This window comes from Silurus aristotelis (genome assembly GCF_946808225.1).
Source record: "Silurus aristotelis genome assembly, chromosome: 8".
NCBI classification, from domain to species: Eukaryota; Metazoa; Chordata; class Actinopteri; order Siluriformes; family Siluridae; genus Silurus; species Silurus aristotelis.
In genome coordinates, this window is record NC_139581.1 from 28,278,284 (window position 1) to 28,422,462 (window position 144,179).

At 39.7% G+C, this 144,179-nt stretch overlaps 4 protein-coding genes and 2 long non-coding RNA genes across 13 annotated transcripts; 4 read left to right on the forward strand and 2 right to left on the reverse strand.

The window, feature by feature from the left end:
- Positions 1 to 3,698: 3,698 nt before the first annotated feature.
- sst1.1 (somatostatin 1, tandem duplicate 1) lies at positions 3,699 to 4,668 on the forward strand. The gene is made up of 2 exons (XM_083549171.1): positions 3,699 to 3,923; positions 4,294 to 4,668. The coding sequence occupies exons 1-2, from the start codon at positions 3,786 to 3,788 to the stop codon at positions 4,498 to 4,500; spliced, it is 345 nt and encodes a 114-aa protein (XP_083405297.1). The 5' UTR covers positions 3,699 to 3,785; the 3' UTR covers positions 4,501 to 4,668.
- A 15,737-nt stretch (positions 4,669 to 20,405) lies between these two features.
- masp1 (MBL associated serine protease 1) lies at positions 20,406 to 44,025 on the forward strand. Of its 3 annotated transcripts, XM_083549018.1 has the most exons (12): positions 20,406 to 20,503; positions 21,941 to 22,166; positions 24,101 to 24,278; positions 25,464 to 25,595; positions 33,175 to 33,371; positions 35,495 to 35,642; positions 36,193 to 36,311; positions 37,656 to 37,734; positions 40,063 to 40,182; positions 40,278 to 40,349; positions 41,253 to 41,321; positions 42,060 to 44,025. In XM_083549018.1, exons 1-12 carry the CDS (start codon positions 20,490 to 20,492, stop codon positions 42,935 to 42,937), a joined length of 2,232 nt encoding a protein of 743 aa, XP_083405144.1. In that variant the 5' UTR covers positions 20,406 to 20,489; the 3' UTR covers positions 42,938 to 44,025. The 3 variants fall into 3 exon arrangements, with proteins under 3 accessions (XP_083405144.1, XP_083405145.1, XP_083405146.1); XM_083549019.1 differs by lacking the exons at positions 40,063 to 40,182; positions 40,278 to 40,349; positions 41,253 to 41,321; positions 42,060 to 44,025 and adding an exon at positions 38,336 to 38,440 and having other exon boundaries at positions 20,407 to 20,503; XM_083549020.1 differs by lacking the exons at positions 40,063 to 40,182; positions 40,278 to 40,349; positions 41,253 to 41,321; positions 42,060 to 44,025 and adding an exon at positions 38,339 to 38,440 and having other exon boundaries at positions 20,407 to 20,503.
- Positions 44,026 to 48,447: 4,422 nt separating this feature from the next.
- LOC310730203 lies at positions 48,448 to 52,874 on the forward strand. The gene is made up of 2 exons (XR_014534758.1): positions 48,448 to 49,655; positions 49,918 to 52,874. It is a non-coding gene; the product is annotated as an uncharacterized lncRNA (long non-coding RNA).
- A 3,126-nt stretch (positions 52,875 to 56,000) lies between these two features.
- slc8a2b (solute carrier family 8 member 2b) lies at positions 56,001 to 112,868 on the reverse strand. Of its 6 annotated transcripts, XM_083549008.1 has the most exons (14): positions 112,489 to 112,695; positions 93,647 to 93,865; positions 73,231 to 73,657; positions 72,750 to 72,887; positions 71,894 to 72,121; positions 69,981 to 70,322; positions 69,016 to 69,468; positions 68,568 to 68,944; positions 63,006 to 63,109; positions 62,475 to 62,492; positions 59,860 to 59,984; positions 58,902 to 59,001; positions 58,552 to 58,824; positions 56,001 to 56,969 (listed from the first exon to the last, which is right to left on the reverse strand). In XM_083549008.1, exons 3-14 carry the CDS (start codon positions 73,585 to 73,587, stop codon positions 56,593 to 56,595), a joined length of 2,892 nt encoding a protein of 963 aa, XP_083405134.1. In that variant the 5' UTR covers positions 73,588 to 73,657; positions 93,647 to 93,865; positions 112,489 to 112,695; the 3' UTR covers positions 56,001 to 56,592. The 6 variants fall into 6 exon arrangements, with proteins under 6 accessions (XP_083405134.1, XP_083405136.1, XP_083405133.1 ...); XM_083549010.1 differs by lacking the exon at positions 62,475 to 62,492 and having other exon boundaries at positions 62,994 to 63,109; positions 112,489 to 112,827; XM_083549007.1 differs by lacking the exon at positions 93,647 to 93,865 and having other exon boundaries at positions 112,489 to 112,715.
- Positions 63,568 to 70,234, forward strand: LOC310730206. Its single transcript, XR_014534761.1, has 3 exons — positions 63,568 to 65,128; positions 65,520 to 65,569; positions 65,950 to 70,234. It is a non-coding gene; the product is annotated as an uncharacterized lncRNA (long non-coding RNA).
- A 20,840-nt stretch (positions 112,869 to 133,708) lies between the features above and the next one.
- On the reverse strand, positions 133,709 to 137,788 carry gmnc (geminin coiled-coil domain containing). The gene is made up of 5 exons (XM_083549037.1): positions 137,355 to 137,788; positions 136,781 to 136,928; positions 134,960 to 135,045; positions 134,754 to 134,870; positions 133,709 to 134,673 (listed from the first exon to the last, which is right to left on the reverse strand). Exons 1-5 carry the CDS (start codon positions 137,412 to 137,414, stop codon positions 133,921 to 133,923), a joined length of 1,164 nt encoding a protein of 387 aa, XP_083405163.1. The 5' UTR covers positions 137,415 to 137,788; the 3' UTR covers positions 133,709 to 133,920.
- Positions 137,789 to 144,179: the final 6,391 nt, after the last annotated feature.

Genomic DNA, 144,179 nt, shown 5'->3' on the forward strand with positions numbered 1-144,179 from the left:
ATGGAGGGTAAGACACAAAAAGTCAACGGTAAAGAAGCTGGTTGTTCACAGAGTGCTGTATCCAAGCACATTAATGAAACGTTGAATGGAAGGAGACCTTCTGTTCAGTAGCCCAGCATGGTGTACATGTACCTTCCTGAGGTTGCTCCAGCCCCAGTCACGTCCCACCTTATGAAGATTGTGGACCTTTAAGGAAATAGATGCCGACCCCACAAACATCCCGTACCATCTAGAGATGTACCAGTGCCAATTGGATCCCACTTCATGTGGAGTTTTGACATTGGACCTCCTTGAGTGTTTAAAGGCTCTGGCATGGAGAAGCAGGTGTTGGATCTGTGATGATCGCAAATGTTGAGCTATTTTATGAGTTGCTCAGTAGCTCCTAGTTTTATAACCACAATGACTGTATAAGACCGTAGAAAGAACATTAATTATAATCTTACATTCCAGTGCTCATTTTAGTTCTCACTGTCCAGTGTTCTGTATTGTTTAAAGACTATAATCACACTCTTGATGTCACCAAAATGAGGATAGTTCCTCTTTTGAGTCTGGTTCCTCTCAAGGTTTCTTCCTCATTACATCCAAGGGAGTTTTTCCTTGACACAGTCGCTGCGGCTGCTCATCAGGGATAAATACACACCATTAACCTTAACTGTCTGTTGTGAAAGCGCTAAAGAAATAAACTTGACTTGACTTGACTTGACTTGACTTGACTTGACTCGACTTGACTTGACTACCTGCCATCTGTTTTCAGTGCTGTTACAAATTTTGTTTTAAGCTGCGGATGATCCGCTGTGGCGACCCCTAATGGGAGCAGCAGAAAAAAGAAGATTTAATTGTAATATGCAGAGAAAAGTGTCCTATACAGTATATGGATGTCTGAACTATGATTATGATTCGGATCACACACACACACACACACACACACACACACACACACACACACACACACACACACACACACACATTCGTACATTAGCGCATTAATAATGTCCCTCATCCAAATCCACCAGGGCAGAACAAACCACTTGGCATTCTGCCAATTTTTTAAATGCATAAGGGAATCTGATCAGATGATAGATAGATAGATAGATAGATAGATAGATAGATAGATAGATAGATAGATAGATAGATAGATAGATAGATAGATAGATAGATAGATAGATAGATAGATAGAAAGGTACGTCCATTATTTAGAGAGCAAACTGAAGCTCTATCTATCTATCTATCTATCTATCTATCTATCTATCTATCTATCTATCTATCTATCTATCTATCTATACATCTTTAGCAAGAGGCACGGCAAAGCATTTCAGCTGAATGTTGAGATGCAATACATCTACAGAATGGAGCAGACCTACATGATGATTACAATGCAAGCAGTAAAGCATCAGTGAGGACACTGTGGATGTGAGTCCCATAGTATAAATGTATGGGCTTGTTGGCTTGAGATTATAACTTGAACATCAGACCACCTGTCAATTGTTACAGAGTTTAAATGCCATCATGATTCGAATAGGAAAAACAAAGTATGACTTTTGTTTTTGGTTAATAATAAAAAGATTCCAGCAGCTAATATGATTATAAGTAAATGAGAACATGTCAAGCATTGAAATACACATCTAATAGGAGTCTGGTGTACCTTGGCAAAATATTGGCGCATTAATAAAACTCGTGCTAGTAATTATCACATTAATCACGCCAAATTCGTCTTCATTTAGCAATATGGCTTCCGAGCTTCATTATTCGCCGGCTTTTTAAATGAACCTTTTTTCCCCTCCTGTTCATAAAAGTCCTGTAATCTGTCTTTTTAATGACATGAAAAATAAACAACATCCTGACTGCCGTTACTTTTATTTAAACAGAATGCTTTTGAGAATGTTTTTTCTCTCCCTAATTGCAAAGGTAATTTTTTCTTTCAAGAGAAACACACACACATACACACATAAACCACACACACATAAGCATGACGGACATTTTTTTTTTTTTTTTTCTATTCTGTTATGCGAGTTTACACAATTTGGACAAAAGTTTGTGGGCACCTGCTAATATGATTGGCGCTTTTTTTGACCATCCCGTTCCACATTGAGTCCCCATTTGCTCTTCTAAGAACCTCCATTCCGCTGGAATGATGTTCCACTAGATTTAGTGGAGATTTTTTAGATTTCATTCAGCCGCAAAGGTCAAGTCAAGTTTATTTCTATAGCCCTTTTCACTACAGACATTGTCTGAATGCAGCTTTACAGAATTTAACAGTTAAGGTGAATGATGTGTATTTATCCCTGATTAGCAGCCATGGCGACTGTGGCAAGGAAAAACTCCCTTAGATGTTATGAGGAAGAAACCTTGAGAGGAACCAGATTCAAAAGGGGAACCCATCCTCATTTGGGTGGTAGTAAAATCAGGTGCTGATGTAGGTGTAGTAGGCCTGGGAGGTCGTTCCAAATCATCCCAAAAGAGTTGAGGTTAGAGCTTTATAGTAGAAGATCTTCCACTCCAACCCATGTAAAGCATATCTTCATGGAGCTACTAGTTCAAGTGAAGGGAAAATCTTATGCGACAACATCTAAAGTCGTCCTATACAATTGTATTCCTCCGTGTAGTAACATTTTTGTGGAAAAACCACATAAGGCTGGAAAAGTCAGGTGTCCCAAAACTATTCTCCATAAATTAGACCTTTGTTTGGTGTAAAACATTGTTACTATTGTTGTGTATTCTTTTTGTTACCAATTGTATGACGAAATATACACTTTCACAAGCTTGCATATATGTCAAACATCCTGAAAGTCAAATAATACCATAAAACCTACAATCTGTGTAATAATGTACAGTTTTGTTTTGTTTTTTCCATATCAAGAAAACAGACCTTGTATAAAAAGTCTACATTTGAGGTCTTCTTTCTGTTTGTTGCTGGACACAGTGTCCTTTAATGATTATTACTGTATATAATCCTGAACGTCCACTATCACGCCAGAACAATGAGGCTACAAAGATACACTGTTGTCATATACCTTAATTCAGGGGTTACCAACAGGGTGCCCGCCGGCACCAGGTAGCCCGCAAGGACCACATGAGTAACCCGTGGGCCTTTTCTAAAAAAAATAGCTGTTTCCTACTTTGTTAAATTGCTGATCTTTAATATGAGAAATCATTAACAGGATCAGTGTCTTCACATAGATGAATATCATTAATTATTAATAATAACATATCATAAAAGGTACATTGAGCAAATGTGTTATTTCAGATCAAACTGGAAACTGTGTGTATCAAACTGGTAGCCCTTCACATTAATCGGGACCCAAGAAGTGGCTCTCAGTTCCAAAAAGGTTGGTGACCCCTGGTCTAGATAGATAGATAGATAGATAGATAGATAGATAGATAGATAGATAGATAGATAGATAGATAGATAGATAGATAGATAGATAGATAGATAGATAGATAGATAGATAACTGAAATCATGTAAAAAGCCTATCACGCGCAAGAAGTTGGTGAATTTGGATACGCACCGTGCATAAATGCGATTTTAAGGACGTCACAGTGTCTCACGCGCATAAACGCACGTCGACGATATATAAATATAAATATATATGAGAGTCGCAGGTAAGCGATCATTTGTTCCCTTCCGTTCGTTCCCACGCGCGCGCAGGAAACCCCCCTCTCCTTTGACGTCAGAGTGAGTGTTTAAAAAGATGGGCTTCAGGGCAGGGGGGCAGAAAAAGACCTGCGACAACTGACACAAGAAGTAACCCCACCTAAAAAAACAAACAACTACAGCAGTAAGAGAATGCCTTTCACGCGGATCCAATGCGCTCTGGCTCTCCTGGCCCTCACCCTCGCCGTTTGCAGCGTCTCAGGTGCGCCGTCTGACGCCAAACTGCGCCAATTTCTCCAGAGGTCGATTCTTGCACCGTCCGGAAAACAGGTAAGGAGAAAAACACGATTTACAGAAAGAAAGAAGGAAAGAAAGATGGAAAGAAAGGTGGAAAGAAATGCGCGCAAACTGTAGTCTAAATATCTATGGAGCTCTCCAAGGTGCTGAAATTTCCACATTCCGTTCATATCACTGGAATGTGATATTTCTCTCTCTGTCTCTTTCTCTCTTTTTCTCTCTATCTCTCTCTCTGTATCTCTTTTACTCACACACACATTCTCTTTCAAACTCTCTCTCACACACATACACACTTTTAATTTAGCATTGAAATCGTTTAGAGGAGTGGAGTGTTTAATTGCGTCTTTGAGTTTGCATGTTTGAATGGAAAACTCAATGCAATTCTGCTTTTTTTTCCACGCAGGAGCTCACCAGGTACACGCTGGCAGAGATGCTCGCAGAGCTCGCGCAAGCCGAAAACGAGGTGCTGGACTCGGACGAGGTGTCCCGCGTCGCCGAGACCGAGGGCGCGCGCCTGGAGATGGAGCGAGCCGCCGGCCCCGTGCTGGCGCCCCGCGAGCGCAAAGCCGGCTGCAAGAATTTCTTCTGGAAAACTTTCACGTCGTGTTAATCGTTTTGTCGACATTCTCTCCTCAAGGTCTATTCACTTATATACTATATCTTTTCTTTTCTTTTTTTCCCCTTAAAAGTATACATTTATTTTTCCCCTTTGATTTCATGCGCACGTCTACATGAAGTGTAAATAAGAAAGAAATAAAAATACATATATAAAAAAAATTGTTCCATTGATCAAGTGTTATCACTTTTGGGATTTATGCAGAAATGTTGATGGATGTTTTGGAGATTCTGTGCTGAGATCTGTGCTGTCGATAGAGTTGGGGGGGGTATTTTTTAATTGTTTGAATAAAGTCTGTTTCACAGCCATTGGAAAATTTTGTTTTTATTATTATTTAGTTTCTATCTACAAAAAAATAGATACATTAAATAAATAAAAAAAAATGTAGGTGTAATTCATTTACATTTTGAATCCAATATTGTCTGGAGCACAAAAGAATATCACTAAAGTTTACACAAATATTGTATGATGTTTTATAAGATGGATACGATGAGGATGAGGATGAGGATGAGGATGAGGAATGCCTTTGGAAACCTTGGGAAAAAGTCTGATCCTGTTTGTGAAGTTAAAACCAAGACGGCACGATATACTGACACTTAAACTAAATAATCTAATAATATGTAACACTTCTATATTAAAACGTGATCTTAAGACCTTGCTGTGTGTATGTCCGATATATAAGTTGTAGAGGTAAAAAAACTTAAAAAAAAGAGTAATATTCTGGAAAAATCTGATGAGGATTGTGATTGTTTTTGCTCTTCTTAAAATCGTCTTAAAATTCCGAAATGATAAGTGCGTGATTTAATTGGGGTTACTTGCTCTTAGTCTAGATTTCGTCGTTTTCTTACACAATTACAATTGTGTTAGTTATACACCATATGGACAAATTGTATGGATCTTTGGAAGTGGTAGCATGAAATGTTCTTTCACTCGAACTAGAAAACCCGAACCTGTTCCAGCTTGACAATGCCCCTGTGCACAAAGCCAGTGGCATTAAAATTTGCTTAACATGGATTAAAATGAAAGATCTCCTACTATAGAACTCTGACCTCAACCCTGTTGAACACCTTTGGGATGAATTGGAACTCTGACACCGCCCCAGACCTCCTCACTACACCTACATCAGTAACTGACTTTATTAACACACTTGTGTTTGAATGAGCAAATCTCCAGAAGCACTATGGAAATTTTAATGGAATCAAGTGGAATCTAGTGGAATATTTTCCTAGAAGAGTGGAGGTTATTATTATAGCAAAAAGGGGGGACTAAATGTGTAGTGTGCTTGAATTTAAATGGTCGACAAATACGGTTAAATCTTAATCCAATTTCTGGTCTGATACCAAAATGTCTGCTGTCTCACCATCATCATCATCATCATCATCACCATCTCCATTATCATCATCAGCAGCAGCAGCAGCACCAGCATCGAAACAGAGACAGATGATAAAGTAAAAGTTATTGATGAAAGGGTTCATGTATCAAGATTTATACACTCTGATTGGATGATGCTGATGATGTTTGAAGAAATAAACTGTCCAGATGCTGAGAGTGTGTAAATCTTTTATTCATGATAAGAGAGGATTTTTCAATAAAAATGAAGTGGAACATCTGGACATTTATATATTTGTTTGGTCAAATGAAATGTTCAGACCATTCAATAACCTATTATGTTGCATAGACACAAAAGGAATGGTATGTGTCTCTCAAAAACATAAAAGGCTAGGTTTCCACATACACACACACACACAGACACACACACACACACACACACACACACACACACACACACACACACACACACACATATTACATATATACATATTTCTTTTTTTGGCATAAAAATAACATATTGGATTCATTCATTTATTTAGATAAAAGACATAAAGGTATTGAAATAAATGAAGAAATGATTTTTTTTTTGGAAGTAATGATAATTTTTTTATTGCAATTAAATATGCAAGGAAGGTGCCCTTTAATCTCGTTTAGTGTATTTGTTATGCACTTTTGTTTTCCTGTGTCATTTTTCTAAAGTCATTTTCATTTTGCATACAAAATGATGCCTGGAGAAAAAAAGTCCTAACGAAATCCGTCATTATTTCTGACATTTGCAGTCGAATGTGGGTTTTAAAAAAGTGCAAAAAGCCAAACGGGTCATTGTACATTTTACTCTTTCCTTTCTTTTCCTTTCTTCTTTCAAGACACTCTTGCTTTTTTGGACTCTACTTTATTTAGCCCCATCCACCACGCACTACTACCAGCACACACACACACACACACACACACACACACACACACACACACACACACACACACACACACACACACACACACAAACACAACACACAATGTGCGTTCTCTTTTAACTAGACTTTCATTTTTTTAGCTGTGCCCTAGTGGACTTCTGACATCAGTCATGCTTCAAGTCTCAGAAATGTCTCTGATCTTCAGCTGAGAGTGAACCCATATTTTTCTTTATTGGATATCTCTCTCTCTCTCTCTCTATATATATATATATATATATATATATATATATATATATATATATATATATATATATATATATATATATATATATATAAAATTCATGAATCCGATGAAACTGGAATTTGGAGGAACCACAAATGGCTGGAAAAATTCCAAAGACTTTTGTCCATTCAGAGTACTTACAGGTATGTCTTTGTTTTTAGTTTGATTGTATTATCTAAAACTCATTTGTCCCATTAAGTTAGTATTATAATATAATATAATATATATATATATATATATATATATATATATATATATATATATATATATATATATATATATATATATTTACAAAGACATATTTACAAACACTAATTACAAAGACATAAATACTCTGAATGGACAAAAGTATTTGGACACTTGACTTTTCCAACCAAATGTTATTCTTCCCAAAAAATGTTCTCACTAAGTTGGAGACACAAAATTGTATAGGACGTCTTTGGATAAGCATTTCATTTTCCCTTTAATTGAACCAGAAACCTGTTAAAGCATGACAATGCACATGTGCACACCACCAGCTCCATGGAGATATGGTTTCAAATGGGTTTGAGCTCTTGAGCAGCTCCCACTGCAGTTCCACCTCCTCTCCACCAGAGGAAATTGAATTCCAAACACCTCCGGGTCACGTCCTGTTTGTAGCTTTCTTATGCTACTACCTGCTTGTGACCATGACTTGTGTTTCGGATTACATTTGTTCTATTATTCTACATACTTTTGTCCATCTAGTGTGCTTATATATTGAAAAGAGCACATCGTCTACATAGTGGCATCACTATAGGAACCTCATTTAAAATATAGTTAACATTGGAAACCTCAAAAATGGCGCTTTATATCGATGGATAAAACCTTAAACACCAGGAGAAAATTCTAATCATTTAACCGCTTCATATCATTTCCTAATGGCACCATCTATAATCTGCTCCCGTTGTCATTAGAGAGCGTTTTTTATTTTTTTACACCAGGGATTTGAATTGCCTCATCAACCTGTTGATTGATAGGAGCTTCTATGGGGATCTTCTATATTCACCCTGTCAACACATGCGAATGCAAATTATTTGTCTTTCGATGATGTGTACGCCATCTTCCGCCTATCTTATATAAACTTAAATGAATAGTAACCAATCTTCATCATCGTCAACCCCATCATCATCAGTTACACGCTTATATGTTTAATTGCACGTTTTTATACGGTTGTATTTATCAAATATCATTCGCATTAGACGCAAATTTGGGAAAAAATTTTGATTTGTGATTTTTTCATATTAATATTCCCAAGATTGCAAAAGAATTGGCACCCCATAGAAATAGGTCCGCTCAACTTTAAATAAACGGCGATCTGATCTGATTAGCAGTGATCAAGTCAAGTCAAATCAAGTTTATTTCTATAGCGCTTTTCACAACAGACATTGTCTCAAAGCAGCTTTACAGAAATCAACAGTTAAGATGAATGGTGTGCATTTATCCCTGATGAGCAGCCATGGCGACTGTGACAAGGAAAAACTCCCTTAGATGTTATGAGGAAGAAACCTTGAGAGGAACCAGACTCAAAAGGGGAACCCATCCTCATTTGGGTGACATCAAGAGTGTGATCATAAATCTCTCAACAATACAGAACACTGGAGAGTGAGAACTAACATGATTACTGGAGTATAAAATTATAAGTGATGTTCTATCTGCAGTCTTATACAGTCTATATGGTCAGTAGCTCCTAGTTTTATGAGCTCAGCATTTGTGATCATCACAGATCCAGCATCAGCTTCTCCATGCCAGAGCCTTTAAACACTCCAAGAGGTCCAATGTCAAAACTCCACACATGAAGTAAGATCCAGTTGGCACTGGTACGTCTCTAGATGGTATCTACTTCTTCAAAGGTCCGTAATCATCAGGGGGTGGGAGGTGACTGGAGCTGGCCAAACCTCAGGGTGTCTCGGGATGGGGAGAACTTTAGGATCAGCATCCTAAAGATGTCATTTAGATATTTTTTTTAAAGTGGAATCCATGCAAAAAAAAATTCTAAAGATCTCACATTGTGATTTTGGAGAATTAGAAAAGGTTTTAATTTGTTTATTTTATTAAAAAAAAAAAAAAATTATATACCGCTGCATTAAAAATCCCTGTCTTATTTGCTCTGTAAAAAAAAAAAAAAAAAACTAAACAGATGGTTTAGGTTTTCAATTTGCCATAAACAGAAACCCCTTATTAAGACGTCAGTGCTGCAATAAGCGAGTGATGTGGGTGGTCTGGACCATTCAACTAAGTGCTCGATTACAATATATAATATGAATGAAAGCATCATGTCAGATGCTATATACAGAGAACACAAAGAAGTATATGTTTGTGTGTGTGTGTGTGTGTGTGTGTGTGTGTGTGTGTGTGTGTGTGTGTGTGTGTGTGTGTGTGTGTGTGTGTGTGTGTGTGTGTGTGTTTGTGTGTGTGTGTGTCTGTGTGTGTGTATGTGTGTGTGCATAGAATGTTACTCAAATATGTCAAGCAATGCTGCAATAATCCAAATGAGACGTTCAGGTCCAAATTGCTGCCTGTCTAATCCAGATTTCATACCAGGTGTGATCAAATCCAGGATTGACTAGAAATGATACTTTCTCTCATCAAAACACTACAGGCATTCTTTTTCTTTTCCTTTTCATCTGAATGCTGGAGGTTATGCTTTTAGAGATCGACAGCTCTCTGAATTAAAAAACCTAAAGTAACTAAAGCTCTAGTCCAGAAGTTGTGTAACCATTTGCATTGTGCTGCATGTATGCATTGCTTCAATGTGATTGGCTGACTGGATAGATGCATGAATAAACAGGTGTACCTACTAAAGTGGCCAGAGAATGTATATACTCACAGTTCCTGCTGACAGTGAAAAAAGGATCAATTCTCAATCACAAAAAAGACCTAAATCACACAAGGCTGCACGCACAGTCACAGGGAGCACCGACCTTCATGAGTCAGTGAATCAAAAGACATCATGCCATGTACTTCGGGTGCTATTGCTGTATGACCATGTGTGCATCCTGTCATCTCACTTCCTCACCCACCCTACTTGCCAGATTTGGCTTCTGCGGACTTCGCCCTCTTCCCTAAAATGAAGAGCCAACTCAAAGGTTGCCATTTTGGACCTGCGGCGAATCACAGAAGAAAAGAAAACTTTTAGAACACATTCTAGAAGTGGCAGGAATGCTGGGAGTTCCAGGTGTCTCCTAAAAGGAATTGTGATTTAGTTGGGACCGTCTCTAGGTTGCGACCGTAACCCTCAAGACGCTGCGCCGAAACGCTATGGGGCGTTCCCATAGCGTTTCGATGCAGCTCGAGTTCCTGACGGGGAACTGACTGTAGAAGGGACATAAATCATAATCACACTGGTGCTCACGATATTTTTCACTCTGGTGTTTTAATGATTATAATCCCACACTTGGTGTCACCCAAATGGGGATGGGTTCCACTTTTAAGTTTGGTTTCTCTGAAAGTTTCTTCCTTGTACCATCGAAGAAAGTTTTTTCATGCTACAGTTGCCCCAGTCTGCTCATCGGGGATAAACACTGCAGAGTATGCAGGCCAAGAAAGAGCAGATCCACAAGAACCAGAGGCATCTTGAGTGGCTCAGGTAATCCTTTTGGTTAAGCCAGATGTCATCTCTTTTGGAATATTCCAGGTAGTGAAAATATTTCATCCTTAAAGAAGAGCAGTGTCCAACCCTCTTTGTACCATTTTGCTTTGCAGACTTGTTCTACTTTGCTTAGCTGGTCCACTTTGGAAGCTGCTCTGCCTCTGTGTTTCACTTTGAACATTGCCTTACTGCCTTCTTGTTCTGCTGAGGATGTTGTTTTTCCTACCTGCTCTACTGGGGACATCAGTCTTTCTCCCTGCTCAGCTGAGAATGTTGCCCTGCCAGCCTGTTCTGCTAAGGATGTTGCCCTGCCAGCCAGATGTTGCTCTTCCATTTGTTGCCCTGGAAGCCTGTTCTGCTGAGGATGTTGCCCTGCCAGCCTGTTCTGCTGAGAATGTTGCCCTGCCAGCCAGATGTTTCTCTGCCATTTGTTGCCCTGCCAGCCTGTTCTGCAAAGGATGTTGCCCTGCCAGCCGGTTCTGCTGAGGATGTTGCCCTGCCAGTCTGTTTTGCTGAGGATGTTGTATATAAGCTTTTCCGTTTTAGTTTCGATACTTAATTATAAAATGAGTAAATAAAAAATAAGGTTTGGGTATTAATAAAATAAGGTTTGGGTTTTAAAGTCCTATTATTGTAATCTGTATGAAATTCAAATGGAAATAATATGATATTTCCTCTACAAAGAGTCCAATTTAATTTAATTTAATTGAGTATTTGTAAAGCAGTTTTAACAGAGCAGTTTTACAGAAATATAAAAGTTATAAAGTTGAATTTGAATGTCCACTCTTTAAAATTCATTTAAACTAAGACCATACGACTGAATAAGTCAGGATCCAGAAATAAGACAAACTCTTAAAAGGATTCTACCATCATCGTGCTTTACTGAATGGAGATAATATACCTGATTTGAAGCTTAGTAGGTCTAAGTAAAAAAATAAGGAAATTTACATAGTATACAACAAGAAATGGCTTCTCAAGAACATTCCCACTATCAGTACAGACATGGTAGGAATAACAGAAGAAATACATACAGTATGTACAGTATGTAAATATGTAAATGCAATGTCATTGGTTTTTAAGAGAAAAAAGGTTACAGAGGTGCTCAAAAATTACATAACTTTCCTATTTTCAGCCGGCACAGGAAATAACCCTGGAAAGGCAGGAAAATGATCGTTCTTCGAGCTGCACCCACCTTTTCAGGCTAAAGCAAAAAAGCCAGCGTAGCACACAATATCAGCCAATTTGTGTGAATTAAAGATTGAGATTAAAGAGTTCTTACGGCTTCCTTTCAAGGCGTTTAATAGAAGAAGTATGCTCCCTATTTTAATCTGCTGAAGCCTCGCTAATTACACTTAAAAGCTTGGCAGCGGATGTTAGTGCATTGACGTGTGAAGTCTTCAAAAAATATATAAAAAATGCGCCCGTGTGTGCTCTGAGTAGCTATTGAAGCTTATGGAGTCACGTCACTGCTAGACCGAGTTAAAGTGTTAGAAACAAAGTAGAAAATTGAAGACATAAAGTAGGACAGAATGCAATTAGCGAACAGGGGGAACTTGCTTATCTCTCTCTCTTTCGCTACAGAAACGTAATGAAATTAAAGTCCAGACACCACTTTTACTTGCATAGGTAACAGTTAGAAGGCAAGAGTTTTTTTTATTAATTATTAAAAAAAAAAAAATTATGATTTGAAGTAGAAGTAAAACACTTTTTGTATCACAATTAAAACAGAAGTGAGGGCATTATACAACATAGAAACCCTTACCAGAAACACTCAAATCTTTGTTATTTGTTGCCCCACTTAGCTTCCATTTTAATGCACCTAGTGGTCAAAAAGTTGAACTGCAACAACACTAATAGAGGCCCATTAAGACAGGAAACACACTGCCCCGTGTTTAATAAACAGTTCAGTTAATGGTGTTGAAATTGGTGTTTGTGATTCAAGTCTTATCCTTGGAATGTTCTGGACAACCAGTTCAAACATCTAAACCACAGGAAGTAGTCATCACTGAATGGTACACCTCAACAACAATGGAACTGCAATGGATTTGACATACGGTGACAAATGAGGATCAGTTCCCTTTTGATTTTGGTTTCTCTCAAGGTTTCTTCCTGATAAAATACCAAACGTATAAGGAATAAAATCTGTCTGCCTGCCTGCCTGCCTGCCTGTCTGTCTGTCTGTCTGTCTGTCTGGCTGGCTGTCTGCTTTGGGAAAATTTAAATTTTTTAAGTAATATACAAGTTCAAATGAATTGCATTTATAGCTCAAGCAAGCAAGCAAGATTATATCTGTTCCTGAAAAGGGCAAGCAGGACATCCACAGGTGATCATTAATTGTAATGAAATTATAAACAATAAAAGATATTCAATCTTTCCAATCTCAGAGAAATGAGTCTGAAAAAGTAACCTTCATTCAAAAAGAAAATAAAAGTGTCCTAAATGTGTCTTGGCATGAGTTTCCCTTCAGGATCTCATGCTCATGGGGCGTTCCCATAGCGTTTCGACGCAGCGTCTCGTTCCCTCTGGGAACTAGGGTTACGGTCGTAACCTAGAGACGTTCGAGTTGTGGAACCAGGAGCTCCAAAGCAATAAATTAGCATCTGAAACATCTGAAACCAATAAAGATTCGACACCAACTCCTTCATGCCAGATTATGAATAGATGCCATGCTATTTTTAAAGTATGGATTAAAAGGTTGTTTATCCTCAAAGGCTGATATCTTCATGAAGTGTGGGATCCATCTGGCACTGGTACGTCTCTAGATGGCTCGGGATTCTCCGTGGTCAACATCTTCTTTTTGAAAGTCCGAAATCTTCATGAGGTGAAACATTATAGGATCTTCTAACTTTAAGAGATGTTAATGGAGCTGCTGTTAATTATATTAACAAGCAAAAGATGTTAATGTGCTTTTGATCAGATGGACTAGAGCTCAAGTTTATGATGTGTGTTATGTGTATGCCTGGTTATGCAAAACACACATGTAGACAGTACCTAATTTGTTTACGGGTTGTTGGAAATGAGCCAGGGGGTTTGGACTAGATAGGGGTCTGGGATGAGTATGAATAAATCTTTGAGATTATAGCAGCATATATTGAGTCTGCAGTAATATGGTGAGAAGTTGAAGAGATCTACATGCTGTATGCGGAAGCAGAAAAATAGTCATTTCAGGCAGCGTGGAAAAAGGCTTTGTGTTTCTGCTCTCATCGTTAAGGTTCTCACTAAATGATGTCTCAACCCTACCCAAATCACTCGAAATCCCCATGGAAAAGCAAGACATCTATTAGTATTTACATATGATTTACATATCCCTTCGTCGCCGTAGATTGGCGAGGCATTACGGGGGATGAGATGAGGCAGGAGGCGAGCAGTGATTGCTGAAAGCCTCATTTCTGCACAGTACGTGTTTAACGGCCAGGCACGAGTCCCCCGAGTCTGATTTCCTGTGTGTTTAACTGATAAAGACAAAGATTATGAACGAATGGATTTCATCTTTGTCCTGATATCTCTACTCTAAAAATGATTACTGCGGTGCGATTATTACCGACCCACCAGCCATCTGCACCTACTGCTGACACACACACACACACACACACACACACACACACACACACACACACACACACACACACACACACACAGGTCCATACAGGTAATTGTAAGAAGTTTGTCATTATAAACTTATTAAGAAACATCTGTTGATTCTTTTATGTCAATGGACATATGGTCAAAAGTATTCCAGCCATATTTGCTCCATATCTACTTCCATGCCCCTGTGCACAAATTCAGTTCCATGAACATATGCTTTACATTGGTTGAAGATCTTCAGTGGCCTGCTAAAGAGCTCTGATCTCAGCCCTATTGAACAGGCCCTTTCTTCTCATGAGCACAAACCTTCACATCTACACTATACCTACTCTATAAAGGCATATGGGGACTAAATGTGGAATAGGAGATCCAAAAAACACTTCTGTAAATATTCAATTTAGATTTAGAAATCTGGGTTGGAGGGAATGAATGATTTGCTTAAACAGATATTGTTTTTTTTTTTTGTATAATCGATTTATTTTATTACATCTACTTATATATACTATACTCACACACACACAAACTTACCATGCATAGCTTTATGGCCACTTTCCTAATGTTGTGTTGTTCCCCCTTTTGCTGGCAAAACAGTTTTGACCTGTCATTAATTAACAGCATGAACTTCTTCAGCAGTTGGAGCTACAGGATCTCGTCTGTTGGATCGGACCACATGGACCAGCCTTTGCTCCCCATGTGCATCAATGAGCCTCGGCCACCCATGACCCTGTCACCGGGTTTACCACTGTTCCTTTCGTAGATGCACTTTTGACCACTGCAGACCAGGAACACCACAAGAGCTGCAGTTTTGCTCTGACTCAGTCGCCTAGACCAGTCGTCTTCAACACCCTGGGCTGCTGACCAGCATCGGTCTGTGGGTTCATTGGTACCGCACAGAAAGAATACATAACTTATTATCTGATTCTGAATGATGTTTATTTTGGAAAATTACCAGATTCTCTCCACCACATCTGTCTATGACTCACTCTTGATGCATGTCAAGATTCCTCTGTCACATGTCTTACCTCCATCCGCTACCTTCTTAAAGGGGCTGCTCCGACCAGGAACACATAATACATTACCGCTAAATTCAAACCCCCAAGCTAGCAAAATGAACAAACAACACCACAGTGGATTCACGATTATTATATTAAAAAAATATTATGGTCGTATCATTTTAATTTGTTATATTTATCCCCCCCTTAAAGGTCAGTCAGTAAAAATATTGTCTGACATTAATCCGGTCCGTGGTGCAAAAAAAGGTTGGGGACCACTGGTCTAGACGTCACAATTTGTCCCTTATTATTAAACTTAATAAACAAACACATTTTTATGCCATTTTGTCCTGCTACAATGAAGAGATAATCAGTGTTATTCACTTAACCTCTTGTAATGTTATAGCGTCATAATGTTATGCCTGGTTGGTGTATATATAATATATATACACACACACTCCATGGAGATGAAAATAAAAAATATGATCCATCAATCCATCAAAATCAATCAACCAACAAATGCCTGATAACTGATTGAGTGTAAAATACGAAAAAGAGAGAGCGCAAAGTGAAACCTGTTAGAACCTGTAGAAGAGCTGAGGGATGAGTGAAGGAGAAAGAAAGAGAGAGAGAGAGAGAGAGAGAGACCGAGAAAGAGAGAAAGTGGAGGAAGGAGGGAGTGGTGCATCTGCATTGTTGAGCTGTCTGTGTAAAGGAGGCCATTATTCTCACCAAAGGTGGTGAAGTCCTTAAACTCAGCTATTCCTAGGACAATAAGACCACTGCACGGACAGAGCAGATAGCAAGGCCTTTTAACCTGAGTGCTTATACACATACACCCACATACACACACACACACACACACACACACACACACACACACACACACACACACACACACACACACACTCACACACACATACGTACCCTTGCATTTCACTCGCGTACACTGAACGTCAGCATTTCCGTGTGTGTGCGTGTGTGTGTGTGTGTGTGTGTGTGTGTGTGTGTGTGTGTGTGTGTGTGTGTGTGTGTGTGTGTGTGTTTAGACAGCCTACATGTTGCTAATCAAGCCTGTTCTCAGTCATAGACTCACTCACCGTACAGCAAACATTGTAGATTAAGTGCACATTGTTTTTTATGTGCCACTATTGACAGACATTGTTTGTACACTTGTAGACCGATTAGACCAAACAACACTATATATAGTACTGGGGATTACCAGATAGCAATAGACGGCGCTGAACGTGTGACGCAAACGTGATTTATTCCAGTCAGGTCGCTCGTAACTGATAATTAGTTGTCGAAAATGAAAATGGATTTTCTTTATCTCTGTATGTACGATTACTTATATGCTTATGAATAATGCATTGGACACGATGTGCTAATGAAGCGATTGACAGCATTTAGATCGAAATAAAAGACAATTTATTTCATTTAAATTGATATGTGCAAGTGTGCATGTACATTCCAAGCAGATTTGAAATGCAACTGTACGAAACACAAAGCATTGCGTGTTAATTGAGTTTTATGGCACTATGGAGTTTTGCCAAGCTGCCACTTTTGGGCCCTTGAGCAAGGCCCTTAATACTCTGTGCTCTAGGGGCACTGTATCATGGCTGACCCTGCGCTCTGACCCCAGCTTCAGAGGAATATGCGAAGAAAGAATTTCACTGAGCTTTAATGTAGTTCAGTATCTCACACTCTTTAGTTTGGTGGAGATTGAGGGATGGTGTATCAAGGAAGTGGTAGCTTATCGGATAAAACTTCTGACTGAAAGGTTGTGAGTTTATATCCCAGCACCCCCAAGCTGTATCTCCTGGGTCCTTAAACGAGGCCCAGATGATCGTCAGTCGATCTGTAATAGGGTGATTGCAATTGATGTATTGTATATGACAAGCATTTTCTTTTTATTCCTCATGATACTATGTATTTTCACAATGAACAAGGAGAACTTATGAAAAAGGGAAAATGTGCGCACCTCCTGTTGACTCTCCGTATTGTTGTGATATGTTAGAAATCAATCTACATATCACATTTGGTCACATATTATTAGTCAGTTTTTATTTAAATAGCCTTGTTTCAACCAGTTGACAACCCAAAGAAATATACTAATGTAATATGTATATAATAAAAAATAATAATAGGATCAGGAGACCATTAGTTTTTATGGTTCAATGTTATAACATTTTAGTATCTGTTAAGCTGCCCTCCCCCACCCCAAAAAAAAAAAATTTAATCCAAAAACCTGTAGCACGATTGCGTTTGGAGTTCACAAGCCCAACATTGCCCTCTAGTGGTTGAATAGTAGACGTCGACGCTTAGACTTTGGTTTTCACTTTGGTTATACTGAAATTGCTGTTTCTAACACACCACATAGAAACCTGATGTTTTCTGCTTTGATACAGTCATGAAAAGGAACAAGCAGACTTTCTGGACAAGTTGTGCTGATCATCAATGAGGTTTTTTTTATATAAATAATCAAATTCTCAGGATTAAAAAAACTCTCGACATTATTTCTTCAATGAGGAACCGTTGTTAAAACTATTGTAGATCCTCGCTCATTCTCGCTTTCAGTTAATAGTACCGCATATGCCATGAGACACTCTCGGCATGCACAGCATTCCGCTGATAAGCCAATTAACATTTTTGTCCTGTCTCTCCAGAGGAGGCGACTGCAGGCAATGACGGATCATCAAAATGAAAAGGCTTTTGAAGGTCTAAACTGCTGCTTGCAAGATGTCAAGCATTAATCTTGACTCAGGGGGGTAGAAAAAAATAATAATACTTCAGACAGCATCTGTTATCATCAAGGAGGCTACTGTAGGATTTTAGTGGGGCTGCTGAGGGCATAGATGATGGCTTTATTTGAAAGCTGATCTAGGTGGGGTCTCCTTGGCCAAACTATGTGTGTTATTTGAATTGGATGCGTTACTACCTTGCATGCAGAGACATTCAGGAAAAAGTCATAGAGTGACCTTATTACATAGACCAATACTCTTGCCTTCAAAAGTGGGAGAATTGCATGCTTATCCAGTAAGTTTGGCTTGATCTCAGGAAGTTATCACATACATTCAGGATCCATGCTATGATAATATATGGATCAGAGAGTAGAAATTACCTAAGATCAGTCTGTGATGCATGGTATCACCATGGCATGCAATTGGGCCACTCTAGAAGTGTGAAGCATCGTGTTGATCTGTAATTTCATGGAACCCCAAGCCACTGATGTGAAACCATCCTTGGCTGAACAGAGTGGCCCCCAATCAAAGAGAACCCCATCCAGGGGCTGGGCACCAGGATGAACAGGCAGATCCAAAAATCCATGTTTAAATCCAATTTTAACACCCTTCTATAATTGTAACATCACTCCCCTCTAGTGGTAAACAGTGAAATATTCCTATCATGTCAACAAACCTTTTAAGTTTGGATATATTTCTCATATTTAGATTATATTCACCTTTAGCCTTATGCTATGTTGTGGATGCAGCTGTGGTTATAAAAGACTGGATAACCACCAGCTTTCCTTGTTTGCTAGAACCAGGGAAAATGTGGTAGAGACTTTGACAAGCATGTTCAACTAAAGCAATAGATCTATGACATGATGTCATGATTACACATTGTGACTTTCAGCAGGTGTGGTCTACAGGTCATATTCCAGGTGCTCTTTGGAAAACCACTGGATTTTACATGTGTGCACTGTATATGTTTTATTGCAATTTGGTTCATTTTGGTGGAATATTTAAACAAAGTGGATTTTCTTACCAAAAGAAGAAACGAATGGAAAAGATAGGAAAAAAACTGCCCACAAGTCCAGCAACTGTGGCATGAATGTTTTCATGTTGCCCTAATTAACTAAGATCAAAAATGATATATATTTTTTTAATTTTAGATTCAAAGTCACTATTCAATTTATTGTTTGCTTGTTTTTTAAATATTATTAATGAGAAAAAGAAATAGTCCCCATAGGATAACCTTGACAGGCAAAAAAAATAAATAGCAGAGAGTGACATCAGAAGAAAAGACAAGTTTGCGAATATATATTGTTAAAATCCTTCCCGTGGGCTCACCACCTGCAGGAGGGACCGTAAGGGACGGTGCTGTGAGGATTGGGCAGCAGTCGAAGGCGGGGGCCTGCTTAGACTGCTGCCCCCGCGACCCGAATTACGGATAAGCGGGAGAAAATGAATGAATGAATGAATGAATGAATATTGTTAAAATTCGTTTTTTTTTTTTTTGCTTTATGTCCAAAATGCTAATAGAAATTTGTGTTTTTTTAATATAGTTATTAGTGGGAGGCCATCAGGGCCAGCAAAGCCGTCTCTGCTGACCTATGTTTTCAGCCATCACATTACATGTTGCCGAAGTCAAAGGTAAAGTATATATATAGAGGAAAAACTAAATTCACAGAAAAAATGCACAAAACTGATAAATTTTTTAGGTTAATATCAATGCTTGAGATCTTGTATGCGGGCGGTGGAGTTGTGGCTACAGTGAAAGGAGACTTGTTGTGTTATAAATGTGTTTCTTACTTCACTAATGTCATTCATTTTCACTGTATGAGGTAAGAAAATGAGTAGACGAGTAGCGACTCGCCATCTAAGTCGGCCATGTTGGTTGCGGGAAACTGGCGCTGATCGTGACCTGACGTGACAAAACTAGCGATGAAACTACAAACTTTTTCCAGCAGACGTTAGTGAGTCTCGTACCGTTCATTTTAACTTGCTCGGTTTTTAACACTATCTAAAGCATTTTGTTGCATTTCTTCATTAGTCTGCATGCGACATGGAAAATAAAGCGTTTTGGAAATGATTCATTATTCATTCATTGCAAATCAACTTGGTGATAATTTAATAATAATAATAATAATAATAATAATAATAATAATAATAATAATAATAATAATAATAGATTTAATCGATTCAAGTCTATTCTGAATTGAAAATAAAATTCCGTTCTGTTTACTTATATGCAAATGATCCGGACAAAAAGTCAATGGATATGCAAATGAGCGCATTGGTGACGACATAAAATCCCTATTTCTTTTTGCTACGACATATTTTTGATTTGAATATTTAATGATGAATAAACGTTATGTGTAATATTGTAACAAATTTGAAATCAAAAGTAGTGATCAGACTTTTTTTTCCCGCTCTGTGTGTGTGTGTGTGTGTGTGTGTGTGTGTGTGTGTGTGTGTGTGTGTGTGTGTGTGTGTGTGTGTGTGTGTGTGTGTGTGCGTGCACGAATCTCACTTTCCACATTGCAGTTCATGGATCTAACACGGTAAAGAAGCGCTAAACTTTTATTATTAGTATTATTATTAGTAGTAGTAGTAGTAGTAGTAGTAGTAGTAGTAGTAGTATTTACTCGTGTTGGTGGTATTTGGGTTGTTCAGACTGGATTTGATCAGTTTGGGTGAAAATTAAAGAGAAAAACGCGCGTTCTGTACAGTGGAGTGGGTTCAGTTATTCCAGGGGAACAGGCTGCATGTAAATTATTGTGAATTATTTAATAGCAATGCATCTAAAAAGGACCAGAATAATATATTATTATGAATTATTTATAATTGTACAAGTTTTGTTACAAACGGATTGTAACGGATGCTGTTGGTGTTGTGGTGCTGCTACTACTACTAAAAAAAAAATAATAATAAATAAAATAAAATAATAATAATAATAATAATAATAATAATAATAATAATAATAATAATAATAATGAGGATGCAGATTTTTTTTATTATTGTTATTGCGTTTTATTATTGGCCAGATTGATGATTATGATGAGGAGGAGGAGGAAGAGGATGAGTAGTACTAGTATTAGTAAAAGTAGTAGGAGGGGTGGTATTGTTATTGACATTGTGGTACTACTACTGTGATGATGATGATGATGATGATGATGATGATGATGATGATGATGATGATGATGATGACGAGTTTGAATAGTATTAGTAGTAGAAGAGATGGTATTGATGTTGATGTTGTGGTATTGCTACTACTACTACTACTAATAATAATAATAATAATTATAATAATAATAATAATATTAATAATGCACTCTTCAAATTATTGGCCAGATTGATGATGATGATGATGATGATGATGATGATGATGATGATGATGATGATAACAATTATAAGTAGGATTATTTGTTGTATAAAACAGCAACACTAAAACCTCTACTACTAGTAATAATAATAAGGGAAATGTATTTGTATTTATTGTTATTACTGACTTGTATTACTAGCCAGACTGAAGATTTTTATCCTTTATTGCTATTTTATTTTTAGTATTATTAGTAGCAATAGTTTTCTTACTGGTGTTGCGATGATGATGATGAAGAGGATGATGAAGGATGATTAGTAGCAGTAGTAGTATTGTTACTGGTGTGAGTGATGATGTTTATTATTGACCTGTTTTTTCCTCTTATTGTTGCTATTATTATGATTATTGTTATTGCGGTTTTTATACTGCTATTAAAAGTTAACAGCAACTCTAATTATGATTGATATTTACTATTATTGTTGTTGGAATGAAATAAACAAACAAACGATGAATATTGCGTAATTGTGTATGTTAAGCTAAGCGCTTTGTTTTGGAGTTACTGAGGTTTAAATGTGTTCGGGGTCCTGCTGGATTCTGAGGTTTTAGTCGGAATGCTGGACATTAAGCAGGAATATGTGTCAACTGGACAATACAGTAACATTCTCCTGTTTTTATACAGCATTGTAGCGTCATTGTTTCTCGTGTGTGTGAGCTCAGTGGGGGCCCGAGTGCTCCTGCTGACTGACATGTACGGAACCCTGCATTCGCCTGGCTTTCCCGAGCCGTATCCGAAGGACAGCGAGATACAGTGGAATATCAGTGTTCCGGAAGGATACTGGATCCGCCTTTACTTCGTGCACTTTGACATTGAGCCGTCGTACCTGTGCGAGTATGATTATGTAAAGGTGAGTTCTTTATTATGTAAAGGTAGCTGTCTCAAAGGAAGAACATGTTAAGGTAGATGTCTCAGAGGTAGCAAGTGTCCATGTAACTGTCTCAGAGGTAGTAAGTGTCCATGTAACTGTTTCAGAGGTAGCAAGTCTCCATGTAGTTGTCTTAGAGGTAGGAAGTGTCTATGTAGCTGTCTCAGAGGTAGCAAGTGTCCATATAGCTGTCTCAGAGGTAGCAAGTGTCCATTTAACTGTCTCAGAGGCAGCAAGTTTTTATGTAGCTGTCTCAGAGGCAGCAGGTGTCTATGTAGCTGTCTCAGAGGTAGCAAGTGTCCATGTCAATGTCTCAGAGGCAGCAATTGTCCATGTAGCTGTCTCAGAGGTACCAAGTGTCCATGTAGCTGTCTCAGAGGTAGCAAGTGTCCATGTAACTGTCTCAGAGGTAGCAAGTGTCCATGTAACTGTCTCAGAGGTAGTTGTCTAAGAGAAAGCACATGTCTAGGTAGCTCTCTCAAAGCTAGCAAATGTTGATGTGTTTCTCTCAGAGGAAACATAAGTCGATTCAGCTGTCTCAGAGGAAGTACTTGTCAAGGCAGCTTTTTAAGAGGAATCATGTGTCGAGGCAGCTGCTTTAGAGGAAACCCGTTCTCAAAGGTAACACGTCTCTAGATAGCGGTCTCAAATGTAGCAAGTGTCAGTATATCTGTCTCAGAGGATGCACAAGTTAATGTAGCTGCCTCAGAGGTAGCAAGTGTTGATATAGCTGTCTCAGTGGAACCATAAGTCAAGGTAGCTGCCTCAGACAGAGCAGATGTCTAGGTAGCAATTTTAGAGGTAACATGTGTCAATGTAGCTTTCTCAGAGGTAGCAAATGTTGATGTAGTTGTCTCAGATTAACCATGAGTCAAGGTCGCTGCCTCAGACAGAGCACATGCCTAGGTAGCTTATTTAAAGGTAGCAAGTGTCTCAGAGGAATTTTGAGCTGAGGTAGCTGCCTCAGAGGGAGTACATGGCAAGGTAGCTGCTCAGAGGAAGCGCTTATCAAGGCAGGTTTTTGAGAGGAAGCATGTGTCGAGGCAGCCATTTTGGAGGTAACATTTTCCTAGGTAGCTGTAACAATTGTCGATATAGTTGCCTTAGAGGACCACATGCTGAGGTAACTATCTCAGAGTATTGTGTCTCAGCTGTTTTAAAGGCTCTAGGTAGTTGTCTCAGAGAAAGCACTTATCAAGGCAGGTTTTTGAGAGGAAGCATGTGTCGAGGCAGCCATTTTAGAAGAACCACAAATCGAGGTAGATGTTTTAGAGGAAGCACATATCTAGGTATCTTTCTTTAAGGAACCACGAATCTAGGTAAACATTTGTCTGTCAGCTTTTTTAGAGGAGGCACATGTTGAGGTAGCTGTTTTAGAGGAAGAGCATGTCAAGGTACCTGTCGCAGAGGGAGTGCTTAGCAAGTCCATTTTTTAAGAGGAAGTATGAATCGAGGCAGCTTTTATAGAGGAAGCAAATGTCGATGTAATTATACAGTAACAATAAAAAAAATACACCAACCTGCCCTCTCAGTGCCCCCACTCTCAAATACTTCTCAAAACAGGTGAAATGACAGTGATTGATGGTGTTATGATAACTCAGTTCACTGTGTGTGTGTGTGTGTGTGTGTGTGTGTGTGTGTGTGTGTGTGTGTGTGTGTGTGTGTGTGTGTCTCAGTTAGCTTCACATGACCCATCGTTCACTGACGCTTAGTGTAAACACGCAAATGAGATAAGGGAAGTCTGCGTGTGTGTGTGTGTGTGTGTGTGTGTGTGTGTGTGTGTGTGTGTGTGTGAGTGTGTGTGTGTTTTAAAAGTATCTGATAGAGAAGCTTCTAATATTTTTTTATTAAATTTCTTTTTTTTATGTGTATATTGGCGTGTGTGTGTGTGTGTGTGTGGGTGTGTGTGTGTTTAGGTATCCTCAGAGAGCGAGGAGCTAGCAGTTTTTTGTGGAAAAGAGAACACAGACACAGAACGCGTTCCTGCTGACGATGTTATCTTATCACCAGGGAACCTTCTTGGTGTGGCATTTCGCTCCGACTTCTCCAACGAGGAGCATTACTCTGGGTTCGAAGCTCACTACAGTGCAGTGGGTAAAAAAGCACAAGCACACGCACACGCACACACAAACACACACACATGAACACCTTACAGGGTTTCACATATTAGTCCTTATACTTGTAACTAGATCCAAACTCTTTTTTTTTTATATAAATCTTACTCAGGATAATCTATCCAAGAAGATCCTTAAAGTAAATTTAATTTTAAAAACTCCTACATTTGAACCTGAATTTGTAGAAGTTACCATGCAAGGCGACTCGCTAACCTCATTTATCGTATGTGTCACGTTAAAACAATAAAACTCAAAAGCAATCGACGAAACAAAAGCATCCCCCACCCCCAAAACAAAGAGAAAAAAAAGAAGTCAGTCTGTAGCCGAAGGCGCTGCAGTGGCTGAGCTGCATTAGTGGAAGACTTGTTGGTATCAGTTCTGTCAGCTTTTGCATTTCATGGTGTTTTGTGTGTGCTTCTAAATGCACACTAACAATTGCATCAACTGAACATGATCAATTGTTTATATCTGATACAATCAATCAGAATCAAGTTTATTGGCCAAGTGTGTTGACATACACAAGGAATTTGGTTTTGGCTGTTGGTGACTCAAAATAAAGTTTCAACATACAAGAAAAATCAGTGAGGCCCTTATATGAGTTATGCTAATAAGGTTCCAGTGTTCCTGCCCCTCTCCCCTCCTCGGATCTCCCCACTTCATCCTGGCCTGCCTCTGGATAGTGTCCTCTTCGATTGAAGGCCACTCTGTTCAGCTGGGGACAGTTTCTCATCAACGCCCTGGGTTTCCATGGAATTCCAAAGTAAGAACAGGAGCTTTGAGGATGGATTTGGACTGTAGTTAATGTCAACAGTCTGCTACACTGACTCAGGACTACAGTTTGCTTCTGATCACCATCACTGCACCTCAACATCGTTTATCTGTAATAAATGGACATTCGGTGCAACCCATATGAGGATGGGGTCCCTCTTGAGTCTGGTTCCTCTCAAGGTTTCTTCCTTATGCCGTCTCGGGGAGTTTTTTCTTCACCTCAGCCGTCGTTCATCAGGGACAAACTTACTAATAAAGAACATATTCATTTTTTTATCACCACATTATCTGTGTAAAGCTGCTTTGAGACAATGTTCATTGTTTAAAGCGCTATACAAATAAAAATTAACTGAATTGATTGATCAAGTCTGCTTTGTTCTTTCTTGGTTGTCCACAGATATCGATGAGTGTAGAGAAAAAAATGATGAAGTCGGGGCCTGCGATCACTATTGCCATAACTACATTGGTGGCTACTACTGCTCCTGTCGATATGGACACCAGCTTCATTCCGACAACCGCACATGCAAAGGTAAAGTCAAAAAGCTTATTGTCATTTGTACCATATTTAGCTGACGCAGTACACAGTGAAATGAAAGTTCTTCCAGAACCTCTGTGCTACATAAAACATCCATAAAGCTACATGAGAGAACACAGAGCTAAGGACTAAAGTAAGTTGACCTCGCCAGACCTGGTGCAAACAGTGCAACACAAGACAGTGTAGGACAAATACACAAAAGCAAAATAGCACCGCCACTGTGTATTATAGACAGTTATAAAGTAAATGTAATTTATTACTATACTAAGGTAGCTTTATTCACGTATCTGTACTTTATTGGTTTATTTCCATTTGTGTAGACTTTGAAAAGTAGTTATGCTAAATTTAAAGTCTACACAAATGGAAATAAACCAATTAAATTTTGCACAATCATTGTTTGATTGGCGTTTGTTCCCTGGTGGTCTAGTGGTTAGGATGCGGCGCGCTCACCGCTGGGGCCCGGTTCGATCCCCGGTCAGGGAACCAACCATAGCCACTTTCAGTGCCGGTCCCAAACCCGGATAAATTGGGGAGGGTTGTGTTAGGAAGGGCATCCAGCATAGAAACATGTGCGAAATCAAACGTTCGGAGGATCCGCTCTGGCGAACCCAAACGGGAGAAGCCAAAAGAAAGTTTTTATTGTTTGATTGGCGTTTGGTGGTATCTAAAACAATAAACGATTGAAGCAACGACTGACTTTGTTTTTTTAAGGTTTTGGGCTCATGATAATTTGAATAGAAATGAATCAGTGTTTGACTCATTTAACAATAATTAATTGTGTGTCAATAGTAACACTCGAGTCTTTTTACATAACTGAGTTGATTAAGAAAAAAGTCTTGTGACAAAAAATTTTTTAATTATAGATATAAAAAATCATAGTACTTTGATATCTCTGCTTTAACTTGAGTACATGGCTTGTGTACTTCTTCCTCCTCTGGGTATATAGAATGTAGCTTTCTTGTTTTCTTTTAAAATCCAGATGCCCTTTTGAGTGCTCAAGGCTGAAGTAAAAATGTTGGTGCATTTTAATAAAACATCCAAGGAGTAGAAGTTCTGGAGGGCAGAAATGCCTTGGTAAGGGGAAGAGCAGATTGATTTGATCTGACAGGCAAATAATCACTCTTTACAATCTTGTTAAATTGAAAAGCATCTCAAGAATGCAACAATACAGTATGTCAGGCAGGAAGACTTTAAGAATAGAAGGTTCCACCACCGTTTAGTCAAGAAACAGATGTGATGGATAAATGGGGGAGAAGTTCAAAATGGACTGTGGAATGGAATGGAAGTGTTCCAGTGGCAAGTGTGTTTCAGCCATTTTTTAATGAGTAATTTCGAATACCATTGGCTTAGATGTTTAAATTTTTTTTTTTTATCCTTCTTTGTTTCGATAGCAATGCCAACAGCTTACGAGAACAAAGCCTATAAGTGTCTTAACGCAAATATTTCAAGAAATGTTCTTGTTTGACCCTGTGGACATTTCAGATTAACAAGCCATGATATCCAGTTGCTCCCACACCAAAGCAACAGAGTGTGTTATGCTGTAATATTTTTTTTAACCAGATTCCTCATCACTTTTACTGATTTTACTGAATTAGGGGATGTATAAAATGTATACATGTACAGTACACTGATGCATTGATATGCTTGTATATAAATTACTGGGATTAGCTAGCTATGGACCCAGAGAGACCTTGATTAAATGGGATTAATGGTTGGAAATTCCTAAACAGAGTTGTAGGAGGAATAGTGCAAAGAGTAACGGATGATTGGAAATTAGTGCTTTACAAGGGAAGAGTGGATGATTGTAGCAAAAGGATCAGTTGGAAACAAATAAAAAACCCAAACCAGTGTGGGTGATAAGCTTTTTTGGGAGGAGGTAGCTCAGGGGTTAAGATGTGGGCCTTCTGATTATAGTTTTTCTCAGTTGCTTAGGAGCGTTTCTCAGATCAGAAATAAAATTCTCAAAACTACTTGTTCAACCTCCACATCATTTAGTCATTTGTGCTCATCATAAGAACATCAAATTTGCGAATCTTTGGTACATCCTTTAATTGATTGTGTACAATTTGTTTGCTGTTTCCTACATGATCAGTTGTTTATGTTCATGTTGATCAAAATATATGATACTGGTTCCACCTGAATAGTTTTAACCCCCAATTCATCTCAGCATCAATTCATTGTATAAGTCGCTGAATGCAAAATAGTTAAACCAGTTGTCATCATCTGTCATCTAAAATTTCTATCCAACTTTTTTTATTTATAAATGTTTTGAATTGATGAATTGTGATGAATCTTGATTGTCACTAATGAAGGTGTGTGAACGGCATCAGATCAACCGATATTCAATTTAAATTCTCTAAAACAGGTCAAAGGTGAATCTTGCGAACCTTCAATTGCAGAGTGAATACAGACAGAGCAAAACACAGAATTATACATTCTGAAAATAGATAAACAACTAAGAAACAACAAACACTTATAGTACAGTAAAGGTGTGAATCCTGTCTGGTCTCATGCAATCAATAAAAATCTAATATACAATCAAATAAATGAATTTGTGCTGCTGAAATTCATAAATGTCAAACAGAAGGAAGTTAAATGTTGTGCATTTTCAGTCCCTGTGATCCAAACCATAGTTTCTATCAAGAAATACTGAAACTGTGCACCATCATACTGAGAACATGACTAAACATTTGACAATGTTGCTTATGTAAAATGACAAAAGGATTTCTGATTTGAATGAGATGTTCATTGACACAAATATTTACTTTTGTGAGATGAACTAAGGATTTTGAGAAAGGTTCAGGCTTTTGCAAGGAATCCAGTGTGTTGTGCTGTTTGTACACATTGTTTAGAGAAATGCACTTGCATATATTAAGCATGATTCGAGAAATGCTTCAAAGCAACTAAGAAAAACTGTAAAAGGTCATGGGTTCACAATCCAAGCCCCACCAATTTTCCACTATTGGTCCCTTAAGCAAGACCCTCAAGTGCTCAGTTGTATAAGAAATATATTCTGGATAAGGACATATGTCAAACGGCATGAATGTCAATTCAATTCAATTTATTTTTATTTGTGTAGCGCTTTTAACAATGAACATTGTCTCAAAGCAGCTTTACACAGATAGAATGGAAGGTCAGCTTTTCTTATGAAAGCTGGGGTGTCCTTTATTTGTAGAATTTAAAGCAAGTTGTTGTGCTTTTTCCATTAAAAGTGTTCCACTATCATTAAAAAATGGTGGAAAGACTTCTAATTTATATTTGTGTGTCTTTCTGCAGGGTAGATTGTGTGTCTGTTTTATGTCCACGCTTTGGCCCTCCGGTATCCTGATCATATCTGAAAGATAAATGGCAAATATTTACATTTGAGCTGCCAGGGAAATCTGAGAAATGCTTGTGAACCCTAGAGTGTTACAGTTTTTCTCAGTTGCTTTGGAGCGTTTCTTAGATCAGAAATGAAATTCTCAAAACTAATTGTTCAACTTGTGCGGATCATAAAAGCAATTTCTCTTTGCTTTGAACAAACTGGGAATGCTTTGGTACATTCATTTAATTGATTATGTAAAATTGTCTTCTGTTTCCTACATTATAAATTTTTTATTTTATGCCGATTAAAATATATGATACTCGCTCTTACCTAAATAGTCTTAACCCCCAAAACATGTAGGCATCCGTTCATTGTATAAATTGTTGAATGCAAAATGGTTAAATCAGTTGTTATAATCTGTCAAGCTTCAATTTGTATTAAACTTCTTTTTCTAAATGTGTCTTGAATTGATCAATTCTGCAGATAAATCTTGAATTTCACTATTACAGAGTTTACGGCATCAGATCAACCAATGATTCACTAGTTCTCTAAAATAGGTAAAATGTGAATCTTGTGACCTTTCATTTGGTGGGAGTATACAGACGGAACAAAACACAGAGTTACAATTTCTGAAAGTGGATGAACACAAAGGAAATGAACAAACACTGGTACAGTACAGGGAATGCCATCCGGTCTCTTCCAATCAGTATCCCATATACATTAATACCGTGAGGAAAATAAGTATTTGAACACCCTGCTATTTTGCAAGTTCTCCCACTTAGAAATCATGGAGTAGTCTGAAATTGTCATCGTAGGTGCATGTCCACTGTGAGAGACATAATCTAAAAAAGAAAAATCCAGAAATCACAATGTATGATTTTTTAAACTATTTATTTGTATGATACAGCTGCAAATAAGTATTTGAACACCTGTCTATCAACTAGAATTCTGACCCTCAAAGACCTGTTACTAACCAACTACTAACATGGCCAAGACCAAAGAGCTGTCCAAAGACACTAGAGACAAAATTGTACACCTCCACAAGGCTGGAAAGGGATACGGGGAAATTGCCAAGCAGCTTGGTGAAAAAAGGTCCACTGTTGGAGCAATCATTAGAAAATGGAAGAAGCTAAACATGACTGTCAATCTCCCTCAGACTGGGGCTCCATGCAAGATCTCACCTCGTGGGGTCTCAATGATCCTAAGGAAGGTGAGAAATCAGCCCAGAACTACACGGGAGGAGCTGGTCAATGACCTGAAAAGAGCTGGGACCACCGTTTCCAAGGTTACTGTTGGTAATACACTAAGACGTCATGGTTTGAAATCATGCATGGCACGAAAGGTTCCCCTGCTTAAACCAGCGCATGTCCAGGCACTTCTTAAGTTTGCCAATGACCATTTGGATGATCCAAAGGAGTCATGGGAGAAATTCATGTGGTCGGATGAGACCAAAATAGAACTTTTAGGTCATAATTCCACTAACATGTTTGGAGGAAGAAGAATGATGAGTACCATCCCAAGAACACCATTCCTACTGTAAAGCATGTGGGTGGTAGCATCATGCTTTAGGGGTGTTTTCCTGCACATGGGACAGGACGACTGCACTGTATTAAGGAGAGGATGACCGGGGCCATGTATTGCGAGATTTTGGGGAACAACCTCCTTCCCTCAGTTAGAGCATTGAAGATGGGTCAAGGCTGGGTCTTCCAACATGACAATGACCCGAAGCACACAGCCAGGATAACCAAGGAGTGGCTCTGTAAGAAGCATATCAAGGTTCTGGCATGGCCTAGCCAGTCTCCAGACCTAAACCCAATAGAGAATCTTTGGAGGGAGCTCAAACTGCATGTTTCTCAGCGACAGGCCAGAAACCTGACTGATCTAGAGAAGATCTGTGTGGAGGAGTGGGCCAAAATCCCTTCTGCAGTGTGTGCAAACCTGGTGAAAAACTACAGGAAACGTTTGACCTCTGTAATTGCAAACAAAGGCTACTGTACCAAATATTAACATTGACTTTCTCAGGTGTTCAAATACTTATTTACAGCTGTATCATACAAATAAATAGTTAAAAAAATCATACATTGTGATTTCTGGATTTTTTTTTTTTAGATTATGTCTCTCACAGTGGACATGCACCTACGATGACAATTTCAGACCCCTCCATGATTTCTAAGTGGGAGAACTTGCAAAATAGCAGGGTGTTCAAATACTTATTTTCCTCACTGTATGTACATTTGTGCTGTTGAAATTTAGCCTTGTGCATTTTCAATCATTGTAAATCAAACCGTAGTTTTCATCAGGAAACACTGAAACTGTGCGCCGTCATATTGAAAACATGACTAAACATTTTGACGATCTTGTTTGTGAACAATAACAAAAGAACTTGTTATACTGATGGGAATGACATGTTCATTGACACACATACTTACTTTTGAGAGATGAAGGGATTTTGAGAAAAGTACAGGCTTTTGCAGGTAATTTAATGTATATGCTTGTGTATGCTTGTGTATATGTTTGTACTAATTGTTTTGAGAAATGCACTTACCGGTTTGCAAAAATGCACTTACTGGTATGCAAAATATATATAAAGGATAATTCGAAAAATGCTCTAAAGCAACTGGAAAATCTGTAACACTGGCACAGGAGAAAAAAACTTCAGTTGCAAGACAAGGTTTTTGCAAAACAATACAATAAGGCAGTATCAGAATCTCCAAAATCAATTTGCTGGCAAATTTGGCTGACCAGCTTCACCAGACCCAAAGCTGTGCACATGCCTGGCCAAACTCCAGATCAGTTTATTTGGAATGCGTACCAAAAAACAGAAGCAGATCTATTTGTTAACAGACAGCTCACTGTGCAAAGTTGTTAACAAACAGGCTTTGGCCTGTGATACAATGGTGCAAAACTGGCCACTGTCATAGCTTCTCTGCTAGCGTGATTCTGGCAGAACAGACACTTCAGACCGGATATGCTGTCCTAGATTCATTTGTCACTGTGGCACAGCAGAACAACAATGCTTGAAATAACAATCGTAGCCTCTGGGAGTGACCCCAGCAGACTGGTATGTTGACAGGGGGCCAGACATATTCTTATGCTTTATATTTGCTCCATTTGTGTGCAAGCAAGTGTGCTGCATTCTCTGCAAGAATGCTGTATTCTCTGCATATTGTCTGTCTGGATTTCAGAGAAATACACTCGTCAGACCAGACCCACTGTCCCAGATGCATAGGTCACTGTTTGTTGTCAGCAGACAATTCTGGCAGAATAGACCAATCAAACGAGACCTGCTGTATATATCTTGTAGCACAGTAGACCACAGTGCTTGGAATAACAGACCTAGCCCTTAGGGAGGGACCCCAGGAGACTGGCATGTTGACAAGGGGTCAGACATATTCTTATGCTTTGTATTTGCTCCATTTGTGTGCAAGCAAGTGTGCTGTATTCTCTGCAAGAGTGCTGTATTCTCTGCATATTGTCTGTCTGGATTTCAGAGAAATACACTCGTCAGACCAGACCCACTGTCCCAGATGCATAGGTCACTGTTTGTTGTCAGCAGACAATTCTGGCAGAACAGACCAATCAGACGAGACCTGCTGTATATATCTTGTAGCACAGTATACCACAGTGCTTGGAATAACAGACCTAAACCTTTGGGAGGGTACCCCAGGAGACTGGCATGCTGACAAGTGGTCAGACATATTCCTATGCTCTCAATTTGTGTGCAAGCAAGGGTGCTGTAGCATGGTTCTGACAGAATTGATCAATCAGACCAGACCTGCTGTTGAGATATATGGGTTACTTCTTGTGGCACATCAGACCACAGTGCCTAAAATAACAGTCCTAGTCCATATTCTTATGCTCTAGATTGCCCCATTTGTGTGCAAGCAAGAGGAAGCCTCAGGTTCTGATAGCCTCAGATTTCTTTTCTTAACTGATCGGAGTGGCACACTATGTAGTCTTCTACTGTTCTTGTCCACCTGCTTTATGGTGAAATGTGCTATGCATTCTAAAATGCTTTTCAGCTTACCATAGTGGTAAAGAGTGCAAATGTAAGTTTCTTTACCCTTAGTGTCTGTTTGAACCAGTCTAGTCAGTTTCTTTTGACCTCTCAGACCAACATGCCATAATAACCACATACTTTATTGTGTTGGTTTGTTAATTTGTTTTTGATACATTCTGCAAACTCTTGAGATTGCTTTTCATGAAAATCCAAAGATATTAGAAACGCATGAAAAATCAGTCATTGATTTTGTTTGTGTGTGTCCTTAGTGGAATGCAGTGACACTGTGTACACTGAGGGTTCCGGAGTGATTTCCAGTGCAGATTTTCCCAAGGCGTACCCTAAAAGCTCTGACTGCCTCTACCGAATCAGACTGGAGAAGGGCTTCTCGGTTACACTGGATTTCGATGCTACCTTTGACATTGAAGATCACCCCGATGTCACCTGCCCCTATGACCACGTTAAGGTGAGGAGGACAAGGCATGTCAAAGCTACCATATGTAACAAATGTGGGTTTTTATTTATGGAACCAAAAACCATAGTGGTTTGGGGGTGGCACAATTTGGTTGCCATGGTAAGGACTCAAGACTCAAGACTGCTGTTTTGAAACAAGTGAAGGCGTGATGCTAGAGAAAATTAATTTAAAGGTCAATGAACTGCAAGCTTTACGATGTTACCAAGTACATAGTAGCTTTACATGATTACGAACGTGAGGTGAAGAGGCCTGGGGTGTTGTAAGCATTCTAATTCATCCCAATAGGGTTGAGATCAGAGCTCTATAACAGGATATCTTCCACTTCATGTAAGCATATCTTCACGGAGCTGGATTTTTGCACATTGGTATTGTCATGCTAGACTCTTCTAGTTAATGTGAAAGGAAAATGGAATGCTAGTGCATCCAAAGACCTCATACAATTGTGTACCTCCAATGTTGTAATAAATGTTTGTGAAGAGCAATATATGGCTGGAAAAGTCAGGTATCCCAATGCTAGTTTATGCTAGCAAGCAAGCTTTGTGTCTTTAGAGTTATCCTAAAGGTAGGAGGATTTTGTAATATTTCTTTTCATCTGTCAATTTTAAACCAAAGAAATAGAAATTGTACGATATAGTTATATACAGTCCGGTCCATAAGTATTTACACAATATGTGCACCGCCAAAATGGATTTGGATTGCAGCAGTCAATATGTAAATGAGATAAAGCTTATGTAGTTCCTTCATTTTCACAGGTTTAAAAGCAAACCATATCATTTTACGATGTAAGTGAGCATCTGTAGATGTTGGCAAACTCCCTAAATGTTCCACAAAAAATCTGGAAAATGCACATTCCAAGGCATTGCACAAGCTTTTCCACAAATGCAATATGAGTGCCTCCACACCCTTTTTAGACGAGCGGTATCAAATTTGAGGTCAAATACAAAGGAAAATAAGACTGCTCCAGCAGAGACTTAAGATTCAGGCAACACAAGCAATTTGAAGATGGATTTGGACTGCAGTTAATATTACCAGTCTACTACAAAGGCTCAGAACCACAGGTTGCATTTAAGTACCCATCACTGCATACTTTAATATTGATATAACTGTAATGAATGAACATTCAGTGCCACGCAGATGAGTCTGGTTCTTCTCAAGGTTTCTTTCTCATGCCATCTCAGAGAGTTTTTGCCGCAGTCGCCAATGGCTCAATCATTGGGGATAAACTTACTATACTTACTAAACTATAAGGAACAAACCCATAGATTCTTTTATTACCACTTTATCTCTGTTAGGTGGCTTTGAGACAATGTCCAATGTTATAAAAGGCTCTAGAAAAAAAATTATTGACTTGAGCAGAAGTGAGAAAAGTGAACAGAATCTCATTGACTTAAAGAAACAGTTTGTTATCAAGAAGTATTTCAGATGTGGCTACATGTGACAATGGGCTGTATACATGGCCACACCAGAGTTAAATAGATTATCTTCTAAGCCTGAATCAACTTGTTGAAGCTGCTGTAAAGTCTAAGACTAGCTTGCAACCTCCACCTTATTTTTCTAAAGATCTTGATTTGAACTGACTGATATTCATTGTGATTGATGTGAGGTCATGAAAGTGGGAGTTGGTGGCTCAGTGGTTAAAGCTCTGGGTTACTGATTAGAAGGTCAAGAGTTCAAGCTGCCATCAGTGAACCCTTGAGGAAGGCTCTTAACTTTCTCTGCTCCAGGGGTGCTGTATCACTTATAATTCTCTGCTCTGACCCCAACAAGCTAACAAGCTAGGATATGTGGAGAAAGAATTTAACTGTGCTGTTACTTGACAAGTAAAAGCCTCTTTCTTTTTGTTTTGTGACTTTTAAGCACTGCACCTGCGCTTTGCAAAACACTAACACAAGGTTATGGGTTAGCTAACTAGCTCACACTGATGTGTACACTTAAGCATACATTAGCAGCAAAATTACATATAGATGGCGCCAAAGTCTATGCATGTTTAGGAAAATACTCATTATGAATATTAAATGCTGCCATAGATGCCATTTATGTGATTAATGCTACTAATGATGATGATGATAATGATTCTAACATTCTATAATTTATTTATTTTTTTATTTTTTTAGATTCAGGCAGGAGAGAAAGTTTTTGGTCTGTTCTGCGGAGACAGATCACCTGGAAGGATCCAGACAGGAAGCAATGTTGTGAACATCTTGTTTCACAGTGATAACTCAGGAGAGAACTTGGGCTGGAAGCTTACCTACACTTCTACAGGTAAAGATTCTTGACAGTAGAAGTTGATTCTGAAACCGAGAATGAAAATATAAATTTTTTATTAGTACTAACAAATGGAAGTAACCTAAACAATTGTAGGTAAGACACAGAAGTGGCTAGGTAGTATTCATACAATAAAAGTCCTCTATATCTGCACTATCTACACTTTCAAGTTCATTTTCGAAATTATGTTAGGAAAGTCAGGTACTGATGTAGGTGAGATGAGGAGGCATGGGGTGCAGCCATCATTCCAGTTCATCCCAAAGATGTTCAATAGGGTTGGAAGTCTATAGCAGGAGATCTTCATGGAAAGCATATCTTCATAGAGCTGGCTTTCTACACAGGGGCATCATCATGCTGGAACAGGTTTGGGTACAATTGAAAAATTCAAGCTTCTGCAGCGACGTCCTATACAATTGTGTGTAAGAATCACGTGTGGCTGGAAAAGTTATGTGCCCCAATACTTTTGTCTTATTTATATATTTATATAACTTATATATTTTTTTAGAATAAAATTTATATATTTTTTTGTTGTTGTATTTTTTTCTAGGCAGCGAATGTGCAGTTCCTCTGCCTCCACCTAATGGTCAATTGGAGCCATTGCAGCCTAAATACTTCTTCAAAGAGCATATCACGGTGACTTGTGACACTGGCTACTCGTTAGTAAAGGTGATGATACAAATGTCGAATAAATAGATAAATAAATAAATATACACATATTTGAAAAATATTTATAAAAATTGCCTATAGATATTTTTACGTCTCTGTTTTTTTATTCACTTTGGTGCGGTTACCTACATTAAACCCCCCTTCCCCATTCTTTGCTGATAACTAAAGAGATGCGGAAGGGCTTTACTCATTTCTCAGTGATCACATCAGTAGGAGCCTGTTTCGACCACCAATCTCACAATCGAATCTTCGCAGAGGTGCTATGAAACGAAGCTTGTGCTATTTTGTTTATATGGGGGTGCTCGATGTCTGATTTTACATGGAACTACCGTTTTTTTTTACCACTTTTTTACTCAAGTTAAAATAAAGAAGTTCGGCTCTGACATGTACTTAAGTACAAAGTAGCCATTACATAAATAGACATTCGGTGCAACCCAGATGAGGATGGGTTTCCTTTTGAGTCTGGTTCCTCTCGAGGTTTCTTTCTTATGCCATCTCAGGGAGTTTTTCCTTGCCACAGACTTACAAACTTACACTTATAAAGACCATTCATTTTTATTACCACATTATCTGTGTAAAGCTGCTTTGAGACAATGTTCATTGTTAAAAGCGCCAAAACACAAATAAAAAATGAATTGAATTAAATAGAACTACTACCTGTTTTAGTGTCAGGCTGGTAACTGGACCTCCCGTCATATGAATATATTAAAACAAAAACAAATTTCAATTGTTGAATAATGAATGTATCCAAGCAGAGAAAAGATGATGGTGATCAGGAATGTTCTTAGTCATCCACGTTAACTCAATTCAATGTATTTTTATTTGTATTGCGCTTTTAACAATGAACATTGTCTCAAAGCAGCTTCACACAGATAATGTGGTGATAAAAATTCATATGTTCTTTGTAAGTGTAAGTTTTCCCTGATGAGTAAGCCGGTGGCGACTGTGGCGAGGTAAAACCGCCGGAGATGGCATAAGGAGGAAACCTTGAAAGGTACCAGACTCAAGAGGAAACCCATCCTCATCTGGGTTACACCGAATGTCTATTTATAGCTGATAAACGAGGTTGTGGGGTGCAGTGATGGTGATCAGAAGCAAACTGTAGTCCTGAGTCAGTGTAGCAGACTGTTGACACTAACAACAGTACCCCATACTTCCTGTTGGCTTCTGCTTTGCTAATTGTTAGCTGTGGTGTGTGAGAGGAATTAATACACCAGTGGTAGATTAAAAAAGCAGTGCGATGAGAGGAAACAGGTTGATGGACTGAAAAGGTTGTGCAGTGAGAAGAAAAATATTAAGTTTAAAGGGAAATATAGACTTGTTCATGCTCTGACTGTTTCTCAGGAAAGAGAGGAGTTTGAGCATTATCAGATAGAGTGCCAAGCAGATGGAAACTGGAGCAGCCATCTACCAGTCTGTCAAAGTAAGCAATCTGCATGGTTTTGTGTGTATGGAGTCTGTTGGCTTTGTGTTCTGTATTATATCTGCAGTGTTACTAGAAGTAACAAGTGTTTAGTGGACTTCTGAATAACGTTGTGTAGAGCTGGTAATTATCGCTGCTTCATTCAACCACAAACCTTCACTGAATTTCTTGCTAATTATTGTCCTGACTGCTCTTTTTTAGTTAAACCATTTCCAGATTGCACTATATTGGCAAAAGTTTTGGGTCACCTGACCTTTCCTGCTATATATGGTTCTTTTCCAAACTGTTACCACAAACCAGAGGCTTTCAATTGTACAGGACGTCTTCAGATGGCGCTATAATACAATTTAGCATTCACTTAAACTTGGAAACTTGTGATATATGATACATGTGGAATTTGAAACATACAAACCTTATAGTCAGGTGTCCACAAATGTTTGTCCATGTAGTATATATAGCGAAGTTTTTGCTAGCTATACATGTCAAAAATGTCTGTCATCTTTCTCAATTTTCCTCAATATATCTTTCTTTTGTTCTTCTCCTCCTTTCTGTTCTCTCTTTCTCTCACCCTGGTTGCCCTTCGTTTCTTTCCACCGCAAAGCAGAAAAGGAATCTCTTCGGCATCACCGTTCTGTAGTTTAAAATGTTTTTTTTTGTTTGTTTTTTTTTGTACATTTGAAACAGTAAATTCTTGTGGTACATACACCATTTCGAGTCTGGTCTGTTATTTAACCAGGAGAGATCGTTACAATGAAGGTTCTGTTTTAACACACGGATATTTACATTTACTTTTGACATTCAGCAGGAACCAAAAAAATCTATAAAAGTCCAAATGTAATATGTTATAACACATAATTTAGGGTCACTTCAAGATCAATTGATTTTCAGCCTTCTCCATATGAGTACATTAAACATCAGAGTGGTGTACATTCATTGTTGCCATTAAAGATATACAGTTTCAAGAATACAATCGAACTCCCAGGTGGTGTTTATACACTGATCAGCCATAACAATATAACAGGTAAAGTGAATGACGCTGATTATCTCTTCATCACGGCACCTGTTAGTGGGTGGATATATTTATTAGGCAGCGAGCGAACATTTTGTCCTCAAAGTTGTGTTAGAAGCAGAAAAAATGGGCGAGCATGAGAATTTAAGCGATGGTTAAATTGGGTCAGAGCATCTCCAAAACTGCAGCTCTTGTGAGATGTTTTAGGTCTACAGTGGTCAGTATCTATCAAAAGTGATCCAAGTGAGGAACATTGGTGAACCAGCGAGAGGGTCGTGGGCGGCCGAGGCTGGTCCGTGTGGTCCGATCCAACAGACGAGCTCCATTAGTTCAAACTGCTGAAGAAGTTCATGCTGTTAATGCACTTATGTTCTGTAGCAAAAGGGGGACCAGGATATAATGTCATGTCTGATCAAATATATACATATACAAGGTCTCCTGTGGACTACCAACTGAGAACATCTTACTTTTCCAACCATATGTGGTTCTTTCACTTAACTTTCCCTTTATTTGTACTATGAGACCCAAACCTGTTCCAGCATGTGAGCTCCATGAAGAAATGCTTTACATGGGTTGGAGCGAAAGATCTGCTTTTCTGAACACTTTTAGGGTCAATTGGAACATTGGCACCTTACTTACGTCAGTACCTGGCTTTACTAACGCCCTTGCTCCAAAAATCTGGTGGAACATCTTCCCAGAAGAGCGGGGGTTATTATAAGAGCAAATGGAGACTAAACGTGGAATGTGATATTTAAAAAGAAGTACATACAATACCAATTTTATGGTCAGGTTTCTACCAACATTTTCCTGAAGCAATCATTTGCACACAAGTTTCTCCTGGCAAAAAGGTAGAAATAGCTCAGATTGACTTGCAGTAAGTGGAAATATGGCTGCCTGTAAAACTGATCTGATGGACATGGACAGAAGTTTCATTTGAAGACATGGACGCAGCAGAAGTACTGCAGGTATGATCCTGGTTTCTGGTTTTTTTCTGTCCATGGACTAATTAAAAAAATAATTCCCAAAGCCAATCGCAGTGGTTTTCCTCTTTATGAACGAATGAAATGATCCTTTTGAGAAAATGATCTCGCTAATTCAGGTAGCGGGCTAGCAGACTAACATCTTTTCATCTGGGGTGAATCCATCAAAAGCTTCTAACAAACTCATTGTACACTAAACTATTTTTTTTCTGCTTTTATACATGATTAACTTGGTCTTTTTTCCTTTCGTTTTCTCTTTGTTTTTCTTTCTCTTTGTCTTTTGCTTTCTATATGTCTTTCTCTCTATTCTCTCTCTTTTTTCTCTCTTTCCCTCTCCAGTGATTGATTGTGGTCCGGTCGACGTAACTTTAGGAGACGTGGAGTATACTAACTCCAGCAACAGTACTACATTGGGATCCAGGATCCTCTACAGCTGCAAGAGCTCACCTGGAGAACAGAGTTTGTCTCTTATCATTAGTATTCACTGAAATTAACAGGAAGTAGTCACAGCCAGACTTTTTTTTTTTGACACACTGTTTTCTTACGTCATGCAGGTGCATATATGTGTGACAGGAGCGGTGTGTGGATAAATGAGGATGGAGCCGCAATTAGAACGTGCCGAGCAGGTAAACTTTCTCATGCAGCTTTTTTCTGCTGTTTATTGAACAATGAAAAGCCTACCAAGAGTCTTTTTTTTTTGAGACATGTGCATGTTCCTGTTGTTTTTGTGCAACACATGAATTGGACTGGAAGAAAGTTCTGTGGAGTCCAAATGTGACATTTTTGTCCCTACCAGAAGAACATGTGTAAGGTGGAGACCATTAGAGATGACGTTAGCAGACTGCATCACCGACACAGTCAAACATAGAGGTGGAAGCTTAATGGTATAGGGTTGTTTCAGAGCAGGGAGGGTTGAAGACTTGTTCCGGAAAGTGGAATGAATCCTGAACCAACATGGTTCCCATTCCAACTTCACCATTACACCATGCGATTCCGTCTGGACTGCGGCTCATTGGAACCGACTTCACCATACAAGTGATCAGCCGAAGCATACCTCAAAGATCTGTGACTATGAAATGACCTGCCCAGTCACAGCACCTAAATCTTATTGAACTGCTCTGGGATGAACTGGATCGCAAAAAAGGAGTCTCCAACACCTTTGGCGAGTTTTCCAAGAGGCACAGTGGCAAAGTATTTCAGCTTTATGTTTGAAGAAACAAATTCCAGATTCCAAAGTCCAGATTCCGAGAGCATGTAAAGCTGTTATTCATGCTAAGGGAGGATTTTTCAATGAAAATAAGTTAAACATCTGGACGTTTTAATCGTTAACATGACCTAGGTTTTGCTTAGAAACAAAAAGAACATGCACGTGTCTCTCAAAAACAATAAAAGTCTGGGTGTTTCCAAACTTTTAAAAATCAATTCCTTCATATTTAACTTGATAAATAAGACACACTGTTGTTGGCACCTCAATATTTTGCATTTGGTGAACGGTTTTTGAATTAAAATCCGTATCTATGATGGAACAGATCTGGAGAATAGCACACAATCGGATTCGGAATTCCAGCCACCTAGTACAACAGTGAAATCCCAAGCAGGTAAGCTAAAAATATATAAATTTATAGGTATGTATGATTAATCCTTATCGACTCTTGTTTATACTGTATGCATTATACTGTATCACATCAGTGCTGTAATGTAATGTAATGATGTCATAATGTGATGCGTCGATTTAAAAAAAGTGTGCATTGGATACAAGTCGGTATTTGTATCGCATTGCACCGTTTTGAACATATTTGCATCGATTTATTCAAATTCAAATTTTATTTCACATACACATTGATACGGAGAATGCTTTTTACGATTGTCCAACATGAAAAACGTAAAACAATTGAAATACAGTATAAAAATAAGAAAAGAATAAATAAAATAAAGTATAAAGTAAAATAAAGTATATTAAAACTATAGTCTAACAATAAAGTATAAAAATATGGTTAAAAAACAATATATGTAGTGAATACGACATATCACAAAGCTACGGAGACTGAGGCGTGCCCTGAGAGTCACATAGAATACAGATTAACATGGCAGACGTAGAGCTGTAACTTCCTGGAGACAGAACAGGAAAAGAACGTCTGGTTTATCATAATGGGGGAAAATCGAATCACATCGCATCGGTACCTGCGGTACGTATCATATAGTTGGCTATTCATTGAGATTGCAAAGCACATCGGCTTCAGGTATGAAGATGCACATCCCTAGTATGCATGATGATTTCCATACAAGCCTATACGTGTTGTAATTTTAAGACTGTGTGTGTATGATTTGTGTGTAAGCATGCGGCGAGGAGTCACGGCCGTTTCCATCACACCAAAAGCGTATCGTGGGTGGACGTGCAGCCTTTCCGGGTCTTTTCCCCTGGCAGGTTTTGTTGTCTGTGGAGGACACATCCCGGGTTCCTACAGCTCGCTGGTTTGGTAGCGGTGCCCTCCTGTCCTCGGCGTGGGTCCTCACGGCTGCTCATGTGCTTCGCAGGCAGCTCAGGGACCACTCGGTTGTCCCCGTGGCTCCTGCACATGTGCAAGCTACGCTGGGGCTCACGGACGTCCGGGAGAAAAAGCTTGCCATCAACTGCTCTGTTGAAACGATTATCCTCCACCCAGAATTTGACCCACACAACTACAACAACGACATCGCACTGGTCAAACTCAGCCCGGGGATGGTACTGAATGAGCTGGTGAGGCCTGTTTGTTTGCCCCCACCGTGGGTCAAAGGTCAAACTCGTATGCCCTTGACGAACACGCTAGGCGTGGTTGCCGGTTGGGGGATCAACATGCCAAATAGCTCTGCCTTGTACAGCGGGGTAACCTTCGACCTCGGAGTTGTCTCGGAGGTGCTGCAGTACGTTAAATTGCCAGTTGTGGCACAGGACGAGTGCAAAGCCAGCTATTTCTCTCGATCGGCAAGCTACAACATCACCGAGAACATGTTCTGTGCCGGGTTCTATGAAGGAGGACAGGATACATGTTTAGGGGACAGTGGGGGAGGATTTGTAATAAAGGACCCCTACAGTGGGAGATGGGTAGTGCATGGTCTGGTGTCTTGGGGCGGCCCAGAGGGATGCGGAAGTCGACAGGTGTATGGGGTGTACACCCGAGTGGCAAATTACGCAAATTGGCTGCACAAAACGATGAACACCGAGTGCTGGTGGTGACACATGCAGGCAGACTGTAGGGGGTTAGGGTGTTTGTTTCTGAATCATTTAACTTATTCTGTATTTTTATTATAGGTCAACCTATAACCGATAGTGGATTTTACTGATACCGACACCTAGGTTGGATCTTACTTGCTATAACTGATTAATCAAACTATACTTTCATTGGGAGTGACGAGGATGGACAGGATTACAAATGAGTTTATTAAAGGGACAGCGCATGTAGGACGTTTTGGGGACAAAGTGAGAGAGGCCTCAGTTTGGACATGTGCAGAGAAGGGACATGGGGTATATTGGTAGGAGAATGCTGAGAATGGAGCCCCCGGGAAGGAGGAAAAGATGAAGACCAAGGAGAAGGTTTATGGATGTGGCGAGAGAAGACATGCTGTGGCGACTCCTAATGGGAGCAGCTGAAAGAAGAAGTTTTTAAAATGGATACTGGAACAAAAAAAGCATAACACTCCATGTAAAACAAAAATAAATAATAAAAATAAATGTAATTTCAATGCTCTGGCCTTTGTGAAGACATTTCAAGATGGCCATTTTAAGCATGACAAATTCGATTTATGTGAAATGGTAATGCTTAAAAGTAAGATTTTATTTTCTATTAACATTAAACGAAGGTAATGAATGATTTAGAAGTATTGTTTATTTGCTAATTTCAACATTTACTAATAATTTTTTTTATTAATAAAATTTTTATTTTTATCTGTTAACTTTAGATAATACAATATGAACTAACATAAATGAGGTACGGCACACAATCTCACGTGCCAAAATAAACAGCACTGTGATTCACCCCAAGAGGCCGCTCTCGTACTGTATACCGACCACCGCAGACACAACCCGGAAAAACTCAGTATGGGTTTCTGCCAATAGTTTCAGCAATAAATTATTCTCTGATTAATCTCAAATCACTTGCTTTGTATGTTTATTTTTTTACTTAATTGTATAGGGCACAGTTTTCAATATTTATCACTAATGTACAATCTGTGAGCACACACTGTAAGGATTAACAGTCATTTGAGTTTTATCTTATTGACTTGCATTTAACCGAAAGAACAATAAAATTAAATGCAAGCTTTGAACTTGACATGAAAATATTTTTCCTAACAGTCAAGACAAAAGCAATGCGAGATGACTAGTGCTCAGGGGCTCAGGAAGGAAGACTGGTAAGAAACTGAGATATGGGCAAAATGTTGGCCTTCTGATCAAAAGGTTGTAAGTTCAAATCCCACAACCACCAATCTGCAAGGCCCTTAACCTTGAGGGTAGATGACAAAAAAAAAATCTACTTTTAAATTCTAGATTTACAATTTCTTTTGATTCACTTTGAAATTATACACACACAAATACACACACTCACTGCCCTATGTAGACTTCTCTCTTTTGGCTCTAGTCTTTTTCTGTGCCACTCAATGCAACAGAGCACACTCATTAAAAACTAGGTACAGGTGCAGGACCCTTACCACTCACTTCCTTTAGCTCCACTCTCCATTTATAACCCAGCGCTCGACCACACCCCTAGCTTGCATACAATCTTGAGTACATTGGTCTTGAATGTACCATTGTAATAGACTATAAAGTGTATTGCATATATTGGACAATCAAGGTATGCATTTTTCTGAATGAAATGCTAAACAACATTCATGTAAAGTTTGTACTGGTGTAGGAATAGCAGAAGAAAACCGGGTCAGGTGTTTACTTAAACTTTAACCAAGAAATGCTGGCATTCTTTTATTCATTACAAATAAAATGAGAGAAAGAAAAGCCTGATCAAGCAGATTATATCATGTGACTACATGTGATCACATGATCAATGCATGACCAGCCCTGTATAGAGCTTTGTTAAATTGTGAGAATATACAATATAATATGTATTATAGAGTATTTTTCCTTCAGGTAGGAATATTTTCCTTGTTTATTTAGACATTCATAGGTTTTTATCTTTGTTAGTTTGCACGTCAAACCAAATGCATTGCATGACTGCGACCACCAGATGTCAGTAGTGCACCTTATGCTGAAAAGTATACATACTGGTTGACGAGGGAGGCATGTGATTGGTGTAAAAGGGAAAATAGGGAGGAGTCAGGAGTTTTGGAGGGAAAATAACAATAGCCATGGTTTTGCTAGTGTTTTTTTTGTTTGTTTTTATTTTTGTGTTTGCTGGGAAAAAAAAAAGCATGGCGGGTAAATCTTATAGCTTAAACAACCATTGCAATGTAGGTACAGATTTATAATTCTATCAATTATATAATTTAATTTTATAGCCGTCAGTGAAAAAAAAAAGTAAAAAATAAATCCAAAATTTAATAAAAAAAAAAACAATACATATATATATATATATATATATATATATATATATATATATATATATATATATATATATATATATTTTTTTTTTTTTTAATAAGGTCGAATATACAAAGTAATCCAAATTAATGTGTAAAATCAAGTTAACGTTGGAAAATGTTTCTATAAAAAAACAGTATATAAAACCAGTATTCTGGTACCTGGTTGTTTATTCACACTGTTTGTGTAATGTCTCGTTTGCATTGAATTTGTGACTTTAATAGTTGTCCCCACAACTGTAAATAAAGTTCCCAGGTTCCCAGGTCCCAAAAAACAATGTCCACCTTTGGCCAATGTAAAAGATTTGTTTTGTTTTTTTCCTTTACATTTGCATCTATTAAAAGTAGCATTGTATACAAAAAATACAAATGATCAAATGCCATTGTATTAGTGATGTTCTTGGGTTGCTTATGGGGTGTGTGGTCATCTTTTGAAGGGTTTATTCCACTTATGTGAATCTTGAAATGAATTAATGACCTGAATTGAGGTATTTCTGTAGTCTAGTAGCTTTAGCTCCAGACTAAAAGAATATTATATGCTATAAATCTATAAATGAATGAATTCACTGTTCTGGTTTTGTCCCGAAACAAGATGGAATGAAAGGTAAGATGCTTTTTTTTGGTATTTGGTTTCATTGAGAACTTTTTGAGCTTGAAGTAATATTTCAGAATATTTAAAAAAAAATCTTAATTTTTTTTCTTTTTAGATAAACGGGGGGATGATATTTGTTGATCAGAGAGAGAGAAAGAGAACATCTTTCTATGTATCTTGCAGTCCAATTGAATGCCATTTTTAAAACAACATTCGGTTAATATATGCAAATTAATTTCAAAGCAAGTGAAATAAAAAAAAACGATTACATATCTGGGGGAGTGGTGGCTCCAGCGGTTAAGGCGCTGGGTTGCCGATCGGAAGGTCTGGGCTTCAAGCCCCGGTATCGCCAAGCTGCCACTCTTGGGCCCTTGAGCAAGGCCCTTAACCCTCTATGCTCCGGGGGTCCCTTACGAGGGAAATATCAAGGTCCGTGACGTCGGAGTGACGTGGGGCTGCCTTCCCGTGGGCTCACCACCTGCAGGAGGGACCGTAAGGGACGGTGCTGTGAGGATTGGGCAGCAGTCGAAGGCGGGGGCCTGCTTAGACTGCTGCCCCCGCGACCCGAATTACGGATAAGTGGGAGAAAATTAATGAATGAATGAACGATTACATATCTACTTCTGTCATTTTTTTCACTTGCTTTTCTTCAGCTTTTTGCTCAATTAAAGACATTTTTTAATTGTAAATCTTTTTTTTTTATGGGGTCCCCTTCCAGTAGTTTTGAGAGTACAATTGAAAGAGTGGGTGGAGATTGATTGAGATTGATTTTTTTTATCAGTTTCTTAATAACTGTTCAAGTACATAATTCAATTCAATTGGGTGATTAATCTAAATATGCAAATTTGACTTCTTATGTTTACTGTTGTATGTCTTCACCGGACCTTTTCTACTCTATGTGGTTCTTTTCCAAACTGTTACCACAAATCTAGAGGCACTTAATACAATACAATTTTGCATTCATTGAACTTGGAAACCCAAAACCTGTTCTAGCATGGAAGTACCCCGGTGCACAAAGTAAGCTCCTTGAAGATCTGGTTTCCATGCTTTGGAGAGAAAGATCTTCAGTGGCCAGATATAGAGCTCTGATCTCCTCCCTACTGAACACCTTTGGGAGGAATGTAAACGCTGACTGCACCCCAGGCCTCCTCACCTTCATCAGTACCTGCCTTTCATAACACCCTTGTGGCTGATAAACACAAATATCCATAAGCACACTCCAAAGATCTAGTGAAACATCTTCCCAAAAGAGTGGAGGGAATTAGAAGAGCAAATTTGGACTAAATGTGGAATGCAATGCTCAGAAATCACATACCGTACCCATGACTAGGTGACCCAATACTTTTGGCAAGATAGTGTAGCTAAACAATTAGGATCATGAAGACGAAGAGCTATCAAAACAAGCCTGGGACAAAGTTTTGGAAAACTGTCAATCACTGTTTGTCATAGAGGACCACTTATGGGTCCATCCACCAAATTCGAATGGTCAGGTAGAAAAGGCATTATACAATTAAACAACCAAGGGTAACTCAGGCTACGTCTACGCTAATCCGGATACATTTGAAAACGGCGTCTAAAAATGTTCCATGTCCACACTACCATTTTCAATCATTTCCCAAAAGTAGCTCATCCACACTGAAACGTCTGAAAAAACACTTATACCTTAATTTCCAACTATTTCCAGACTATTAAGCGTACCCAAATATAAGCCGCACCCACTGAATTTGACAAATATTTTTATTTTGAACATAAATAAGCCGCACCTGTCTATAAGCCGCAGGTGTCTATACTGAAACTAATGAACTTTACACAGGTTTAATTAAAGACAGTGTCTGTTACACGGCTTGTATCTAAACAGTAGCCTACCAAGAAAGTCATTGTTCACTGTCTTCCTCCTTCCTTTCACAACAATTTCTCTCGAGAGTTTTTCTTTTGGCATCGTCGTGCGTTTAAAAATCACCATCGGTGAATCTTTTCTCCCGATGCCGTGCAGCTCAGAACACAGGTGAAGTTTTTTCATGCCCGGTTGTTTTCAGCATGACGAATGATTCGCATTTCCTGTAGACAGTCCGAGTGAGCGGCAGGTCAAACGTCAGAGGAACATCATCCATATTTATGATGTGGTGCGGCCCGATTCAGTGGGAGCGCATCTGATTTAATATAAAGAGTTTCATTGGTTCACCTGAACCCGTTTGGCAATTTCATTGGTCAAATGTTATGGGGTTCAGTTTTTTGGCTTGAAGTTTGTGAAACCGGGAAAAACCCAGGAAAAATCCATAAATTAGCCACGTCATTGTTTAAGCCGCGGGGTTCAAAGCGTGGGAAAAAAGTAGCGGCTTATAGTCTGGAAAATACGGTACCTTTTATGCCGACCTATGTAATTTCCCCCTGACGTTGTTTTTACTTTCCGGCTCTCTAAAACTTTCTAAAGCCTTCCTTTTTACAGTCCACGCCTCGACGTCGACAAACGACATTTTTCAAATTTCGAATCCACATTGGTGAAGGTTTTAAAAAAAAATAAAGAAACGCTGTCTCAGTATGGATGGAAGGCCACCACCATACTTCACTGTTTTTGTCCAGTGTTCTTTAAGCAATAAGTTCCTTTTCTGTCAAATGTAGCGTGGAATAAAAAACATACTACAAACATTTCGACACATTTTTGTTTATTCTTAAATAATAACCATATAAAAGCATTAAGAACTGCTTTTCAGATATTTTATTTCTTATTTCCTCAGAAATCCAAAAGAATGAAGTAAACATTAACACAGAAAAAACAGGTCATGCACATAAAGAGGACATGCTTTCTTTCTTTTTTTTATTTTTTATTTAGCACATCTGTGACATGCAGAACAGCACAGCGCAAACACGTTTTCGAAAAACATCGGACGACTTCGTGGACGCTACATTCGGACGCGGGACATTGAACCGACACGTGGAGGAAAACACGTCAAAAGGACAAAAAACGGATACGGTGTAACATATTCGGATCATATCTTTTTTCTACAATCAGATATATCGTAAATTGTTTTATTAGAACGGGAATGAATTGTTTTTGGGGATTTTTTTTTAAGATTATTTTGAAATATACTCATACAAATCTACAAATCCTGTAGAAATTACTGAGTGAAAAAGAGAGAGCGAGAAAAAAGATAGAGAGAGAAGATATTTATATAAACATGAATTATTTCGTTTTTTCGGGTCAATCTACGTTTTTGTTTCTTTTCAAGCAAATCGACAAGCATATTTGAACATCTCTGAAAATCAATCGAAAGCCATTACATTCCGTAACATCTCAAGATGCGTAAAAATCCAAAATGCCTTTTTTTTTTTTAAAGGGTTAGAAATCCGTATAAAGATGTCATCCAAACAACACTTCGGTAAACATGAAGACTAACCTGTTCGTTTGTTGAACTAGGCCAATAAACATATGAGTAATTATTGCATGTTTTTTTTTCTAATAATATTTGTACATTCCCTCAGAAAGAAAAAAAAGGCAGGGTTTTTTTTTTTTATATATATTGCACTTTGTTGTCTCGATCCAATTTGGTTCCTGGTGTGTAAAAAAAAAAAAATTGCCCCAAAATATACAACACTTTCAGAACATTACACAATTATAACGTTTAACATAATACAAATGAACAGAACGAAAATCAACCAATTGGTAATTGATTTGACGTTACACTACCAGACCTGATCGTTTTGAAAAATGGGCAGCTTCGGTATAACGAACATACGAACATAAAAAAAAAAAATTGGGACACCTGACTTTTTTTTTGTGCTTCTTCCTCATATTGTTACCACAAAGTTGGGGGCACACGAATATATGGAATGTTTATGGATGCGTCAGATTGAAATTTTCCCTTCGTTTCAACTAGGAGGACCAACCATGTTCTAGCCTAAACAAAGCCGGCTTCACCTCACCTCCACCAGGACCTGACTTTTCAAACATTCCCCCTTGTGGCTGAATGAAATCTTAGAAATCTCCAAAAAATCTACTGTGAAGAAGTGTTCTAATCTCAAAAAAGAGCTTCTAACAGCAAATATGGACTAAAGGTGGAATAGGGTGAGGGGGGAAAAGTACATCATTTTATAGTCAGGTGCCCACAAATTTTTCTCCCAGTGTCAACCTATCCGATCGAATTTAATTTTGTCTATAAAACCTCAGAAGACGAATAAGACAAGGACGAAAAGGATGCAATCGACTAGCAGCAGGTTTCTGCAACCGAAAATGCGAAAAGGGTCCAGACAACTATAATGCAAAAGACGACAAGCAAATAATTCTAGTGCTTCAATACATTGAGGTTAAATTCTTAATGGCTTCTTTCATTATAGAATTATTATTATAATACAGTGTGCTTAATACGTCGGGTACCGAATAACGGCATCGATAAAGCTACGATGCCTTTTATTAGCTAAAGAATGACTATGTGCCTAAGGAAAAAGGGCTTAGTTGGCTTTTTTAAGTTGATGTTTCTATGGCTACATCCACATTAATACAAACAGATTCGTCTAGTTTTATCAATAATTTTCAAAAATTTGTAGGTCCACACTGAAACTTCAGGTGTTTTTCTTTCTGTCTCTTTAAATTGAATTAAAACTAAAACAAAGTTTTAAAGTTGTTCCTGTGGGTAAACTGAGACTCTTTTTTTTTTTTAATTACTTGATTTTTCGCAAATCTTTCTGGCTTTTATATGGACGTAGCCAATATTTCCATTTATTTTGTCAAAGGGAACTTTGTTTTCATTCATCCAGTCAGCAAGGTGCAAAACAGAATAAAATTGCCTTTCTCCAGAGTCTCCAATGTGCAGATGAACATGTAACATATAACAAGACAGCTAACAAAAATTTACCTGTTAATTCTTAATTATTTCCATTTATTTTTTTTTTATTTCCCCTCTATTTTCTCTACAGCTGGTCATCTTTCCAAACCCACCCTTAAGCAAGGCCCTTAACCCCATAGCTGCTCAGTTGTAGAAATGAGATAAATGTAAGTTGCTCTGGATAAAGGTGTCTACCAAATGCCATAAATGTAAATATATGTAGAATTTGAATTAGCAAGTGTTGATTGAAAAGGTTCGATTTCAAAAATAGACTATCAAATAAATATACCTTAAGGTAACAAAGTTCTCTTTTTGTCCAAATTCAGGTCAATATTTGGAATACCTATATCTTCTATTCTAGATGTACATGGTATAACTGGTAGCTGGTGAAAGGTATGATAAGTGACAAAGGCTTCAGGCTTGAGAGATTTAGTGGGTGTCTATTATTGATGTTATCAGAATGAGAAGGAACGACTTTGCTTGTCTTAACTATACTCCCAAGGAAGGCCATCAATACTGGTTTGTTAGAAATTGCACAACGATAATGGATAGAGCTGTAAAGAGCATTCAAGGGGTGGCACATCAAGAGGATAGTCTTCCAATCCTTAAATACAAGGAACAAAACTTGAATTTTCAGGATAACAAGTGGGACAATGCAAATCACATAGCTGAAGTGGCCTATAGAGGGAAGCTTTTGGAGTCTTGGGGGCATTAAAGGATGTCAGAAAGACATACGTCCAGTAAAGGTGGGAGGTCTGAAAGAAGACAGTGATGTAATGAATGAGGAATTGCAGCATGGTAATAGGGCCCTTAGTCTATTCCAGAGGAAAGGGACTGTCAAGATGATGGAATGCTGAGATCAAGGTGAAAAGGCCGCAATTGGGAGGAATAAAGGATGAGATATGACAGTCGGCTAGAAGGTGGAGAATTTCCAATGGGTCATTGGCAACAGCTGTAGTGCAAGCAGGCATGGGGCGAATTTGTACAAAGAAGCCAAAGGAACCCGCAGAGTTAAAGTTATTACAGATTATATGGATAGTGCAAAAGCCATCTGCAGCTGTCATGTTCACTCTAGGTGGTTAACCCGAGGCGAGGAGGGGCCTTAAGTGGCAAATTTGGTCAACCCATGACATTACAGCACTAAATCCTAACTTTATTCAAGCAGGGGTCTCTAGAAGTTGTTCTCCCTGAAAATAAATCACAGAATTTGCTGTATAGCGAACAGCAAAATAGCGAAAATCATCTAAAGCACACTGCAAGAGTTACACTGCAATCTCTTGTACACTTTAAACAGATTTACTCCCCATGTCCCTCAATTCACCCAACTTCCTCGACAAAGCTTAAAGAAGATTAAGCACTAATGGATGAATATTGCTTTGAGTTTAAAGTAAAAAAGAAGCTACGTTTAACTTATTGCTATACTGATGCCCAAGGTGTTTTGCAAAAAATTGTATAATAGGCAGAAATCATTACTCATTTAATGATGCAAGTACTCCCAAATAATGTTGGGATGGAGGGGACACACTGATATTAAATACTGTAGATGCTGAATACATATACAAGCCACCATAGCATGCGCCATGATAATGTCAAGGTATAACAAAGGCTTTATATATGACTCTCTACCAATTGGGCCACTAGGTACAGTCTAATAGGTAAATAAATCTGGACCCTTCAGGTAAAGTACACTAAATAGATTGCTTTCAAGTCAAAGAATCTGTCCTAAGGTATGTTGAACTAAAGTAGCATTGTACACGTATACAACCACCCATGCATGTCTTTCAAGTTCTGCCGAATCGTACTCCTACATGCATCTTTATAGGTAAATACAACACAGCTAAAAGACTTGTCTTGCACAGAGAATAAAGAATTCTAAGAAGCTTAGCCTTGCACACCACTCATTACAAACAAGAATAGACAGAACAATCAATTTTTTATAACCTTGCTTTATATACAATTCTTGGTCCTGATACTGAGTGCTTTCATAAACGAACAACAGAAGATTGAGAAGCCAGACCAATCAATACCCCACTTATTACATTCTACATAAATGATTCATCATGCGTAATAATGCCATGAGTGAAAAAGAGTGCACAGACCTGGTTGAACGCTGCAAATTGTTAGTCCCGCTACAATCATTTCTAAAATATTTTGCAGCAGTTAGCTTTCCCACCTCACGACTTTAAAATGCAGATTTGCTGTGCTAAATTGCCCCCGTGAGCACACGAATAGGTGAGGACATGGCGCCCAGTGATGAATCCACTGCATCTGTGATGAAGTCGAAGCTTTTAATGAAGATGGATGAATGTTCACAGCTCTAGGGCTTTTGTATTACGTGTGTAAAACCCACCGGTAGGATATGAATGAGCGGCCGAATGTCTTCGCAAGTTTGTGCCCAATGGTCTTCAGAAATGTTTAAAGACAATATGGCAACCCATCTTGCATAGTGTTTGGACTTTCTATCAAGTTGAATTCAGCAGGCAAACGCAAACAAAGATGAGCTGTTCTCAGTGTTTAGCCAAATCTAGAAGAAATCTGGAGAAACAAGCCTTGAATTTATCTTTATTTACTCAGCCTTTGCATGGGGTAAGTGGTCAGTGTCTGCCCTTGACAATATATTTATATATATCTTACTATAGCAATGGCTCTTAGCGGCAGTGGAGTATTTTTAAACAATCTCGATTTGCCATTTGGCACCATGACCCTGGCAACCCTGCATTACTCCTGTACAAATTGGCGTCTACTAGTGTTGCTTGTAGTTCCAATTGTTGACCACTGGGTGCAATAATCAACCGCAAAATTGGGTAGTAGGATCAAGTAGCTGCATCCGTCAAGTATCACTTGAATAAGCACTTGTTTGTGGTGGTCTGGTGCATCCTTCTCTACACACAAGCCAAACCTGGTTTTCGGAATCGAACATCCAGCGTTTTAAACTAAACTGAAAAAGCTTACATTCCAGGAAGTTTACTTAGACTATTCAGATACAGCAATTTTTATAGACTCTCAAGTTTTTTTTTTTTTAGACGAGTTGACAAGGCTCTGCGTATTAAATGTACAGTAAGCGTATTCTCGTTTTAGAACGTCTATCGACACAAGCATTGATCATAGACATTTAGCATTTTTTCAGACTTTAAATCCAGCATAGGAGCTTAATACTGGCTGACCTAAAAATAAACCAAAATATTAGATCTCAATTTGCTTTTCAACACAGATAACAGACGGTTGCAGAGCTGCATAAGTCAGGTAATGCTTATAGGAGATAATATAATGCGGGTAAGCGTACCAGTAAGCGCTGAATATACAGCAAATCATACAAATCAGTCAAACGATAGCGATAGCTAGGTTGGATGCACTTGCCGATAACCGATTAATGAACGAATAAAAAATTAATACTAGATAAAAAAATAGATACATAGTAACAAGTAACACTTCAAATATATAAAAGCAGTTACATCCAAAACAAATAAAAAAAAAAACACTTTAAATAAACAGAATGTTATGTTAGTGAGTCACCTCTAGAGGCCACTCTTGTACTGTAAAACGCAACCTGGAAAAACTATTAGAATGGATTTTTGCAGATAGTTCCATCAATCGACTACCGGTGCCAATTAATCCTATGAATCGGTTGACCTCTACGTTTAAAAACATACAAAAAAAAGAACAAATAATCTGTGGTAAACAAGGATCACCTCAGATTTAAAACATTGTACTGATCCTTTTAACAGCATTGTTAGTAACAGCCTGGTAAGGGGCTGAAGTGGTTTCAGTTACGCTAATGTTTTGTTGATATTTAATTATGGAATGTTTTGAAAAAAAAAAAAAAAACACCAAAATACACCAAAATAATAGTGCAATCTGGTTGCAGATAAGCAGATCTATGTTCAGCCTGCTAAGAAACACCAGAAAACAGCCAAAAAGAAGTCTCTGAAGTACCTTTTTGAGGGGTATAACTCTGAATGATCTCCACAAGCACATTTAAAAATCTAGTAAAACATCATCCCAGAATAGTGAAGGTTATTAGAACAACAAATATTGAAAAATGTGGAACGGGGATGTTAAAAAAACACCACCACATTAATCTAATGGTTAGATGTCCTATCTGTTGTACATACTGTATTGTGTATTCTGGCCAATACTTAAAATTGTGCCAATGAGTATTAGGACGTCAGATGAAAGTTGCCATGTGTTTAAGAAGTTAAAGTGCAGCTGTGGATCAGTGCTGAATCCTGGGATACTGGCTGTAAATACTGTGAACTATAGTATGAATATTAAATATATAAATAAATAAATAAATAAATATAAAAAAAAAACGAATAAAAAAATGGCACTCAACCTCAGGATCGTCAGCATCTTCCTGTTTATCTTTAGGACACAACATTTATGGTTGCTATGATCAAATAATGGAGCCAAAAGTATAGCACAGTAGTGCTTGGTCAGGTTATCGTTTAAACTGCGGCAATGAATAGCGGAGAATTTAAAAAAAAAAAATTGAAATGCACATTTTTTAAAAAGTTGATAGCAAAATCGCGGATTGAAAGAAAATATAATCGAATCAATTGATATCAGATGGTCAGTTTCATATCCCCAAATAAGTACTGTTTGTCTTACGAGAAAATCGTAAAATAATATTGTGCGTTTCAGTTTCGGCAGGCGACCGTATATGGTTATATCTTATATTATGCCATACAATATGTTGCCGCACTGCCAGGATGTATAAGACATCCCAATTTAGGAGATTACTCATTACATTACTGTAAATTACTCAAATTAGAGTAAATTGTTTTGCTAATTTATGTACTGTAATTACAGTATACTAACCCATATTAATCACCATTCTTTAAGACTCCTGGATTGGCCATGTCTCGGCATCAGAACGCACCATAAGTCTATCATAAGTCAGGGACTACCTGCATGTCAAGGCTTTCTACATTTGGGCTGCACTAAATTACGCCAAGTAACAGAAAAAAAAATTCTCGAATTTGACAATTTTTTTGTTTAAATGTGGTGATCTAAAATGTTTCGACACAAAATTTCATCAAATCAAAAAAAGTCACACCATCAAAAGTCCATTACATCGGAATAGACACATCTACAAAGTCCGTGGGAGTAAAACAACTCTGAATATAAGTAACTTTCACCAAGTAGAAACTATTACTATTTGGTCTGCTAATCCCAATACTACGATGGCGTTTCAGTGCCACGTTAAAAAATGTACGATTACAAGAATGGAGTCGAAATTACGAGAATAAATTTGACATTTTTTGAGAATAAAGTCGTAGCAGTACGAGATGAACGTGGTATTTTTGATTTAATTTATATTCTCATACAGCTACGACTTTTCGTAAATTTTACTTTTCTCCTCAAAATCTTATCACTTTACTCTCGTAATCGTAGATTTTTTTTTGCATATTTCTTTTTACGTGGGACTAAAACTCGTATAATACACCCCTTCCTACACACAAAAAGTACCAGTTTAGCTTATACCAAATTCAATTTAAACCCTAAAATTACAATGATATTGCAATAAGTTTCTTGTGATATTATAGTATATATGAGACATAAATAGGAGAGAGCATACTTGTCTACCATTTTTGTTTTGTTCAAACCCCTTTTCTCACTTCCGCCTTTGTTCCCAAGGCCCCAAAGTTCAAAGTTTGTTCGTTCTCGCAAAGTTTTATATAATAATGTGGCCAGTTTCAAGCATTCTTCATGCATTATTTTTTTCTTCATCTCTCCTCAACTGTCCTTGTGTGCGACTCTGTTCTTTTTTTCCGTCAAAAGCTTTGTAAATTCACTCCCTGCACGACTTACTAATTTCAGCCACCTGAGCCGCCTCTGTAGTACGATGTGTAGTTTGAGTTTAATATCATCTCGTGCATGACCCAGAAAGATTTAGAAACCCTTGATGTGGCAGTAGGCCTCCAGGCTGGCGAAGAGAATGTAAAGAAGCCACAAGCCGAAGAACAGGAGGGTGGTGAGGATGCGTGAAACTTTAGGACCCCCTAGCTCGCCCCCGATGGACGGCCGTCTCCTGAAGAGCAGAACGGCCATGCAGATGAAGGCGAAAATGGTAAAGAGGGTGACTGAGAAGGCCAGCGAGCCGGGCTCCACTCTAAAACTTTTCCCTTTGATTGACCAGTAGACTGCAGCGACTGACCAGGCCACGCCGATGCCCAGAAATACGTTGACGGCGTTGCTGCCTGTGACGTTGCCGATGCACGCGTCTGCGTACTGGTCCTGCGTAGCGGCCACTTTACTAGCAAACGTGTCTGATCGAGAGAAAGATGGAGAAATGATAGTGAGGAAGGAAGGTGAGTGAGATGAGAATTAAGGAAGGAGTAAAAGAAGGAAGGAGTTACAGAGAGAAGAAGGGACCGATGGAGAGAATGAAGGAAAGAGAGAAGGAAGAAAGGAAGGAAGAACCAATGGATAAAAGGAAGGATGAAGAAAAGGATGAAAGGAGAGAACGAAGGGGAGCAGACAAAAAAGGACGGATGGAGAAAATAATGACGGCAGGAAGGAAGGAAGGAAGGAAGGAAGGAAGGAAGGAAGGAAGGAAGGATGGAAGGAAGGAAGGAAGAACCAATGGAGAGAAGGAAGGAAGGAAGGAAGGAGAAAAGGAAAGAAGGATGAAGAGAAAGAGAAAGATGAAGGGAGAGAACGAAGGGGAGCAGACAAAAAAGAACGGATGGAGAAAATATTGACGGCAGGAATGACAGAAGGAAGGTAAGAAGAAAGGAAGGAAGAACCAATGGAGAGAAGGAAGAAAGTATGGAGAAAAGGATGGAAGGAGAGAGGGAAGGAGAACAGAGAAGGAAGAAAGTATGGAGCAAAAGAAAGAAAGAAAGAAAGAAAGAAAGAAAGAAAGAAAGAAAGAAAGAAAGAAAGAAAGAAAGAACCAATGGAGAGAAGGAAGGAAGGAAGGAAGGAAGGAAGGAAGGAAGGAAGGAAGGAAGGATGAAGAGAAAGAAGCGAAGACAGAAGGAAGGAAAGAAGAAAGGAAGGAAGGACCGATGGAAAGGTAAAGGAAGGAAGGATGAAGAGATAAAAGGAATGACAGAAGGAAAGGAAGAGGAAAGGAAGGAAGAACCGATAGAGAGAAGGAAGGAAGGGTGGAGGGAGAGAAGGACAGAGAAAAGAGAAGATAGGAAGAATGGAGAGAATGAAGAAGAGAGAAGGAATGACAGAAGAAAGGCAAGATGGAAGGAAGGAAGGAAGGAAGGAAGGAAGGAAGGAAGGAAGGAAGGAAGGAAGGATGAAGAGAAAGAAGGAATGACAGAAGGAAGGAAAGAAGAAAGGAAGGAAGAACCAATAGAGAGATAGAAGGAAGGAGAAAAGAGAAGGTAGGAAGAATGGAGAGAATGAAGGAAAGAGAAGGAATGACAGAAGAATGACGAGAAGGAAGGAAGGAAGGAAGGAAGGAAGGAAGGAAGGAAGGAAGGAAGGAAGGAAGGAAGGAAGGAAGGAAAGAAGGAAGGAAAGAAGGAAGGAAAGAAGGAAGGAAAGAAGGAAGGGAGAAGAGAGAAATAAAAACAGTTTAGATACAACAAAAGAAAGCAGTAAAGTGTGGAGGCTTTGGGGAAACACTGATGGTAGACACAGGCTAAGGCAGGGATAGAAAGTAGCCAAAATAAGCTCAGTGCTAAAGATATTGGAATTTTGGTTGTTGGTTCAAATCTCAGCACTGCCAAACTGCCTCCTCTGGGCTGTTGATCAATGCCCTCACCCCTCAACCGCCCCAGTTGTACAGTATAAACCACCAAATCCCAGAAATGTTACTGTACACATCCATAGAGGCATCTAATGGGTTTCCCCTAAACCTCCTTACACAGGCAAGTCTTGACACCTCACCTGGAATGGAGGTCCCCAAAGCTACAAACACCACAGCCGTGACCGTGTCCTTGAGCCCCACGGTGCACCCGAAATGGGAGGCCAGGTCTCCGATGACAGCCGTCAGCATGCCGATGGCCGTGATGGACACCATGAAGCATGCCCAGCCATTCCAGTACTCAGTGGGAGGAACGCACGCAAACACCACCTTCCAGAACACTGTCAGGAAGTGCATGACGTAGTCGGAGCAACAAGGCGGATGCTCGCGGCCCTCCACCTCGTCTTCGCCGTCTCCTAAAGGACACGGAAAAGGATCAGATCGGATCGGACTCGTCTGCCTTTAAACCTTTAACGATATTCGCGTTACTGACCAGCTCTGACTGTCACCGCCTCCACAAATTGCTCCCTCCAGGAATGCGTGCCGATGACCAGCGCCAGGTTCGTTTTCTTTATCAGCTTATCTACTGTGCTCTACAAAACAGAAAAATATTGGAAAAAATGTTTATGCGCTCAACAATCATCCACTTTCTTTTGTGTACATTGTTTTATTTCTATCCAAGGCTTAAATTCCGTTTGCATTTACAGGTATATATATAAAAAATGTTTTTTAGATATTTAATATCAATTTTTTTTTTTTTTTCCTCTCTCTTAAAAAAAATGTACATTCTTTTTTTTTTTTTAGGAAAAAAAAAAGCCAAGTACTCTTTATAAAAATATAAAAATATATATATTAAAATGCTACATTTGTTTAAAAAAAAGTAGGAAATTGATGAATAAAAATCTATTAGAATAAATAAATGATACTTGTAAAAAAAAAAAGAAATGAGAAAATAGTTCAATAAAAATACATTTAATTGAATGTTATTCAAAAAGAATGACATTGTGTTCAAGAGAGGGGAAGGAAGGAAGGAAGGAAGGAAGAAAGGAAGGAAGGAAGGAAGGATGGAAGGAAGGAAGGAAGGAAGGAAGGAAGGAAGGAAGGAAGGAAGGAAGGAAGGAAGGAAGGAAGGAAGGAGAAAAAAAAAAGATGGAAAGAAGGAAGAATGAAAGGAAAGAATTTAGGAAGTAATTAATAGTATCATTAATGTCAAAATGAATTTATGAAAAAATAATAAAAAACAAATATAAATGTTAAATTAAAGTCAAATGAAAATCGATTAAAAATAAAGGAATAAAACAAATTTGTGGGAATAAAATAAGAAAAAGCTTAAAAAAAAAAATTTAAACAAATGAATTAAAGGAACAATAATGACACGTAACCATGGGCAAATTTTAATAAGCTCATGAGATGATTTCTATCACAGACCTTTTCGTGACCTGGAATTTTACCTTGAACTCATACGACTCTTCGATGACCACCTCCAGCCTGCTGTGCTCGCCCAAAACTGGCTTCCCCATCTCAGCTATCCTCTTGGCTTCCTCTTCCTCAGTACTCAGCTGCCCTTCCTGATCCTCTGGAGGGGCCGAGATGGAGATGCAAAAGACAACAAAAAGCAGGTCAGAGACGAAGCGAGAGAGAGAGAGAGAGAGAGAGAGAGAGAGAGAGAGAGAGAGAGAGAGAGAGAGAGAGAGAGAGGGGGAGAGAATTGGAGCAGAAAAAATAGAGAGGAATGACAGGAGGTCACAAAGAAGAGGACGAGAAAATAAGACAAGTAGAACAGGAAGGAAGGGGGAAGGAGAAGAAAATACAGACTATGGAGAATGAAAATATTGAAATGAGACATCTATGTTGTTTAAGCACCAGTCTTGACCGATGAGATATACACTGCAAAGTCAGTTTTGGAAGTTGATGTGCTGAAAGCAGGAAAAAATGGGCAAATATCAGGACTTGAGGTAGAATATTTACAGATTTTTTCTATAGAGGGAATTTTACCATGGACTCTAACAGTCACTTCTGCATCACTTCCTTGTCTTGGCATTATTATAAATAGTTAATGGACAGTTACCCGTTAAAAGTTTTGCCTTTTTGCGTAATCGTATTGGGTTTTGCTCTGACCAGTGGCTTCTGGACCCCAACTGTAACAGAAAGTGCTTGGCCCCCTTAATCGCTGCTTGCAGCTACATTCATGGAGCGTGAATTGATCAAGAAAACGAGAGATAGCACAAGCAAAACAGCGAGGGTAAGTAGAAAGATGGCGAGAAAGAATAAGCCAAAGAGACCCAAAAAAAAGGAATGCGAGCGAAAGAGTAGAGTGAGTGGAAAGAGAATGAGAAAGAAGGAGCGTAAAAAAGAGAGAGCCTGAAAAAGTGAGCAAAAGGAAGCATACTTTAACAAATGTCTACATTTAAAGAAACACATGATGTATGAATGAAAGAAGGGTGGAAGGAATGAGTAAAGGAATCTGTTTACATTTACATTAACATTTGCGGCATTTAGAAGACGCCCTTATCCAGAGCGACGTACAAAAGTGCTTTGAGTCTCTAGTAATGAATAAATCTACACTGGTACACAAGATTACAAACTTAATATGAATATAACTCTTGAATTCTACAAGGCAAACTTGGAAAGTGCTAATTTAAGTGTTTCAGGAAGAGGTCGGTCTTCAACCGTCGCATGATGATAGTCGGACATCTAGGGGAAGTTCATTCCACCATCTCGGTGCCAGAACAGAGAAGAGCCTTGAAGTATACTTACCTCTAATTCTGAGAGAAGGTGGTACCAGTCGAGCAGTGCTGGAGGATCTCAGACAGCGTGGTGCAATATACAGTATGTAGTGTGATGTCGCTCTAAGTTGTTTAAGCACCAGGGTTCTGGAGGAACGTTGTCCCATTTGTGCTGAGTCAGCTATATATTATTGCAATGACAATAAAAGCTTCTTGACTCAACTTGGATCGGGTCAATCGTGTCAACGTTTTGACATATTTCGGACAGGAAGTGAACATGCGCCAACGTTTTTAATGCGGCGATCACGATCTAGAGTCAAAAGGGCTTTACATCCAATAGAAAAGGAACAATAAATCATACATACTGTAGCAAACGATTGAAAAGAAAGCAGGTTTAAACAATGTTGTATGGTTTAGAGACAGTGGCATTGAGTAAAAGACAGGAGGTGGCGCTAGAAGTAGCAGAGCTCAAGATGATGAGGAATTCGTTGGGAGTGGGGACGATGGACAGGATTAGAAACGAGGGACAGCGCATGTAGGACGTTTTGGAGACAAGGTGAAGGAGGTGAGATTGAGATGGTTTGGACATGTGCAGAGGAGGGACATGGGGTATATCAGTAGGAAAATGCTAAGGATGGAGCCACCAGGAAGGAGTAAAAGAGGAAGGCCAAGGAGGAGGTTTATGGATGCAGTAAGGGAAGACATGCAGGTAATTGGTTTGACAGAGGCAGATGTAGAGGAGGGGGTATGGAGACGGATGATCTGCTGTGGCGCCCCCTAATAGGAAGAAGGTTTAAACACATTTTAAACAGTTTTTTAACTACCTCAATGGCACAGTCACCGTTTGCCTTTATTCTGGAGCGAGGAACCACTAGCAAGATCTGATTGGAGGATCTCGGATTCCTCTTGGAATTCTAAAGTTGTGCGAATGATCAAAATTGGCGATACGTGAGATCTCCTCCATGACGTGAATTGCGATTATCAAGGCGGGAGGAAAAAAAGCTTGTTTAATCATCTCCATCTTCACCATTGACACAAATGTTCTCGATTTCGCTATGTTGCTCAACTGCAAAAAAAAAAAAAATTCGGACCAAATGTTTAACGTGTTGATCAAGATTCAGGGATTGTACCATATAAACCCCTAGATTACGAAGGAAAGTTTTTTTTTCTTCCACAATTGAACTACAGGTAATTGTTTGCCATCCAGACCTTTTATAGAGTTCATACAATTCAAAAGAGGAGATCGTTCCTTAAAGGAGGGTTATCATTCGAATGCATTCAAAGTGCAAAACGTCAGCTTAATGCGTGAATGCACGTGGGTTTGAGTTTGGAAGCCTTACCTTGATTAAGCAGCAGAGCTGTAGGAGCAGGAGCGGCAAGAAAAAAGAGAAGAAGGGATAGGAAGGAGGGAAGAAGGAAAAGGAAAGAAAGATTTAGTAGTTCATAAGATTTATCGCTTTCTCTCATCTCTATCTATCATTCTTACTCTTGATTTCTTTCACACGTTCTTTTTCTCGCTTTTGTGCCCACTGTTTTTTCCCCCCTCACTTTATTACTCACTATCTCCCTCTCTATTGTGACTTCTTTTTCTTTCTCTCTTTTTCTCAGACCCTGTCTCTTATGGTCTAGCTTTCTCCTGTCTGTCTGTCTGTCTGTCTGTCTGTCTGTCTGTCTGTCTGTCTGTCTGTCTGTCTGTCTGTCTATCTATCTATCTATCTATCCATCCATCCATCCATCCATCCATCCATCCATCCATCCATCCATCCATCCATCCATCCATCCATCCATCCATCCATCCATCCATCCATCTATCTATCTATCTATGTCTCTTTCTTGCTCACTTGTGCTCTTAAACACACCCTGAAACCTACCAGAGATTCCTCTCTTCATCCACCTTGGTTCCTCAAGGACGATGTAGAAGTTCTCATGCTTCTCGTATTCTTCGTCGTCAATGATCCGGATCTGAATGGTTTGTCTAAAACACACACACACACACACACACACACACACACACACACACACACACACACACACACACACACACACACACTCCATTTATATTTTACTGTCTGGTGTTCACTACATAGACAAAAGTTTGTAAACACCGGAGCACAAGATTGGCTTTTTAACCCACTCTTTTCACATTCGGTCCCCATTTCCTGTTATAATCACCTCCACTCTTCTGGGAAGATATTCCACTAGATGTTAGGGTGTGTTTGTGGTTGAGACTTGAGCTCGTTCAAGCCACAAGAGTGTTAGTAAAGTCAGGTAGTGATGTAGGTGGGAAGTCTAGGGTTGAGGGTCAAAGCTCTACAGCAGGAGATCTTCCACTCCGACCCATATAAACCATATCTTCATGAAACTGGCTTTTGTCATGTCATAGTCATTATAAGTATATACTGTGTATTAAGGATGTGCATCTTCATAACTATTTTCAAAACAACTTGTATCCTATGGATCGCATTGCTAACTAGTATACCGATGCCAATCTGTGAATCTTACCATGATGTTTTTATTTTCCATTATTTAATCCAATTTATATAGATTATGGTTTACAATTTTATGGGTTTCAATCCTTTATTAAGAAGGAGCACAAATTAATTTTCTGACCTCCCAGTCCCTGAATGTGTTGTCCGTGCCAAGTCTGTTCATGTTCTTCCACTCATAATGGCTGCCAAACGAGAAAACTCTGGCCAGTATGCCACTGCGTAGGCCATTAACAATGACAGGGATATTAAGAGTTTTCAGCCAAGGCCACATTATTATATTATTAATGCGCCAACTCCCTAATCTCATAATGCCCATAAGCAGAGGTGGGAAGTAATGAAGTACTTCATTACTGTACAAAATGTAGATTTTTCCAGGATCTGTATTTTTTCGAACAACTTTTTACTTTCACTCATTACATTTTTAACAAAAACATCTGTACTTTATACTTTTCACATTTTCAAACCAGATGTGTTACTTTAGTCCTATTCTATTTGGTGATCATCAATTTTATTTTTTCCAGCCCATTGAACTGTTTCTTGTCTTTTTCAATCCACTGGTGTATCATTTCCTGTCTCTCACACACCACAGACGTAGACTAGTTTACGAAGCTCACAATGAGCAGGTAGAAGACAACAAGAAGTCTTGGGTTAACGTGGATGAGACAGAGGGAGTCAGTGGTTTAAACATGACTGAGAACAGACACATTCCTGATCACCTGATCATCATCTTTTCTCTGCTTGTGTTCTATATGGTGGATGTTCAGACTGAATACATTCTTTTGTATTAATATATCAATGTGATGTGAGGTTCAGTTACCAGCGTGACACTGAAAGAGGTAGTAGTAATGGCTACTTTTTACTTGAGTAGAAGTCAGTACAAGTTATACAGTTTTTACAAGCTTTTCCTCCTTCCTGGTGTAAAAAAACAAAAAACAAACCTTCAATAGTTGTGGTATTTGCTAGCTGTGTTGCTTTACGGAAATCCACGTGTGTGCGATCCATCTCACGATGCTTCCCACTCCGTGTCAACAGAGCATTGACTTGCAATTACTGACTAATAAATGCCCTAAATTTGTGCTCAAGGGCTGTGCTCCTAAGGGGAGCTTGGAAATTCGTATCTAGGAGGCATACATCTAAAATTGGCATCTATTAACGTCTTCTTAATAGTTTCCTACAAGATTACTACAAAAACAAAGGATAAAAACGAGGCTGGGGCTGATTTTCTGTCTAGCCCAGACATGAAAATCAAGCAACATGACTACTAACTTGATTTTTGGCATTTGGTAAATGCCCTTATCCAGAGCCACTTACAATTATATAATAACTATTATATAATTATTATAAATTACTCATTTATACTGAGCAGTTAGGGGTTAAGAGCCTTGCTCAAGGACACAGCAGTGGCAGCTTACTGGTGCATTCATTGGAAATCACAACTTCCTGATCAGAACCTATGCTAGGGTTAGCATACCCTAGCATACATCAAGCAGACATCAAATACAATCGTGAAGTCGTTACTGAAAAGGTCTGGCGAGCTAGCAATAGCTAAATTAATGCGTCATGAAATTTTCAAAATGCTACAGGACAGGGGTCCCGAACCACCGCGACTGTACCAGGCCGTGAATCATTGGGTACCGCTCAGAAAGAATTAAACCTTTGTAGCTTTTACAGATACTGTCCATAGGACTCTGTCCATAATATACCATCCGCACCCCACCTCCTGAAAAAAAAAACCCTGTGGCATTGCTCTAATATCTCTTTAGTGGGTGGATCGCATGTTATTTACAATAGTGTTGCTATGCTTCATCCAGGCCTGCCTCTGGCCAAGAGCTGGGCCAGAGAAAAATTGCTATGTGGGGGACAGTGTTTTCTTCGATTGGAGGACACTCTGTGCAGCTGAGGACGGTTTCTCATCAACGCCTTTGGTGGTTCCATGAAATTCCGGAGTAAGAACAGGAGCTTTGAGGATGGATTTGGACTGTAGTTAATGTCAACAGTCTGCTACACTGACTCAGGACTACAGTTTGCTTATGATCACCATCATTGTACTCCGCAACATCGTTTATCTGTAATAAATTAACATTCAGTGAAACCCAGATGAGGATGGGTTCCCTCTTGAGTCTGGTACCTCTCAAGGTTTCTTCCTTATGCCGTCTCGGGGAGTTTTTCCTTGCCACAGTTGCCACCGGCTTGCAGGGACAAACTTACTCATAAAGAACATATTCATTTTTATCACCACATTATCTGTGTAAAGCTGCTTTAAGACAATTGTTAAAAGTGCAATACAAATAAAAATTAATTGAATTAAATTAAATGTTTATACCAGAAGTAAATAGAATTCATGGCAATTCCTGTAAGTTGTGATTTTACCAAATTGAATGAAGCTGGGGCTCATTCCTTCTTAAAGCGTGTAGAATATGAATGTCTATTGTGTGACATGACATTTTTTTATTTGTATTTCCAATTTCCCTTTGCAATTCCAACAATGGACATTGTCTCTAAACAGCGTTACATAGATAAATAGGTTATAAAGTCGTCTAAATCAATATAGAGGTCAACCGATTCATCGGTTTTGCCGCTTAATCAGCATCGATAGTTGATTGCTGGAACTGTCGGCTGTCTGCAAAAATCCATACCGATAGTTTTTCTGAGTTGTGTCTGTGCTGGAGAAGGTCCGCTGCCGGTATACAGTACTAGAGCTCTAGAGGTGAATCACCGACGTCACAGGTTTTCATTCGCGAGACTGATCAGTATGTTTGTTTGTTTTGTTTTTATCCGGTATCCATTTTAAAAAGTACGGGTTGAAGGGTATCAATGAAATCTGCTATCAATAAAAGAATGCATAAGTTTAGTGCCTATAAGTTTGTTCCCTAATGAGCAAGACTGTGACGAGGAAAAACTCCCTGAGATGGCATGATGAAGAAACCTTAAGAGGAACCCGTCTTAAAAAGTAAAAACACACCCCGTTCAGTTCATAACAGGTCCAGCTTTGATCAGGTGTGCTGTTCAGTGATTGGCTCTCAAATGCAAATGCACATGAACACACCGTCAAAATCCACAATTTCCCAATATATAACGAAGAAATCCTAAATCATCTATTCCGTGTCTGTAGCGCTGTTTGTCTCCAGCTGCTTGATGGAAGGAAATCACGAGCCCCTGATCTACGTCTCCTGCAGGGATCCTCTTGCAATCTCCCGAAACATGCCTCCTGATTGATCGCGATGCTCTATTCCTGCTTCTTCGCCTGGAGCTCCTGCACCTGCGACTCATTTCCTGTGCTTGTGTCTCATTTCACTGAACGTAACCCTGAAAAGACTCTAAATGAAACACCTTGCAGACTTGAATTGAACTGGATGTTTGTGGGATTGGAGATTGGTAGGGGGAGGTCTTGTTTTTCCCTTGGGGGGGCGAGATAAAGCAATAAACTTAGGGCCATGAGCTCAGCACCTGACATGAAATAATTTCCAAGATTTCACAGCGCAAAATTGTTTCCTGGGGGGGGGGCTGTGTAGGTTCTAAAGGGCATGTAAAATAAAAAGATTATTTAAATGGAATAACCAATTACACCAATCATGCTGTACAAAAATTACGAAGAGAATCGAGTTCTTATGGAATTTTCCTTATGAACAATGGACATTTTAACTGTTCAAATGTACAAGAGACTCAAAAGGGGTGGTCTTCACTGAAACTTGCTGAAATTTCATGTGGAAGAAACCTTGACAGAACAAAACCCCATCCGTATCTGAGTGACACCGAATGTATGTTTATTATAGTTCCAAAATGATGGACACATGAGTGAAAAATCCATCTTCATGGTTTTCAAGGTCCTCAAGTTTAACATTCCACCTTTAGGAACCATCTTCAGCTGCAGCAAGTCATGTCTCCATTCAGGCGCAGCTCTAAATGATGAACTTTTTGACGATTCTGGCAGACGGATATAAACTTGTGACCTCAGCTGTATAATCGTACTCCCCGCTGTCAGTCAGAAGAGTCTGGTTCCTCTCGAGGGACTGTTTCCTCACCACTCTCGCCTCTGGCTTGCTCATCTGAATCTACAGCTAGGCTCGTACCAGAGCTCGAGTAGAATTTTTTTTTAATGCGTTTGTGTTTTTGTCCCCAATTGGATTATGAACTTAATGTCAATCCTGAATAGTAAAACACACATAAACTTGTACACACTCCATCACTTAATAGCAAATCCCACAATACCACAGATACACACCTGCTCTATCTAATAGTGTTAGTATGTGACACATTAGCAAAGCAAAACCGCTACGACAAAAAAAACAAACGCAACTATACATCAGTGAAGAAAAACCACGAAAAAGTAGAACACAACATCTGCACTGCAAAAACACCACAAACACAATGCAACACTACATTAAAACTAAAAACAGAAACATCACCACAGGAAACAAAAACTAGAAGAGGCAAATGAGAAAACACATTAGTAAAACACTCTGTAAACACAGCAAAACTGATACCACAACTTCACAAACAGAAACAACAGCCAACAAGCAAACAAAACTGACGACACATCTGCACATCCAGGAACCCAAGAATACACAAAAAAAAATATTACAACTGACAACACAACTACACACCTAGAAACACAAGAATCTGGAAACACAATATCGAAACTGGCAATTGCACAAACAAAAACACAAGAACCCACAAATTAATCTGCAAAGTTTTAAAGATACCAGGAATCAACAATTGAATAGAAAAATTTGCTTTGAACTGCTGTTTTGTTTCTTGGCGTCCCTTTTTTTTATCTTCTGTTGTGTGTATATATATATATATATATATATATATATATATATATATATATATATATATATACCACTAAAGGTATATTACTTATGTGCCCTTTAATCAAGGAATCTAGAAATGCTTAATAATGGGTTAGGGTTAGAAACTTCTAATCAGCACACACAAACTCACGTGGTCTGGTCGTTGGTGAACTCCAGCTCCCCACATGCATCTTCATAGTCGATGCCTCCTCCCTGGGCTTTCCCTGGCTCGGTGTGATAGGGTAGGATCACAGTTCCACGGGCGCCGGAGTTCCTCACCACCGTCACCTCCATGGTTCCCACACTCTCGCTCACCCGCATAACGGAATCGCTGAACGTAAAGATGCCCGCGTGGTCGTCATCCAGAATGGTCACCATGGTGACCAGCGGTTCCACCAACCGGCCCTTGGGCACCTCGCCGGCCTCGTCGCTTTCAAACATGCCTTCTGCGTCACCGACTCGCAGGTTAAGCAGACGCACAAAGAAGTGCTCGTCCTCCTCGAAGATATCGTCGTCAATAATTCCGACCTGAAAGAACAGACATTGGTCAGACCGGTGAAAAGACTTGACTCAAATCGACTTCAGATTTTCAATCTCACCTTGATCTCTTTCCTGGTCTCTCCTGGCTTAAAGACCAGCGTGCCCTCGACAAACTTGTAATCCGATCCGGCGTTGGCCGTGCCGTCCTCCGTGCAGTAGTCCACATAAAAGGTGTTCTCGCCGGTTCCCCCCTGGCACACCACCGTTAAGTTCACTGTTCCGCAGTTCTCCATGCACTGGCTGTGGCTGCTCTCGAATGAGATGCGGCTGCACGTGGCGTGGTCGTCCGGCTCGGATGTGTCGGCGTCTTTAACGGCCGTCCGACGAGCGTGGTCTGCCGCGTGTTTTTTCAGCACATTGCCTGCTCCTATCATCATGCGCGTGGCCTGGACGCGGTAGAAGGCGCGGCTCTTTTGCTGATGCAGAAGGGCATAATAGTTGGCCAGCTCCATTAGCTGGTCCAGATCTTTTTTGGGATACTTCTGCTTCAGGTCCTTCAGGATACGAATAACCTAAAGAAAATGGGGAACATCAGCAACCAAATCAAGTCCTGAGGTCCTTTTAAAGTGCCTAGATTTTGAGAACACAGAGGCTAATACACTAATTCAGATAAATGTAAAAAAGTCTTTTTGGTCAAAACAATGCCTAACATTAATCAGTTACGGGTTCGTAATGGTTCAATCCGTGTTTTGCCAAGATGCCAGACTTGGGCCCTTGATCAGGGCCCTTTTCCCTTTGTGCTCTGGGTGTTTCTTTCATGGCTGGCCCTAGCCTCCCAACATCACCAATATATGCAACGAAAGAATTTCACTGTATTGTATACATGACGAGTAAAAAGCCTATTTCTTTTCTTTCATTTGTTTAGCAAGAACACTAGTTATGAGTATAAAATATAATTAGCATTTGGGCCCTCAAGCCCAAATAAGAAGAAAGGGGATGTAGGATCATGTCCCCCTTCTTTATTTTCACATTTTAACAAGATATAAAAGGTTACTTTAGGTTAAGTATGCACTTAAAAAAACACCTCTTTGCGGCTCTCATCCAGCTCTCTTGTGCTTTCCATGGTAATGGTGGCGCTGTTGGATTTCAGCAGCGTTGCCATGGTGCCAGCACTGTTATTAGGCCCATCCTGGCAGTGTTCCAGTGTAATAATTCCGGCTGACGCACTTGGTGGAAACTTCCCACGCACGATCATATCCCCTCCTTTAGGGGACATTTCCCCTTCCGTCTCCACGACAACCCCGGTCCTTTTGTCAGCACGGTAGCGCTTCGACATGTATTTGTAGAAGAGGAGACGGCGATCGGCGATCCAGGCCAAAATCACACACACTGGGAACAGGGACAGAGTGACCAGGGCCTCCCAAACCTAACACATTTCAAACACACAAACACACACTTGTCTTAGTATCCTTGTGAGGACTTTCTATTCATATAGTGTAATTATTAATGTAGCTATTAATGACAATTTATCCTCAGTATTCTAATTCTGATTATAAACATCCTAGTTATATACATTCCTGTGCTTTAATGTACATTCTTCTTCTATACATCTTGACATTCTGATTATGGATTCATCTTCATTTATTTTGATTCCAAATTGTTTACATTATTGTAAACATTACTATATATTATAGATGAATATTACATTCTTACATCCTACTTCTAGGTAGTCTCTTTCTATATATTTAATCTCTACACATTCTAATTCTTTACATTCAGATTATACAGTACACTACACTGGATAAATATTGTAGTGATGAATATGTTTCAGGTGGTTCGTTTATCCTTAATAATCCAAATTCACTGTGAGAAGATTTTAGATTTTTTTTCCTGTGGTCAAACCAAGAACCAATAGGAGCACCGTATCTGATAATGCATTGAGAGCGACAACTTCAAACCACCTCAGAGAAAATGTCAGAAACGATTCAGGTGGACACTAAAGCAAGAAGAGAAACTTATCGAGTTATAGAAGAAGAAGCAATTTGTTTTTGACCTTTTTATTGTCAAGACATGTCACGAACCAAATTAACGCTACATTTTTTTTTGCTGCTGGCTACCATTAGCGAGAGAACGCGGGTCTGAACATGTCACGGTTTGATGATATAAAATCTTTTTCTTGTGTTCATCAGTTTTTGACTTTCGTACAGCCGGACATTATGACAACTGAGGTCCTACAGTGTGACATGAGGATCATGTTGTCCAACAATTGCAAATGACTATAACAACTGTTCATTGCGTTATTAAAATCTGGAACAATAGTGATGAACCGTCATCTTCAAGAAAGAAATGACCGTGATCATTAAACGCTTGGTGAAATCAGATAATAAATAAACAACGGTACAACTCATGTTTATTAGTCAAAATACTTTACAAGCCTGTGGGGGTACTGTTATGATCTGGGGTTGCTGTGTACTGAACGAATATACTAAATGATTAGGGTTTTTTTTTTTCCATTAGTGGATTTTGATGGCAAATTCCAAGACATAATTTTTACACATGGATTGGCTACCACATGGCCACCAGAATTTATCTCTATTGAGACTCTTTGGAATGTGCTGGAGAAGATTTTATTCAACGGTCCGACTGTCATCATCAATACCTGAGCTTGGTGGGAAATTAATATTGGGACAACATTTGTGGTCCAACAAAATACTAGTGTTCGTAGCTTGTTTTTAAGCCCTGCAGTGCACATGCATTCTATTCAATACTGATTCTATGCATTCTCCTATATTCTATATGTATGCACCCTTTATTCATTTTTGCATTCTGATTCTAGGCATTCCCTTTCTACCCATCTTGATTTTATTCTTTTGGATTCTCCCAATCTACATGCTAAACACGCTGATTCTGTTTTTGTTTTATACTGCCTGCTTCTATTTCTTATGATCCTACTCATTGTGCTGCCATTCGCGAAAGCCACAAAAAACTTGGACGTACCGTGACGACTCCAGGTGAGATGACTGCGAGTATTAGGTAAAGCCAAATGTATGCAAAGATGCTCCAGAAGGCGGTAATAAAGAAGACTCTCAGATGTTTGACCTTCCTCACTTCTCCATTGGGGATCACCCAGACACAGATACCGATGATGACGAACATGTTGAAGGCGGCGCTGCCGATGATTGTGCTGGGACCCAGGTCGCCAGATTTGAAACCATGCCCGCAAACCTAGACATATGTACACACACATATACACACATCTAAACTCACGGAAAAACATTGGTGTATTGGATCTTTAAATAGATATACGAATGAGTTGCTATGTTATGAATAAAAAAAAAAAAAAACCGGCAAATTTGTCTTCGCAATTACCGACATAACTTGAGGACTTAAGTTGATCAAGTCAAGTCAAGTCAAGAGGCTTTTATTGTGATTTCTGCTATACACAGTGGTACACAGTACACAGTCCTCCGGAACTCTGGTGCTACACTAGACAACATAAACCTACAACACAACACAAGCTACATAAAGTGCATCGAGTGCAACCTAGTGCAAACAGTGCAGACAAAAAACAGTACAGACACAGTGCAGACAGAAAACACAAGACAACACAAGACAAGACAAAAAAACAATATAGCGCCGACTAGTAAACCTACTGTAAACTCAAATTATACAGTACTGTGCGAGGTAAAATATGAAATGTAAAAACTATAACTGGGAGTAAATATAAACCAAACAAACAGAACAATGTAGTGCAAAAGAACAACAGCAGTCAAGAGGTGCAAACTGAACTGCCCGTGTTTTAAATGTTGAAAATGGTGTTTGCAAATTATTTGCATTACAACTGTTTACTCACTTCAATGACTGACAGTAAGATCTCAGGCGCAGAGGAGCCCAGTGCCATTAAGGTCAAGTTGGACACTGTCTCATTCCAGATGCGAACGGTAGCCACGGTCGTCTCTCCACTGGGCAGAGTTATTGTAACTTCTTTCTCCTGAAGAGCAAAGCTGGTGTTATGACCTTATTTTTGTAAAATGGGGAGAAGAATGTAGAAAATGTTTGATGGAAAATGAAGGCATGGCAAAAATTTGATGCAGTAGGGGCCCATTCTGGTAAAGGTGGGGTTACAGGATGAAAAAATGCTAATCACAGTCTTGAAACTCAAATACTGTTATAGTATACATGTCCTAGTAACACTGCCCTGGTAGCTCCTGGGATTTATTCCAAGCTCCTAATGCTCTAGTAAGATTTATAGTCCCTTTACCAAATGTCCCCAGGCATGTTTTTCGAATGTATGGAATTGGATATGCTGCCTATTAATTATTCAACGGTCTCACCTGTGATGTAATAACCTCAATGGACGCCATAAAGCGATCGGCGATGATCGACACACCCAGGAACATGTACATCAGGGAGAAGAAGTAGACAATGGACCGGGCAATCTTTTCCCCAATTTCAGGGTTGTTAGGCTTCCACACGGGCAGGAGGATACCTGGTGCACACTCCACCGCCTCACCACATCGCTTTGAACTAGCATTAGAACTGGGCAACAAATTATCATAAGGCTCTGTCACTGTAGGGGTTACGCCCAGCTCTTCTTCTCTTTGGGACTCAGGGGTGCAGGATGGGAGGAGAAAGAGGAAAAGGTACAAGGATAGAAGGAAAACAGCAGAGCTAAGAGAAGACTGTGCCATGGCTATCTATCCTCAGGCAGTGACAGTGAAGTGTGAAATGAAGACGAAGAAAGGAGATGGGGCAGCCGACCTGAGGAATGAGAGAGAGAAACAGGGTCAGAATTAGTAACAGAGGTATATATTAATGTGCTCAATCTAATATGTTATCATTTAAAAAGAAACAATTAGTTCAACAAGGGACCACACTTGTGGAACTATTGGAAAAGCTTGTGGCTATGAAATACAATCCCAAAAAAAATTTGAACAGGTGAACTAAAGACAAATTATCATTCTTTAATACTTCACTAATTTCTGACAGAGACACCAGGGGGCTATCCACAGAACCCAGGAAGCAAGGGTCTAAGCATCCTTCACAAGAAGTGCACCCTATTGGGAAGTGGTACTGTAGCTAGTGGTTAGGGCTCTGAGTTACTAATGAAAAAGTTTGGGGGGTTCCAGGTATGCTGACCCCAGCTTCCTAACATTGCTGGTGTATGCAAAGAAAGAATTTTACCAATACCCATACCATACACCAATTAGGCATACAATTATGGCCACCTGCCTAATATTACGTTGGTCCCTTTTTTCGCTACAAAACAGTCTTGACCCCTCGAACATTAACAGCATTTACAATTTGAGCTACAGTAGCTCGTCTGTTGGAACAGACCACATGGGCCAGCTTTCACTCCCCACGTGCACCACTGAGCCTTGGCTGCCCATGAACCTATCACCGGGTTACCACTGTTCCTTCCTTGAACCACTTTTGACAGATACTGTCCACTGCAGCCCCAGGAACACCCCTCAGTTTTGGATGCAGTTTTGGGGATGCTCTGTCCCAGTCGTCTAGCCATACCAATTTGACCCTTGTCAAACTCGCTCAAATCCTTACACTTGAACATTTTTCCTGCTTCTAACACATCAACTTTTAGGACAAAATATTCACTTGATGCCTAATCTATCCCACCCACTAACAGGTGCCATGATGAAGAGATAATCAGTGTTATTCACTTCACCAGTCATAATGTTATGCCTGGTCGGTGTATGACAAGTAAATTCATGTATTCTATTTTATTTTTCAGGTCTCACCATGTTGCATATGACACCAAAAACCCCACAGAATGGGGTTGAATGGGTTTCCTTACAATATCTCCATACATGCCTGCAATAATCTGATTACCAAAAGCCATTCATGTTTGGTACATAATCAATTAATCAACTGAAATTCATTTACCAATTAGGATAAAGATTCAGGGTCCAAAATTTCAGACTTCTAAGAAATAATTATTTGACTGTTGAGGCTGACCATATCCTGTGGGGACCACAAGTTCAAACATCGGTGATTCCATTGCCATCTGTCCCAGGAATCAATCAAAGCAAAATTTGCCCTTCTCTCTGGGGGTGGGTGCTCATTCTTCCCTGTCAATCAATATGGCACTCAATAATGGCAATCTATAGCATCTATGAGGAAGGGAAAAGGAAAGCACTTTCATCTAATTGTTATATCACCTTTAACCCTATCAATATCCACACCCCTATCTCTGCCCAAGCCCCTATAACATTGCTATACATGGCTTTTAAGGTCCATACAGCCAATCATGAGTGCTGTCTTTTTAAGCAAAACAAGCTCAACCATCTATGACTGACTTGCATGTGGCAGCCATATTGGTAACAGATATCAGTATTATTAAAGTTATTAAGACTTCCATGGCATTTGGATAATTTGACACCATTCTCTGAAAGATATTCAAAAACTCCAAGGATATGGTTTGCTTACGGTACTTAGATGTTTAGACATACTTTCTAAGATTCGTAATACCTCAGGCGTGTCCATTCCAAATGCCTAATGAAAGCTGGTGGCGATGTTTTTAAAGAATCAGGTTAGTGTAAAGATTCTATAAACCAAATTTTATCTGAAATCAAAGTCTCAAAATACAGTTATTTGAACTTAATTCTACCTTTTTATGAACAATGTTTCATGGTTTTGTTTCTAGTAATCCATTGCTTCCATCTAGTATTTTGATATTATTTATTCTGCAAATCTTTCAATCTAAGTGGGCAGAATTAAAGGTTTCTCGGGATTCCTATTGATATCTGTCATAGATATAATCATATCCAAAATGCGTGGAAAATAACACCTACTAAACTTATTCGCATTCCTTCCTGTTCCTACCCTTTACTTATTCCACCCATCCATCCATCACCAGCCTAATCCTCATGTGTAATTAAAATGGCTGGGTTTCATAGCCACATTATCAGATTGCCCTCCAGTCTGGAAATCACACTTATTAGAGCACAGCCAGAGGCCATTTTAGCTCCAGTAGTCATGTCATCAATCACTTGTCCCACTATTAGACATATATTTAAATCGTTCCACCAAGCTAGAGAGATACAAGCACTGCCAAATTTTTCCAAGAGACATCTGTATCCACTGGTGGGGTTAATATTGCATTTGTGTTGGTGCAGTTAAACTGAGAAGGAAAGAAAAATAAACCTCCTCATAACCACCATGTTCGTTTTGCCTTATGTACTGTACATGAACCAAATAGAGCTATTACTTGGCAACATGCGACTATTCAATTCATTCAATTCATTTTTATTTGTATAGCGCTTTTAACAATGAACATTGTCTCAAAGCAGCTTTACACAGATAATGCGGTGATTAAAAATGAATATGTTCTTTATGAGTAAGTTTGTCCCTGATGAGCAAGCCGGTGGCGACTGGCGACTGTGGCAAGGAAAAACTCCCCGAGATGGCATAAGGAAGAAACCTTGAGAGGAACCAGACTCAAGAGGGAACCCATCCTCATCTGGGTTACACCGAATGTCCATTTGTGGCGGGTATACAATGTTGCGGGGTGCAGTGATGATGATCAAAAGCGAAGTGTATTTCTGAGTCAGTGTAGGAGACTGTTGACATCAGACTATGGTTGAACTCACAGGTATCTAGAATGGCAAAGCTAGATTATAGGTTTCTCTCATCCTCTTCACTTCATTGCACTTTTTATTGAATCCTACAGCAATCTATTGTGTATGTTAGCCATAAAAAATTTTTCCTTACCTTGTCACCTAGCAGGCCTATATGCCCCAGTGTCATTAAATGGTTTTTCTTTTCTATATGTTGCACAGTCCGTGTGCTTCAGCATCGACCATCCTAAGGACACAGTGCCTGATTCGATTATACATTGCCTCGATAATGGCCTGCTCTGCTGGTGGATTTAAACCCTGAGGTCTTTTGGAAGTGCTGAAGCCGAAACAGCTATCTGGGCTCAGATGCCGACATTCAGCAATGAGATACCAAACAGGAAGCCTAGAAAGCTTTTAAATTAAGTTGATAAATAACCGGATGGTAGGCATAGACACAAACTGTACAAATAGCTTTTGTCCCTCAAATTAACCCCTATGATTACGAAAACTCCTGACATCCTTCTTAGATGCAAAGATGATATGTCCACAGCTACATCCATATTTACAGACAGAGAAGTTAAAAAGTAAAAATGCCCCCAGGCCCCTGTTTGAGTGCTCTCCATCCAACCCATGGGACAAGTCCTTGACACATATTTTATGTGAAGTCAAGGCATCTTCAGTATTAGACGAGCATTAGACGAACATTAGATGTTCAATGTAAGCTGTTCTAGTTAACTTATTTTGTTGTTTAAAGACGAATAGCAGTTTTTGGCCATTTATAAATTTAAGAGGGTCTCTGTTCTTGAATTCTGAAAGTATAGTTCAGTAATTCAAATCAAAAGATTATTACGACCTCCGTTAACACAATGTACATGAATAAAAACCTTTTCAAAGGCTTTGTTTGAATGCTGTTTGCATCAGAGGCATTAAGGTAAGGGCTCATTCATAATGACAAAAATGGAACTTTACCATAGCAACAATAAATCTCTATTCTGAGAAGATTGATCGCTTCAAGACACTAAGGTATAATTTGTATAAACCTACTCATGAATCAAATTTAGTAAAAGTAAATGTTCTTGGCGGGAAAAAAAATGTAACACTTGAACTTTGGTCATACTAATTTGTCTACATATAAGTGGCTCGCCTGAAGTGAAAGTCAGGCGCATTGATGGTGCTTAATTAATTCAACGAATTATGAGAACAGTACAGGAAAGGTAACATACTGCACCCCGAAATTTCCATACTGTTTGTTCGTGCAAACTGACGAGAGTATTTGTGTGCATGTAATTTCTCACCTCGAGGTGGAAGAGTTACACCAAGTGGTGGAATTTCACATTGGACTTTCATATTTCGTAAACTAGAGTTTAAATCTATATAATATTGAATGCGTGATAAAGGACAGCTGTCACAAATGAGGCAAGGGCTGGATCAAAAATTATTAACAATGCAAAGATGCCACAAATTTCTTGCAGGGGAAAGTATTAAAATTTCAGCATTTTATTTCCTACAGAGCAAAACTTGTTAGACATGGTGATGTTCTTACTAAATGCTAAATTTAATCTTTGCTTGGGACATTTAAAGCCCTAATCGGTCTGACTACGGTGTATTTTGCTGATCTGAAATGTTATACTCTATTTCTGGCCACTTGGATCAACCAAGGCATGGTTTTTATAAATCTCAAGAGTTGCTTGTAGCTCAGGTGATGAAATTCTCCAATTTTGGGCTTTGGATTATGTAAAAAAAAAATTATATTTTCTTATAGAATTATACAAGGCCAGTTCTTGATATTTGAAGGCCCTCAACGAAATTTATTCTGCCGGCCCCCTGGCCTCCCTCCCTCCACCTTTCAAGAGAAATAAAAAGTAATTGAAACTAATATTTAATTTCTAACATTTTTATTTATACATACTGTATACCAGCTCTTTTCTTCTTATTGTTATTCCTTAGCCATGGCCCCCTAGTTGGAATTGTTTTGATTTACAATCTCTTACTTTTCTTTAGTATTTGAGTTTAGAAAGTCAGCTCCTGACGCAAAATCACTGTACAGTCAATCACGTTGGATGCGAAGCGTCATACATACGTGAATTTGAAGTCTAAACGAGTTACGGCGCTCGCTCTGTTTTGAGCTTGGAATAAACCAGTGGGAAATAGTAATTTGTTTTTAAAAGGCGCTGACGCCAATTGGAGGAATAAGTCTCTGTTTGTTTTAATAATACATTAAAGTACATTATGACAGCACACGAGCTACGCTTTCTTTGAGTGCCTGTCCAGCTTTTCGCTTAACAGCCCCAGAAAGGATGCATTCGTTTCAGTGTCATCGGGTCAGTGTGCAGTAAATTTGGATCTTGTTCATCACTGAACATACATTATACTGCCAAAAGTACTGGGTCACCGGACCTTTCCTGCTATATGTGGTTCTTTTCCAAACTGTTACCACAAAGCTGGAGGCTCTCAATTGTACAGGACGTCTTTAGATGCACTATAATGAAATTTAGCATTCACTTGAACTTGGAAACTCAAATCTGTCCCAGTATGGCAAGTGCACAAAGTTAACTCCTTGAATACCTGGTGTACATGCTTTGGAGAGGAAGATCTTGATTGGCCTGCTATAGAGCTCTGATCTCATTCCTATTGAACACCTTAGGGATGAATTGGAACGCTGAATGCACCCCAGGCCTCCTCACCTTCATCAGTACCTGCCAGTACCCTTGTGGCTGATCAACACAAATATCCATAAGCACACTCCAAAATCTAGTGAAACATCTTCCCAGAAGAATGGAGAAAATTATAAGAGCTAATCGGACCTAAATGTGCAATGCGATGCTCAAAAATCACATACCGTACCTCTGACTTGGTGACCCAATAGTGTGGACTCTTCATGCATTCAGGGGGGGTGGGAGAAACACATTTGTACTATGATATAGACCGGTCTCATTTCAGGGGTGTCAGGTATTTTATATGCAATGGACAAAGAGCCTAGTCTTACGCTGCCCCTCTTAATTTGTGAAATAGTGTGTTATGGTTATGGAGGCCACACCTCTAAGACCGAGACCTTTGACAATTACTTGCTCTGCCTATAGCTAGTGCCAGCCCTGAATTTAGAGCCCTGGGTTTTAAGCTCTGGACACCTGATTATAAGATTGAGCATCCCATTTAACATTTGCTGTTACTATAACATATACTCTTTTGAGAAGATGTTCCACTAAGGTTTAGGGTGTGGTTGAGGAGAACTTTGTTTATTCAGCCACAAGGCCATTAGTAAAGTCAGGTACTGATGTAGGTGAGCTGGGGGATCTTCCACTCAGACCCATGTAAAAGCATCTCTTCATGACGCTGATTTTGTCATGTTGGAACAGGTTTGAGTCTTCTAGTTGAAGTAAAGAGAAAAGCTTGGTGCTACCAGTTCCTGTACAGCCCTGTGACTCTGACTTTGTGGTAACAGTTTAGATGAGAACTATATATGGCTGGAAATGTCAAGTGTCCCAGTACCCAGTCTAGTGTATTTTTGGCACGAGCTGAGCCGTTAATAATAAACCTGCTCCAGATGGGTTCTACTCATTTAGAAGTTTATTTTAATATGTACAGTATAAGCTACAGCATTGATTTGTCATTAGCATAAATTTGTGGTCAGTCCAAAACGTGATAATGGAAATGGGATAGAAGTGGAATCATGGGATTGCTGAAGTGAAGAGTTATAGTTTATTAATAAGAAACAATAAAAGTTTAACGAGAAAACAGAGAGGGGGATGAGTGGATCAGTTTAAATCGTGGCTGCACAGGCGTTACACAAACACCCTGCCTTATTCGGAGGTGAGGAATTTCAAACATACACAGACTACTAGGACACAACGGTTTTTCATTCACAGACAGCAAGACGGAGGGAGGGTGTGACATAGTACAAAATCCAGACGTGCACAGAATAGGTGCATGGATGAATATATGCAGAGCTGTATGGTCTCTACTGCACACAAAAGCATTTGTCAGGACTCATTTGGATGCGTTTGGGTTTTTTTGGGTTTTTTTGTTTTTATTTGTTCCTCAACAATTTAATTCTTTAACTCTCCCTCACACATTGTCAAGGCATCACCGGAGGCAAGACGGTGTGCAAATCCCCAGGGGAACGGCATCTTCATGCCTCTGAACTGTTTTTTTTCAGTCCACCGACTGCCTGCTCTTCCTCTTCACTTAGTGAACAAAAGGTCAAAACACACATCAGCTCTCATTATAGTCCACATGAAATAGAGAGACAGAGAAAGCTAGAAAGGTAAAGCGAGAGAGACTGCGTATAAAACGCTGATCTATTACAGCCAGCACAGGAAAGACTCGCAACACGTTCAGTTTGTTGCGCAATATTTTTTTAAACTAGCAATCCATTAAATGCATTGCGTACGGTTTAATCATGCTTTTCTATATATAAACCGGAGTAGTAAATGCTAATATTTATCTGCTGTTTTAAAAAATATATTTTTAATTTATGTACAAGAACAAGCTAAGGGTTAATTTGAAAACTAGCGTGCTAACAACATTGCATACCTGGCTAGGTTAATCAAGCTATGCTATTTGTTTATTTTTTGTACTGTAGATTTTTTCTACAATATCATTAAGGCTACATCCTGAAACAGGAAGTCACTCAAAATATTTAAGTATTGAAATTATTCTCATAAGGTTTTATAGTTACTATACAAGATCTATGATTTGCTTTAGTGCTTCGGTACTTTTTCTCTATTTGCTTGTCAAATTTTGGCAATTATTCAGTGTTCAGTGGATATTTGTCTAGTTCTTCTGTTCGTTTATGTTCATATTTGGTAAAGGTTTTTAATTTCAGCATTCACACATGCTCCTGAGCTGTTTTGATTTTGAAGGCTAGATCCAACTTGTGATCAGTATTTCGCAGAACCCGGTTTGCTGTTCGTATCAGAGCTGCCATCTCAAGCACTGAATAAACGTCGCTTTGATTAATTGAATAGTAAACGCTAGGCTCTAGGCTCAGCTGGTTGTCACAGCAGCATGTTCCTGTGATGTCTCATTATCACTTGTGTTAGCACGTTAGCGTCAGGGCTCTGAAAAGGCCAGGTTCGGTAATGAGAGATATCGGTTTCCTGTTTACAATGTGCCGTACCCAAATTAATTCCAATTTAATTTTCAACCCTGCATAGGGAGGTCAAGGTCCTTTTCTTTTCGAATTGAGCTGAGCCAAACCACCCCCCCTTTCTTCATTACCTAGAAATAGTGACATATGATGTCCCCCTACATTTCTTCCAAGCGAAGTGTGAAATGGTAAAGACATTGGACTTGTGATCTGAAGGTCTTGACTTCAAATACCAGCACCATCAAGTTTCTTCTGGGTTCTCAAGGTCCTGATCCTTCTACAGCTCAAAGTCTGCCAATTGGCGTGAAGGATGTGATATCAGGACGAAGGCGCTCCTGTAAATCTGACATTTTTCATAAGATTTTCTAGCACTTCCATCTTCAGAATGCTCCTCAAGATGACAGAGAAAATCTGTTTACCTTCTGCAACCTGAAAATAATTTCTTTTTTGATTACGAATCAATGTAATTTCTTGCAATTTCCAAACCAGCTACATCTCTTCAAGCACTTGGAGTTATATAAGAGAAAAGAAAGAGGGGAAGTGACTCAATGGCAGTGAGGACTGAAATAAAAGTGAGAATTCGTCTAAAAATATTGGAAGGCCATAAAAGCCTCAGAATGAAAATGAATTGCTCACTGTTTGTGTGTGTGTGTGTGTGTGTGTGTGTGTGTGTGTGTGTGTGTGTGTGTGTGTTTTAGAGAAAATGAGTTTGGCTTCATACCAGAGGGTTGCAGATGGCAAACACTGAGGCCAAGTCATACAATAGCAGGTACAGTAGATCTTTCAGTTATAGATCCAAGAGACAGAAACTAACACCTGCTATCTATAATCATAAAAGCAACACCCTGTTCCTGTCTATGGCATGTGTTTCCACAGTGTATTTTAATGACCAGAAATTTGTTCCATCCTGTTAAAATTTATTGTGCCGTTTCAGGTATCGTTTCGGTATACAGCCTAGTGGTAAGCCTTTCGAGACAGATTCTGTAAGATCATTCTGAGCCTTGGCCTCCTCCCTCATTAGCGATCTATATTTTCTCTTGGCTATCCAAGGTGAGCTAGGTGGATTAAAGGAGCTTTCTAGCTGTTCTGTGGCCTCTAAAACACACTGGAATACACACTGAGACTACATCTAAGAGGTGGCCTGAATTCGGTTGCACTTGAGCTGTGCAACAATTTGTGCTCGGTTGTGCACTTGTTCAGAATGTCAAATAACCCGCATGTATGAGGGCGGTTAATGACGGCATCGTTAGTTTCCACAACATGCCGCAAACTTGCGTTTTTTTGTGCATCTAATGAATGACACGATTTAGTAGACAGCCTTATTCAGAGCAACTTACAATTCTTTCATTTACAGTTCTTACCACTGAGCAGTTGAGCGTCCAAGGACCTTGCCCAGAAGAAGGCCAACTTCTTAACCATGGAGGACCTTTCTCCATGCAATACACATACACCAACCAGGCATATCATTATGAAGTGAATAACACTGATTATCTCATCATCATGGCACCTGTTAATGGGGAGTGGTTGCTCAGTGGTTAAGGTTCTGGGTTACTGATCAGAAGGTCGGAGGTTCAAACCCCGGTATCACCAAACTGCCACCCTTGGGCCCTTGAGCAAGGCCCTTAACCCTCTGTGCTCCAGGGGCACCGTATCATGGCTGACCCTGCACTCTGACCCCAGCTTCTGAGCAAGCTGGAGTATGCGAAGAACAAATTTCACTGTGCTGTAATGTATATGTGACAAATAAAGGCTAATCCACTATTCTCTAATGCTCGACGGGTCAGGACTGTTTTGGCAGCAAAAAGTAGACAAAACAATATTAGGCAGGTAGTCATAATGTTATGCCTGATCAGTGTAGACACAACACATTAACTCTGAAAATAAATAAAACAGTATGCTAAGTCACCTTGTGTTCTCTAGCATGTTTAGAATTGATGAAAATTAATTCAAGTGTCCTCTCTCCTCAACACTGCTGTCCACTTTCTGTGGCCCCACCATAATTTACTCATTTTATCATGCTAAATAGTGTTTCATCATCTACTTAGCATAATTCTGTCAACTTAAGCAGCCCATAGAAGTGTGCTGTTTAGAACAGTGCTGTAAAATTTGGGGCACTGATACTTGGCATTCCAGTTTCCTCTAAAGCTGTGGCCTGAATGACAAAAAAAAAAAAAGTAACTTCCTTAATAGTCATAGAAGTGCACCACTTATTACTGAAGTGTTCCAGAAAATGAACAAGATTTAGCATGTTGCCAATTTTCCATTGGGATACATCGATATTAACTTCTTTCTCTGCTGGCATAAAATGAATCACTGACCTATGTTTTAATATACATTTTTATTCATAGCCAAATATTAAGTTATTCCCTATAGATTATTCACTTCAGCTAATAACTTTTCTTTCGGTTGTGCAGCTTCCTGTAGTGTATTCGTAAGTTTCTTTCCAATGATATTTCAGCCATCATATGACATGTTGCAGGGTCAAATCTGCTTTAACAGTGCTGGCACCTGTAAAGTAAAGTACATGTTGATTGAAGGCTGTTGCTTTAACTAATCAGATTTCGAGATGGCAAAACCAGGGCCATATAGCAGGCATACAAAAACTTCAGCAATTTCATTTTATTTGATTGGATGGCCAGAGAGCACGCTAGTCAGAGCTTGCAAAATGCAAAAGCTAAAACACATTAAAATGGTAAACATACTAGAACATGATATTGCACTTTCAGTCCCCTGACTCTAACTAACATATATTTTGTGTCCTGAACACAACTAAACTAGCACTTTTCTGTTTGTTTTGTCTTTGTCTATATACATTATTTAAAAAAAAAAAATTATACTTTTTTAATTTCAGGCTACTTGTATCTTAAGTTTGTAGTCTAGTGAACCAATGTTGATTTATTCAGGTATAGAGACTCAAAGCACTTTTTCAACAGGCAAACTGGGTATGCATGTGTTGCATGCCCTTCCTAAACCTTATTTTATGGCAGTCAAGACAATGTTGGTACAATTCCTATGCTTTGTCTTTTTCTTTATCCTGAGGGACATTGAAACACTTCTATTTTTGGCAGATACGCAGTACGAGGTGCATCAAATTAACTGAGGTTTCTTCCATATCTTCATGGCGCTTGACAAAAACACAGGACTCTAGGGGTTGGAGTGTAAATCCTCCTCTTCCAAAAAAAAACAAAACTGAAATTTGGAGCAGTTGACCCCATTCACAGTTGGTACTCACAGATATACCTACAATATAAGGTCTATAGGCATCGCCAATGTTTTATTAATGCCACCACTGAAGGGGTCCAACGACATTTACAGGTTTGCTCTGCTGAGGATGTGTGTGTGTGTGTGTGTGTGTGTGTGTGTGTGTGTGTGTGTGTGTGTGTGTGTGTGTGTGTGTGTGTGTGTGTGTGTGTGGTTATTTCATACAAATTTCATATAAAGACATGAAGCACTCTCTCTGAAGGATCACAGATTCTCTCTCAAGGACAATAGGCACTTATGGGAGTGCCGTGATTTAAAAACAGACGTATGTACCGAACTGTGAATTTTGTGTACCGTTGTATACACACATGCACACATATACACAGACACATAACCTTGTATGTAACAAATCACCAAAGGTCATTAATAGGCTATCTCAATAAAATAACTGTTTAGGCCGGATATCGATATCTGATATTGTGTCAACCAATTTGTCTCTGTCTTACTGCTAATTAGGATGGAATTTGACATCGTCTAGATCACACCATGGGTCCTCATCAGTGTCACCATAATTTATAGGAACAAACTTCCCATTTCAAAATGTTATTGCAAAACCTATGATAAAACCTCTCTCTTTTCTTTACAGCCCTGTAGGGAGAGGTTGCGAAATTATTCATCTGAAAAAAGAGATTTTTGAAACCGATTCTGAAAATGTTCTTTTAAAATACAGTTCCCCTGTGACAATTTAGCGATTCCTCGCACGATTAGGCAACGAAAGAGCAAAACGTGAAACTTTTTAACCTGCTTTTGTGTCTTGCATAAATGAGCATTGCCTGCCTGCAAAGGTGGTTATCAGTGATTAATACTGCAATCATTAATATATGTAGGTGCTTATTTATTCTATTTGAGTTACTGCTGCATTAATGTGGTAGTCAGATTACCTACTTGATCTACATTAAATGGTTAGGAAAATGTTGTGTTCTTTGTATCATTTTATGCACAAATGAAACAAAATGATATATAACAGAGATCCTTGTCTAAGCATCATGGAGGTGAGGAATGCAAATGTATTTCAGGTGTGAAAATGTTCCCCGGGCAGAATGTCGCAATACGTTACGCACTCACCATGACGAGTAACGACTTTACATGGAAATAGAGTTCCTAACAACGTGTTTTAGCACTCAGAGGAAATGAAAATGTAAAATAAACAAATGAATAAATTTGTAATGAGTGTTTAATAATCTGCAAAGTATTAAAACGCCGAAATTTGTGCAGACAGAAACCCGACTGTGGATTGTTAACAGAAAATTGATTTCAGCGACCATAATTCACACTGAAGTCGAATGTGGTTTATCGTGCTGCTTTATTTATTGGGAATTACTATGCTACAAATCATAAAAACGGTAATAACTGCAAATGCTGTTCTGCGTGGATTCGTTAGCCAATTTACACAAATTATATATATATATATATATATACTGTATACTTTCTTTTCGGCTTCTCCCGTTAGGGGTCGCCACAGCGGATCCTCCGCACGTTTGATTTGGCACATGTTTTACGCTGGATGCCCTTCCTAACGCAACCCTCCCCAATTTATCCGGGCTTGGGACCGGCACTAAGAGTGGCTGGGGATGGTTCCCTGACCGGGGATCGAACCCGGGTCGCATCGGTGAAAGCGCTGCATCTTAACCACTAGACCACCAGGGGACCTCTAAACCTCTAAAACGAGAAATATAACAGGGTAAAATATAGCACAGGGGTTCAACGGCTGCATTGTAACACGCCAGACGATATGCTACATTTTCCTCACTGTATATATATATAAAATTGGGACTTTTCAGTTTATAAAATGAAAGAACAAAATGGAATAAAAATGCATTTATTATTAAAGATTGGTCAGGATGCCTGAACCATCCTATGCCTGACAGCCTGCCTCACTTTGCCATCAGGGAACCACCACGATTGCGATCGCCATTGTGATTAACAGTCTCTAGATTGGCCTGTGACATGTACGCCACCTATCAGTAACAGGACACACTTGCCACTTACCACTGCGTGTTGTAACACCATGCTAGCATCTGTCTTTATACCTATAAAATGGGTTTGATGTAAACTCCCTGTGTATTTTTATAGGTCCAGACTGTCAAATCTAACCTTCTTCATGTCTATTCTCAAGTTTCATTGTCATTGTCACAGTGTCTGCTTTGTTGCCCTATGGTGTTCACCTATTTTATGTTAGATCATAAATTGTTTGTCTACGCACACTCCATGGCCAAAAACACAGCCATAAAATGGTCCTAACAACAAATTCTTGGTCACAAAATGTGCAAGAATGAAACAAATGTCCTCGTTGCTTTTGCCATAGTAAACTGTTTGGTGGAACGAACTTCTATATAGCCTTTTTATTTTACCTAAAATGTTTGCTGAATCTTGGTAATACATATGTCTAAGTGTACAAGATTTTCCAAAAATATCATCTTGAACTGTTTTTTGTCCATCATTATTTGTTATCTAACACACCTGATGCAGCTCATTCAGGGCCTGAAAATAAGCCCGTACATTAAACCAGGATTGAACAAGGAGAGACGTGCAGGAGGTGATTTTTTGCTAACCTTCTGACCAATGGTTTTTTGTTAAGACCATTAAAAAGTGTGGATCGGATACAAGCATGTGTATGCGCAATGCATCGTTTTTACCATATTTGAATCAGGAAAAAAACTATTTATTTATATATAATTATTAGTAGATGCACAATAGTTAATAATTTGCAACCAATATTTTATAAGTAGATTGTTTGCAATCTTTTCAAATTTATCAAAATTGGCACCCACCTTTGGCACCAATTACAGCCTCAAGTCTTTTTAAGTATGATGCCTCAAGCTTGGCAAACCTATTTTTTGGCAGCAGCCAATCCTTTGTTATCTTGGCTGTGTGCTTAGAGTCTTCGAGTTAGAAGACGAACTGTTGTCCCAGTCTGAGGTCCAGAGCGCTCTGGAGCAGGTTTTTATCAAGGATATTTTTGCACATTGCTGCATCCCCACAGCATGATGCTGCCACCACCATGCTTTACTGTAGGGATGGTATTGGCCAGGTGATAAGTGATGCCAGGTTTCCTGAAGACATGACACTTGGCATTTAGGCCAAGAGCTCATTCTTTGTTTCATCTGACCAGAGAATTTTGTTTCTCATGGTATTAGAGTCCTTCAGGTGCCTATTGACAAACACCAGGCGGGCTGTCATGTGCCTTTCACTGAATAGTGGCTTCAGTCTGGTCACTCTACCATACAGGCCTGATTGGTGAAGGGGCTGCACAGATGGTTGTTCTTCTGGAAGGTTCTTCTCTTTCCTTGTTCTTGGTCACCTCCCTGACTAGGCCCTTCTCCACATGATCACTCAGTATGGCGGGGCTATGCACTCTACAAAGAGTCCTGGTGCTTCCAGACTTTTCCCATTTACATATGATGGAGGCAACTGTGTTTACTGGAACCTTCAATGCTGCAGATTTTATTCTGTCCCAATCCTCAGATCTGTGCCTCGATACAATCCTGTCTCTGAGGTCTACAGACAATTCCTTGGACTTCATGGCTTGATTTGTGCTCTAAAATGCACTGTTTACTGTGGGACCTCGTATAGACAGGTGTGTGTCTTTCCAAATTATGTCCAATCAACTGAATTTTCCACAAGTAGATCAAGTTGTAGAAACTTCTAATGGATGATCAGTGGGACCAGGATGCACCTGAGCTCAATTTTGAGTGTCTTATGTACATGTGTCAGGGATTCACACTGCCACGCCCCCCTCTGTAGCTGTCAGGGATTCACCCTGCCACGCCCCCCTCTGTAGCTGTCAGGGATCGCACTAAGGGCGTGGCTCCGTTCCGGATCCTCCTGCAAGGTGTTGTTCCATTCCGGCTCTCCGCAGAGGATGCTCACCAGGCCTCCGTTGCTCCCAGGCGTCTAAGGAGGCCTTCCTCGGAGTGCCCTGGCCCGCCTGGCATAGGTGGGTTTTGGGGCGTCAGGTGTCGCCCCTGAAGGGGGGGGGGGGGGGGGGTACTGTCAGGGATTCACCCTGCCACACCCCCCTCTGTAGCTGTCAGGGATTCACCCTGCCACGCCCCCCTCGATAGCAGTCACGCTGCTTCCCAAGATTACCGACAGCTGTGGCTCATTAAAGAACAGACTACTTAAACTCACGTTCTTGAGTCACAGGCTGTCGGTCGTTGTATTGTCATGCAGGTAAATCGCGTGGCTGCTCAAACGCCGGGATTCAGCGCTGGCTATTTCTCCGAACTCCACTTCCTTATTGGAGTACTCATTGCTGAAAGCTTTACTTACATTGGGATTAGGCGTTGGACATTCGCGCTCATAGTGAATACTTCGTTACTTCGTGCTTATGAGTGTTTTGTTTTTTGCACCTCAATAAAGAACATGATTGGACTTTATCTGCTTCCGCGTCTGCGGCCTGACAACATGTGATTATCTTTTTATTACATTTTTAATACATTTGCCAACATTTCAAACAAACTTCTTTCATGTTGTCATTATGGGCTATTGTTTGTAGAATGTTGAGAAAAATTATAAATTTATATATATATATATATATATATATATATATATATATATATATATATATATATATATATATATATATATATATTTACTACAAGAAGGAACCTTGAAAGTCACACAGAATCTCAAATTTCGTCTTTGATTTCACCTTTGACTTGTTTCTCATGGTTGTGCACAATTTGTACACAATTTCCAAAAGTGTTCAAACAGCAAAATCCGTTTTGACAGCTCAGACACCACACCAATCTCATTCACTACCAGTAGGCATGAGGGAGTGTTTGCACAGCTTCTTTTTTTTTCTCTAATCTACCCAGTATAAACTATACTGGCATCTGCGAATCTGTTCGGTTGCCAGAATGACAGCACTGGCTCAGCAATTGAAGTTGGAGGATCTCAATGTTTGAACAGTACTCGACATTTCTAAGGATGTACATATTCACAAACCCATTTGTTAAACATTTATACATGCTTGATGATTGGACTGAGATCTCGGAAGACCAAGTCAACATTTTCAACTCTTTGTCATGTTTCTCAAACCATTCTGAAAGACTTTTTCTGTGTGGATGTGCAAGGAATGATGAAAGAGGTCATTGGAGTGTACTTGGTCAGCACTGACTAGGTAGGTGGTACATGTCAAAGATTCATGCACAAGGACCCAATGTTTCCTGGCAGAACATTGCCTAGAGCACCTCCTTTGCTTTGCTTTCTTCTCACAATGCACCCTGGTGCAACTTTTTTACAGGTAAGCAACACCCACACACCCTTCAATCTACGTGATGTATAACGAAACATGATTCATCAGACCAGGCCACCTTCTTCCGAATCAAGTTCTGGTGCCCACTGTAGTTTTGTTCTTGTTTTTTTCATATGATTTATATACATTTGACAGGCATCAAGGGAACAATTTCCACATGAGTTGATGGAAATCGTTTAGAACCTACTGCGTTTCTAAAACTGGGTCCTCACTCCTGAGAGCAATTATCGGTAAAGTGACAGCGCTTTCCGTAACAATCCGCTCAAACCTGTTACCCGAGTGCTATTAAATTCTTTAAAAAACCCTTCTTCTGAACGCCATACGAATGCATCACTCCAAGATTTCACCTCACACATTCTCACAAGTTGAAGTCTTAATTAATTCTTCAGGAAACAGTTGGACAGATTTTCCTCAAGCTCCTCAAAATTCTTGCATTCTCAAGGCAAGTTTCACTCCAACTCTTTTTTCCTTTTTTTTTTCCTTTTCTATACATTTCTGTTTTGATCTGTCAGGCAGCTCATCCTCATCATCCATCACCATTCTGCTCTCACTACCACTAGCTTTTCAAAATACACTACTGTATACACTATTTTGATTTGTTTCAGTATATTATATTGTTTTTTTTTATAGTATTTATAGCTCTTATATCATTAGGAAATATGTGTAGTCAACAACGAACACAGTAACAACTTACGAACAAATTTATGCTACGAAGGCAGAATTTCATGGCATTGTGTGCCGCCCAATTTTGTGGTAACAGATTAAAACGATGGACTATCATGTTTCCTAATACTTTTGTCCATATTAAATGTATAGAAAATGTATTTGTTTTGTGATCAGAGACAACAAGATGATGGAAGACGTAATCAAGGCTACACATGGCAACCTGGTAATGTGTTTTACAGTAGTAGAGTCCCATTGAAAATACCCAGAAAAGCATAATTTATGCATAATAGCTATTTCCTGTCCAAACAACTTATCTGCTATCTGCAGTTTTGTCAATATATGTAAAATATCTCTAATTAATTTCATTTTTATTGCCCACATCAGGAAACCTACTGTAGGTAGCATTTGTGGTTTTTCCCCGAACTGTTCTGGAGGCACACAATTGTGTAGGATGTCTTTGGATGCAGAATGAACTAGGAGACTCAAACCTGTTCCAGCATGCCAATGCTCCTGTGCAAATGCTTCACATGGGTTGGAGTGGAAGATCTGCTGCCATAGAGCTTTGACCTCAATTCTATTGGGATGAATGTGAACACTGACTGCACTTCAGGCCTCCTCGCCTCACCTCCATCAGAACCTGAGCACAAATGTACACACTCCAAAATCTGGTGGGACATCTTCCCTGAAGAGTGGACTTTTGTATTAGAGGAAATGTGGACTAAATCTGGAATGGGACGTTCAACCTGCGTTTTTAATGCCTTTAAATGCCTTCTGTAGCCCCTTTGATACTCCAGCTAGGCGCTATCACCATGGCAACCAGCGGCAAGTTAACACCCGCTGGGGCGCAACTTGAGAGACGTGAGGTGAAAGAAATCGGTGTGTGTGTGTTGGTGTGTGAACGCAGTGAAAGTGTGAAGTGCAGGTGGGGGGGGGGAGTGGCGCTGAAAGAATGAAGGAAAATGTCAAACTCGGCTCGCTGCTGACTTAATGCACAGAAAGTTACAGAAGCATGAGCAAGACACACACACACACACACACACACACACACACACACACAAAATATCAGAATGTGTTACTTCATTCGCACACACACAGCGCTCATTGACTGACATCTTTTCACGACTAGCATGTGCATAATACATTTATTTCGACATTAGATTTTTTTTCATATTCTTCCCCTTTTTTTCTTTTTCTCCTACTTTTCAGGTGGCTTGAATATTTTGTAGAAAATGTAAAACTTAAAATGTTACCATCTTTCACCCCGTTTTATCGTTCAAAAAAGGTTAAAGGAAAATAGGTTTTTTATTGAATGTAGTTCGAATTAAAACAGAAGACAAGACAATTATATTTATTATAATAAATATCAATTAAATAATTACAATAATTATTATTATTACTATGTTTTTTAATCTCTTGACATTATGCTTTTCCAATTAAATCCATAAAAATTTTATACACCATATATATATATATATATATATATATATATATATATATATATATATATATATATATATATATATATATATATACAGTACAAACCAAAAGTTTGGACACACCTTCTCATTCAAAGAGTTTTCTTTATTTTCATGACTATGAAAATTGTAGAGTCACACTGAAGGCATCAAGGGCTATTTGACCAAGAAGGAGAGTGATGGGGTGCTGCGCCAGATGACCTGGCCTCCACAGTCACCGGACCTGAACCCAATCGAGATGGTTTAGGGGTGAGCTGGACCGAAGAGTGAAGGCAAAAGTGCCAAGCATCTCTCGGGGAACTCCTTCAAGACTGTTGGAAGACCATTTTAGGTGACTACCTCTTGAAGCTCATCAAGAGAATGCCAAGAGTGTGCAAAGCAATAAACAAAGCAAAAGGTGGCTCCTTTGAAGAACCTAGAATATGACATTTTTCAGTTATTTTACACTTTTTTGTTATGTATATAATTCCATATATAATTCCACATGTGTTAATTCATAGTTTTGATGCCTTCAGTGTGAATCTACAATTTTCATAGTCATGAAAATAAAGAAAACTCTTTGAATGAGAAGGTGTGTCCAAACTTTTGGTCTGTACTGTATATATATATATATATATACTGAACAAAATTATAAACGCAACACTTTTGTTTTTGCCCCATTTTTCATGAGCTGAACTCAAAGATCTAAAACTATTTCTATCTATACAATTTCTCTCAAATATTGTTTACAAATCTGTCTAAATCTGTGTTAGTGAGCTCTTTTCGTTTGCCGAGAAAATCCATCCACCTCACAGGTGTGGCAGATCAAGATGCTGATTAGACAGTATGATTATTGCACAGGTGTGCTTAAGGCTGACCACAATAAAAGGCCAATAAAACAAATTGTATCGCAATTGGTTCAGGTTTGGGCCCTTTTTTTCTTAAGCATTTCTAATGAAATAGTGAACAATAGCAAGAAATATACTTTTTAAACAAACGTTTGTAGACCCCTAAGTGTAAGTTTGGTATCTCCTTTTTTTTTAAGATCCCATTCCACATTTAATTCTAATTTGCTGTTATAATATCTTCGATTCTTCTGGGAAAATTTTCCACACAAGGGGGTTAGTAAATTTAGGTACTGACGCAGATGAGGTGAGGTGCGGAAGCCTGGGGTTCTTTCAAGCGCTCCAGTTTATTTTGTTTATTAGGGTTGAGGTCAAAGCTCTATAGCAGAAGATCTTCCACATCTTCCAAACCATGTAAAGCATATCTCCATGGAGCTGGATTTGTGCACAGATCTATTGTCATGCTGGAACAGCATGACAATGTGCTTCCAACTTTTTGAACCAGAACATATTTCTGAAAATAAATTCAGGTGTCTACATAGTCTATAAATGCTGTTAGAGCTGCTGAATTTGAAGGCAAATTTAATCAAAAACAACTCACCATTTGCTGCAGAAAAGAGGAGCACTGGTATCTATATGTTTCCCAGGAAGAAGTTTTTAATTCAAACGGCTGAAGCAAATCACACAATGCCAGGCATGACTATTGGAAGGAAACTGCTAATGGGAATGTCGCAGATCCTTTTTCGACATTAAAAGGAAGCGGACAGGGGCACTCGGCAGCGTGTCGACGTTGCAGAAAGCAGCTCTGCCAGACAGGAGGCTGAAATAAATGGAAAATGTCTGTGATGGTGAGAAGAAAAGGGTATTAGGGATGATAGATGGCTTTGTCGTTTGGTTAGACGAGTGCATTGGAGCCAGCTCCGTAAACAAATCAACTCCGGACTGTCTACTGTTTCTAAAATTGAAACTCACTTAACTCATTTTATATGTCATGAATGTCTTTCAATATGGAATGAAGATCTTTTTTTGGGGGGGAATTCTTTCCAAATGATATAAACAATTGCATAAATATTCACCCGCTCCAATTGGTACAAAGTGGTGTACTGCAGAATTCAAATTATTAGTTAATGGGGGTTTTAAGTTTATGGGGAGATTCTAAGTTATTTACACTGTGAAAGGGTCAAACTCTAATGCTTAACATGGCCAAAGTGTCATAAAACGTTTCACTCCTCCTGGGTTTATACTGTAAGTTTCCAAAAGTATGGCCCTTCATGACATCATGAAGGACGTAATTCCTTGTATGGGCACCCGTCACCATGCTTCATTCGGTTACGGAAGTCGTCAGAAACCCTTGCGTGAGAAGGACATCTCCAAAGAAGTGTGTTTTTGGATGTGAGGGATACATCACCTTGTCCAGCGTTATGTGAACAGTGAATGCAGTTAGTTTTTTTAGCTTGGGTGTTTTCAGGGAGAATCGTAACGCTGTATTTTTGTTTTAGAGAATAAAAGAAACTAAAGTCTCTTCAGAGATATGAAGGATTCAATCCTACTCAACACCGATCAGGTGTATTATAGTATTAAATCTTCATCACGGCATCTGTTAGTGGGTGGGATATATTTATTAGGCAGCAAGTGAACATTTTGCAAGTGATCCAACAGACGAGCTCCTGTAGCTCAAATTGCTGAAGAAGTTCATGCTGTTAATGATCGACATATAGAGAAATATAGTCTCCATTTGCTCTTATATGAACCTCCACTTTTCTGAAGTTGTTCCACAAAATTTTGTGGAGATTTTGATAAGCCAAAAGAGCGTTGGTAAAGTCAGGGAGGTGAGGAGGCCTGAAGTGCTGTTCGAATTCATTTCAAAGGTGCTTTAATATGCAGACATTGTAAGACAAATCCATCCCAAAGTTCTGGAAAAGTATGAATCAGGGATGGGGGGGGGATGAAAAATTGGCCTAATTCTGAACATCCCATGAATAACACAAGACTCTTGAATCTATTATTAAAAACGGTAACGAATATGCCACAAGCCATGACTCTGCCTGGCGGAAGCCAAGTCAGAGAAGCAGCTCAGTTAAATATTAAGGTCTATTACGTGTATAAGACACAGTATAATGTTCATTATATGTATTTTAGTTACGTCGTTACTAATTGTTGCGGGTTTAACGCGAGCGCAAAGCCGTATAATTGGTAATTGTGGGTCAAATGCAAAATTGAAGCATTAACACAAAGTCAAACAAAGATCACACGCTGGCTTTAGCGCTCGTGACAATGGAGTGCCGGTGGGTGACGAGAACACTCTGACAAAGAGCTTTAGAAGAGTCGCTGCCGCCGAGCTCATCGGTGATGAAAAGCCCCGGCTGTGTATTGAAAGCGAGAGGCTTTCATTAGAGAAAAGAAAAAGAGATTGATGTATGAGAAACGGAGTCTCCGGGCAGAAAGGAGGCACATTCAATGTTTGTTCACTGATCTGACTAGTAAAAACAGGACGTTTACGGCAAAGCGAGCGTAATGTTGCTTTAGGGAAATATCTTTTGAATGCGTATCACTGTAAATATACACTCAGCGCCTCTGCTGGTTCATGCACTTATGCAATCAGCCATTGTTGTGTCGGGCGACGCTTAAAAGCATGCCGTTACGGCTCAAGAGGTTTACTTAGCATTCTCTGAGGGACTCTAGCAGTGGTGTGGGTGTTGGATTGAGGTTGAGTATTTCAGAAACTCCTCCCTGAAATCTCCTTCCTGAGGCACACCAGGGTGGTGCAAAACACAAAAAACATCCAGTAAAGGTGCCAGTTCTATGGGTTCAAAGAGATCTGAGGACAATAAATAGACTACTTTAAGCTGACTAGAGGTCAACAGTAAGATAAATGATCATTCTAAACACTACAGTGTTAAGAACATCAAAACAATAAAAAAGGACAGGCAACATCAGGTGAAGACCACATCGGGTTATACTCCTGTCAGACACAAATAGGAATCGGTTGCTAACGAGTCGACCGGGTGACAAAAAATGGACCATAAACAATGTTCTAAGATGACGCAACACAACATGTAAAAGCATGTACAAGTGAGGAGGTTAACTTGGTATTCCCAGCAAACATCAACTCTCAGTGATCTTAATGACTGTATCTGTGGTATAGTCTTTGGAGCCAGATGGACTGGTGCTGAGAATTTCAGAAACTTCTCAACTCTTTATACAACCGTTTGTAGAGTTTACCCAGGGTGGTGCAAAAGAGAAAAAACATCTAGTAAGTGTCAGTTGAGTGGGTTCATGAAAGAGATTAGGCAGAATTACTGGACTGGTTCAAGCTGACTAGAATGGTATAGCTACACAAATAACCACTCTTTATTCTGCTTTGCTTTTCTGCTCACCATGGTTGTAGACAATGCTGCATGACACCAGTGAGGAGCACACAAGCATCAACTTTCCTCGATCATACCTGGGGTATGCTCTTTGGAGCATGATGGACTATGCTGAGAATTTTCAAAAACTTTCTTCACAGCAGTCTCTAGTGTTTACCCAGGGTGGTGCGAAAAACAAAAAACATCTAGTGAGCAGGAGTTCTGAGGGTTGCTTTAGAGAGATCTGAGGAGAATGACCGGACCGGTTCAACATGGCTAGTGGGCTTAACCACGCTTTGCACAATTGTGGTGAGCAGAAAAGCATATCAGAACATACAATACATCAAAACAATGAGTAGGACAACCTTCAAGAAGATAAGGCCAAATCAGGTTACAGTCCTGTCAACCAAGAACAGGAGCCGGATGCTATAGAGTGGACAGAAAATGTATATACAAAAGTCACTAGAGTTTACCCAGGGTGGTGCAAAAGACAAAAAACATCCAGCGAGCGCCAGTTTTGTGGGGTGATTGAGAGAGGTCTCAGGAGAACGACCAGTCTGGTTTAAGCTAACATACATCGGGTTAGACGCCTATTAGCCATGAATAGGAATTTGATGCAATAGAATGGACAAGCTGACAGAAAAATAGACCAAAACCAACATGATTTATAAGAAACAAACATTAGAACTTTTAACTTAATCTATATTAATGCATCAAATCTATTCATCAAACCAACACAACCTTATTATGATGCATTACTATTCTGTTCCTGTAGCTACCTGTAAATTTTTATACATCCAGGACATTAGCTTGGTGGGTCGGCTAATGAATTTCTATTTTGTTTACCTCCAGTATTGACTCCTCGAAAGAGTAACGAGATTCGATCGCACCCAATTTACCAATTCCTCCTGGTCAACCCTCAGAAATTCTATTTCCACCAAGCTTTTCCTGACTAATATCCCAACGTAACAAACTGAACAAATGTAGGTCAAGTGCTGGGGTCCATTTTTAAGAACAACCAGGGTTTAAGATTGTATTGGGGATAAGTATACGAGCACCAAGTAATGTGAACTGGTATTATGCTTTCGCACTGGTGTAAAAGAAGGTTATTAGACCGGACACATCTTACATGCTAGATTAGTCTTTCAAGCTCTTTTCTCTCACTGCAGAGAAAAAAAATTACATTTCCACAATGAAGCAAGTGTCCGTTTTTTTTCCTCGCTCGCTCTCAGTGATCTGCCATCTCGAATAATGGATTGAACCGTTAATTAGACGATGCTAACGTCCTAACGCCGAGGGTCCTGGTGGACTAATCATGCAACGACAAATATAGCGTACGTATATATAATGAAACTGTTTTCTCTTATTTGAAATTAGTACGCTCTGTATGTGCCACTCGGACAAAATCTATATATTTTGAGTCATCTCTTCTCATGATTCGAGGTCCATAAATTAAAGAGCGAGTCGAATCCGAAATCGATCATTGAAATGAGACTTGCATCCAAAATCAATAACGCATTAAAACAAAAGGAAAGAGGCGGGAAAAAACACTAAACAGCTACCGCAGAATAGCATCCACCTGAGTTTGATTTAGTTCAAGTTGTGCTAGAAGTAGTAATATATATTTTATTTTTTATTTAGTAGTAACCGGAAATAGAAATGGAAAAGTAAAAAAAAAAAATTAAAAAAACACAAAAAAACAAAGGCTTTATTTCAATTGTTGATTCTTGATCGATTCTTGATTCTTTCTTCGAACATCCCAGCGATGATTAACTTCTATATCTTGATGTTCCATACATCTTGGCTTCAAAAATGTTCTGAGAAATCCTACTACCTAGCCTTATCCACCAGTAAGTAATGATGTCAGCAAGATCGTCATTAGCGTATCTCCATAATATAATCGGACACGGATAACACAGGCGCATCGCCAGTTTCTTTATGTTCGAGAATTCGGCTCGGATTTAATGGAAACGTCTCCTACAGTGTGACTGGTAATAATCCTCACTTCACTGACGGCGCAGTCCGGGCAGCCGGTGGAGATGATGTGCTATTGCAATAAATTAAAAAATTAATTTTAAAATAAAGCACATCGCTGTGGCTCTGGCCTAGTGAACTGCTAAGCCTCATTACTTTTACGAAAGTGTGTGGGTGGGTGAAAAGAGAGAGAGAGCGAGAGAGGCAGAGATCGACAAAAAGAAAAGGAGGGAAAGAGAGTGAGAGCGAGAGAAAGAGAGAAACAGTCATAATATGAGAAAAATAGACATGCAGAATACAGACAGATGGAGAGAGTGGGAGAAAATGAGAGAGAGGTAGACAGACAGATAAAGATAATCTTAGGGAAAAGGGGGTAAATAGAGATGGACAGATGGAGAGACAGGGGTGGGGGAGCAGGGACAGACAGACAAATGGGTGGAGGTTGGAGGAGACAGATGAACAGAGAGGGTGGAGGTGAGAGAGAGAGAGAGAGAGAGAGAGAGAGAGAGAGAGAGAGAGAGAGAAGAGAGAGAGAGAGAGAGAGAGAGAGAGAGAGAGAGAGAGAGAGATAGATAGATAGAGAAAGCTGAGACAGACAATAAAGGGAGAGAAATAGGGGGAGGCTGGGGGAGACAGAGAGACGGATAAACAGATAGGGTGGAGGGAGGACAAAAAGAGGCAGATAGACAGGCCAACAGAGATAAAAAGAGTGACAGACAAAAAAAGGGAGAGAGAGAATGAAAACAGACAATCAGATTTATAAGGAGATAAAGAGAAAAACAGAGAGAGGAGATAGATAGAACAGGGAAGAAAATGGAGACAGGGAGACAGATAGGGTAGGCGGCAAAGAGGATAGGGAGAGAAAAAGGTAGAGTTAGGAAACAGACAGAGAGGGAAAGAAATAGGCAGACATGCAGAGGAGGGGAGAGAAAAAGAGAAAGAAAGAAAGAAAGAAAGAAAGAAAGAAAGAAAGAAAGAAAGAAAGAAAGAAAGAAAGAAAGAAAGAAAGAAAGAAAGAAAGACTGGCAGAAGAGATAGAGAGGGACAGAAAAAGAGAGGGAGAGAGAAAGGCAAAAAGAATGGCAGGCAGTGATAGAGAGAAACAGACATGCAGAGAAGACCAGAGAAAAAATAGGCAGAGAGAAAGACAGACAGACAGGCATGAGGAGATAGAGACAGGGAGGCTGTAAGAGAGAGACAGCATTTGGTTAGATAGAGGGACGAGAGGACAGACAGACAGAATGGAGAAAAGTGACAGACAGGGAGGGGGCAGATAGAAAGAAATAAAAAAGGAGAGAGACAGAAAGAGATATTGCAGCCTATAAACCGTGATTTATAATTTCGCACATAAAACTGCACAAAACCTTTATTTATGAGGCAGGAAAAGGGGATTATGGGTAAGCACCTAGAGAATTACATTATACCAATATTACATTCTTCCAGCAACTGCTAGCGGGAATATTACTATAACGGCTCATTGGCTGATCCAACTAGACTTTCCCTAAGTCTGTAATGCTTCGAATGTATAAAAAAAAGTCTACACACACATGTGAGCAATGCAGTTAGCATCCAAACACTAATACTAATAGCCAATAAATTAAATAGTAACATTTTAAGTAAAAATATTACAATATCCTGGTTTTATACATCATCACATGCCCTATTTATGTAATATGACCCTTTTTTTTTTTTTACACAATAATTCAATTCAATTGTATTTGTACAATAACAATCAAGAGTCTTATGGTTTTTTCCGAAAGACACGGTCATGTGACTCATGTGAATCCTAAACCAACATGGCTGCCATTCTATATTTCACCATTACACCATACAAATCCGTCTGGACTGAGGCTCATTGGAACCCCCACAACATCATACAACAAAACAATGAACCAAAGCATATGTTTTCACTATTTACTGCTTATCTCTGTGTTGTGGATCTTTGGTAGACCTTCCATCACTGAGTTCACCAGTTCAAGTCTCATCTAGACCTCTTTTTTCGTCTCTATTGACTGACTATGATGAAAGATGAGCTAATTTTGCTAATGTTGCTATGGTTGCTAATGTGAGCTCTGTCAGTTAAAAGCCAGTGGTTCTGGAAGGTAATTGCTCTGATTGCTGTGAGTTGCTGAGGTTCTGGATTCAAACCCTGCAAGACCTCATTCATGTTTGCTTTTCCCTCAGTATAAACAAAAAAAAATGTTTGTTTTTTTTTAAAGTGGTTGTTGTATATGAGATCCTGTGGCTCAGTTGGATGATCTTAGACTCTGGATTAAGAGGTTGCTGGTTTGAACATCAGCCAGTTCTCGAGGACTTGAAGGTAGCAAGTTATGGAAACCCCAACCGTAGTTACGTGAAAAATGCTGGGTGACTGAGACTAGTGAGAGGTTCCCAGTGGTTAGCTAGCTGATGGTGTGACCCTTAAAGGAGGGAGATATCTGGGTAGCTGCCGCCCTTAGATCTGAGATGAACCCAGGATGTTATGGGTCTCAAAATAACTTAGTTTTGCATATATCGGAAGTTCAGCAAAAAAAAACATTTTTTGGGGGGGGTATGAGGTACCACTTTGAACACTTTTTTCAGCTATCCATTTTCATACTCTTCCACTCTTAAATTCTCATCCCTCTTCAAAGTCCCACACCTGACCATGTTTTTGTTTTTTTGTTTTTTTTGGGGGGGGGGTTATCCCACAAGAAATAAAGGGACATCTGATGCAGCAAACAAAGCAGAAACCAGTCTTTAACTTTTTTGAAAAGTAGTCGAGAGGCCTTAGCACACTGCACCATCGCAGCTGACAGGTTTGGCCCTATTTTTTAAGAGGATTTCTTGTTCATTTTATAATCAGAGTGAATTTATCTATAAAAAAACGACACTGAAACAACAGTAACACCTTCAATTAAGCCAGGACTTAAACCAAGTTCAACATGGGACATGAAAGGGACATGCCTTAAGCCATTAAGCCATCTGGGATGACTGAACCACAAGAGGTTGGGGAAAAAAATATATCAATAAAGAAGCACCCAGACACTTTTCAATCAATGAATCCAGGACTCAAACCACAGTTGACACCCTCTGTGAAACCTTTTGGTCAGATTTCAACTGGTAGGTTTTCAAAGACCAGCTAAGTCCAGCACCAACTGAGACAGGTATAGGCATGTAACACATTGAGCCACCGTAGATGACTTCTACTACTACTATTTCTATGGGGTTATCCTTTGTTTTAGGCTAAATATGCTAGAAAATTGTTGCCAAAGGAAGACACATTCAGAGCAGAATTTACCCCAGGGAACAAAGACTCAATCCATGCAGTGTAAAGCTCTTTGAAAGGTACAAGCCTGAACCCAATGTGCTACCAGAGCTGACACGCTTAAAGGCCTTTACTTAGATGGTTTATCTTTAGCTTCACTTCTACCAGCAGAGAGAAATCATTTATAAAAAAAGACACTTTTATCACTTGACCTAGCAATTCGAATCCTGATTAGGACCTTCAGAAAGTCACTTGTTTGTACCAACTGAGACAGCAGCTGTTTGTACCTTTGTTTAAGGTAGTTTATTTAAGACCTCTTTCAGCAGAGAGTGTAATTTATTAAGAAAATCACTGAAATCACCTGAATCAGGATTGGAACCCATTTGGGAGCTGTCTCCTCTTTAGACTTTAAGGATTTGCTGCATTACTATTTTTATTGAAATCAATAAAAATAAAAGTATTTGTCCAAGAATGTAAACCTCTGACATCATTAAGCTCAGGGGATTGAGGTCAGACAAACTAGGATTCCTTATACAGAGGATTAACAAACTGAGTTTCACACCCACTACAGGTACATTTAACCCACTGAGCCAACAGAGCTGACTGACGGTCCTCTTTTTATAGAGGGGGGTTATCTTTGGTTTTGGACCAGCAGCACTAGAAACCTTTGCTAAAGGAAAGCACGGGTATCAGCAGCATCAGGACTTGAAACATGCTTTGTACCCATCTTCGAAAGCGTACATGCCTTAACCAATGAAACCACATGAGCTGACTGTTTGTTGAGTTTATTTTTAGGTGGTTTATCTTTCATTTAACACCCCTATTAGCAGAAAGAAACTGTATTTAAACTTATTTAGGAGTTGTCTCTTTCTTAGACCTCAAAACTGTAAGGTGTTGCTCCAGCAATATTTATTCTGAATGTTTAACAAGTATTTGATTGTGAAAAGTTAAGGGTCAGTGGGAGAAGCTTTTCAATCTTCAAGCTCAGTGGCTAAGGAGGAACAGGACATACTTATTTTTTTTAGGTTTTACAGTCCCATTTAAGTCCAGTCCCTTTATTATTCCAGAGGCAGGTACCAACTGAGGTTCACCCACAACAGGTATAGACATTTAACCCACTGTGCCATCAGAACTGACTGACATTTTTTTAGGGGGTTTATCTTTATTTTAGATGGTCCCCTGGTGGTCTAGTGGTTAAGATGCAGCGCTCCCACTGCTGCGACCTGGGTTCGATTCCCGGTCAGGGAACCATCCCCAACCACTCTTAGTGCCGGTCCCAAGCCTGGATAAATTGGGGAGGGTTGCGTTAGGAAGGGCATCCAGCGTAAAACATGTGCCAAATCAAACGTGCGGAGGATCCGCTGTGGCGACCCCTAACGGGAGAAGCCGAAAAGAAAGTTAGATCTTTTATTTTAGATCAGCAACAATGGAAATCATTGCTAATGGAAAACACAGATGGGACTTGAACCACTCTTTGGAATCAGCCTAAACCAATTGAGCCACAGAGAGAGCAATTTCTATTTAGACAAACACTTGTATCACCAAGACTTAAACTAATTTGGGAGTTGCCTCATGCCTCCGACCTCAAAACTACAAGACTTTGCTCCAGTATTGTTCCTGATAAAATGTTAAACAAAGGAATATGCCTGGATTTCTAAACTAAAGCTCTTAAATCTTTAAGCTCATTAGTCCTAAATTGGACCTTAATTTATCTTTCTCCGCCTGGTAGCTTTTACTATCCTACCCAATTTCAGCACTTACTGCATTCTGAAGCCAATTACAAAACTGAGGTTCAGCCCCAAGACCAGTACACACATTTAACCAACTGAGCCATCACAGCTGTCATGGCCTACATCTCTTTTTTTAAAGGTTTATCTTTTGTTTTATACTTCTAGCAGACAGGATGCACAAAGAAGACAATTAAAGCAACGGTTGCATTACCAGGACACGGCCTATGCTCAACATTTGTGTACAAAACTTATCCTATTAAACCACCAAGACTGACAGAGGATTCTTTTTTCTTTTTTTTTATAGGGGGTTTATTTACACCTCTAACAGCAGAAAAAAATCAACTGAACCAGGACTCAAGTCGTGATTAGTATCCTCTGAGAGCCACTGGCCTCGACCCACTGAACCACCAGCGGCAAGAAGGGATGTGCTTTTCACTAATTGGAACTACTGCCACCTGAGTAAACACGAACGTTGTCCAGCCAAGTACATTGCCCTTCTGTCAAAACTACAAAAACGTTACCACTCTGTTGGTGGACATTGTGACTAAAAAAAACAACAATTTCATCACCTGAACCAGGACTCAATCCCATTCGGGAGTCGTCTCTTTTTGGTTTGTGGGGTGTTGCTAAGTCAGGAAAAAATAGTAATTAAGTATGAGACTGTCAAATGACTATGTTCAGACATTTTCAAGCTCAGGAGTCAAGTTGAACCAGGTCTGACATTCATCTAGTATCTTTCTAAGTCTCAAGCAATCCCAGGACCTACCGTAAAACGGAGGAAGGAATGAACTGAGGTTCACACAGGAGACCTTTAACCAACTTAGCCATAAAAGCTGACTGACTATGACTTTTTATAGGGGGGTTTTCTTTTGTTTCAGCACAACATCACTAACGATTGTTGCTAAAGGGAAATACAGATACCACAAAACCTGCATCAGTAGCACCAGATTTTTAACAATGATTTTAACTGTTTTCGAAAGACACAGGACTCCCAAAATTTTCTTCCTTGGTCTTATTACAATGATTTTTTTTCCCACCACATTTTGGTGCAACTTTGGATGCCTTAAAAGAATTGAGTATAGGAAAAAAATAGTCATTATGGAGACAAAGGTCAAGAGGTAATAATCAGAAAAGCAATAAAGCAATTTAAAGATTAGTTGAAGGCACAAAAAAAGGCAAGCAAATCTCAATATAGATAACTCAGGCGATTGGCAAGACTTTGCAGCAGGTAAACAGAAAGCCAAGACTAAACAGGAAATGAACAGGAAATGGGAAACTTAGGCCATGTCTACACTTATACATTTTGGTAAGAAATATCTTTCCGTTTTACGGCCTCCCATCCACACCAAGACGGTGCTTTTTCAGTCAACAAAAACGTATCGTTTATGAAAACGTTCTCGAAAGAGAATCAATTTGAAATTGGCGTTTAGACTGTAAAAAAAACTTCGAAAAAGCATTTTTAACATTGCAGCTACATTTCAAAGAGCTGAAATGTAAATAAACGGCAGGCGGAAACAATACGGGTCGGAACGTCTTACGTTTTGTCCGTGCGAAATACAGAGACGTAATCGGTTTCAGACGTTTTAGTGCGGATAAGCAATTTTTTTTTTAAACGTTTGGAAACTAAATTGGTTTTTTTTAGACCAAATTTTCAAATGTGTAGGATTTGTGTAGATGTAGCCTCAGACTTTCTATTTTAAAGCTCAGACATGAAGTCTTTTTTTTACAAGGAACAATCGAGATATTTCTGCAGCCCCATTAGTGTTGCCCGTGGGTCTCTTGGCAGCTTCTTTGAGCGCCTTTTATCTAGTCCTTTCTGGTCTATTTTGGAGGGACGGCATGCCCTCTTCTTGATAATGTCAGTTTCAAGGTAGAAAGATATATCTGACATCTTGGATTGCACCACACACCTTTTAGTGATTCTTCTCATGTTTTTACAGATTTGCATTAAACGTCTAGACTAATGCAAACACCCTGCTTTGCTTCGAAAAATTATTTAGCAAACGAGTGGTTATGAGCAAAAAAAACCCCAGACGACTTCTTTTTCTTTTTTTCAGGTGCGCAGTAAGCGTGCTGTAGGCTGTGTGCATGACACGAATATTAATGAGCTCGAGTCCAACCTGAACGAGGCACTTACTGAGAGAACACGTCCACCTCTTCCTGACGAATGAGCAAACTGCGAAACATATCTTCGCTTGCGCATTCCGGGCGTATTATAACAATAACGATATGCTCACGGTTAAAAGCTGAGCGCTCGGCACTTGTCAGAATCGTTCAGCCCGAGGGGACCAGAAATGGAACTGACATTTAACTGTGAAGTCTTGAGGACCTACTCTACATCCTCATATAGCGAGTATCAGCTATCATTTATTCATATCGTTTCACTTTCTATCTGCTGCACTTCGTTCATCTTCCGTAAGCACTTTTCTCTTCGGCAGTGGGCGTGAGGTGGGACGCACATTTCGCAGATGTTAATTGCATCGCAAGTTAATATTCTGTCTGGAGATGCTTGAAACCTCTCGCCTTTTCTTTTCGCACAGCCCTTGAGATATTTTACGCTTCCGATTATTGAGGGAAAAGTTTTTACTAGAAAATCAAGATTATTAGGATAAAAAAGGATCAAGAAGATAAAGAAAAGATATCAGATAGTCCCCCAACCAGTGTTCCTGCCGCTGTCTTCTTTGCGAAGCTCGTCAAGAACCTTCCGCAGTGGTGTCAATACGGTGACCCTCGAGCCGGATCTTTGTCTTCGGGAAGAGGGCGGAATGCGCACAAGCCGAGCGGAAGTGAGATCGTGTGGATTGGTCTACGACGATCATCATGCACAAGTGACTGACGGTCTTCCCGAACCCCTCGTCGTCTTCCGGTGAAGTTCTTCCGCTTGTGCCCCTCGAAACACCTGGAACGACTCCATACCGGCGTATGTCATGTCAAACTGTTTGGCAATCAACTTGTTGGTGAAATCGGAAGGAATACTGTTGGAAAAACATTAATGTTTAATATTTTAAAACTCCAGTACAGGTTCCCTGGTGGTCTAGTGGTTAGGATGCGGCGCTCTCACCGCTGGGCCCCAGGTTCGGCCCGGGTTCGATCCGCGTTCAGGGAACCAACTCCAGCCATTAGGGTTGCGCAAGCCTTAGTGCCGGTCCCAAGCCCCAATAAATGGGGAGGGTTGCGTTAGGAAGGGCATCCAGCGTAAAAACTTGACAAATCGAACATGCGGCTCATAAATACAGATGATCTGCTGTAGAGACCCCTAATGGGAGAAGCCGAAAGAAAGTTTATTTTAAAACAGCAGAATACAGTCTCCAAAAATGTTCTCGAAACTGTGGCTGTGCAGTAATGAAGCAAACCATTACCATATATTCTGGGAATGTTTACATATTCAAGAATATTTCAAAGTAATTGAAATATCACCCCCGTAGACACACCCTTAGATGGCAAATTGCTGTATTGTGGCAGCACATGTCCTGATATAATATCAGTGGATGATAAATATTTGTTGGGTGTGTTTTTGGCAGGTAGTAAGAAAGCAGGAACACATAAATGGTTAAGACCAGAGAAACCCAAACGTTAGATTACTGGATAGATGTGAGTGTAGAGAAGGTGGAAACGATTCCTTTCTTTGTTCATTTGAAGAAGAAAAATGTAGAAAATGGGTTGAATGTCTGTTTCGAACGAAGATCGGATCAGATTTTTTTGCTCTAAGTAAAAAGATGATTGATGCATTAATAAATATATGTATATAATATATGCTTGTGTATGTATATACTGTGTATATATAAGTTCATATGAATATATTTACTCATTTTAATATTTAGTGATCTCTTTATTCCAACACTTCTAACCTTTCTCTTGCTCCTTTATCATTGAAAGTATTTCTAGCTGACTGGCATTAGCGTTAGCAAGGTTTAGCAAGGCTCAATTGTCTGCTATACAGATCGTTATTTACCACGCCATCACCGATTCAAGGAACTCGTTTCTACCCTATGGAAAAAAAAAATTAACTCAAGTGTTTCTAAATATTAAATGGCTCTGAAGTGAACCAGCTTGCGGTGGGCTTCTTGATGTAACTCATACGATTCATGTAGTACACACTTCATAGTATGTAGCATATCGTCTGGCGTGTTACAATGCAGCCGTTGAACCCCTGTGCTATATTTTACCCTGTTATATTTCTCGTTTTAGAGGTTTAGAGGTCCCCTGGTGGTCTAGTGGTTAAGATGCAGCGCTTTCACCGATGCGACCCGGGTTCGATCCCCGGTCAGGGAACCATCCCCAGCCATTCTCAGTGCCAGTCCCAAGCCCGGATAAATTGGGGAGGGTTGCGTTAGGAAAGACATCCAGCGTAAAACATGTGCCAAATCAAACGTGCGGAGGATCCGCTGTGGCGACCCCTAACGGGAGAAGCCGAAAGAAAGTTTTATATTTCTCGTTTTAGCGTTATGTTTGTGAAGAGTTCGACTAAAAATCATCTTGTGTCTTGAAAATTGCTGTGTTAATCACTACGTATGTCAAATTACATGACAAAATATTTCGTTTGGCTCAATGAGGGCATGAGGTAATGTTCACAATAGGAGTTACAATCTGTGGTGAGACCTGAGAAGACAGGAGGTGGCGCTTGAGGTAGCAGAGATGAAGATGTTGAGGTTTTCGTTGGGAGTGACGACGATGGACATGATTAGAAATGAGTTTATTAGAGGGACAGCGCATGTAGGACATTTTGGAGACAATGTGAGGGAGGTGAGATTGAGATGGTTTGGAGATGTGCAGAGGAGGGACATGGGGTATATCAGTAGGAGAATGCTGAGGATGGAGCCACCAGGAAGGAGGAAAAGAGGAAGGCCAAGGAGGAGGTTTATGGATGTGGTGAGGGGAAGACATGCAGGTAGTTGGTTTGAAAGAGGCAGATGTAGAGGACAGGGGGGGTATGGAGACGGATGATCCGCTGTGGTGCCCCCTAATGGGAGAAGCCCAAAGAAGAAGAAGGAGTTACACTTTGTATAAAACTGTAATTACTGTATATGTTACTATTGTTACAGTGGTTTATGAGGCAGCACAATAATTTCGAAAACTACATCTGATATCGGTATTGGTGTAAAATGTACAGAAAACTGTAGCGTTTCTTTGGCGCATGTGCCTTAATAATTCTAGAGAATTTTCTGTTTTACAGCTCAAATAGTTTCACAGTGTTAATTTTACACCTAAAATTGTCATCCTCAAGTGTCCTGCAGAAGTTTTTAATACCTGGATTCTATTATAAAAAAGCAGTAATTAATTCATTAAAAGTTTGGCTTTTTTTTGTTTGTTCGGCGCCATCTGCAATATTTTACACGTATTTTAGAACGTTACTCTACTTGAAAAAACATTCCCGCTTGTCGTTTGGATCCTTTCCTGAATGAAAGCCAATTCGAAAAATTACAAGGTAATTGGGCGTGGATTATTTTTTATTATGATTATACAATAAATTCAGTTTTTCTGTAGTTAAAAAAAAAAGAACAAAAATGAGCTGAGAAAAAAAAAAAGCTGAAAAAACACTCACAATTTCAAAACAAAAACAAAAAAACAGGAAAAAGAAAAAAGAATCGAACAGTATTTTGAACCTATTTGTAATTTCTTGAGTATTTTTAAAATCATTAAAAAAATTTACTTTTTGTACTTTTTTTTTTACTATTTACACTCTATTGACAAAAGTATTGGGACACTTGACATTTCCAGACTTATGTACTTTCCAAATCTGTTTCAGCATAACAATGCCCAAAGCCAGCTTCATGAAGACGGGCTTTCCATGGGTTGGACTGGAAGATCTCCTGCGCCTTAACCCTATTGGGATGAACTGAGATTTCACCCCAGGCCTCCTGACCACACCTTAATCAGTGGCTGACTTTACTAAAACCCTTGTGGCTGAATGAATCTCCACAAAATTTAGGAACATCTTCTAAGAAGAGTAGAGGTTCTTAAATCTACAGAAATCTTAAAATTTTGTCCATACAGTGTAGGGATTTTCGTCAATTTTAGTTAAGTTTCTAATCTCCATATGTATGTATGTATGTGTGTGTGTGTATATATATATATATATATACACACACACACACACACACATTTTTTGCTATTTCCTGAATGATCAGTGAAACTACTCTCTTGTTGAACAGCCAGAAACAAAAATACACCACCAGATGCACCACAGCACCAAAAAACACAAAGTCAGCAAGTTTCCATCATGACCTGGAAGAGATCTGCATTCTGTTCAACCGTCCCTGAATTTTAAAGGTCACCGGATACGCACTGTTTTCTCATAGTAGCCAGCCTGCGAAACAAACAAGGAAGGGAGACACGATGATCACAGCAGGGATAGGACACCCAATCACGACGGCCGACTGGGAGACACCTGCTCCCACCGAGCCTGGACGAAAGCCACTGGGACGGAGTAGGCGGAGGTGGTGGACGAGAGTGGATTCGAGCTACAACTACGTGCCAGAAGAGCGGGATTTAATTCTTTAATCCATCCCGAGATGAAGGACGGCTCGTTGCCAAAAAAAGTGGCGGGTCTGTAAATCAGCAAGTGTTACTGAAATGTGAGCACCTATAAATTTCAAAGTATGGAATCCAGATTCTAGAAGTATATGAAGCTTTATAAAGTATATTAATTAAAAATCAACATTTTTATTTGTTTTGTAAACATTTCATTCCAAATCGGGTTCCTATTTGCTGAAATAATATCCTCCACTCTTCTGGCCAGATGTTCCACTAGATTTTGTGGAGCTTTTATGAAGATTTGTGAGATATTTAATCAGACATTAAGGGAGTTAGTAAAGTCAAGTACTGATGGAGGTGAGCTCAGGAGGCCTGGGGATGATGTTCTAATTCATCCACTTCAATAGGGTTGAGTTCAGAGCTTTATAGCGGGAAGATCTTCCACTCCAAACCATGTACACCATATCTTCATGGAGCTGACTTTGTGCACAGGGGGCATTTCACGCTACCACATCCGAAGACATCCCATATAACTGTGTGCCTCCAACTTTGTGGTATTAATTTGAAGACACGGGTGTCCCAATACTTTTGCTCATATAGTGTATATTATTATCGCTCCAAAAAAATTTATGTGTACTGGAACTGTACTGGTTTTTAATGGAACGTGTAATGGTATAATCCTGTCATCCTGGTTATAAGATGCCTATTTTTGGTGTGTATGTTCTCATGCGATACCATCAAGGACCAATGGAAGACCTTTGGCAGCTTGTAGACCATCTGTTGCAATCTACTGGACACCAATGGAGACCATTAGGACGCTATGAACCATCCAGATTCCAATTAGTGTGAAGGTAATGATTTCCCACTAATGCGACAAACTGGAAACCATTTGGTAACGGTGTAATGATTTGTAATGGGATGTGTAGTGGAAGCCATTAGAACGTAATGCAAGACTGATAATACACATAGGTGTTTTTTTTTTTTCTTAGCAAGTATTGAGCTCACGTTTATGGGCGGAGTCTACAGGCATCGTAACGCGTTTGCGAGGGTTTTTCCACCACATGAATGTCTTCATGTGTTCATAGATCATCAAGAAAAAAAAGTGCATAAGGAATAACACGTTTCAGCACCATGGACAGTTTTTTTTTTTTTTTCCAATCTGTGCACACCCTGTCGCTTCAATTTAATCGATGCGCCATCAATGCGCCATCAGTGCGCCATCATCATCATCTTCATCATCTATCATTTGGAACTGGAAAGGGAAGGATTTAATATTGTAGGTGTAAAAAAAAAAATTTGTCAGTGTTTTCCTGATATATTCAGTACTCAAAAAAGGACAGCCACACCCCTGTATACACTCTTCATGTACTTGATTTTATTACTGTGGATTGTGTGTGTGTGTGTGTGTGTGTGACTTGAGCAATTTATTTGAGACCAACCAAGCAAGTAATTGGCTTGATGAGGAAACCCAGCAACGGGTCCCAGCGGAGAAAGAACACAGAGCATTGAAGAGATGGACTGCACCACACCCATCCAGCCAGCTGAGTATGTGTGTGTGTATATATATATATATATATATATATATATATATATATATATATATATATATATATATATATATATATATATATATTTTTATGTGTGTGTGTTACTGTGTGTGTATGTGTGTAAAGCTAGATTTAATATTTTTGCCCAGTATCATGTTATCAGTATAGAGTTATCAGAAGCAGCTTGAAGTGTGCAAAAAAGGATTCCAAGCACAAGGACACTGTTGTGCTGTGCAGTGAGCTGGATGAAGGAAGGAGGGATAAAAGGAGGGAGGGGTAAACCCTTTCTGCAGCAACACTTCATATACACGAGGAAAGCCCTTTCTGTATGGTGTATCCCCGTCACGTCCCGAATACTCATTTCAGCACCACCCACTATCCACCATGCATCCATCCATCCATCCGTTCATCCATCCATCCATTCATGCATCCACCCACCCTATCAATGCGCCATCAAAATCATCATCATCATCATCATCATCATAATCATCATCATCATCAAGTCTACAATGCAATGCAACCGACACAAGTACTCAATGCTTTCCATATTTTAAAAAAAATGAAGGAAAAAAAAACAAAGAAGAAAGAAGAAGAAGAGAGGAGCGGTCTCGCGCACGGCTTGAATGCATAATCAATCGCACTGCAAAGCGAGCGGCTCCATTAATAATGAACGCACGCACACACGCACGAGCCAGCGCTCTCTCTCTCTCTCTCTCTCTCTCTCTCTCTCTCTCTCTCTCTCTCTCGCTCGCGCGCTTTCTCGCTCCCGCGTGCACTCGCCGAACATTTTTTTTTTTGCACGTGAGCTCGCACGCAGTGCACGCGCAACTCCTGTCAAATGCAAAATAAACAAAAACAAAACAAAAAGTCACAAGTGCCAGCGATGTCCCAGGAAGACCTGTCTTTATGTCCATGCAAACTTATGGACACCACGTATTAAAAGAAAAATAGAAATCGCGCGTGAGAACGCAAGCCGAACTGGAAACTTTGCATGCGTCGATCAAGTCCGTGCAGCTTCTGTGCAAGATCATTATTAAAAAACAACAACAATAACAACAACACAATACTATAAATAAATAAATAAATACAAAATATTATATTGTTATTATCATCATGATTCTTACCTTAAGATGAATAATATCGCGTGCAGGTCAAAGCAAGCAGAGCAGGCGCGTGCATGGTGCTGGGTTCTCCAGTATTTCTCTTTTCTATATAAATATGTGTGTGTTTTCTAAGACGTATTGTAGCACGCGCTGTCACAACGTTCACACTCAGTGCTTTCTTGCCTGCACGGTGGCTCGCGCTGACAAGCATCCGGGCAGCCGCGCGCCAGGAAGGACAGAGAGAGATTAAGCGAGAGAGAGAGAGAGAGAGAGAGAGAGAGAGAGAGAGAGAGAGAGAGAGAAAATGATGGAGGGAGGGTGGGAGTTCAGTGGAGCGCGAGCGTGCGTGCTGAGCAGAGCAAAGTGATGAGCACGCGCATTTTGCTTGGGATTTTTTTTTTCTCCAACCCAGATTTATTATTGGGGGAGGCAGAGCGTGAGAGTGCACAAACAAATGCATTCATTCATTCATTCATTCATTCATTCATTCATTGCCAGCAATTTGTTGATTGCATTCATCATATTTCATTCAAATGAAATGAAAATAAAAATGTATTCAATTAAATAGACGATGCAGAGTTTATTTCAATGCTCAAAGGGCCTCAAATGAAAGATTTTAAGATTCAAGAATATTTTATTTTTTATTCTGCATTAAATAAAAAGGGAATATAATTTAAAAAACCAGAGAAAATATATTAGATAATGATTAAGTGGTAGTATAATTAGTGCATATGTATTCAGACGTGCAAAACGAAGTACAAATTGTATGATATGTCATGACCAAAAGTTTGGAAACACAGTGCATCAGTAGCCACTTCCAATCTGATCGTTTTCGATGTTTCAAATCGGACTATGCTAGCTGCTAAAGCTCTAGCTACTAACAGCTATTATGTTCCATGCCAGGGTCCTGGGTACAGGTTCCTGGGTCTTCAACTGGAAAATATAAAAACATTTGTCAAAATCAGGGTCTCAAGAAAAACAATAAATCTTGCTACAGCATCGAAAGAACATTTAATACAATTGTTCTGTTTTTGCTGAGCAAGCGCACGTGCATGGACACGACGAGTGTTCCAATTTTTTTGGCCACCCCAATGTGGCTCAAGATGGGATTTGGCAGCTGTGTGTGCTTTTTTTCCAGCCGTGAGAATATGCACAGTAATCCTGTTTTGAGCAGTTTGTTACGTTTAAAAGCCTGATTTATGCTTGATTGGCTCTGACACCGTCTCCTTCTCCACCACTTCCTGATTATATTGAATAGATGAGACGGGAAAGCAAATGGCGAACGCTTTTTTTTTGTTGACTGGGAGAAAAAATAAAATGCGGATTAGTGCAGGGTTTTTTTTGCACATCGCTTCACGTCTAGTGTGGTTTTTTTCTGTCTGCGATGTTTCAATGAACTCTTAATATCATTATACACTGTATGGATAAAACTTTGTGGACACCTGAACATACGATTTGTATTTCCTGTTTGATCATCTCATCCATCTCGTCCCGTTTTGCTTTTATAATGACCTTCATTCTCCTGGGAAGATGTTCCACTTAGATTTCAAGTGCTTCCTAATGAAGTGCCTTCATTCTTTCATGATGGAAAACAAGGATGGTAGAGGGCGGGGCTTGTATGAGAAGGGGGGAGGGGGGGTCAGTTAAAATCAGCGAGTTCTCCAGAGAACCTGGAACCGGTTCTATCAAGACAACACCTGTGCACAAAGCCAGCTCCATGAAGATGCGCTTTATATGGGTTGGACTGGAAGATCTTCTATTGAGTTCTGACCTCAAACGTATTGAACAATGAATTGGAACGCTGATTGCACCCCAGGCATGATGATCGTCGGAGAACAATCCATGGGATCTCATTTCTGCACCCATTCTACTTGCCAGATTTGGCTCCTGCGGACTTCGCCCTCTTCCCAGGAGATGAAGATCCAGCTGGCTGAATGTTGAGTTATTTTTCAGAGGACAGTAAATTTGTACTGCTACACAAACTGCACATTGACTACTTCTACTATTGACTACTACGTTTAATTTCTATACTACTGTCCCTTTAGAAGATAGTAAAATAGTAGCTGAAAGGGGTGAGGGGTGTCCCACAGGTCCAAACAGCAAACAACTGGTCATGATATTAAATCTGAATCTCTAACACACATTGACCAGGTTCTTCTTGTGTCCATGTCCACTCTTATTATTACACTCCTAATGGCACTTTTGAGCATTCTTTCCATTTGGAAATTCCTGTTTAATCCCACATGTAAAACCTGATCTCTGGCTAAAATTCCAATTTATATAACAGGCAGTTGTTCCATGTCAGTGTCACCCTCATCTTGCCATTCATGTCAAGTGAACATGTTCCTGTACACCTGCTTTGTGTTAACGTTTAGGTCAAAAGTCCTACAGAATTGAATACAATAGCTAAACACTCTAGCCACACTCGTCTGACAAATAGAGCCACTTATCAGGACGTGTGTATAGAAGTCTGTGTTTTATCCACACCACTGATGTAACTCTGAGGGGAAGTTCTAAAGCAAAACTACAACAGAGAAATTTACTTGCAAGGGCCTTATTTGAGCTTTCTTTCTCATTTTTCTAGTTGTGGTTTGCTTGGTGAAGGCAAGGTACCTCATTCAATGAGGTTCCAAAATACAAAACAGGTGGCAGACGAAATCCAGGACAGGTCAAATGAGGAACCAGTGAAATAAAGCTTCATGAAAAAGAAAACTACTTTGAAATTTGTTTAAATAGGAAAATGATTCAAGAGGAAGACAACAAAAAGGTGAACACAGTAAGGTAGTGCACTAATGACAGTATAAGAGCAGAGATGTGATTCTGCGTGAAACTGGGCAATTCTGCCCTAATGATTCGTTTGAGGTGTTTTGGTCCGTACGTGTGCTTCAAGAGCGGGGGGACATCACTGGAAAACAATTAGAGATCAGGAAGACCTTTAACGAGGTAAACCCCAGAAAATGTCTAAACCATTCAGCTACTTGTACATGATGATCGTCGGAGAACAAGCCACACAATCTTCCTTCCAACCCACCCTATTTGCCAGATGTGGTTCCTACGAACTTTGCCCTCTTCCCGGCGATGAAGATCCAGCTCAAAGTTTGCTGTGGACACCATTGCGGATATCTAGCACCTTCAAGCTTTGGAACATTGAATGCATATTTTGGATTCAGGTTTGCCTTTTTATTAGACCATTCTAAAATATTCTTTTGTACATCGTAGGTGTAGCTTAGGTTTTTTTTTCATCATACAGTAGAAACCTGAGCAGAGAGTGGTAGCTCAGTGGTTAAGGTGCTGGGTTACTGATCGGAATGTCAGGGGTTTAAGCCCTGGTATCGTTAAGCTGCCACTCGTGGGCCCATGAGCAAGGCGCCTAACCCTCTGTGCTCCAGCGGCGCCGTATAATGGCTGACCCAGCGCTCTGACCCCAGTTTCCGAGCAAGCTGGGATATGCGAAGAACGAATTTCAATGTTTTCTAATATATATGTGACAAATAAAGGCTATTATCTATCAATTAGGTTGTTGTAATAAAGGATATAGTGTATATATAGAAACTAGACATTGTGAGAAATTTTAGGAGGGTAGAAACTCCAATTGGCATCAATATCCAGTAACACATTCCTGATCAGAGTCCTGAGAAAAATTGTGTCTCCAGAGTAGTAAAATCTTTGATAATTCTCCTGGCCTTGGTCCTTCATCTTAGGGTATACATGTATGTGATTCAAGGGCTGTTGTATCTCCAAATCAGGCATTGATGTTCTATGTGGAAAGACATTCCAAAGTGTATAGAAAGGCCTCAGGACTCGGTGAGAGACTTTGAACCTGGCCAGACCTTGTATGTGCTAAAACCTACTTGTGTATTAATGCAGTGCTACCCATTGGTTTTTGCTTGGCCATTGCATAAACATGGTACATATTAGTCATGTGGAAGTAGTATATGGGGAAAAAATGCAAATTGTCCCATATTCGAGTTTAACACGCTGCCACTAAACCTCAGCTAATGCCAAGGCACCAATTTGGTAGAGTTAATAGGCTATGCTATGACAATGTTGTACCTAGTAAATCAAATTTAATTCAGGCACATGGGAAGTATACCGCCAAGCAAATGTTGATTTTCTCTCTAATGCTTGTGTGCATGTCAGCTATAGAATTCCACCTCAAATTGAATAGCCTAGTGATGAATTTTCAGTGTTTCTTGTTAGCAAATAGCTCAAAGCAACAAAAATATGGTGTACCGTTAATAGCATACGTACACCCAAAGACTGAAACGAATGGCCTAATCAGAGTTACCAAACAAAGACATTAGTGTACCTGCTACTACCAGAGCTGATTAAATACATCCCTGCTAGAGAGGCTTTGTTTCTTGCTGTTTGACATTTTATTTCCTGCTAATTTTCTGCTTTAGAGGGGTTAGCATAAACACAGCTATTTGAACCCTCACCTAAAGCTGTCAAGTTTTGTCTTAAATGGCTTACAAAATGGTTAGAAATTTAGAACAGAGGTGTGTCACTCCATTTCCTTATCCTTGTATTGTTTTATTCAGTCCCTGAGACAATGTGAATGAATTACTTACTGATAATTCCTTATGTCATGCTAATTAATGTTAAATCACAAATAATTCTTTGTTAAAAAAAAAAAAAGGAATAAACATGGCCAAAAGCATCAAAGATTAAATATTTAACTTAAAAAATATTATAATTATTATTATTATAGTTCTATTAAACCTAATGCTGAATTTCAATACAATAGTCCACGTGATAGTCAAAAGAAAATGTATGAAAAACTATTCAAATAAAAACCGACTGTGAACAACTAATATGTTTGTTATGATGCATACATTTTTTTAAAGGAGAAAATGTTTGTCACATTTTTTTATCGGGGGTCCCTGTCCTATGTCTCTATCGGATAAGGGGTCCTTGACCTGTAAAAAACATTGATATACAGATACAACATTCCACATGTTGTATCTGTGCAAAAAAAGAACCATCACGTTGTCATTACCCATAAACCTTCAGCCGCCTACCCATGTTCTATTCCTGCCACAAATACTATCATTAAGAGCCATATATATTTATACACCCCATTGCTGAACATGCAGTTTCACTGAGAATAAGCTGTATATCTATTCAATTCTCTGGACTGACCTTTGGTGCACTTTATAGCCTTATTTTCTCTGCATATTTGGTTTGTATTACCCAATTCCAGCATTGTGCAGGTCTACAGGTCTGCAGGTCTTGTCCCTGACATCCTTTGAAAGCTCTTTGGTTTTTCCCATGGTGGTGGAGAGGTTTAAATGGAAGAGGTTGATTCTATGATGGGTGACTTTTATACACATAATGAGTTGATATTAGGAGTATTTTCTTAAAAGGACAGGACTGATTTGGGTCTGTTGGAGTCAGAACTCTTGCTGGTTGGTACGGGATCAAATACTTATTTCCTTGATCAAATACAAATTAATTTATTTTAATTACATTTCTTTTTTCCCTTTATATTCCTTCTCTTTATGTTAAAATAAACCTCAAAGTCGATGTGTTAAAAGCAGGAATAATGGGCAAGTGTAAGAAACAACTTCTTTTATTAAAGTATACAGTCTACAACTAACTACAATGGAGTGGGTTTAAAAAACAAATTAAACATGGTGGAATAACCAAAGGTCTAAAAGCGACAGACAGACAGACAGATTCTATTCTTGGTCAATACTCTACAGTCAACTATATGTGGTATTATAGGAAAGTGGAAGCATTTTGGAATAGCAACATGTCAGCCCCCAAGCAAAGACCATTTAAACTCACGTTAGGGTAATGCTATTAAGCTGGATATCCGACTAGGTATATCCGTATCGTATAAATGTGTAAATGTATAAATGTAATCTCAGCGTCCAAGAAAGCCAGAAAAATGTACACTAATTGAGTTCATAAACACAAATGACTCTTGAAACCCCCTGGTACACACAAAAGATATACAACGTATAATGATATATGAGTGAAACATTTTAAATAATGTGATTATAATATCGCCATTGGCACAGGACCGAAATTAAACAACATCATATAAATAGCAATTACAATTTGCAGAACCCCTTTCGTGGAACCACCCTACTAACAGTAAAAGATGTGTACAGAATAAAAAAAAAGAATTTTAAAAGATGTCTGCATTTCCTGTTCATTTTCTGGTTAGTTCCCGTATAAGCACAAGGGTTTCTTGCCAATCAAGTAAGTTTGTTAAATGTAATAATAATTTAAATAACCTTCGGATTACTTTATTGCTTTTCTGATTATTATCTTTTTTAACCTTTGGCTCCATAATGACCATATTTTTTTTTTCTACACTTCAATTCTACCAAGGCTAATTCGTTATACCTTTGTCCTACCTTGCGTTTTCCCTGCTTTCAAATCTCAGGGTCCCATTTGACTTGTGTAATCACTAAAGCAGCAGTCGTCTGGGGAGGGTTTCTGCCACATTGTTAATTAAAGAACGATCAGCTCCTTTATGAATCCCGGTATCCCGAGATAAGTCTAATTCGATTCACAGTATAGCAAAACCGGTTACGTTCGCTCTCTCCGGTGGACGTGAACAAAAGTTATGAAACATCTGCAGGTATTATAGACTTCAGTTTGATCTTGTACAAAGTTCTTCAATCTTCTCAAACATCTATTAAACCAATGATATAATCAAATGGAATGTGCTTCAGAAGAGCAGATTGAGACAGGGTCGGTGCTTTAGTCTGACTCTATTCAAAACGATTTAAACAAAATATCGTCCATTTTAGAGCATTTATCAATTGGTTCCTTTATGCACATGATGGTTGCATGTAGTGGACCCTGCATGCCTAGATGCTGACTAACCAATAAAAAAAAAACAAGAATTTTAGGGTCAAAGACACAACCACAAAGACCAAAGAGCTCATTGTGGACTTCTAGAAATCAAAAAGCAGCAGACACCCCATTGGGACTGAAGTAGAGCGTATCTCCAGCTTTAAGTTCTTGGGTGTCCAACAGCATTTCTGTTTTTCCTGAAAAAATATAAATGATACTGAAGAAAGTTCACTTGTTCCACCGGATTTTAACAGGTTTCCATCACTGCATCACTGAGAGCATCCTGTAGAACTTCAGAGTCCACAAGATCATCAATGAATCCTCACTGTGCCATGGCTGGATGAGGTTGATGTGGAAGAACTTGACTGGCCTACATAAAGCCCAGACCTGGAACCTATTAAAAAAGTCACAAACTGCTCAACCTTCTTCCATCCTTCCAGGAGGAGCTACAGAAACATTCACAGTAGAGCCAGAAGGTTTAAGGCCAGCTTGTACCCCCAAAACCAACCATCACCATATAAAACATCACTTAGTTCTGTGTATTTAGTGTGTAAATGTATATTCATTATATCCATCGGTGTAAATAATTTAGTTTTCTAGGACTGGATAAACGACTCGGATGACAAGGCGGTTCATTTGCCTCGGTTTAATGAAATGAAAGGCAAAGCATAATGGATGTTCTATGGAATTAAAAGACAAATCTGTAATCCAATTCCCAATTTAAATGTGTGCGAGCAGACTTCATGTTTACGCTTGCCACCTGCTGCACCACCCACACCAAGCAAACCAAGCTGGTCTGTGGAAGCAGAAGATAATAACTGAAAAATCACAAAACTCTCCGGCTAGCTTGACCGTTTTCTGTCGAGACAAACATTTAGTTGGTATTAATACGCCCTAGATCACGATATTTTATACCATTACAGTATAGTAGCTAACACATTGTAGGCTAGCTTAGCAAAACATTGTCTTCGCTTTTGATATGCCTCCTCGTGATTTGCTATGGTAGTGATGTTTGGAGTCGACTCAGAAAACCAATATGTCAGTCAGGACAAATGGATGCAAGTGCAGGTAAAATAGTTTTTGAGAATTCGTGACAGAATGATCCAAAAACAGTCATTTAAAATCTCAGTAAAATAGTATAACAAGGTCATGCCAAGGTTAGGTGAACAGATTAAACTAGACAATATTGTACTCCAAATCAGATCAATAACTAAGTAGCAAAGCAGACCAGTATAACATATAACGAACATGAAAATGGAGACTATATTTAGCTAGTCAGTGCGTGCGTATGATTGCCGACACCTGTGCTCAATTACAAGCTCGGGAGCTGTAGTTTATCGCAGCCATGATTGATGGTGTTTGCTGGGATTTTTATTTATTTTTTATTTTTTTTTTGCTGCGATCTGACGATCAACCGAAAGGTCCACAAGAGCTGAATTTTCCGATTAGCATGATGATCGTTCCAAATTGTAAAAAAATAATTGTATCATAAACATCATTCCTAAAATGTAATAAAATCAGCGGGATGGTGTCAAACACTCGAATTTTTGTAGCCACTGTTCATTTATCGAACATTTATTGTATATTCATAATAACAGAAAATACATTTTCCAGCATTATTTACTATCAGAGACGGCAAAAGTCCACCCATCCTTCATTCAGTAGAAATGCAGATCCCCATGTTTTTAAAAGACTCTGGTAAAAAGAGGTTTGGGCTCTGACATGTACTTAAGTAAAAAGTAGTGATTATTACTACCTGTTTTAGTGTCACCCTGGTAACTATACCTTACGTCATATCAATATATTAATATAAAAGAGTTTTAGATTGTGTTACATATTGAATGTATTCAGTCTGAACATCCACGATGTAGAACACAAGCAAGATGATGATGAGGTGATCAGGAATGTGTCTGTTCTCAGTCATGTTTCCATCACTGACTCCCTCTGTCTCATCCACGTTAACCCCAGACTTCTTTTCGCCTTCTGCCTGCTCATTGTGAGCTTCATAAACTAGCCTACATCTGTGGTGTGTGAGAGACAGGAAATGATACAACAGGGGATTGAAAGAGCTGCACAATTACAAGAAACAGGTTGATGGACTTAAAACTGGGTAATGAGAAGATAAAACTGGTCTGGTTTGAATATGTGAGTAGAAAGTGCAGATATTTGTGTAATGAGTGGAAGTAAAACGTCCAAAAAAGTGAAATGCCCTTCTTTACTGCGTGTCAGCCGATTTACAGCGAACACACAATCTCGAGTGCAGTTCTCAGCTCTCACCTCGCACTTATCCGGTTAGGAGAGCAGAAGGAGAGCAGAGATCTGGCAGCGCATGGCGTATCACCGTCTGAGAGACAATGAGTGACACACACACACTCTTACACACACACGCACACACACATGCGGCCCGGCAAGGCACTGAATGATTATGCGCATTTGTTTCGTTTTTGTGTTTCTTTCCCTCTTTTACGTTCTATTTTCCGAAATCTGTCTCATGTTACCCTTACAGATTGCACATGTCGATAAACTCGAAGCAATACCAAGTCACGTGAAAAGAAAACGCGATCAACCGCCGCCGCTACGTGAATATGACGTATCGCAACGCTACTGAGACCGAGACGCGTCCTGAGAGTCACAATACAGATTGACATGGCAGAGGCAGAGCTGTAACTTCCTGCAGACAGAACAGGAAAAGAACGTCTGGAAAGAAGGTGCAACGGTTAGCAGCCTGGTGTGGAGAGAACAACCCGTCTCTGAACGTTGACAAAACTAAAGAGATGGTTGATGATTTCAGGAGAACACAGAGTGAACATCCTCCACTGATCATCGACGGATCCTCCATGGAGATCGTCAAGAGCACCTTGGTGTTCATTTGACGGATAACCTCACCTGGTCACTCAACACCAGCTCCATCACCAAGAAACCCCAGCAGCGTCTCTACTTCCTGAGAAGGCTGAGGAAAGCTCATCTCCCTCCCCCCATCCTGACCATGTTCTACAGAGGGACCATTGAGAGCATATTGAGTAGCTGCATCACTGCCTGGTTTGGGAACTGCACCGTCTCGGATCGCAGGACCCTGCAGAGGATAGTGAGGACGGCTGAGAAGATCATCGGAGTCTCTCTTCCCTCTATTATGCACATTTACACCACACGCTGCATCCGCAAAGCCAACAGCATTGTGGATGACCACACACACACACCGCTCACACACACACTCCTCACACACACTCCTTAACCTCCTGCCATCAGGGAAGCGGTTCTGAAGCATTCGGGCCGCCACATCCAGACTGTGCAACAGTTTCTTTCTTCAAGCCATCAGGCTTCTCAACAAAGAACTGAACTAAACTAAACTGAACTCACACACACACACACACACACACACACACACACACACACACACACACACACACACACAAAACTGTGTGACTGATCTGCACAATCCGGACTCAACACACACTCGTACTCACTTCGCACACCCATGTCTTCAGTACCACTCACATTACATCAACTCATTACCATAAACTGTTCACAAATAGCGGAGCTATTTTGTGTTTTGTGTGTTGTCCTGCACTCTGTTGTGTTGTCTTTGCAGTCTCTTGTGTTGTCTTTGCACTGTTTGCACCAGGTTGCACACATGCACTTTATGTGGCGAGGACACTTACTACTCCTTAGCCCTGTGTTTTTTGTTTTTGTGATTATGGTTGTATGTAGCATCAGGGTGCAGGAGGAATCATCGAGTGCACAGACCTTCCTTTTTTCTTTTTTTCCTTTTTTTTTTTTTCAGACCAGAGGAGGGCGCCCTCTAGCTGCCTGAATTACAGCCTCATTATATTTCTTAGCCATTATTTTCTTAGGTATATAAATACATACATTTTTGTTATTTTATGTAATAATATTCAGGATATTACACTTATAAGTAAAAAAAAAAAATTGTGCTTTATTCTGTGCGAATACTTAAAGACTATGATCTAATTTAATGTAAAATTTTTTCAGCTGAATCTTTTATGTCTCGTTATTTTTTTTTTTATTTCTTTTTTTTTTTTTATGATAAATGACATCATTTTCTTGAGATTTCTTAAACAATATACACTATATGGACACATGTTTTGTGGACACCTGAACAAATTTGTATACTTTATTAACATCCCGTTCCACATTTAGTCTCCATGTGCTGTTTAAATGTCCTCCAGTGTTCTGGGAGGATGTTCCACTAGATTTTGTGGAGATTTGTGGAGATTTCATTCAGCCATAAGGGTATAAGTAAAATCTAGGTGAGATGAGGAGATGAAAAATGTAGGTTAGATGAAGAGGCCTTGGGGTGCAGTCAGGTGTTCAATAGGGTTGGGGCTTTTTAACAGGAGATCTTTCACTCAATACAATTGTGTTGCATGTTTGTTGAAGCACATTTGGCTGGGAAAGTCAGGTTTGCCAATATTTATGTCCAACATAGTGTATTACATCAGAATTATGATTTTATAAAAAGAAAATGTTAAAAAAGAGCGGAGGAAAGGCCATTGTACTGTCTCTGTCTCACACACACACACACACACACACACACACACACACACACACATAATTAATTATCAGCTTCTCTGCCTGACCTTTTAGCTTCTCTTAAGTGAACTGTGTAAAGGTGTGTGTGTGTGTGTGTGTGTGTGTGTGTGTGTGTGTGTGTGTGTGTGTGTGTGTGTGTGTGTGATATAGACATATACACACTATATACACACTAACCCAAGCTAGTGTTCTGATCGAAAGAATTAGCAGATAGAATAAAAAGTGAGAAAATAGTTCTCATTTTGCGTATCCTTCTCTAAAAAGATGGGCGTGGCCTTGGTTTGGCGTCATGCCCAGGAAGGAGGTAATAAAAGAAATAACAATATAATAAATGCTAGTTACACTGATCAGGCATTACGAGCGGTGAAGTGAATAACGCTGATGATGTCTTCATCACGGCACCTGTTAGTGGGTGGAATTATTTATTAGGCAGCGAGTGAACATTTTGTACTTAAAGTTGATGTTCGAAGCAGGAAAAATGGGCGTAAGGATTCGAGAGAGTTTGACAAATTGGGACATCTAGACGACTGAGTCAGAGGGTCTCCAAAACTGCAGCTCTTGTGGATGTTCATGGTCTGCAGTGGTCAGTGTTTATCAAAAGTGCACCAAGGAAGGAACAGTGGTGAACTGGCGACAGGGTCGTGGGCTCACTGATGCACATGAAGAGCAAAGGCTGGTCCGTGTGGTCCAACAGACGAGCAACTGTCGCTCAAACTGCTAAAGAAGTTTATGCTGTTAATGATCGATGGGTCAGAACTGTTTTAGCAGCAAAAGGGGGACCAACACAATATTAGGCAGGTGGTCATAATGTTTTATATGATGTTATATACGATCGTTGTTTATCTCGTGCTTATGCAAAGATTCCATTTAAACACGATTCATTCTTTCAATATCTTGGATTTTTCATATCGGACCCGATCCAAAGAACAGCGAGTGTGAGGCAGGAATTTAAATTGCATGGGAGCTCAGTGCGTTGCGTTCACTCTGAGGTGTGTGACGTCACGCTTCAATTTTTAGATGATTATACTGCCCAATGGAAAATAATGTAACGTTTTAAAGATTTATAATCACACTCTTGGTGTCACCCAAATGAAAATAGGTTCCCCTTTTAAATCTGGTTCTTCTCAAGGTTTCTTCCTCATACCATCTAAGGGAGTTTTATCCTTTTCACAGTTGCTCCACGCCGCTCATCGCCGACAAATACACATCATTAACTTCTTGGTTTAATTGTTGATCCAAAAGTGATTTGTATAATGGAAATCATTACTGGGAACGAAATTTGCAGGACAGTTGGATGAAAAAATAGAGATCGCACCCCCAGGACCTCCTCAACTCACTCACCTGACTTTACGAACATCCTTCTGGCTGAATGTGGCGAAATCTCAACATAATCTCCATAAAATATAGTGGAACATCTTCCCAGATGAGTGAAAGTAACAGAATATGGTGACTACATGTTTAATGGGATGTTCAGTAATTCAAGAACCCTGTTAGGGTTAACCCTAACCCAACCTGACCCAACCCGACCCTGACCCTAACTCTAACTCTATCCTAACCCTAACCCCTAACCCTGACCCTGACCCTAACCCCTGACCCTAACCCCTAACCCTGACCCTAACCCCTAACCCTAACCCACCCTAACCCTCTAACCCTAACCCCTACCCCCTGACCTTGACCCTGACCCTAACCCTAACCCCTGATCCTAACCCCTGACCCTGACCCCTAACCCACCCTAACCCTAACCAACCCTAACCCCTAACTCGACCTGACCCAACCCGACCCTGACCCTAACCCTATCCTAACCCCTAAACCTTGACCCTGACCCTAACCCTAACTAACCCTAACCCACCCTAACCCTAATCCCTGACCCTGACCCCTAACCCACCCTAACCCTAACCCCCAAACCCCTGACCCTGACCCTAACTCTATCCTAACCCTAACCCCTAACCCACCTGACCCTAACCCTAACCCCCAAACCCCTGACCCTGACCCTGACCCTAACCCTAACTCTATCCTAACCCTAACCCACCCTGACCCCAACCCACTCTAACCATTACCCTAATACTTACCCTAACTCTAACCCTAACCCCCTAACCCTAACCCTTTACCCTAACCCACCCTAATTCTAACTCTAACCCTGCATTCATTCACTCTTAGAGGCAATTTAGAGTGGCAGCATGTTTTTTTTATTTTTTGGAAATTTGGAGTAAAACCAGAAAACCCTGAGGAAGCCCAGAGGGACACAGCAAAAGTGTGTGAAACTCCATGCAGGCAGCTCAAACCTGGGACTCAAAAGAATTTATTTTAAGGAATCATTACACCTAGCAAGGTTCACCTGATGAGATAAACGGGGATCAATGAAGCGAGAGACAAGAAAAAGAAAAGAAGCCGAGGCAGGGGATGATGAAAAGGTAGCGGGAGGGCTCTCTGCCAAGATAATAAACAAAACCGACCATGTCCTTTCGCGGTCATGATAGGAGTGCGGAGATTTCAGATTTACTTTCTATTTTTCCGTTTTTTTTTTTTCATTTTAAGGGCAATTTGTTGAACACTGACTTATCACTGCACTTTGAGGCGGGCGTTAATAGGTTACTCATATTGTTTTTTCGAATATATGAGGATTTGCTTGCGTGTTACGGCTTTCGAGAGCAGAAACGTTATTTCCTTTTTTGTTTTTTGGGGTTTTTTTTGTGCCGAAAGCTTTCATCGCTTCAAACGCTTTGTTCGGTGCGGTGGCAGTTGAAAGATGTGAAGTTGATTGACAGCTGAATAGCATCGAATTGCATGAACAAGAGTGACACGACTATGGTCTGATGTCTCTGTGTATGTGTGTGTGTGTGTGTGTGTGTGTGTGTGTGTGTGTGTGTGTGTGTGTGTTAGAGAGATCCCCTGCAGAGAAAAAGGTTGTGTAATGTGATAATGCCACATTCCAAACACATTTGCCACGCGACAGCAGCAATACGATCCACAGACTGGAACAACACCCACACACTGATTGCTCTATCTCGATTCACAATCTCAGCCATTCTCTGCCCCTTTTATCTTTCTCTTCCTTCTCCTGTTCTGATGGAGTAAAACTCTGTTGAACGTCTCGCTGCTCTTTCTTTGTTTTTGTAACTTCTTCTTTGGAGGCAAGCCTCCTATTGAGTTAGATGGCAGGAAATGGCTCTCGGTTCCTGGGTATTGGAATTTCGTTCAGACCATAGATTTGATTCAGTTTATAAATTGGTTTACATAATTACACTTGGTCTTGAAGGCCACTAGGTGGCGTGCATTACATTTATGACATTTGGCATTGACGCCCTTATCCAGATACAGTTAAGCAGTTGAGGGTTAAGGGCCTTGCTTCCAAATCCCAGCATCTTGGGCAGCTTGGTGGTGCTGTGATCTGAACCCATGACCTACTGATCAGAAGTCCAAAACCTTACCCACATAGCTACCAAATTCTTTCTTCACATATCCCGGCTTATTAGGAAGCTGGAGTTAAAGCACAGGCTCAACCATGATCCCACACCCCTGTAGCTGAGAGGGCCTTGTTCAAGTACCTACTAAGCTTGGACGTGCTGGGGCGTGAACCCTAAACCATCCAATCAGCAACCTAGAATCTTAACCACTGAGCTTTTACAGGATGAGAAGCTCTCCAGAATGTCCAGGAGACAAAAACTCTATTTCACTTGATAAACAACCTCTTAATCTCTACTCGAAAAATAGCATTTACATCTCCATCATTGAACATTTAAAAGCTCTGGCATGGAGGAGTTGGTGTTGGATCTATAATGATCTCAGATGTTGGACTATTTTATGAGTTACTCAGGAGCTCCTGGTTCTACAACTTCATCTGACAGTATACGACTGTTGAAAGGGCATTTTTTATAATCACACACTCTGGTGCTCGTGGTATTTCTCACTCTCCATTTTTTTTGGTGGTATGATTTATAATCACACTGTTGATATCATCCGTATGGGGATGTGTTCCCCTTTTGAGTCTGGTTCTTCTTAAGAGATGCCTCCCCATACAATCCTTGCTACAGTCGCCCCAGCCTTCTCATTCAATTTTAACTTCTATAATTCTAAAATTCTGTAAAGCTGCTTTTAGACAATACCCGTTGTAAAAAACGCTATAGAATTAAACTTGAAACTTAAAACATCGATTCCAATCAAGCATTAGGTAGGACTTTTAAGGGTTGACCAGCAAATGCTAGATCCTAAAGGTATGGACCAACACCAAATTAACTTGTTGGCTAGTCATGGAGTCACTGCCGCCTAAACCAAAATAAGATACCGAAATTAAGCAGCAAAGCAGTTAAAACATTTCATAGAAGAAGACTTCCTCCCATACAAGGATGCCTTGAAGAACCAACAAGATGCTCTCAGCCAAAAGAGTTCCATTCAGTCCAAATTTGTATTGTACAAGACCATTCCACTTTTTCACTAATACAATTCCAGTGCAGATTCCGATCCTTTGAAACTATTGTGGTACATTTCCACAACATGAAGGAAAAATACGCTCCACATGTACTGGAACCTCACAACCCGATTTATTAAGGGGGCAGGTCCGGTGCAGAGGTGTGGAAAATAGCATCACCAGAAAAAACATTTCTAGATAATAATCTTATATATATTGATATATAATGATATTCTCAAAACTACTTGTTCAACCTCCACATCGTTTTTGCTCATCATAAGAACATTTCTTGTTGTTTTGATCAAATTTGCGAACGCTTTAGTACTTTTATTTAATCGATTGTGTACAAGTGTCTGCTGTTTCCTACATTATCAGTTCATATTGATCAAAATATATTACACTGGTTCCACCTGAATAGTTTTAACTCTCAAAACATCTCAGCATCAATTAATTGTATAAGTTATTGAAGGCAAAATGGTTAAAATTAGTTCTTGAATGTCACTAATGAAGGCGAGTGAACGGCATCGGATCAACCAATAATCGACTTAAATTCTCTAAAACAGGTCAAAGGTGTATTTTGTGAAACTTTAATTGGAGAGTGTATACATTGTAAACATTCTGAAAATATATGAACAACTAAGGAACATACGAACACTATACTCTACTAATAGTACAGTAAAAGTGAATCCTGTCCGGGCCCCTTGCATTCGATATAAATCAAATATACAATCAAATAAATGAATTTGAGCTGCTGAAATTCATAGATATCGTACAGAAGGAATTCAGCCTGGACAAAGGGACTTTTCATTCTGATGGGAATGACATGTTCATTGACACAAATACTTACTTTTAAGAGACGAACTAAGGATTTGGAGTGAAGTTCAGACTTCACAGATTTTTTTGAAAAAATGCAAATATTATGGATGGTTAGAGAAATGCTTTAAAGCAACTGAGGAAAACAGACAGACAGACAGACAGACAGACAGACAGACAGACAGACAGACAGACAGACAGACAGACAGACAGACAGACAGACAGACAGACAGATAGCTCTGGACACCTGAACTTATGACATCCCACTCCATATAGAGTTCCTATTTCATGTGATAATAACCTAATACAATGTTCCATAGGGAAAGGATAGATAGATAGATAGATAGATAGATAGATAGATAGATAGATAGATAGATAGATAGATAGATAGATAGATAGATAGATAGATAGATAGATAGATAGATAGATAGACAGACAGACAGACAGACAGACAGACAGACAGACAGACAGACAGACAGACAGACAGACAGACAGACAGACAGATAGATAGATAGATAGATAGATAGATAGATAGATAGATAGATTCATTGATTTGTTTTTTGTCCAATCTGTGTGTGTTGGGGGATGGGGGTGGGGGGTGGGGGGTAACCTAGGCTTGGTAAAAAGGTCCACATTAACCATTAAACCCTTTCTGGCCAGCGTTTCTACATTCACTGGCTTATACATGACATATTACTCCAGACCAATTATAGAAGACAGTAAAAGGGCACGCTTAATTAGAGGCACACTCTTCTTTGTAACATTTTAACTTAATTCTCTCTCTTTCTTTCTTCTCCCGTCTCTCTCTTCCTCTTTCCCCCTCTCTCTCGCTTTCTAATCCCATTTAATGGTATAAAAGTATGGCTATTTTTTTTTTACTGCTACTTTTCCATAGGTTCCTAATCAAACCACCAACTTTTCCAAGGTGTGACCCTCCAGGCATTGTGTTTAAAGGTTAATGCCAATAGTTGATCTACAAGTTTCTCTCTCTCTCTCTCTCTCTCTCTCTCTCTCTCTCTCTCTCTCTCTCTCTCTCTCTCTCTCTCTCTCTCTCTCTCAGAGGCCTCACATGCTGTTCTTAGATTACAGCTTTCCGACTCAAAAAAAAAAAAAAATCCCAGTTATCATAAGGGTCTAAAGGGAGACATATGCTATTATCGTTTCAATGGAAGTCGTACGGCGGCGGCACTGGGCTTCAATCCTGAGCTCAAGTTACTTAACTCTGTCTGCATCGAGTTTCTCCTTCGTGGCCGCGTGGGTTTTCTCCAGGTTCCTCCCACCTTAGTGTGTGAAAGTGTTTGTGTGTGTGTGTGTGTGTGTGTGTGTGTGTGTGTGTGTGTGTGTGTGTGTGTGTGTGTGTGTGTGTGTGTGTGTATGTGTCTATGTGTGTGTATGCACATAGTCCCTCACGTTGAACCAGCTTTTTTATCCATGATGTCCTCCTACTGCATGCAGGGTGTTCCTGGGACTCTGGATCCACAGTGGCACTGACGAGGATGACACACTGATTAAAGATTGATAAAAGTAACCGAAAATGTCGAAAAAAAGAAACGTTATTGTGTCGGTCGAAATCAATATGGGTCTGCAATGTTAATCTGGCAGGGTGGGTTTTTTTCTCGTTTAACCACAAAACCACCATTGACATAAGAGATGTGTGTGTGTGTGTGTGTGTGTGTGTGTGTGTGTGTGTGTGTGTGTGTGTGTGTGTTGGATTGGGGGGGGGGTGTTATTATTGTATTGGGTAATTTCTGGGGGCTTTTTTTGTCCAATATAACAATTTGCAACAAATTCACACATTTTCATTTGTTTTAATACATTTATAGCTAAAATATCATATAGTTCGGTTATTGTCAAGCGTCCATCGTACTTCTCCAAGACACCTGCTGACCAGCTTCTTGACCCCTGCTGCATGCTTAATAAGGTGTTTTCCTTGTACCTTGTTTTCCTTGTTGTTTCAGGGATTTTTATGGGCACTCAGGTTTCTTTCTTCAGTTCAAAGTTCAAAGAAATTTCTGACGCCCTGAAATAAATTGGCCCCCATCCAAGAATGTCCGTCACCTTGTCCCCTGAGTTTCGTGGGGTTTACCTTCTGGTTTTTGAGTAACCCTGTGTAAGATATATGGTAAAGACTATTTATACAACTTTACAGGAGTAAAGGGTTAAGGGTCTTGGATAGATGGATGGATGGCTGGCTGGCTGGCTAGATGGATGAATGGATGACTGGATGTCCAGTTGGCTGGCTGGATGGATGGAAGGATGGATGCATGGATGGATGGATCAGTGGATGGATGGATGGATGGATGGATGGATGGATGGATGGATGGATGGATGGATCAATGGTTATCTAGTGGGCTGAATGAATAAATGGATGGATGGGTGGATCAGTGGATGAATGGATGGATGGATGGATGGATGGATGGATGGATGGATGGATGGTTGGATGGATGGATGGATGGATAGATGGATGGATGGTGGAATGAATGGATGGATGGCAGGATGGATGGATGGATGGATGGATGGTGGGCTGGATGAATGTATGGATGGCTGGCTTTCTAGCAGTGTCAATGGCAGAATGAATAGCTGGCAGGATGGCTGGATTGATGGATGAATGAATGGATGGATGGATGGATGGATGGATGGATGGATGGATGGATGGATGGATGACTTGTTGGATGGCTGCATGGATAAGTGGATTGATAGATGAATGAATGGATGTCTGGTTGACTGGCTGACTGACTGACTCGATTGAATTATTTATGGACACTCGTCTTTCCTTATCATTATCATCAGCTTAGTTTTTACCATAGATACACTTTTAATGAATACATCACCACTGTCACCATGCATACCACAGTAGGAGACGGTTACATTCATGAGTGATGGCAAAAAGCCAGGTTGATGATGCATATACATTTTTATAGCTCTTTAATGGTTAATAAATATACACGTGTGCATGTCTGCAACTAAAATCGTGATCATTTGGTAGAAATGTGTGTGTGTTGTATTAATGTTACACTTTTGCCCATTTCTTTTGAAATGCAATGCTTGCATACAAATTATGCATCTTTTAAAGAAGTCAGGAGTAACTGGTGTAAATATATCAATGCAAGTATATGAATATATATATTTTCCCTAATTTCCAATGAATACACAGTTTCTGTATGCATAGATTTTATTTGCACTGGTATATTTTCAGCCTTCTAGGTCCCCTGGTGGTCTAGTGGTTAAGATGCAGCGCTCCCACCGCTGCGACCCGGGTTCGATTCCCGGTCAAGGAACCATCCCCAGCCACTCTTAGTGCCGGTCCCAAGCCCGGATAAATTGGGGAGGGTTGCGTTAGGAAGGGCATCCAGCGTAAAACATGTGCCAAATCAAACGTGCGGAGGATCCGCTGTGGCGACCCCTAACGGGAGAAGCCGAAAAGAAAGTTTTTTTTTTTTTTATATTTTCAGCCTTCTATGTTTTTACATTTATTGTATGAATTTTGGCTTTTTATTTTAGGGGCTTTGAGGGAAAACCTCCCTCAGATGATTTGAGAAAGAAACCTTAAGAGGAATCAGACTCAAATGGGAATCCATATTGATCTGGGTGACATCCAGATATTCATTCATTATAGTTGAACCAAAAGAGAAAATTGTTGTCTTAAACCATTGTATGCCTCTGTATGCAGCTGATGTGTAGTAGAGGAGACCCTCAAATAATGAGACCCTCATTGATGACACAATGAATTGCTTAACTAAAGCTATCAGAGCTTGATCTATCCCGAGCCTTGTAAAGGAACACGTTGTGTTTTTATCTTGATGACTGAGTCAGTCTCCAAGGCAGACTCCCATTTTGCAGCCGGTGACAGAACATATAATTATGAGTTGCAATATGAGAGGATGGTGAGGGCTCGAGCAAGGGACAGCTTCATCGCATAGCGACTTCTTTGTGACCCCTGTTGTAAACCTACTGGGTTCATCGAGTCCTGGGACATCTCGCTCTCCCACTCTCTCTGTCCTTTCTTTTACCATGTTTATGCATCGGGACAACCTGCTCACTACTTCTCCTTACAATCTGGTGGGCATCTGCAGGGGGATTAACCGTGTCATTAAACACAGACCACTCACCCGCTTCCTCGGCAGCTAGCTTCGGCGCCTTGACTTTCCCTGCCATTCCAAGTTCCCTCGGGGGCCGGGTGGGTAGCACCAGGCTGAGTGAGGGCGGGATGGAGGGTTGGAAGCATCCCGTTTTAGATCTCCCCCAGGGGGCTGTGTGGCCCATCTCAGACCCACAGGGCAGATCAGGCAAGTAGACTCTCCTGAGACTTGGAGAGCACCCCTCCTCCTCCTCCCCTTTTCTCCTACGTCTTTTGTCTTTTAGAGGCGGGAGAAACCGTGGAGAAGCTAAGGGGAGGCAAAGAGTGGGAGGGAAAGAGCGAAGGAAAGGAGGGAAAGACTGAAGCAGGTGTGAGGGAGAAATGACAGGTTAGTGTTCTCATCCAGACCATGAAAAAAGGCTGATCCGAGTGTGTTTGTCGACAAATAAAATGTGGGTTACGGTTGCCAGGGCGACCTTTTAGACCACGAAGGTCAAATGCACACCAGGATGAAACATTAAGAACATAAGCGACACCAGTGACTCAAATGATTGTTTATTGATTTGTTTTCTAAGCAGCTAATCAAACAAAAGATTCTGCGTTAATCAAATGTTAATCAGTTGAATGATCCCCAAGTCAGATTTAACACAAAATAATAGTTTTTAATAATACCAAGAGTTCAAATATACCGTACACACTGTGGTTGATTCATATTATTCGTAAGAATGCTTGCTTTCCATGCCATATCTGGGGGTTTTAATAAATGAGAAATAGCTTCTTCATATCATTTACTTTATGAACACTGTTTAGGCAGCCAGGTGAAATTCCATCCACCTTGTGAGTCTCTGCGTGTGAAAGCCTGTCCCTGTGGGAATGTGTGGGTCTTGACGCTGTTTTGTGGACTCAGTGACATGCTGAACGCTAAGTCCGTTCGACTGCGCATGGACAACGGTGCTCCCTTGTCCCCTGTTGGACTGGGGAAACCGTTGCCATGATGGCGGCGCTCTGAGCTCGGGATGTGGGGGCGCTGCGGAGTTGATGCCGCCTTGGGAGGGCTGAAGTGTCTATTCGGAAGATCCCGAAGCGACCCTGTTAACGTCACGGTGTACATCCGTGACGTGCCAAGGGACCAAAAATCCTCGCTTCCGTCCATACCGTGGCTGAAGCCACACGATGACTCGATGGCCCCGCTGTATTCGCAGTGGCTGTCCGAAGAATAAGGGCTGTACATGGTGCTGTCCTGGAGCGCAGGGCTGAAGTGGTCTGTGCTGGGTGCTGGGGAGCTAAAGGTAGGCGTGTGATCTGTCGTAGGGCTGCTGAAACTGCTGTCGGTGTTGATGGTGTCCTCATCCTGCAGCCCCAGCGTTTCCAGAACCCAGGAGTCGAGCGGAGGCGTCGCTGCCACTTCGTCAGCCGAGCAGAACTCCAGAGAGAGGTTGCGGCACGTCCGCTTCCCCTCGCCGCCCTGCAACAGCCGGCTCAAGTTCACGAAGTCTGTCTCGTCGTGTAGAGCTCTTTTCCTTTGCCGCCCCTCTGAGAAAATCCTCTACAGGAGCCCAAGAACAAACACATTAACGACCAGGTCCTGATTTCTAAATCTTTTTGTGAAGATTTGATTCAATGTACCTTTGATTTGTCTTCAAGAGACTTCACATAGGATGAGTTTAGAAACTCCTTGAGTTTGTTGTTCTCTTCCTGGAGTCTTGCGAGTTCTTCTTCTTTCTGCATCAACGTATCTTGAAGCTGATAAAAAAAAAAAATACTAGCTTTAGAAAAGTAACTTAATTGTTGCTCTGTTGTTTTATGAGGAATGCAGCGTGATGTTTTCGGACCTGCTTGTTCCGCTGGAGGTGAGGGGACAGGGGGTCCTGCCAGACGGAGTCGTGAAGAGGAGCATGCGCTGGAACCAGCTGCGGAACTGAATAATGTTGCAGAAGTGGGTGGAGTTAGAATCGTTGCAATTGGAGAGATTCAACAATCTGAGGTTTGAATTTGTATGTTATCTATAGAAATAAAAAAAAAATCAGAAAATCTTAAAGATGAAATTCCAAAGATTTTCTATATCCTAGAATTTTTTCTTTTTAATTATTCTTTATTTGAATTATGCAATTAAGCAGATAATGAAGCATTGATAAAGCAGGGGAAAACAATTTTTTTTTGCAAAAAATGAACAATAAACCTTTTTTTTTTTTTTCATTTAACACCATATCCCCAAAATCCCTGATTGCAGACCAGATTTTTCGAGGTATTTGCTTGCAGTTCTTTCTCAACCTGCTACCACAAACTTTGAGTGGCCTGCTATAGATCTCTGACCTTAACCCAATCCTGTTCCAACATAACAAAACTCCAGTGCACCGTGAAGCGATGTGTGTTTATCCCTGATGAGCAGCCATGGCGACTGTGGCAAGGAAAAAATCCCTTTAGATGTTATCAGGAAGAAACCTTGAAAGGAACCAGACTCAAAAGTGGAACCCATCCTCATTTGGGTGACATCAAGAGTGTGATTATAGTCTTGATTAAACTCTACATGAGGTGGAATCCAGCTGGCACTGGTACGTCTCTAGATGGTTCGGGAGAGACGTACCAGTGCCAGCAAGTCTTTCATTTGCCTTGGGATCGTAATAGCGTAGAAAGTGAAATAAATGGATGTTCAGTGCCACCCAGATGAGGGTGGGTTCCCTTTTAAATCTGCACCCTCTCAAGGTTTCTTCCTCATACTCTTCATATCTCAGAGAGCTTTTTTCCTTGCCAAGGTCACCACTGGTTCACTCATTAGGGAAAAACTTTTAAGGGGTAAACATAAACCTTATCTCTCTAAAGTTACTTTGGGACAACCTGAATTAAATTTAATTGAAAAGTCACGTAAATGTTCTAAGTATAATGTCAGACCTGATTTTTCCAGATATATGTGGAACGGTTCTTATTATTTCTACAAAGATCTAGAGCTCTGACCTCAACCCGATCCTGTTCCAGCACAACAATGCTCCATGAGGCTCTGCTTTATATGGGTTAGTGTGGAAAAATCGTGAGATCTCAAGTTCTAGATTTGACACTTGATGGTTGTGCTTTATTTTGGGCAAAAGTATTGGGACACCTCTTCTTTTTTTTTTTCAGCCATGTGTAGTTCTGTCTCAAACTGTTACCACAAGGTTTTAGATACACAACTGTTCCAGCATGACAGTAAACAAAAGTGAGCACCATGAAGATATGCTTAAAATGGGTTGGAGTAGAAGATCTTGATGAGATGACCTGGAGCACTAGATAGATTCTAAACAAACTTGGGGTTGAATGAAATCCAGCAAATCTCAAAAAAATGTCTAGTGGAACATCTTTCCAGAAATGTAAAGGTAATTATAAGAGCAAATGAGGACTAAAGGAAACTTTTGTACAAACTTTTTTGTACAAACTTTTGTAGATACAATATATATATGCATTCATATATACATTAATCCTGAAGGTAAGTAAATGCAATAATAATAATTATTATTATATAGATTTAAAAAATGAGATCATTTTTCTTTCTTTTCTATTTGTGATGCAGAACTTCATGGCGCGTCATGGTAAAGAGCTTTGCGTGATTTGGAGAATGAAAAAAAAAAAAAAAAAATCTCGCGCGTCTCGTCCCGCAAAAATGTTTCGGTGGTGCCACTTACGCTCGCGCCGGCAGCCCACGTCGTCCAAGCGACCAGCGTCCCACAGGGACACGAGCGTCGACGTGGAAACGTCAACAGCGGCGCGCACCGGCGGAGAGGCCGAGTACGCGCACTCGAAGCGCGTGTCCCGGCAGGAGAGGATGGAGCTCTGCAAGCAAGGAGATGAAGATCATGAAGAAGATGATGATGATAAACGAATGCACGATTCATTTGCAAAGCGTGCATTTGGAAATATCTCTCATGGCGCATGGCTACAACTTTGTTTTCTATATTCATGCAAATAATGTTTTTTGGCACATAATTTCACACCCACCCACACACACACACACACACACACACACACACACCACGTACCATCTCTAATCAAATGCATGTCCTTTAATCTGATCATGTACAGCCTTGCAAATGTTATCTCATTATTTTGGAGAACATAGAACTCTAATGACGGAGCGCAAAAACCTCAAAAAAAAAAAAAAAACCTGAAACGACTTTTGCATGCACGTGCACCCGATTTTTTCTTTTGCTCCATTTTTTTTCCACCAGAGTGACGGAGTAAAAGCGCTTCAGCACTTACCATATCGCGGGCAGGACGAGGTGGAAGCGCGACAGAAGTCCCGCGAGCTCTGGAGAACATTTGGGGAGGAGGAGGAGGAGGAGGAGGAGAAGTACGAGAGGAGGGAGAGAGCGCGCGCACTAAACACGAGCTCGGGGTTGCGTTGAGCGACAGGAGTCACGTGACGTGCTGGGGTCGTTGCCCTCCAGATGCGCAACCACTGTCCTGGGCTTGTGTTGTGATTTGCGCTTTTGTTTCCAGGACAGAGGCAAGTGTTTGTGTGTGTGTGTGTGTGTGTGTGTGTGTGTGTGTGTGTGTGTGTGTGTGTATGCATATGTGTGTGGATGAACGTGGAAAGACAACGGTGCGCACCTGTGTGTGCACTGATGAGTCGTTAATGTGTAAGCACCGCACACACATACACACACGCACGCGCGCGTGTTCAGAGGCGTGATAAATTGGATATGACTTGGTGGACATGCTCTCAGCCCCCCACCACCCCACCCAAACACACAGAAAACACGCATTCCTTCGAGTGACACATTAACGGCAACATTATTTTTTTTTTTTTGCGCACAAATGACGAGCATCTCTGCGCACCTGCATGCAGCCAGGACGCTTTTTTGGTTTGTTTGTTTTTGTTTGTGCACGTTTTTAGACATCTAGACCTAGTTCCAAGATTGGGTTACATGAGCAGAAGAAGAAGAAGAACAACAACAACAACAACAACAAGAAGAAGGGAAGAAAACATTTGTTATTGACTATGACCTTCCTTATTGGTGTGAAAAAAAGTGAAAGAAGCATCATTTTCATATCATTCGACATCATTGTCAGCATTCGAGAAGATTCTGAGATCATTTCTGATTTGCTTCTCCAAAATATTTTTTGATGCCCACAGAAAGATTTTTGCATTCTTCCATTTTCCCCCTCAACAACCTAAAGATCCATAAAGTTACTGAGCAACTCAAGATCCACAGGTTGCATAATTAAAACAATAATGGAACACATTTGGCGATGAGGATGGGTTCCTCTCAAGGTTTTTTCCTCATGGAGATTTTCTTTTGCCACCACTGGGTCACTCATTAGGGTTGAACTTACTGTTATAATCAACGAACCTATAGTTCTAGATTTTGGATTGTCATATCCTCATGATGCTGGCTTTGTGTACATGTGCATCGTCATGCATCGTCTCGTAGTGTTGAAGTACATCTGAAGACGTCCTGTACAATTGGGTGACTCCAACCTCAATTCCTCAATTTGTTCCTTATAATTATACGTTTCCCCCCAAAAAACGAGTCAGTAGCGACCATAGCAAAAAAAAAACTCCCTGAGATGGTGTAAGCAGGAACCCTTGAGAGGAATCAACTCAAAAAGGAACCCGTCCTAATATCTGAATCTCCATCTTCATTCTGTACAGTTCCATCACTTTAAAGGAGTGCAGTAATGGGCAATTCAATGCTGGGGGTCCTGATCCATGGTTGATATTAAATACAGTTCATCCATAAAGTTCTTGAGTTGATAAGTATATTTCAAGGAGCTTTAGACTTGATGTGGAACCTGCCCAAGCTGCACAGATCGGTCTATAACTCCAATTCAATTTTTATTTGTCAAATAAACATTCATAAAATGTGATTCGTAAAATCCTTGTTTTTTTGTTTTTTTTTTGTTTAGTTTTTTTGATGACTGTCCAACATGTAAACATAAAACATTGAAGTAGAATATCAAATAAAATAAAGCACAAATGAAATAAATAAAAATTTATAAATAAATTAAAAAATTAAAAAATATATATAAAAACTTATTTATAAAAAAAAAATAAGTATTAAAAGTATACCTATAAAGTAGAAAAATACGGCTAAAAATAACCTTTATTAAGAATAAAATTAATGAAATCAAAAAATTGAGGGAAATAAAAAAATAAGAGATCATATCAAGGTTCTGGCGTGGCCTAGCCAGTCTCCAGACCCAAACCCAATCTTTGGAGGGAGCTCAAACTCCGTGTTTCTCAGTGACAGGCCAGAAACCTGACTGATCTAGAGAAGATCTGTGTGGAGGAGTGGGCCAAAATCCCTCCTGCAGTGTGTGCAAACCTGGTGAAAAACTACAGGAAACGTTTGACCTCTGTAATTGCAAACAAAGGCTCCTGTACCAAATATTAACATTGACTTTCTCAGGTGTTCAAATACTTATTTGCAGCTGTATCAAACAAATAAATAGTTAAAAAATCATACATTGTGATTTCTGGATTTTTTTTTTTAGATTATGTCTCTCACAGTGGACATGCACCTACGATGACAATTTCAGACCCCTCCATGATTTCTAAGTGGGAGAACTTGCAAAATAGCAGGGTGTTCAAATACTTATTTTCCTCACTGTATATATATATATATATATATATATATATATATATATATATATATATATAATTTTATTTTATTTTAATTTTTTTTCCATCGGAGGTGACCGTTGTATCTCCAAAATGTCATAAGTAGAGTGCTCATAGGTCGGGGTCTGACTGTATATATATATATAAGTGATCCACTGTGATTGTCATTAAAGTTGTTACCAACCAAGTTGGAAAAGAAACACATAAAGTCTAGATTAGTGTCTTGTGAAGCAATTGGATGCGTATTTTCTCATAGAAAGCCGTTATCCATTGCGTATACCTTTATCTCCTCGTCTTTAGTCATGAAACGCCGCTGCGTCCCACCTTATCAGCTCGAGGTCTTTGTGAACCCTGCCATAAATAGATATGAATGATGATTCCTTTCGGAACACTAGATTTATATCTACATATTGATATGCATATTTATTATAATAAATATAATACTGAAGCGGATGACTGGAGTGTGTCTTGAAAGTGTTTGTTTAATGCAGGAAGCACGAGCTCCATTGTTTCATGTGACTCGATTCTTTTATTTGCATTTTGTTAGGATGTGAAGAGACGGTTGGCTTATCCATGGCGATCCACCGAATCAACTATTGTTTGGTTTCTTAACAGTGCAATAAACCGTCTCTCACACACACACACACAATTACTTATAAGTATAAACTCAAATTTTCTTGATTATACTTTTTTTACAGCAGTAGGTACTGACATAGTTATAATAATGTAACATAATCATTTATATTCGTATATCTCTATAACTTAAAATTGAAGCCCCCCCAACCAGGGTTTTGCATCCTTAATGTGGCCTTATGGGTATCAGAGAACCGTGAATGAAGAGATTTGCAGAGGAAATGAAAAGCCGAAGGCAGGACAAGAAAAAAAGAGGCAGGGGAGGCGTGGGTGTTAGTGTTTATTTCACCTCGCTTAAACAATTAAGACAATGGCATGCCCTTATACGTTTCACCTGACCCCCCCTGCTGCTTTCTCTAAATGGACGTGTGCATGCGTGGGTGGATGTGAGGGTGCGTTAGGCAGTGCGAATCGACGGGTAATCGCTCAAAAGTTACTCCACGTCGACGCGTAAAATGCCGACGCGCTCGAGTAATAGCCACGCTTCGCTTGCTTTGTGTGTGCCGTATTGTGCGATCGGGTCTGCGGCGCTATTGGAAGCGTGTAATTAGATTACAAAAAGAAGGCCTAGCGTTTAATACGTCTCGATTTCTTAAATAATCAACTGAAGTTCTTGTGGGTTTTGGTCAGGTTCTCTGGTTTCCTTTCACTTTCCAAAAGCTGCTGGACTGCAATCGTTAAATTGGCTTTTGCATCGTTTCGAACCTATTTGCATCGCTAGTTTATTTACATACATTTATTAGTCGATGCGCTATACTTTTATTATTTAGAAAGTGACCAATTGCGATATTTGTTGCGTAGATTGATTTCTCCACGCTAAACTGTTTCTCGGACACGTTTTCTCTGCACCGCTGCTGTCCTGAGAGTGACACCGAATACAGATTAACATGGCAGAGGTAGAGCTGCATCTTAATAGGGGTGAATGGTATCGAATCACATCTGTGGCTGCTTCATATGTTTCTTTAATGTATCGTCTCGTCGGCTCTACCATTGGCCATTGAATTTTGTACTGTGCTAGTTTTACACTTACTACATTAAACTTTATTGCTTTAATGTCCTTTAAATGAATTTCAGTGGTTAGTTGCCCCTGGGTCTTCAAAGTGCTCCATTCATCTCTCAGTATCCCCAATAGACTCTCAACATTGAAAATTCTTTCCGCATGTCCCTTTTTCACTCTTCACCCAGGCAGGGATTTGCTTCTGTAACACTTTCGTCTGTATTACAATATATACACAACCTCCAGCCTCTCTCACTGCTGGTATCCACTAGAACAGGGGTCACCAACAAGGTGTCTGCGGGCACCAGGTCCCCCGCAATGACCACATGAGTCGCCCGCTGGCCTTTTCTAAAAATAGGTCACCATAGCACCACTTACCGGTGAGCTGCATCTAATTTTTGCTATTCTTTTTTTAAATCACACTTGCATTGGTGTGAATTTTGAAAATGACAATATTAAAATATAAATGACCAGATATAAATGAATATAATTAATGATTAATATTAACATGGTGGTGTTGGGATTTTAACCTATGACCTAAGTGCACCTACATAGGGCATAATCACCAACCAGGCAAAACGTTATGACGTTATAACATTATGATCGGACAAAAGTGAATAACACTGATTATCTCTTCATCGTAGCACCTGTTTGTGGGTGGGATATATTTATTAGGCAGCAAGTTAACATTTTGTCCTCAAAGTTGTGTGTTGGAAGCAGGAAAAATTGTGACGGCTAGACGGAAACTTGGAAACAACTTGGGACCCGGAAAAAACATTAAAAAACATTGTTAAATGGGGAGGATGGTTAAACTGGGGACCAGCTTGAAAAAACTGGGAAAACCTTGAAAAACTATGGGAAAAACTGTTTAACTGTAAGAACTAGTTTAAAAGTACGGACAAAGTGAAACTATCTTTAATTTTAACAAATTTAATTCATGTGATCATTTATCTTAAAAAAAAATACAGCTTAACTATTATGTTACAGCTTAAAATACAGGCTTGAATAGAAGCATAACCAGTTCAGGATTGTGGACTGGAAGTTGATATAAACTGGATTTTCCAGCAAGGATTTTGATATTTGGGGCATAATCCTGTAAGAAACATCACTGACAAATTTGGCTTTGTTTTATTGAAATTGCACAAGCAGTCGTATTTAAACAAAGGTATATCGTGACATCATACTGTAAATTTGTTTACGAAATTTAACAATTAATCTTAAATTCTGATTGTGGGGGGGGGGGGAGTTGGTCAAAACTAGTAAAAGTTGTGTAACAACTCAATTCTCTCAAAAAATATTTTTGTCTACTTACAGCCACAAAAAACACATTAGTTCAAATTCTATTTTATGTTGGCCCCATGTTAGTTTCTGCTAGACTGTGGGTCTGACCTGTTAAGCTTATAGAGATCTGCTTTAATTAAAGACAGAAATGGCAGCTTGGGTAATTAAGGGCAGAGCTGTTTGTCAGGTGTCCCATTGTGATATGAATGGTGGTTTTTCACTCCCCACCTCCCCTAATGCTCCAGCCTACTCCCTCAGTGTCTGTCAACCAGCCTGCCTGTCTGTCAATCTGTCTGTCTATAAGGCCCATAAGTTAGCATAGAAACTGAAGTTAAAGGATGATGATGGTACTGATAGTACGCTCCTGTTAAAGCCAAAGGAATCACAGACATTGGCTAATGCTATTTCTTCCCCCAAATCTTACATTTTCCTTGTTTCCCTTTTTAAGATTTTAAGGAACTTGCCCGATTTCAGTTAATAAAATTTTGGGTTCCACAGAAATTTTGAATAAATCTGTTCAATAATCCCTTACATAGATGATGGTCTACTACGTCTCGCCTCCCACCTCAGTCCCAGTTCTATCTCCCGTTTCCCAGAGCAGTTGGGCAGTTAATTGCTTCCACTCTGGACTGGTAATGAGAGTACAGGTGGAGATACCTGGGCAACAAACCCAACAGCAACCCCTCCCCAGCCCAGCTGTCCTGCAGCCTGGGCCCTTTTTGCCCTAAACACTCCCACAGAGAGCCCTAATGACCAGCCGAGCCTGTTCAGGGTTTGTTGGCCAACAACCAGCATTCACTGGGGGCCTGCAATCTATGCCTCCTGCGAACCAGATGACTGCGAGTCCCATATCGGCATAAAAGTCAAAACAAAGTCATCACTCTTGACTTCTTCACAGGGGTCCTCTTTTTTTTTTTTTTACTTATCACCCCCCCCCCCTCCTTTTTCTTAAATCCTCATCTTGTTATTAACACCCTCCCCCTTAGAGAATTACACTGGAGATTACACTCCAGACGCGTGGAGAAGCGGACTCAGTGGCCTTACTACACGCGGCAATGCTAAGCCTCTTTAACGTGAACAAAAGTCTCCAGCAGAGCCTATCCTGCCAATTAGGCTCAGGGCTCTCTCCAGATCCCCAGCCTGCTGAACTCCTGGCTGCTGAACTCCTTGCCTAGTCGCTTCGACATCAGCCACCTGCCAGGCATGCTCCATACACACACACCTCAGTCCTAAATACGCTCCTTTTGTGTGCGCGAAGGAAGACATATTGGTTTGGGCAGGACGCGTGTGGACCCCCCACAGATACAACTTGCCGCCAAGTGGCATCAAAGTGCCGCCGGGGGACGGAGAGTTTTCCTCACCTTGCACAAGTTCATGTTCCTTCTGCCACCTTGATTTATAAAATACTTCCTAACTACTGGTGGCCCCCAATTTGAGCTGGACATCATGGATTTTAATGCGAGTTCGCAGTTTTAATGATCAACACATTTGGTACAAACCTGTTAAAAGATATTGAGATTGATATTCTTCTCAAATGACCATACCAGAA

Coding starts and splice junctions, on each gene's coding strand:
- gmnc (XM_083549037.1), bottom strand. CDS start 137,414: ATGTTCTCCAGAGCTCGCGGGACTTCTGTCGCGCTTCCACCTCGTCCT. Junction 135,046..136,780: donor CGTGGGCTGCCGGCGCGAGC/GTAAGTGGCACC, acceptor AACATTATTCAG/TTCCGCAGCTGGTTCCAGCG. Junction 134,871..134,959: donor ACCTCCAGCGGAACAAGCAG/GTCCGAAAACAT, acceptor TTTTTTTATCAG/CTTCAAGATACGTTGATGCA.
- slc8a2b (XM_083549007.1), bottom strand. CDS start 73,587: ATGGCACAGTCTTCTCTTAGCTCTGCTGTTTTCCTTCTATCCTTGTAC. Junction 70,323..71,893: donor TCTCACCTGGAGTCGTCACG/GTACGTCCAAGT, acceptor GAAATGTGTTAG/GTTTGGGAGGCCCTGGTCAC. Junction 68,945..69,015: donor AGACCAGGAAAGAGATCAAG/GTGAGATTGAAA, acceptor CTGTTCTTTCAG/GTCGGAATTATTGACGACGA.
- masp1 (XM_083549018.1), top strand. Junction 24,279..25,463: donor AGCTCACTACAGTGCAGTGG/GTAAAAAAGCAC, acceptor GGTTGTCCACAG/ATATCGATGAGTGTAGAGAA. Junction 41,322..42,059: donor AACAGTGAAATCCCAAGCAG/GTAAGCTAAAAA, acceptor TTTGTGTGTAAG/CATGCGGCGAGGAGTCACGG.
- sst1.1 (XM_083549171.1), top strand. CDS start 3,786: ATGCCTTTCACGCGGATCCAATGCGCTCTGGCTCTCCTGGCCCTCACC. Junction 3,924..4,293: donor TTGCACCGTCCGGAAAACAG/GTAAGGAGAAAA, acceptor TTTTCCACGCAG/GAGCTCACCAGGTACACGCT.